The following is a 141,822-nucleotide window of genomic DNA, read 5'->3' on the forward strand; positions in this document are numbered from 1 at the left end:
AAAAATATGATGCCTAGTTATTTCAAAAAAAATTTTTAAATCAAAAATAAAAAGAAAGTCTTGAAAGAAGCCAGAGTCGAGAGAAACACCGTAGCTGTAGAGAAGCAAAGATACAATACTAAATCTGATAGGGGACTCAAATTTTGGAAAAATTTTAGTTTAGGTAATAGCTAATCTTAGTAATCATGTATGTAAAAGGCTATTGTTTCAGGGACTAAAGGCATGACCCACCTTGACTCCAAGAGACAATGAGCAGCTCTTGTCTCTTGCCTCTTCCAACTCTGTGCCTCAGGAAGACTGCAAGTAATTAAGATGGTACCTGAGGCATTGAACTCCAGGGTGAGACACCCTCCGCCCAGGACACAGATAAGACCACCACCCAGGGACAACGATGAAAGGATGCTGCTGCCTTCATCTGATTAACCTTTTCCCTGAATTCCAACCCCCCTACCTACACTTTTCTTCTCCTTATAAAAAGGGTCAGTTTAAAATGGAATTTTAAGACGATCTGTTAGGGTACATCACCAGCCACCTTCTCAGAGCGCCAGCCATGGGAATAAAGTGCCCGTAAAGATTCAATCCCTGCCTCTGCTTATTGGGTCTGGTAGTGACAGGCAGCGCAAACGCTGGCTTTTCCAATTTCACATCTGACTGCTCCTCAGAAACCATGTAAGCAAGAAGAGGGTGAAGTGAAATACTTTAAATGGTGAGGGAGAAAAAAGACCAACCTAGAAATCTGTACCCTGTGAAATGATTCCAAAGCAAAGGAGAAATAAAGACTTCCTCAAACAGAAATTGAGGGAATGTGTTACTGGTAGACTTGTCTTAAAAGAAGTGTCTAAAGAAGTTCTTTAGAGAGAATAAAAATGAAATACAGAAGATATCACAGTTATAAAAGAAGAAAAGAATGCTTTGAAAAATGAACCAAATATTTTTTTAACTAAAAAGTAAAAGTATGACAGCTGAATTAAAAAATAAACTAAAAGAAGAGTTGAAAAGTTAAGAAAATTTCCCAGAAAGCAGAACAGAAAAACTAAAGAGATGGGAAAGAAGAGATAAGAAAATTAGTTTCAACTGAGGTCCAACATCTGTCTAACAGGAATTCCAGAAATAGAGAACAAAGAAAAAGGGGAGGGGCAGGGAGGATGAAAGAAGAGGGACATTTTTAAGAAATAACTCAAGAAAAGTTCCCATAACTGAAAGAGATGAGTCTCCACATGTAGGCCAGTGAATTGGATTTTAAGAGCTGCGCACTGGAAAGTAAAGAGAAAATGTTAAAGACTTTCTGAGACGGGGTGGGGAGGGGCATGCTTGTTAGCAACACTGGAACTAGAAGATAACACATCTTCATCATTTTAAATGAAAATTTTCAAACTAGATTTCACTATACAACCAAAGTCTCCATCAGGTGTGAGGCTAAAATAAAAACAACTTCCTGCCCTGGCAGGTGGCTCCGCAAGTTGGAGCGTCATCCCAGCACACCGAGGTTGCAGGTCGGGGCACACACAAGAATCAACCAACGAATGCGTCAATAAGCGGAACAACAAACTGATGTTTCTCTCTCTCTCCCTCCTTTCCTCTCTCTCAAAAATCAATTTAAAAAGAAAAGAAATGTCATCATCGCAAACTATTTAGCACGGTAGTAAACAATACTGACATACTCATAACAAAGTACGTACTAGGCCTATACTTTCAGGGATCATTTCTGCAGTTCGTTAAAACACATACTGATTATTTAACCCTAAAGATTCTATTGTGACATAACCTCATTTTTAAAAGGGAGGAAGGGACTTCCGGTGCAGGCGTAAGAAAGCTAAATCATTAGTCAATAATTACTGCTTTTAAAATCTAGAAGCAGCATTATGAGCGCATTATTTAAAATGCTGAGATAACTGCCAAAAGAAACAGCTTAAAAGGGATGGATATGGAGACCAGGACTGGACTGAGGTGGGCAGAGTCGGGACAAAGGGCTGCTGGCATTTGATACAAGCTTTGTAGCACCACTGGCTTGTTAAAACTACATGCATGACTAGTTTGATTTTTTAAAACTTAAAATTATTTTTCTTGCCCTGGCCAGAGAGCTCAGTTCCAGTGTCATTCTGAAACACCAAGGTTGTGGGCTTGATCCCCCATCAGGGCACATAGAAGAATCAACTAATGAATGGAACAAGTGGAACAAGTCACGCTCTCTCGCTCTCTCTCTTTCTCTCTCTCTTCTCTTTCCCTCCCCCACTTCCTCTCGCTCTCTCTCAAATCAGTAAGTAAAAGAAACTGTGTTCAAAGATTGTATTTATTTCTAGAGCCAGAGGAATGAAGGGAGAAAGAGAGGGAGAGAAGCATTGATGTGAGAGAGAAACACCAATCAGTTGCCTCCCCCTCCCCTGCAGCTGGGGACCTGACCTGCAACCCAGGCATGTGCCCTGACTGGGAGCTGAACTGGTGACATTTCAGTCTGCAGGATGACACCCAACCCACTGAGCCATACCAGACAAGGTAAAAGAAACTTTTAAAAATTATTTTTAAATATGAGAGGTAAAAATTCAATGTCTACTATAGGCCATGTTCGTATGCTAGCTTTGTTGCTTATATGAGGCCTTGGGCAGTTACTTACACTACTTGGGGCTTGGTTTCCTTATCCATATATTACAACATTTGTTGTAGCAGAGACTGCCTGGCCCCCTCCCCATCCTTGGATAACAGATCTTGTGAAATAATAGGAAAAAAATTATATATAAATATATATATATAAATATATATATATATTCATTCTATTCTGCCAGCAGTTCCTGACACAGAGCTCCTAAACCCCTGTAATTTCCTAAGTGGTAAGAGTGCCCTTTGTCCAAATGCAGCAAGTCTTGCATCATCAAGAGCTGGTCGTCAGGAAGACCAAGCCAAGGTTAGAAGCTTGGAGTGTTCGGACCCACCCTCCATCGTCTGGGGAGAGGAGAAGAGCTGGAGATTGAGTTGATCATTGATCACGCCTTCAGGGTGAAACTGCCATAAAAGTTCTAGAAGTACATGGTTGAGAGAGTTTCTGAGTCCATGAGCACATTCAGGTACTAGGAAGGTGATGCACCAATTGCGCGGGGACAGAAGCTCCTGCCCTTGAGGCCCTTCTGTACCTCACTCTATGTACCCGTTTATCTGGGTCCTTTATTAAACCCTTTGCAATAACCTGGCAAACAGAAATGTTTCCCTGAGTTCTGTGAGCCATTCTAGCAAATCACTGAGCCCTGAGGTGGGAGTCATGGAGATCCTGATTTGTCACCGGTCACCAGATTCCGCTGGAGGACAGCTGGACACCATCCCTCCAAGAGAGCCACGACAGAGAATCTGTGGCCATCTTAACCTACCCCATCATCTGAAAAACACACATAAATATTTAGCATAATTTAATAGCATAAAGGCTGGTTTCCAGAATTACATCGAATTTGTAAAAAGTGCCTTGGCTATAGTAAAGGATAAATAAATGTTTTACTGTTAATCTTTTAAAAGGTCACATTTGGCATCAGAGCTTACTTTAAATAAATTGGGATGAAATTCTTGGCTTTAAAAGGGCTCACCTCACGTCCTTCTATGTAGCGAGCTCTTCCTGGAAAAGGGGGCCTGGGTCCTGTGTCATTTCGCTGACCTCCCACTGGCTACAGCTGCACCCTCCCCACTCACTGAGGCCCTTCCAAAGGCCCCATTCGGACAAAGAGGGTCTGGCAATAACCAGCTCTGTCTCCTGGGAGGCCAGTGGTGGCGCCAGGGACTCGATTCCCAGGATCCAGCTAAGACTGATGATGTCTCACAGGCTCGGTTCTTTTTTAAAAAATATTTTTTTTATTTTTCAGTTACAGTTGACATCAGTATTATATTACTTTCAGGTGCTCAACATAGTAATTAGACATTTATATAACTTACAAAGTGATCACCCCCAAAAATCTAGTACCCACCTGGCCCCACACATAGTTATGACAATATTGTTTTTTTAGATTTTATTTATTTTTAGAGAGAGAGAGGAAGACAGGGAGAGAAATATCAATGTGTGAGAGAAACATTAAAATCGATTGCCTCTTACACACCCCCAAGCGGGGACCTGGTCCACAACTCAGGAATCAAACCAGTGACCCTTCAGTTTGCAGGACGACACCCAACCCACTAAGCCACACCCATTAGGGCGGGCTTGGTTCTTAATGTTCAAAATTGGGGATGGAGGAATGAGGTAGTGTGTCCATTAAGCATTTGTTAGTTTCTTCTTGGGCACATTGATTCTGCGGATCCTCCCAGCTCTGGCAGATTATATTGTCCTCCGCCTTTTCCTCCCTGGTTCCTTATCCCAGAGGTTGTACTTAGAAGCCCTTGTATACTTATACAGAGAGGGCACAAGTAAGTCTACAGTTGTTCATATGGGAAATCATACAATAATTAATACGTAATAATACAAGAATAAACTCTGTTTCACATGCTTACAGCTGTAAACCTACACCAAAGGAAGGAAGGGAGAGAGGGCAGAAAGGAAGGAAGAAAGAGGAGGAAGAAAAAGAATTTTTAAATTCAGAGCTATTACACAAAAACCTGAACATCCAGCTTCTCTGAGAACCTCAATCTCTGGCCTCGCTGGTCTCCGATCCTGTTTGGAAGGCTCGCACCCGCTAGAGCTGATGGTCCCCAGCCTTCCAGGCCACTGCAGTACCAACCCGGCCCTGGGGACAACTGGGGTTTGGAGCCCTGCAACTAACTAAGCTTGATCCAAAATAACCAGTCCCAACCCACCCCCACGCTTCCCTGCAGCCCAGCATTCCCCAGAGACTCTGCAATGCCAGTGAGGGAGCAGGTGCCAGCCATCCCGCCAGCCTCTGCCCACAAGCTCAGGATGACAAAGGAAAGGGGGCTGGCCAGGAGCAAGAGCCAGAGCTGTGCAGGGAGGGAGGGGCGGTCGCTGGAGCCTCTGGTTTCGCCATGAACTCTGGGCACCCGTGGACACCAACCTCCTCCCTGCTTGTCTGGCTGCTCGTGGGGAGCAGAGGAGCTCTCCCTGTCTTCTCTCAAGCCGGGCCCCTGGACACCAAGCATGCAAGTTAGCGTAAGGGAGGCTCCCAGGTACTGGCCTCTTACAGCTGGACCCCAAGTGACCAGAATCAGCACCCAACTGTCCTGCTTAACTGAATTCCTGATTAACAGGGGTTAATTCCCTAACCTACATACATATGCTTCGATGCTGAAAATTTTTAAATTCTAAAATGTGTTAAGAATCCTTCCATCTTTAGCAAAGACTATCTCATAAATATAACTGGATCTTTCCTTGCTGATTTGAGCGGGTAGGGAGCTTCTGTCCCCCTTTCTTCCTTTCTGCCACACATGGTCTTTAAGCAACCACAATGTGTTGCTCCAGCTCTGCGCTGCAGGACAAAGAAGATGCAGGCGGGCAGCAAGAGTAGGGACCAACTACAGGATGTTCCTGAGAAATTGTCTTCTGAGACTAAACTCTGAATCCTAGTTTGTTTCCTGCAGATTTGCTTTGCTGACTATTCTGCGTCAAAGCTCTGGGGGGGCGGGGGCAGTTGGCGTGGAATCAACCTGATCCTGAGCTCTGGGTAGCAGAGTTTCAATCAGTCAAGATTTAACTGAACAGGGCTCAGGCAGCAGGAGACCCCAGATGACAGGAATAGAGCGCAGGGTGGCAAATGGGTAGGTATCAGTCTGAGTCCTGGTTTTACCCCTTCCAGCTGGCGGGCTCTCATACGCCTAACCCTTAACTGAGCGCTTGCTACGCACTTGGCACTGCATTTGACACTTCCTGTGCGTTATCTCATTTGATCCGTGAGCTCTAAAAGCGTTGCGTAAGAAATCCCAGGAAAGGCACTTTACCTCCTGAGCCTGAATTTCTACATCTGCTAAGTGGCAACAAAAATAGCATCAGACATGTTTGCTGGGCGGTGAAGAAAGCTCAGTGTCGGAAAGCCCTGGGGAAGGCCTGGGCCTGTGCCCAGCAGCAGGGGTGGCCAGGACACGCCACTCTACCAAAGCACCTTGCCCAGGTGCTCTGCTGGGTAGTTATGTTTTGGTTTGGCTTCCCCCCACCTTTCTTTTTAAAAATCTTGTCCCTTCTGTCTTTAAAAAAAAAATTATTTTAAAGGGAGTTTATGCTTTCGTTTGGCTTCCAAGGCAGGCAGGCTGCTCTCAGCTTGCGGGGATCCTGCTGCCAGGAGCCAACATGTAACTTCACACAGTTTCATTAAGACCACAGAAGTCTTCCAAGGCCCAGCCCTGTGGTAAATGAGTGCTCCTTCTCTTCACTGCTTGCCTGCCCCTAGCAGGGTACAGGTGGAAAGGGAAGAATTGCTCTGTTAGTCCAAACGCCTCCTTGCTGTGAAACCTCATGCAGGTGTCTTTCCCTCTCTGGGCCCCAGGTTCCCTTCCTCTACAGTGAGAGGATTTGCTGAGGTCCGTCTGACTTGGAAGCCCCGTGGTTCCAGCTGGTATTAGCCACTACCTGCCCTTCAGAGCCCTTGCCAACCCCAAACCTATCACATATGGCTGACCAGGCTGAAGCCGGGCCAGGAACCAGCTACAAGACCTGGGCAGCTTGAGTCCTCAGTGAGGACGCCCCCCAAAAAGGGAAACCAACCTCCCTTACCAATACAGGCCCCCTGGCGGTAGGGGAAAGGGAGGCCAAGCAGCTATGCTGTTTCCAGGCCCCCAGGACCTGCTATATAATTTGAGGGGCCCTTGTTCAAAAACTAGTAAGAATTTCAAGACAGAAGAAAAGTAAACCAGCAGAGAGAGCCTTCTAAACACAGGCTGCTGTGTGACCCCACAGGTCACAGGGCCGCACATTGGCCCTACCTGGTCATCCCGGGACTTGGTGCCAGAGGATCACTTCTTCTTGTTTCTACAGGTTTGTGGAGTCTCAGGGACCCCCTCATCCGACGGACCCTCTGGTGCTCTGGCTGCCTGGTGGTCCCAGCTGTAGCTCCCTGGAGGGAATTCCAGCTGAGAAGGGGCCCCACTGGGTGAGGCGGGGACTTCCTGGAACAGCGTTGGGCGGGGCAGGAGGGATGAAGGCCTCCTGGCCTACTCTTTCCTTGATGATCCACGCAGAGCAATGGCGAGGGTCCCTAAGGGACGCCTCTCAAACTCGTGCCAGGTGGGGAGGGTTAGAGAGTCAGGCTCAGGCTTTCAGGGCTGAATGTCTGGGAAGGCCACAGCAGAGCCAGAATGTGGAGGGAGGAGGAGGGAAGATTCAGGAGGCTGGGACTCTGATTGGTGTCACCTTCAGCCAGTCACTCCCCTCAGTGTTTCCTTTCTTTTTTTGTACATAAAAATTTATGTATTTATTTTTAGAGAGAGAGGATGAGATGGAGAAAGAAAGGGTGAGAAACATCGATGTGAGAGAAAAACATCAATTGGTTACCTCCTGTACATGCCCCAGCCAGCGATCAAACCTGCAATCCAGGCATGTGCCCTCGTCGGGAATTGAACCAGTGACCTTTCGCTTTGTGGGATGAGGCCAGCCAACTGAGCCACACTGACCAATTGCTTTGTGGACCTTTCAGGATCACGTGAGTAAATTTGCATGGAAAGCAAACCACCCTGAACATTACTAAGAGCTGCAGAACCAGCTCACATGTTTGGATAAGGAGGTGATGGATCAAGTAAAATCTCCCTCATGTCCCAGCTGCAGGACCTTGCGCAAGTTACTTAAGCTCTGCAGGCCTTAGTTTCATTTGTAAAAAGGGTAATAATACAACAAATGTTGTGAGAGTTTAGATCATTTAGGGAAAGAAGTTTAGCTTAAGGTGTGCCCTGGAAACAGACTGATTAGTTAAGATGTGGGCTCTGCCATTTACTAGCTAAGTCACATTAGGCAAATAAACCAGTTTGTGCCTCAGTTTTCCCATCTGAGAAGTGGGAATAATAATAGAACCTATTTCAAAGGTTTCTATGAAGAGCAAGGAGGTAATTCCCACAGGATACTTAGCACTGCCAGTATCTGGCAGACAAGTTCTCTCTCCACAACAAGGAACAGAGGACAGGGACAGTCAGGAGCCGTTTGGGGATAACGTGCAGGAAGAGACCCCTTTGCAAAGTAGGACCTTCAATGGGAACACCCTCTGTTGCTCATGAGCTGTAAGGATTCTCTCCAGAGGAGGTTTGGAGAGGCTGGAAGGGAGAGGGCTTGCCTGGTCTTCCTTGTGAAATGCTAGCCTGGGGGGCAACCTGAAGCCACCTGTTCCTTTCTGCTCCTCCGTCAAGTCACACTCAGCCCAGTGGGTGCCCTTGGCCCCCGCAGCCCAGAGGACCCCACTTATCACCCTGTTCTCCATAACCCCGCACAACTGGAGCCTGGGGGTCAATGCCCTCTACCTGGGGTCCCCCGCTGGTGTGGGTCACTCCCACTCTCTCAGCCAGACCCACCAGACCCCACAACGAGCAAACGGGTGGCGGGGCCACTTGAGGGATGGGTCAGGGGAGAGGGAGCAGGGAAGAAAAGGAAGAAGAGCAGGAAAGCAAGATGGAGGTACGGGGAAGACAGACGAGCAGAGCTGGAGGTGAACGAGGGTGCCTTGTGTCTCAGACCAGAGGCTGCAAACTAGTGGCCTGTTGCTGCAGCCATTCAGCCCACAGTTGCCCCTATTTACGCAATTGGGAGATTTTACTTACAAACTCAGATTTGTGGCTTCTGTGGAAAAATCACCTCTGAGTCTGCATTTCCTCCTAGCAATCCTTTCCTGCAGCTGAGGAGCCACGCCCTGTTGTCTGACACTGCCAGCTGCTTCAATGTCCCACCCAAATTCCCTGCTTGGTTCCTGAAGGCATTGGGTGTGTGGACCTTGCTTTATTCAAAGAACCTCCCCCAACCCCCCAAAATTAAGGATGGTAATGCTTCCCTCCTATATACTGAGCAAGGTGTACAGACTAGTGGTTAAGAGTCAGACCTGGCTGGGCCTTGGCCAGGTGGCTCCGTTCATTGACACATAGTCCGGTAAACCAAAAGGTTGTGGGTTCGATTCCCAGGCAGGGTACATACCTAGATTGTGGGTTTGATCCCCTAGTCAAGGTGTATGGGAGGCAAATGATGTCTCTTCCTCTTTCTTTCTCTCTCTCTCTCCTTTCCTCTCTCTAAAATCAATTTCTAAAAAAGTCAGACGGCCAGGTTCAGATGCCAATTTTTCTATTTCCCAGCTATATGACCTTGCCCAAGTTCCTGTAAATGTCCATTGCCTCAGTTTCCTCATCTGTTACATAGGATGCTAATAATAGGACCTACCGCATAGGATTGTGGGAAGGCACAAGGAAGCGCACACACACCAATGACTAGGATATTGGAAGCTCTCAGTGTCGGCTACCCTGACCATCATTCTCGAGCCAGTTCCAGGCATCTGTACAAGGAGATGAGTCTGAGGCAGAATAACCAAGGTGGGAAGAAGGCCACCGTGGCTGGGGCACAGTGAGCAGACGATGTGACAGAGAGATGAGCAGGATCAGGGGAGCCTTGTAAGCTCTGGTCAAGACTCTATAGGATTCCATAGGAAGCCATTGGAGGGGTTGTAGCAGGGGAATGGATTGTATGGCGCGGGGGCAGAGTAGAAGGAGGGAGACAAGTAGGGCCTGCAGTGGTGTCCAGAGAGGATGGTGACACAGGGACAAGAATGAGAGCATGGGAGATAGAGGTCAATGGGAAAAACAAAACAGGATATCTTTGAAAGGTAGAGTTTAATCTCTGACCTTGATCCTTGTCCTCCCTACCGTTTCCCCTGCCTGTAAATAAGGCTAACCCGAACGGTGTCAACTGCTCTGAGACGCTGAGTCTGGTTCTGTGGTAATCCCACAAGAGGCCAAGTGGCTTGCAGGGTAGGCCTGGATGTGGCACCAACCTGGGTGTGAATTCTGGCTCTGCCGCGGATTGGCTGCGTGGCTTTGAGCAAGCTCTTTAACCCCTCTGTTTCTCCGTTTCTGCGTCTGTAAAATGTGAATGCACACAACGGTGCCTGTTTCACACGGGGTCAGGGTGCTACAGGGGGCGATGTGCAGAAACGGCTCAGAGCGGCTGATACCGTGAGCGCTCGTCACGGTTAGCCATTACTCGGTTACCCTCCGGAGGGCGCTTCTCGGCACTTCCTTGTCTCCTTTTTCAGAGCTTTGGAGTGAGAAACCGAATGAGCAACCGAACAGCGACACTCTGATCAAGTCCGGTTACTACCGCGGCCTCATTAACAATGAGTAAGTCCTGACTCCTTCCAGCCCTTGGCACCCACCCCTACTCCTGAGGCAGGTGGCTCCCTGCCATCCATAGGGCAGAAGCAGACGATGCCACCAGGCAGGCCAGTTTAGCTTGATTAGGGGTAACTAATATGGCAGGAAATGGGGTGACTGCCACGGAAATGGAGGTGAGTCCAAGGGGCCCACGCCCTCACCGCCTGACTCTCCAGCTCTGCCCACGGCTTCTGAGCTTCTGTCAACACATACTGCCGCTCTGAGGACACTGGCAACTTCTTTAGCAACACAGAGGACAGCGGCTTCCAGGCAGCGAGTCACGCCTCTCAGTGAGGGCTGGAGAGAGGGTGTCTCTCTCCTCCTCAGCTGGCAGCAGAGAAAAGCAAAACAAGGGCCTAAGAGCCCCAGTGCACAGTGCTGTCCTCGCACACATGTGCCGTGCCGCCCACACAGCCCGCTGACGATCCCAATTCAGTTTACAGCAACCCCGTGGGGCAGGGACATTGATGCGGTCCCTGTTGTTGTTTATAAAAGAAAATCTTATTTCTGGGGGAAGTAGGTGGAGGTGGCCAAAAGACACAAACCCCCTGCCGTAAGACAAGTAAATTTGAGGGACGTTAGGTACAGCATGGTAACTACAGTTAACAATATTCTACGGTATATTTCAAAATTGCTAAGAGAGTCAATCTTAAAAGGTCTCACGACAGCCTTGACCAGTATGGCTCAGCTGGTTGGGCATCGCCTTGCAAAGTGAAGGGTCACCAGTTGGATTCCCCATCAGCGCACGTGCCTGGGTTGTGGGTTTGGTCCCTGGCTGGGGTGTGTGTGTGAAGCAACCGATTGATGTTTCTCTCACATCCACGTTTCCCTCCTTCTCTTTCTCCCCCTCGTCCCCTTTCTCTAAAAATAAATAAATAAAATCTTCAGAAAGAAGAGTTCTCATCGCAAAAACAATTGTAACTACGTGAGGTGATGGATGTTAACTGAACTTATTGTGATAATCACTTTGCAATAATTACATATGTCAAATAATTGCACCTTAAACTGATAAAATATTGTATGTCAATTATGTCTCAACAAAACAGGAAAATTTAAAAATAATTAAAAAAACGCTTGTTTTTGCTTTTTAAATTGCAAATGCCATGTATTGTCCTCATTAAAAATTCAAACTAGTGTACTCCAGACTTAATTTAATTGTTCAGAATAGGCATTATTATCCCCATCTTGTAGGAAAACAGAAAAATAAACTTGCTCCATTGCCTTCCAGCCAGTAAAAGGCAGACTGTGAACTGGAGTTCAGGTGTTTGTGTTCGAGGGCAGGGTTCCTCCCCGGGGCTGTACAGTATCTCCTAGGTCCCCTAACCCCATCTTCACCTGCCCTAATAGGAACAGGGGCAGCTAGGTCCTGATCCTCATCAGAGATAACATTCACTCTGCCTCCCGAGACAGGACTGTCTTCAGTTCCTCCTCCAGGATTTGCTGTCACACCACCCTGTCCCTCTCTTTTTTTAAAGATGTTATTCATTTATTTTTAGAGAAAGGGGAAGGGAGGGGGAAAGAGCGGGAGAGAAACATCGGTCTGTGTGATTGGTTGCCTCTCGCATGCCCCAAACCAGGGACCTGGCCTGCGACCCAGGCACGCGCGCCCTGACTGAGAATGGAACCAGCAACGTTTTGGTTCTCAGGCCAGAGCTCAATCCTCTGAGTCACACCAGCGAGGACCACCCTGTCTCTGTCTCACAAGAGTGTGCATATCTGAGTGCAAATGACTGAGAGTTAGTCTAGGGCTCTGAATTGACTTTGATTTCATTGTAAGAGTGATTGTGCAAACTTCAGCAGTGCAGGATTTTTTTTTGTTTGTTTTTGTTTATTAGCTCTAGTAGTTTCTTTTTTAAAATTAAATTTATTGAGGTCTATGGCCATGCCACCCTGACCTGCTCAATCTGTCTGGAGTGTGAGATCGTGGGGGCCGTGCCCACTATTTTGGAAATAATTATTGTTAAAGAGAAAACCACAGGCCCAAATTGGAGTCATTTATGCTAAAGCTTGTGACATGAAACGTAGACTAAATACCTGACCTAATTGCAGTTTCTAGGTTCTCCAGGAATGTACTCTTAATTGGTTATTCTGAAATGTTGTGGTCAGTTCCAATGAGGTCTGCCCCCTCCCCCCAGGAAGCTAAACGAATTTGACTGATAAGACTGCTGCCATCCCATAAGGGAAGATAACCTTTCCTGAACCAATCTTTTTTTTCTTTTGCTCATAATCTTCTTGTCCCCACCCTTCCCAGTTTCTGCCTATAAAGCCTTCCATACTGTCCACATTGCATAGCTTCTCCAGGGCTCCTCTGTCATTGCAGGTTGGGATGCTACCTAATTCATGAATTGCTCAGTGAAGCCAATTAGATCTTCCAATTCACTGGATCGAATTTTTGTTCTTTAACATTGTTATGTATACTTCTCTCCACGTTTGCAACTAGTCCAACCCACCATCATCTCTTGCATGGACTATTACAGCATCCTTCTAATTTGGAGATTCCTGCTGCCACCTTACTCTCTTATCATCTCTTCTTCTTCTTCTTTTTTTTCTTTAATGATTTTTATTTATATATTTTTAGACAGAGGGGAAGGAAGGGAGAAAAAAAGGGAGAAAAACATCAACCTGTGGTTGCATCTCATGCAACCCCAACTGGGAACCTGGCCCATAGCCCAGGCATGTGCCCTGGCTGGGAATTGAACTGGCAGCCCTTTGGTTTGCAGGCCAGCACTCAGTCCACTGAGCCACACCAGCCAAGGCCCCTATTAGCTCTTCTTGCAGCATCCTTTCAAAACTAAGTCAGGTCATCATCTTCAACTCAAAATCCCCTATGCCTGCTCTTCTTACTGGGAGGAAAGCCACAGTCTTCACCATGGCCCCCAGGGCCCACAATTCTGGCTCCTCTGACCTCATATTCTACCCCTCTCCTCCTCCTCTACCTGCTCTGCTTCAGCATCACCTGGAGACTCCCCAGATGTCAGCCTCAGGGCTTTTGACTCTTCTAGTCCCCTGCCTGGAACTGTTTGCCATCGGGTATCTGTCTGGCTTCCTCCCAGCCTTCATTTAGCTCTCTGCTTAGCTCCTCTATCAGAGGGGTCTCCGCAAACAAAAAGAGCTGCCCACCTGCCCACCCTGCCTCATCTTTGTCACTCCAGCAGCATGTTCTGCTTCCTTACTTTTCATTGCACTTTAACTACTTAGCATTATTATTTATTTATTATTGCTGATCTCTACCCCCTCCCATTTAAATGCAAGATCAATGAATGCAGAAGCTTTGCTTTATTTTTCCCCCCCCTGCTACATTCTCAATACCTAGCACATAAGAGGCACTTAAAAACTATTTGTAGCCCTGACTGGTGTGGCTCAGCTGGTTGAGTGTCATCCCACAAAGCAGAAGGTTGCCAGTTTGATTCCCGGTCAGAGAGGCAACCAATTGATGTTTTCCTCTCACATCAATGTTTCTCTCCCTCTCTTTCTCCCTCCCTGCCCCTCTCTCTAAAAATAAATAAAGAAAATCTTTAAAAATAAAATGAAGTAAAACTATTTGTTGAATAAAAGACTGAATGCATGCACTGCCTCTGTGCCAGACACTATTTTACATGGTTCCTCTCACTCGACCCTCTAAAAAACCTCCATAGCAGGTGCTGTTGTCTCCCCATTTCACAGATGAAGGAACAGAAGCTTAGAGAGATGGTATCCCAGTGCACGGTTACCTGGGAAAGAGCTGGAGTCGGAACCCGAGGAGTCTGACTGGTTGCCTTCTCTGCAGGCGGCCTTGGACTGTAGACAACGTGGTCTGAGCCTGAAAGGGATTAGGATGGTGAGGTGCTCAGGATGGTGGGCATTTTCTGGCCAAGCACCAGTAAAGCGATCTGTCACAGGGGCCCTCTCCATCCCCCACGGAAAGAAGAGGCAACCCACACGATACCAACCTTTCCCGTTCCGCCCCCAAAGATGTCCCTATAAAAACCTTCCGTTTTCTATATCCCTTGAACACCCTTCTAGTTGCTAGATGGAGCGCTGCCCGATTCATGCATTGCTTAATAAATCTTGTGTTTTTAACAATAGTAAGCACTCAAATATTTGTTGAAAAAAGAAATGGATGAAAGAGAGGCATCTGCTGCGATTGGAAGCAGAGGGGATGCAGGTAGGGGTTCCAGGGTCCAGGAAGAGGGTACGGGAAAGTTGCGACCCTGGGACCGTGGGTAGGCTTGTGTCTAGGAGCCACTTTTGCTGGCGGGAAGGCAGGGTTGTAAAGGGACCTCGGGAATTCCAGATGCCAGCATCTCAGAATAGACGAGGCCTGCCTGGACACCCTCAGCTTCTTCTTTCTGCAGATCTCAGGTTAGTTCTTGGTACCAGAGACCCTTTCTTCTGGGAAGTGTTGCAGAGCGACCTCTGTGCCCTTGTTAACAATGGGACACTGACCAGGCTCGCAACTTCCTGGGTGGGATAGGTTTGTGGGGCCCCGAAACAGCCCGTGAGGGTACGGGCCCCAGGAAGGGAGCACTGAGGCGACATGAGTGGGGATGGAGGACGGCAGCCTTTCCTTCTTCCAGGAGCCGACAGCCTGGGGAGGAGCGGGTTCCGGTGGGTGCCCCTCCACGGGGGCTGTCCCTGGACAGACTCTGCCTGGGAGTCGAGAACAGTCCAGGGGAGGAGGAGGAGGGCTGGAGGGAAGATCAAAGCCCAAGTACTTCTTTAGGAGAACAAAGAAGGAGACTTTGTCCCTCCAGCTATCTAAAGCCAAGCTCCACCCAGATCACCTCACAGGGAGGAAAGATAACTTCTTTTCAGAAGCACTTTATTAGCATTTAAATATGCTCTATCTCTCCATCTTAAAAAAACCAAACAAAAACAAACAAAATACTTGCCCCGCCCCACCAGCTACAGCTTCCCTCTCTCCACGCAGCAGCCCACTCCCCTCTGGCTTCTGCCCCCTCGCTCTTGGCCGTGGCTCTCTCCCAGGTCACACAGCTCTATCACAAAGCCCCAGGCCTTGCCAAATCCCCGCCTTGCTTGACTGCTCAAAAACACAGTCCCTCAGTCCTCTGGGCCTCTGGACCTTCCTCAGCCTCCGGCAGTCCTCAGCCTGTGGGCTAGACTGTTTCCAGGGAGCTGGAGACTCTTCCTTCCGTAAGCAGGAGCCTGTGCACACCTTCTCCCAGGCCCCAGGGCTTCTGCTCTCTGAAGGCTCGCCAAGGGCCACCTGCCTGACTGTGGCTCCACTCCCTGTCAGCTGCTTTGGCCTGTGGGGACCACTCGACTTCTCCATTTGGGTGAATCACCACACCTTCCACTTCAAAACTGAACTTACCATCTCTGCCCCGAGACCTGCTCCTCCAGTCTCCCTGCTTCATGGTGGGGAGGCACCCAATCTACTTTTTCTCCCTCACCTTTCATACTCGATCAGTTGCCAAAGCCCTACACCTTTACCTCCCTCATCCCTGGGCTCCACTTCCCTCACTGCCACCGCCTTTCCAGGTCTCCTGTGGTAGCATCCTGGTTAGTGTCCGAGCAACTTCTCCCGCTGGGCACCCAACCCTGCAAAGGCTTCCCAGAGCCCTTAGGACAAAGGGCTGACCCTGGCGGCCCTGGCAGTCCCCTGGATACATCTTCGGGCTCCAGCCTTCCCGGTCTTTCCATTTCTCAAAAATGCCCAAAGATGCAGAGATCATCTCTGGAAGGCTTAGCCTCTTTCCTGGAATGTTTCCCCCTCTGCCACTTGAATAAGTTCCCAGATGGTGCTGCCGCCCGTGGTCAGGAGAACCGCTGTTCTACAGAAACATGCAATCAAGACAACTAGTCCTGTCCGGCCTACATCTCTTCTGCATAAGGCTCAGGACCGATGGTGCCCCAGCACTGACCTGCTTGGGCTCCTCCCTGAGATCTTCCTCAGCTACTGGGAGGGTTTCCCAGGGGCTGGAGCCTCCCATCCCCCACCACCAATCTGCTTCTCTTGGGGTGTATCCCACCCTCCTTTTTCAGGAAAGAACGTAAGAATTCAAACGTTGCCCTGGCTGGATGGCTCAGTTGTCTTGATACACCAAGGTTGTGGGTTTGATCCCTGGTCAGTGCACATACAAGAGTCAACCAATGAGTGCATACATAAGTGGAACAACAAAAATTGATGTTTCTCTTTCTCTCTCTCCCTTTCGCTCTCTCTAAAAATCAATAAATACAAATTAAAAAATAAAGAATTCAAATGTAAACTCATCTGGAAATCACCAAATACAGAGCAGTAATTTCAGAACCTGCCTCACTAACTCATAAACACGCTGTTACTCTGTGCATCATATTTCTCGGTTTGGAAACTATCTGATTACTAATGGGCCATTGAACATAACAGCTGGCAGGTCTCCTAGGCAGAGGGGGTTTCCCAAGCACAGCTCAGAGTGTGATGACGGAGAATTGTGAGTTCTGAAGTCACCTTGGGTTGCAACGCTTGCTCTGCCATTGATTAGGTATGTGACCTAGGGCAGGTGAGTCAACCTCTCTGAGCCTCACTTTGACAATCTGTAAAACTGGGTATATAACTCAGTCCCTAGGTCACAGAGTCCTGAGTTGTGGGTGAGATAAAGTATGTCAATTTGTACTTTTAGAATAGATTGGTCGATTTAAAGAAACTACGTGAACAGAATTTCAGGATCCCACAAGTAAGTCCTCCGTTTCCTAGAAGTTCATAGTCCACAATCTGGGAGCCACATAATGCTTGTCCAGTATGGTCAGGTTATTGAAGAAGATAAAAGAGGTCCTGGGAGGGGAAGTGACTTTTCCAAGGCTACACAGAAACTTAGGGTCACAGCCCGCTCCAGGACTCGGAATTTGCAATTTCTCTGTAGACTTTTTGCAACGTGCATGTCTAGACATCCTCTCCTCAGCACAGAGACATGGAAGTCATACCAAAGCCTAGGTGCCCAGGGAGTCAGAAGGTTTGGCAGTGGTAATGGCTGAAAGGAGATCAGAATTCAAAGTTAGGCTGTCAATGAGTGGCTTTGGATAGGACAGAGAAAGAGAATTGTGTAGTACTCAAAACTATTGTAAATCGTAGTTTCTGACTCATCTGATAAAACGAGACTGAAAAACAGGAACATGGAATAATGAAACTATTTATTTATTTATTTACTAGCCTTTTATTTCTGATTGCCCTTCTCCCCAGCACCTTCAAACATTTTATAACATAACTTGCCCAGATCTCAAAGTCCTTTTTCTTCTAGGTACTTTTGCCTCCACCCCAATCCAATTTACTAAGGCTTTTGTTACACATAAAAGAGTTTGTCAAGTTCTTCCAGAATCTTGGATGCACAACTAATTGCGGGGTGGGGTAGAGGGAGGACTGGAAGAAGGTTAAGGCAAGAGGCCAGATGAGTAATTAACAACTGGCTAAAATATTCTGTTTCTAAATACATTTGAACCCTAGGGCACATAATTGCTGAGCTATAAGGTGATTCAGTGAATCATCCGTAGTGAAATAGTTTGTCTGGGCATGATTTCCAACTATGTCTTTCAGTAAAATAAGGCAAGTGCACCGGGTGATCTCCATACCCCTTCCAGTTTGTAACAGTCTCCTGCTTTCTAGCAAGGATACAAGCCACCATGACTTCTTAACACACAGTTGACAGACTTTGATCCAGGCTATTGTGGAATCCTGCAAGTATTTGGTTAAGGCCCCAAGTTAGGTCCAATCCTGGGAGTGCTGGTGGTGCAGCTCTTGGGGAGGGGCTGGCAGTGGGCTCAAGGGTCTAAGAGTAGCTCTATGTAAAGTAGCAAACCATTTCCTTGGCAAAGACAGGCTGAAGTGGGGGAAAGGCTTTATTTCAAATGATCCTGTTTTAGGAGATCCACGTTTGAGATCTGAATTGGTCGTAGAATTAGAGTTGACCTTAGATAGCTGAACTTTATGGGTATCACATTCTATGTCTTTAAAAGAAATGCTTTAAATTACACAAATAAAACATGAATGCATCCTCGGTGTAAAAAGTTCAAGTAAGATAGTAATATATGGAATAAAAAGTAAAAGCTCCCTTTACCCTTCCTCATTCTACTTCCCTCCTCAGGGATAACCATTAGCGTCAGCTCTGGAGTGTGTGTGTATCTTTCCATACCTTTTAATGCATTTAAATATATGTAAATACAGTTATTTTCTCCTACACAAATAGTAACATACTGATCATTCCATCTTTTAAAATCTTGGTATCATTTCATATCTGTACATAAAGATTTACCTCACTCTTTTAAAAAACTTCCTAACATTCCACTGTATGACAGCACCATACATTTATTTAACCTCTTCCTTATTGCTTCCAATCTTCTGAGGCCCCATAAACAATGCGTCAGTGAATATCTTGATACATTAACCTCTGTATGAATTTGCAACATTCACCTGTGGGATAAGTTCCTAGAAATGGAATTACTGAGTCAATGGGTCTGGTAATTTTTAGTTTTGATAAACTTGGCCAAAATCCTACTATCTATAAGGATTTCAGCAATTTCATAAATTTCATACAGCAACAATGAATAGATGGCCCTTATTCCTCATCCTTGGTCTGTTTAAGGGGACTTTTACCACTAACAGTATAATGTTGTAAGTCCATTTCTCTTGTTTTTCAACATTTATTTGCTCACCTGTCCACCATGGGCCAGGCATGCTGGGAATACAGCTGGGAAGAGGACTCAGCCCTTGCCTTCACTGTGTATGGGAGTCCCTGGGTCTCATTCAGTTGCTTGAAAACAAGACACTCAGCAAGTGTTTACTGAAATAGTTGGCAACCAAGGAAAAACTTATGTCAAAAGGTATATTTAAGTGAAATAAGCCAGTCACAAAAAAGACAAATAGTGCATGATTGCACTTACAGGAGGTAACTGAAGAAGTCCAACTCTACTAGAAATAGAAAGTAGAACTGTGGGTGTTAGGGACTGGAGGGAGGAAATGAGTTGCTTTATGAGTATAAAGTTTTAGTTTTACAACATGAAATAGTTCGGGCATATAGTTACCACTAATGTACGATAATACTTAAAAATGGTTAAGAGGGTAAATTTCATGTTGTGTGTTTTAAAAAAGTTTTTATTGATTTGAGATAGTGAGAAAGAGGAAGGGAGAGTAAGAAACATTGATTTGTTGTTCGACTTATTCATGCACTCAATGGTTAATTCTTGCATGTGCCCACACCAGAGATCTAACCATAACCGTTGTGTGTTGGGACCATACCACCTTCTAACCAACTGAGCACCCGGCCAAGGACTGTTGTTTTTTTTACAATGCACATGCACACAAAAGGTATTTTCAGGCCCAAAAGATAGTGCTTCTGCACCTAGCCTTAGACCAGGATGATGATGAGGATAGGCTTTTTCCCAAAAGTTGAAGGAGGCAGCCAGTCAACTCTTGTTTCCCTGTATTCCCATCCCCCCTCTGCGACCAGGTGCTTAGGATCGACTGTAGCTAACAAATTACAACAAAAGATAGGTTTTTGTGCCTTCCCCCCCGCCCCTACCCCGAGGGTAAAGGCCTTACAGCATCGTTTCTGGTAGCACTTACAAGTCATAAGCCAAAAAGAGAACCTTAACTTCCAGCCTCTCTGTAAGACACACCTTCTTCAATAGGTAGAACTAGAAGACAAAGTTGTCTCGATGAAAGTGGCTTTTAGGAGACTACATTTCCCAACATGCACTGCTCCTCCTAATGCGCAGTAAGTGACGGAGGAGGATGCATTACTTTCGCGACAAAAGTGGGGCGGAGGTGCGGGGGAAACCCTACATATCCCGGGATGCAGAGCGTCGCCACTTAAGTTACAGGCTGGTTTGCTTTCTCTTGCTTGGTGTTCCACGCCCAGGGGACAACGAGGGGAGGGGGATGTTTAAGTTTGGGAAGCCCCGAAGTCTACAGGACTTGACACCTCGACAGAGGTAGGAGAGAGTGAAGGAAGGCTATTTAAGACTAACTTCAAAGTAGTTCCCGCGCAGAGTGGTGAGGGTTTATGGGCCCCCTCCCTCATTTACTGTTTTTAGGGGCAATGCCAACCCCCATTGGTAGAAGACTTCCAGGGCAGGTGGGAAATCCGTGAAACCCCAAATCGAAGTTATGTGAGTCTCCCCATTGGCCCTCGCTCGAGCGCAAGCGCGGAGGCTCCGATCCAGTCCCTAGGGACTGGTGAGCGGCAATTGGCCGAAGCCCGCGAAGTAGGAGTCCGGATTGGTAGTTGCTAGCAGGAGCCTGGTTTCTTCCTTGACTTCTGCAAGTGATAGTGTGTGATTGGTTTAAATCCGCGGGCACCTGACGGTGATTGGGTGGGGGCTACGGGCGGTGTACAATCATTGGCTGGTGCGGGGGCCATCCCTCCTCGGGCGGGCAGCAAATGGTGAAATGAGAACGGGGAGGGGAAAGGCCGCGACGTGAGCGCGCGACCTCCGGCGCCATTTTGTAGAGAAACAAGCGGAGTTAACCGAAGAGGGGGTCGAGGAGAGCCGGAGTCGGGGGACCCAGGAGTTTCCTGTGTCCAGCGCCGCCGGAGCCGCCTGAGGTGAGATGGGCTCGGGTCGTGGGCTGGGGCCGACTGGCGGTGTCAGCTACGGCACGCGGGTGCAGGTGAGGAAAGCACCGGGGATGATCCTGGGGCCATTGGGAGCGTTTTCCGGAGCTCCGCGGAGTGAGGGGCAGTCGGGACAGGCAAGTGGCGAGACGGGCGAGGGCGGACTCTCTTCTCACGGCTCGCGGAGTCTTCCGTTCCTGAAGAGAAGAGGTCGGGGCGAGGGCTCCACGAAGCGGAGCGCAGAGCGCGGGGGTGAGACCCGGTGGCCCGGGCCGGGCCTGGAGACTCCGAGGGCGGCGGTGGCGGTAATTCCGGCCGCCGGGCCTCGCTTCGCGCGGGCTGCACCCTCCTGAGACTCCACGAGCTCCTCAACTGCCCTTTTCTCACCGGGCTCCCGGATGAGTGCGGCGGGCAGCGGCCCCCGAGGCCTAGCTCCTGGGGCGAGGGGACCGTGTTCGGAGTAGTTGCAGGCTCCCGGTTGGTTCCCCTGGACCTGGCGCTGCCACTCCCGCCTCCCGGGCCCCCAGCACGTTGTCAAACCCCGGGTGTTTCGGGTGTCCGCGGGTGGGAGGGGCGGGCGGGCTGGAGCGAGCACTTCCTCATTACTTCTTTGCCACAGGTTTTGTTCCACTCGCGCGCCCGGGCGCTCGCACTTTCCCCGAAGTCGGTCCCCCCCGACCTGGCGCGGGGTCTGTGCTGTGGCGGCGGGTCTGCTCCCCCGTGGGCAGTGTCCCCGTAGTGAGCTGAGCACCTGGCGGCCACGGTGCCGCTGGAGAGGGTGATTGCAGGTCTTGGAGGGGTTACCCGAGGCCAAACACGACGTCGGAGTTGCACGAACTGCAAGAGCGCTTTTCGGTACCAGCCCCTCTGCCGGGCTCGCGCCGCCGGCTGCCCCCGCTGGGGCGGGGTGGGGGGGCGGGCACGCTTTGTCTTTTAAAAAAGGAAAAAGAAAATGTCTGCTATCTGTGGGTTTGACAGTGTGTTCAAAACACACTGTAAGCAGTAGACTTGCCCCGAGGTCGCTCAACTAATCGTCACGTTTCTTAGGAATCTGCTAAAGTCAATTCTCCGGCTGCAGGCTGAGTAGTAATACTCCCCGCCCCGCCCCCCTTGTTTCTCTATAATTCAGGAGCCTTGCAGGATTTATTTTAACAGTCACACGTTAAGTGAATGTAATTTGAGTATTGTTTTTGTGAAGAACAATTCTGAACAACCTGTTTGATAGGAATAGAGACACATGGGTGAAAAAATGGGAGAACAAGTAAAAAATTAGGAAGTAGGTCCAACAGATTAAGAAGAAACTTGTTTTCGGGGAGGTGTTTGGGTTCAGCGGGTTAGTCATCGGTGGCCCAGGTTGACATTCCTCCCCTTCCAGAGATTGGCAGCACCGTGTTTTAGCTATTAATAAGATATATGGTAACACTTTAATAATGTTTTAGGATACTGCAAATTGTTACCTTGTCTACGGGGAAAATGAGCTGATGATACATAAAGTTTTAGGCATCCAGTTGTGCTCTAAGTTGGTCGCTTGGTGATAAAACTTGTTTGGAGAGTGTGTCACTTTTCAGCAAGTGTGGGTCCCAGGTCCTGTAGTGGAAACGAAGTTTAAAATCAAGGCACAAAGACTTGACCATCAGTAACTGAAAGTATTCCCCTTCCCGGCCTCAGCTTGTAATCTTAGACGTTTTGGGGCCGGGTTTTCTGGCAGGTGAAACAGACCGAAACCCTCTCGGTCCTGACGCGACCGGGCGCAGTTTCTTCCAGGCCCTGCCTTTCTGCTGGGGGTGTCGGTCCCCTCTCTTTAACAGGGATCTTGTCGGGCTAGGTTTTGTGACATCCTCTCAATTTAAGATTAAGTCATTCAAAACAAAACAAAACAAAACACCTGGGAGGACAGAAGAGGACGTGCTTCTCCCTTCAAAACATGCGTAAAGACTAATCTCAAGTTATTCTTATATGTTGCTTTTTCCAAGTGTTTTTTGTGAGATGCAGATCTAATTATGAAAAGCTTTCTTTTTAACCAGCTTTAATTTGTGAACGTGAACCTTTATTTCATTTTATTCTACCAGATAACAAGTCTTTGGCACTTAAAGCCATGAAAGGAAATTTGTCCACAGTAATTCTAATTGGATGCGCAAATATTTTAAGACATTAATTGTGAAATGTTTATGCTTTTTGAATTAACAAAAATTGTAGGCTGCCATTTTTAAATACTATATTTTATGAATGTGGTATATTCTTTTATAAAAGAGCAAAACTAACAAGTCATTAAAAAATATTAGTCAAAGTATTTCTTAAATGGCCCTTTGACCAAACTGAACTTCCTGCTTTAAAAAGGCATCCCATTGAATCTTATTTTAAGACCTTCTACTGTATGTAGAAAACTCCTGCAGTTCTTTTTCTGTTTGCATAATTTTTAAGAACCATGTTTCAAAGCTAAAATGGGCTCAAAACCTGTTGCGTTCTATGTATACATAATAGTTTATTTCAATGTACTTTTTCCTCATACATTTGTAAGAACGTAGCAAAGCAAATCAAACACATTCTTCTTTGAAAAGCATTAAGAAGTCAATAATTAGAGATGTAGCCCCTATCTGACACTTGTGTTGAGACTGAAGAAAATGCAGCCTTTGGGAGTGTAGAGTGTAGATTTGAGAAATGCATTTCTGTCTTTAAGGCTGGAAAGCTTAGCATTAACCTCTAGGATAAAATGTCTTGGTTAATTTTGTTACAGCTGTTAGAAGGAAATTCCTGAAATATTGAATGAGAGGGTTTTTGTTTTCGGTTTGTTCTTTTTGAGATATTGGACTAATTATATAAACTATAAAGTGGGGAAAGAAAAATAAAAAGTAGAATAAAAGCATATTTTGAAAGACACCATTTACTGTTCTCAAGCTTCATCTTAAAAGCTCAACATTTTCCCTGTTTTATTTTTAATTTTTATTTATAGGTTTTAGAGAGAGAAACATCGGTTTGTTAGTCCACTTATTTATGCATTCATTAGTTGTTTCTAGTATGTGCCCTAACCAGGCATCAAACCCATGACCATGGCATGGCGCACTATTGGGATGACGCTTTAACCAACTGACCTACCTGGCTGTTTTCCTTTTTAAATAATTTTAATTTGTTTGAGAGTTTGTCATCTTCATTTATAGCTCCTAGTTTTGTAATGGCAATGTTACTTTTTAAAATTGATTTTTAAAGAGGAAGAGAGAAACAAACATTGGTTTGTTTCTTGTTCCACTTATGCATTCATGGGTTGATCCTTATATATGCCCCACCTGGTGATGGAACCTGCAACCTTGGCATATTGGGGGTGACACGCTAACCAACTGAGCTACTTGGCCAGGGCAGTGTCACTTTTTCTAAAAATAAATAAAATCTTTCAAAATGAGGGTAAGGGAGGGAGAGAAACATCAGTGTGTAGTTGCCTCCCATATGCGACCAGCTGGGAACCTGACCCACAACCCAGGCACATGCCCTAACTGGGAATTGAACCATTGACCCTTTGGTTTGCAGGTCAGCAGTCCATTGAGCCATACCAGCCAGGGTACAGTGTCACTTTTTAAATTTTATGTAGACCCATCATAAGAATAGTTACCTCTTTGTTTTAGACCCTTTATCTTTTTTGCAGTAGCTTCCTAAATAATCTCTGGTATCTTTTTCCCATGATTTGTTTATTGGATTTTTTAAATTATGTAAATAATATGTGAACGCATCCTAATTGTAAATGATTCCAGAAATACAGTTAGTTCTTTACATTACTGACAACATGCCACCTAGCTGATTGGTTTGAAAAATAGCCATCCTCTGCTCAAAAGTTCTTCAAGTACCTTAGTCTGGACCTGTGTAAGTGTTGATTCCTTCCTACCTGTGACAGCGTATTCCTGTTTCATGCTGTCGTCAAAAGACTTACACAGTGGCTTCCAAGTACATCTTTGCCTCTTTTATCTGGAATATCAACATTTTTGTCTATCAGAACATCCATCATACAAGTTCAAACTCAGTTGTACTGTCTCTAAGTATTTTCTCCCGATGTTCTTAAGCAAAATTAGTTAACCGAATAATGCTTCCTTTGCTACACTCCATCACATTCTTGGAAAAGAATATATCCTGAATTTTGTTCTTTGAGAGTACAGACTTTTTCTTGGAACTGTGTACTTACAATTATGTTGACATGTTTAAATGGTTAAACTTTGAAAGCTAGTCATACAGAATTATGGTATCACCCTTTAGGAAACAAAAAATTTCCAGGAAAGTGAGGTGACTTAGTTTAAGGTCAAATCAGATTTTTCTCCTCTAGCTCTGATGATCATTCTGTCTTCCATGCTGCTGGAATTCAATACAAGAAAAAGATCTATGAATTTGAACATCAAAAAAGTGAGAATACTCTATGTTGTCACCCACTTGTTTTTTTGAAAGGCAGAAAGTTTTTCATGCAGTTAAAATGTTGGGTGGTTGATTTTGTAGTTCAGAATTCATGTTCATTTAGTGGATTGGTTTTTATAGAACCTCACAACTATCTCCCTGAATAATTCTACAGAATTAATCTGTTCACACATTCGCAATTTCTTGAGCTGCCTAGGGAAATTTTTTTTCTTTACTCCTAATATGGTTCCCCGCTAGCATTATTAAAATACGATTGGCGTACAGCACTATGTAAGTTTATATTTGTACAGCATAATGACTTGACACATGTAGGTCGCAAAATACTCCCAATGTTTTACTTGGATAAAATTTTGTGACCAAAGCAAATACAGGTTTATTTCTCTAGTAGTTTTTGTGAGGATAAGACACAAAATTTGAGTTATTAATTTCTTCAGTGTGAAAACATAAAACTCTAGCCTGACAAAAAGATGTTTTTTTGGTTACAATTATTGTGAATGGTCATTATTTAACCTCAGTGTAATGAAACTTGCCCTTATGTCGAGAGATGTGCAAAGGATGGAGGAACTTAAGTTTTAAAATGTTCTTCACTATAAATTGAATTCTGACAGATGCATGAGTAAGTTTTCTCATGGTGTAGTTATTTTTAAAGTAGCTTAAAGATACTCCCTGTTCTCTTTTAGTCGAGTATGTTACATACTACATAGCTTGGTGATTTTGCATATACTACTCGTAACGTGTTTCTAAGTACAGTATTCTGTTGATTTTAAGTCAAGAACTTGGTAACTTAACTTTTCTTAAAAACTTGATTTTAGAGAGGAAGGGGGAGAAGGAGGGAGAGAGAAAGAGACATACATCAATTTCTTGTCCATTTATTTATGTGTTGGTTGATATCTGAATGAACCCTGACTGGGGATTGAACCTGCAACCTTGGCATATCAGGATGGCACTCTAAACCATCTGAGCTACCTGGCCAGAGCAGTAACTTTCTTTTTCCTTCTTGCCCTCCCCTCTCCTTTTTTGAATTTATTTTTAGAGAGAGGGGAAGGGAGGGAGAAAGAAAAGGGGAGAAGCATGTGAGAGAGAAACATTGATCTCTTGCCTCTCTTATGCACCTGGACCAAACCTGCAATCCAGGCATGTGCCCTGACTGGGAATTAACCAGCCAGCAAACTGGGTGTACTTTCAGTTTGCAGGCCAGTGCCCAGCCAACTGAGTCACACTGGTCAGGGTAACAGTAACTTTCTGATTTGGGAGTAAGCATGCATTTCTGGCCCTCTTCACTTTTTCCCCTTTTAAAAATAAGGGATTTGTTTGCTAACACTAAGAATATTTTGAACTGTACTGATGTATGTATACATTGGATTAATGCTTGTAAAATTCTGAAGATACACACACAAACTATTAAATATTCCTTAAAAATTAGTATTAAAGTTTTATTTCATAAATGACTAAAGTTTCACTTAATAAATACATGAATAAAATTGCTTGTTTAAAGTGATGCAATGACGTAATTATGGAACAAGTCAGCTCTTTTTTTTTTTAAGATTTTATTTATTTTTAAAGAGAGGGGAAGGGAGGGAGAAAGGAAACATCAGTGTGTTGTTGCCTCTCGCGCACCCCCTACTGGGGACTTGCAACCCAGGCATGCGCCTTAACAAGGGACTCGAACAGGCGACCCTTTAGTTCGCAGGCTGGCACTAGTCCACTGAGCCACACCAGCCAGGACAAAGTGACTAATCCTTAATGGGCTGTTGTCTACTCTGTCTCTACCCTTGCTGTCCCCTACAGTTTATTCTCAGTTTGTCATCTACAGTGTTTCTTGAATTTTAAAAGCTGTATCATGTCATCCTGTTCATAATCATTCATTGATTTTCCATTCGTCTTTGGTAAAAGCCAAACAAAGTCCTTTTCATCACCTACAGGATATAGCCCTGCTCTATACCTCCTCAGGCATTCCTCTTTCCCCCAACTTACTCTTTCCCCGCTCACTAAGTTTACTTTGGCTACACTTGGCCTGCTTGCTTTTCCTTGCACATGACATGTACTCTGTGAGGAAGCCTTTGTAGTGACTGACCACTGATCCCTCTGCCTGGAACGTTCTTTTCTCAGATGTGTATAGCTGTACTTTCAGCTCTTTCAAATCTGCTCAGATATTAATACTACTTCCCAATAAGGCTTACTTTGACCATCCTACTTAAATTACCCTGCTACACCTTTACCTTGCAGTTTTTCTTTTCCCATAGTAGTTAGTTAGCATGTCCTGGAATGCTTCATAATTTCTTAGGATTATTATTTCTCCCCTACAGTGGGAATGCAGGGAGGTATGTATGTCTATTCACTGATGTACCTCAAATATCTGATACGTAGTAAGTACTCAACAAATACTTGACTAGATTAAGACACATAATAGTAATGCTTAAACTGTTTCTATGATAAGTTCTGGTAGCCACTTCACATAAGCCTTATACCATTTTATACCATTTGGTGGATTTGAGTTGTGCTGGGCTTTGTAAACTTTGTGGAAAGCCAAATTTGAGGTGTTTACATCTGGGACCTACCCTATAGAAAGTGGATGCAAAAGTCATTTTTCTCTGTTGGTGTTGGGCAGGATAGTTCTTTGTTGGTGGTGCTGCCCTCCTTCTTTGCAAGATATTTACTGTTATTGCATCTCTGATTCCCAGATGCCAGTGGCTCTCCCATGTCTACACATTTCATAATGCTTTTGGAGATTATGTTGCCCTCTAGTTTATTCCAGTAAATATTCTTCACTTTCACTTTTGTTGTAAGAGTCTGTTTGTTAGTTTATTTATAGAGGGGAAGGGAGGGAGAAAGAGAGAGAAACATCAGTGTGTGGTTGCCTCTTGCATGCCCCATCCTGGGGACCTGGACCACAACCCACGCATGTGCCCTGACTGGGAATTGAACTGGCAACCCTTTGTTTTGCAGGCTGGCGCTCAATCCACTGAGCCACACGAGCCAGGGCCTATTTTATTTACTTTAGATCCAATTTTTAGTGCAAATTACAAGTTACTTAAAATTTAATTTTACAGTGGCCTATGTAAAGACTACAGGAGGGAAAAGAATACCTTCTGTATGTTAACATCTCTGAAATTGGGCTGCATCACGTATAGAAAAAATACTGCCAACTCACCTTTCTTAGCGATACATAAAATAGTGATGCTATTACAATTAAAGACAAATCAACCTGAGGTGTCATGGAAAATGGCCTCCATCTCTGATGTGTGATGAAGGTGGAAGAAAATTCTCAGACTCTGACTACATTTTGTTAAGTCTAGTCAAATTGCATTTTAGGGACCTACAGTTTGAATATTGGTATTGGGCTACTGAGGTTCTGTAAAGTTTTTGGTGCCCTCAAAGCTGGTTGGCTGGGAATGTTGGTGAGGAAGAGAGATGGAATTCCAGGAACTGATTGGAAGGGTAATACACACGAAACAATAGTGAACAATTTTATAGTGCATCATATATATTGAAGGGGGCGTGGGGTAGGTCATCAGATCAGTCTCTAGGAGTACCTGATGTTTTTGTCCCCTTTGTGGAGGCATCTTGGCCTGATTTCCAGTGACCACTACTTCCTTTCTTGAAGGCCATCTGTGATCTTATAGGTGCTAATTCTGATGTTCATTAATAAACTTTTTTACATTGCCAAGTGTATCTTTTAAAATACCCCCCCCCCCCCGCTTTCCATAGACTATGGCTATATTAGTTAGCAATTGCTGCATAACAAATTACTCCCAAATTTATCCATTTAAAACTTCCTCTCTTTATTATTTCACAGGCACAGTTTGGCTAGGTACTACTGACTCTGTCTCTCACAAATTTGTAATGCAACACCCACAGGCTCTAGTCATCTTAAGCCTCAATGGTGGGGAGGTCTTAAAAACTTTCCCGTGTGGCAGTTGGCGGGCTTGCTAGCTTGGCTGTTGGTTGGGAGGCGTTACTTTCTTGTTTCATGTCCCCTCTCTGTAGGGTTACTCATAACATGACATCTTATTCTCTCTAGTACAGGCTTAGAGGTAAACGAGACAGAAGTCAGTCTTCTGTAATTTAATCTTGGAAATGAGTTTCTGTTATCTTTCAAAGCCACACTTAAGGTCCAGCCCACACTTAAGGGAAGGGGATTTACATGAGGGTGTAAACACTAGGCAAAGATCTTTGGGGTTATTTCAGAGACTGCCTACACAATGAACATTCCCCAAAGATTTGTCCTTGGAACTGTCTTAGGGATACTATCTGTTCCTAGGTTTTACTACTCTCCTTGGTTTCTGTTATCATGCACTCTCTCTGATGACCCTTTTGTTGTTTTTCTTCCTTCCCACCTTTCAATATTAAGCCCCCTGAGGACTCTATAGGCCCTCTCATTTACATTCTGCGGTTCTCCCAGGCTGTCTCATCCACGGGTTGATGACTTCCAGATTTATTTGCAGCCCACACTAACTATGCTCCAGACTGTAAATCCAGCTGCCCATGGATTACATCTGTATGCTTTATTCCACACAGGTCCTGAATTGAATTTATTTCTTCCTGCCCTTCAAACTTTCTCTTCCTCAGTTGTTTTCATGTTATGAGTAAGCAGAACCTAGGTGCTTAGTCTGGAAATGTGACTGTGTATTTGATGACTCCTTTTTCTTCACTTCCCTTTATTATTCTTCACACAGTGCCTAGAGTTGTTATTGGGACCCTCTGCCTCTCACATACTAAAATTGCGAGTCCTCAGGGAAAGCAGGTGTTCCACAGAAACCACTTTTTTTTTTTTTTTGGTATAGTTTAGGCACAGTTAGACGCTATTATTGGTTCGCTCCTAAAATTCAAGTTCTGACATCAGCCAAGGGCCAACTTGGCAAGTCTTTCTAGGATAGCAATGTTAGGCCTTTTATATTACCTCTTTTCTGCACAGTGAAAGTGATAACTGGGGATTTTGTATAGAGAATCTTGGAATGTGCAAAACTTTATTGACCTAATTTTTTGTTTTTGAAAGTTACTTTTCACCCTGGCTGGTGTGGCTCAGTGGACGGAGCACCGGCTTGCAAACCAAAAGGTCACTGGTTCAGTTTCAGTCAGGGCACTTGCCTGGGTTGTGGGCCAGGTCTCCATTTGGGGTGTGTGAGAGGCAGCCAGTTGATGTTTCTCTCACACATTGTTGTTTCTCTCCCTCTCTTTCTTCTTCCCTCTTCTTCTCTCTGAAAATAAATAAAATCTGTTAAAAAATATTTTTCTATTTCAGTAGAGGGAAAAGGCTAAGTTCATTTCTCAGCCTCTTTAGTCTAAGTTTTCAGGTAGTTATTATTTGTATCCTAGATATTGGGCATATGAAGACATACACAGAATGTTTTTCTTTAACTAGATTTTTTTCCCCCATAGAAAATTCGCAGTCTTTCTGACTTCTTTTTTAGTGATTGAATCAAGGTTCAACGTACTTTTCTTAAACATTTCCCAGAGCTGTTAGGTCAGTGGTTCTCAAACACTAAAACAGACTAAAAATCACCTGCAGAGTGTGTTCAAAATACCATGTCCTATTCTCTTTTCCCCAAGAATTTTGATTCTTTTGGTGTACAGGATGATGCTCCAACTAACTGAGCCACCCAGCCAGGGCTTGATTCTTTTTTGATGTAGTGTGGTGCTTAGGAATCAGCATTTTAAAAAGCTCTCCTCCCCTCCCCATTCGAACACACAGTTGTCTTAGTTGTACAGCATTATAGTGAATTCTGATGCTATTAGTCGCTTGAGAGTGTTTACTTTTATGTTTTTTATAGCACCTAAAGTATATAGTTAGTTTCAGATGTTTGAACTAATGTGAGGGTTACCTTTAGCAGATGATGTTTATATGGTACACTGGAGTAAACTGGAAGGGGCTCATTTGGGTTGTTTTATATAATCCTGATAAAATAAGGGATAATGGTAAATTTTTCTTTTTTTAAAGATTTTTAAAATTTATTTTAGACAGTGGGGAAGGGAGGGAGAAAGAGAGGGAGAGAAACATCAGTGTGTGGTTGCCTCTTGCACGGCCTCCACTGGGGACCTGGCCTGTAACCCAGGCATATGCCCCGACTGGGAATTGAACCCATGACCCTTTGGTTCGCAGGCCAGTGCTCACTCCACTGAGCCACACCAGCCGTGGCAGTTTTTTCAATTAAAAATATTTTCAGAGTTTAATGAACTTGAGCTTGTTTTTGTAATTAGGTTTATGTTCATTTTATACTTAAAAAGGCTACATATATTTTAATCTCAAAACTGTCGGAGATATCTCATTTGCATAAATAATATGATACATTTAAAACATTTTTAGTGCCATTTAAAAATTTAAATTTTTGGAGGTAAATACTCTTTTTCATCAAGAAAATTACTAATAAATAAAATAACCAAAGCACATGCTTATTGATTTTAGAGAGAGGGGAAGGGAGGGAGAGAGAAACATTGATTGGTTGCATCTTGTACATGCCCTGACTGGGAACCGGGGAACGAACGGATACCTAGGTAAATGCCCCGACTGGGGATGGAACCCATGACCTTCTTGTTTACTGGGTGATGCTTCAATGAACTGAGCCATACCTGCCAGGGCTAGAACATTTCTTCTTAATTGAGAGATAATTGACATGTAACATTGTGTAACTTTAGGGTGTACAACATATTGATTTGATACATTTGTACTGCAACATGATTGCCATTGTGGCATTGGCTAATACCTCTAACACATCATGTAATTATCATTTCCTCTAGTAGTGGAAACGGTTAAGATCTCTTAACAAGTTTATAATCCCCTCTTTTTTTTTTTTTTTTGGTCTATAATCACTGTATTGTGTTTTAGATCTCTAGGACTTGCTTTTTGCAAGTATGTATCCTTAAACACCTGTTCCTGCACCCCCTGGTAACCCCCCTGATTTTGGAGTTCAGTTTTTAATATATTACTGAGATACAGCTGACATTCATTTCATATGTACAAATATGCAAAATAATCAAGTCTAATTCACATTACCACACGTAGTTACAAAAAAAGAATTCTTTTGTGAAGAGAACTTTTAATTAGAGATTTACTCTAATTATAGTCACCTTACTGTTTATTACATCCCCAGGACTTATTTTCTAACTGGAAGTTTGTACCTTTTGATCACCTTTACTCATTTTGTACACTCCTCCCCTTTCCTCAGGCTAACACCATACAGAGAAAACCAATCTGTTCTCTGTATGAGGTTTTTTGTTTTTTTTTAAAGATTCCACATATAATGGATATCATACCATGCTTGTCTTTGATCATACTGTACTTATCTTTGTCTGATTTATCTCATTTAGCATAATGTCTTTCAAGTTCCATCCATGTTGCAGATGGAGGGATTTCCTTTTTTTCTCATATCTGAATAGTATATTGTTGTGTGTGCGTGTACATATGATTTTTTTTTAATTTAAAAACTCAAATCTTCACCCAAGGACATGCTCACTAATTTTTAGAGAGGAGAAGAGAGGAGTCAGGGAAGGAACCATCGATGCGCGAGAAACATCAGTTGGTTCTTTTGTAGGTTCCCTAACTGGAACTGAACCCGCAACCCAGGTATGTGCCCTGACCAGGAATTGAACCTGAGACCTCCTAATTTGTGGAACACCATCACACCAACAGAGCCTCACTGGCCAGGGCTGTTTTTAAGTTTTTGAGGAACCTTCACTGTTCTCCATATTGGCTGAACCAATTTACACTTCACAAACAGTGCACAAGTGGTCCCTGTTTTCCTTGTCAGCATTTACTTTTTGCATTTTCTTGATAGCCATTCTTACAGGTGTGAGGTGATATCTTGGCTTTGATTTGTACATCCCTGATGATTAGTGATGTTTAGCACCTTTCCTGTACCTGTTTGCCATTGGAAGTCTTTTTTGGAGAAATGTCTATTTAGTTCCTTTGGCCATTTTAAATCTGATTTTGTTTTATTGAGTTGCATGACTTCTTTATAAATTGTGGATATTAATATGTTACATGAATATTCTCTCCCATTCCATAGGTTGTCATATCATATTAATTGTTTCTTTCATTGTGCAGAAGCTTTTACACATTATGTAATCTCACTTGTTGATTTTCTTGTTGTTGTCATGTGCTTTTGGTGTCATATTCAGAAAAAATATTGCCAAGGCCAGTTTCCAGGAGCTTCCAGTAGTTTTGTGGTATCGGGTCTTTTTATCTCTTTATTTTTAGAGAGCGGAAGGGAAAGAGAAAAGAGGGAGAGAAACAGTGATGTGAGAAAGAAATATCAGTTGGTTGGTTGCCCCTTGTATGGGACCCACAACCCAGGCATGTGCCCTGAGGGGGAATCCAAAAGATGACCTTTTGCTTTGTGGGACTATGCCCAGCCAACTGAGCCACAGTGGTCAGGGCTGGTATCAAGTCTTACGTTTAAATCTTTGATCCATTTTGAATTCATTTTTTTGAGTGGTATAAGTTAGGGGTACAGTCACTGTTTGTTGAAGAAACAATACCTTCCCCATTGGATGTTCATAGCTCTCTTATCAAATATTAGTAGACCATATGGGTTTAATTCTGGGCTGTCTTCTGTTCCATTGATCTGTGTTTATCTTTTATTCCAGTGCCATATTGTTTTAATTATTATAGCTTTGTAATATAGTTTAAAACCAGAAAGTGTGAGGCCTCCAATTTTTTTTTTTTTTGGTACAATTAACATTTTTCCTGATTGCCATGGCTATTTAGGGTCTTTCATGGTTTCATTTTAAAAAAATTGTATTTACTTATTTGTAGGGAGGGAAAAAGAGAGGGAGAGAAACATCAATGTGATCAATGTGAGAGAGAAACATTGATCAGCCGCCTCTTGAACATGCCTCAACTGGGAACTGAACCTGCAACCTAGGCATGTGTCCTGACCTGGAATCAAACCTGTGACCCTGGTTTATGGAATGAGAGTCTATCCAACTGAACCACACTGGCCTGGGCTGATAGCCATTTTGGATTGTTAAGACTTGATACAAAATTAATGCTTATTTAAAAAGCAAATATATTACACAGGTGATATAATACGGAAAAAAATGGTGGTGGGGGGCTGCAATTTTGAGTTCAGGATGATCCTCACCGAAGAGATAAACATTTATTTACAGACTTGCAGAAGTTAAATAGTTAGCCAGGAAGTAGTTACTGGAAGAAGAGCATTCCAGGCAGAGGGATCAGCTAATATAGAGGCTCAAAGGTGGGAGTTTGCTGGAGAAGTAAGGAGGCCATAGTGGCTAGAGAGAACTGGGAAATGGGAAAGTAGAAGAGGAAGCCAGGAGAGTACCAGTGGCTATATTCTGTAAAACTGTGTGTGTTCATACATCCTTACGAGGGCTCAGGTTTGCAGTTTGAGTCAGTGGAGGGTTTTGAGCACAGGATGACCTGAGTTTTTGTATTTCAAAGATACATTTTCTGTTGTGTTGAGAATAGACTGTAGGGGGTAAAGGTGGAAGTAGGAGACAATTTAGGAAGCTAACATAGTAATCCAAGTGAGAGAGAATGGTCCTTTATTCTCATAGTTGTAGAGTTGGTGGAAAATGATCAGATTCAGGATTCACTTTATAGGTAGAACTACTAAAGGATTTGTGTGGAGGAGGGGGAAGGCTCCCAAGATTTTGGCCTGAGTGACTTTGAGGAAGGAGTTGGCATCAGCTGAGATAAGGAAGACTTTGTATCGGTGGATTGTCATTGGTGGGGAAGATCAGGAGCTCTTTTTTCCTGATATCCTTAATTATTTGTTACTCTTAGAAAATCTCATCTTTGGCTGGACGCAGACTTAGAGGTGGAAGCTGTCAGAGAGGACATCCGTTGTCTCTTGGCTCTTCTTGCATTTTTCTTTGGCCTAATACATTCTCTTAGCCAAAAGTTTAGCATATTCAGTGGCCTTTATTTTTCTCAGTATGTTGTTTCTTCAGAGCAATACACTGATGTTTTTGTTGCAGGACATGTGGAGAACAGGATGCTGAATCTTGGGTTTGTGGTCTTAGATTTCTTACCTTATTTTTTTAAGGGCTTTCTCACAACATATTAGCAGACAGACATCATCAAGAACTCATTTTTGAACATGTGTTTGAGATACCAGGTACGAAATTAGATAATAGAAATGTAGGCACCATGAGAGGGCTTTGAGCTGGAGATTTAACTTGGAGAATTATTGGTACAGATAGTTTTTAAAGCCATCAGACTGAAGTAGGTCACCAAGAAAATGAAGATAAAGAAATCCAAGGATGCCAGTATTGTGAGGTTAAAAGAGGAAGGGCCAGTAAAGGAGGCTGACAAGGAGAAGCCAGTGAAATGCCATTTGAGAAACAAAGTAACAAAAGTGTGGATCTCATAGTGGTTAGTTTTGTCAAAGGCTTGCTGGTAGTCAGGATGATCAGGGGTCCTGGTTTACACCTGTTGTCTTGGTGTACATTGTTAATGGTACCCCCTTTATTTTCATTAAGTGTCCTACTTTGGTTAATAAAGGCTGTTGTCACTAGATCTGATAAGATGAGGGCTCAGAATTGGTCATTAGTTTGGTGCATTAACTTACTGAGATGGTGAAGATTGGCTTGTTGAAACTCTACTATTGTAGTATTTTTATCTTTAGCACTCTTGGGTGTTAATGTGGAATGGTTGTAGCCCTTGCTGTGAGGCTCTTTGTTAAAAGAGATGAGACAGTTGAAGTGCAAAGATCTCCATTATATTTGAGAAATTGTTTCTTGGAAGGTTATTCAGCACTTGTTTTGCTGCATTTGTACTGTACCGTAAGTAAACTAATAGTTAAAATTGGGCATCATAGCATCTGTTTCATGGTGACGTTACTTCACTGTTTTCTTTATGTCAGCATTTTTAATAATAAATTCTGAGCAAAGAGAAACTTTTCTGTCTTCCAAACTCTTACCTATCATGAAATCTATTGCCTTTTTGTAAGCAATTGTGTAATAATTACTAGATGTGTGCATCTTTGCATATATCTGTTTGGCCATCTCTATGTCCGCTTTGGAGAAGTGTTCAGGTCCTCCGCTCAGTTTTTAACTGGATCATTTGCCGGGGGTGGTTTGGTGTTGAGTTGTGAGTTCTCTTAATCTATTTTACCCTAAATCTACCCTTCCATTCCCCCTTTCTTTGTAAACTTTTGTTTAAAAAAATGAAGGTGGAAAATGTATGCATACTTTTGGGAAAACAACTTTAAAAGCTAAAGAAGGTGACAAGGGAAAGCTTCCATGCTCCATATTCCTCTTCAGGGGTATCATTTAAGTTCTTTAAAAAATTTTATGCTTTATTTTCCTTAATGAGCATCTTTCCCACACAGTTTTACTTTATTCTTTTAAGTAGCTGCCTTGTTTGACCATACCATAATAGATTTAAGTAGTTACTTTTTACTATTTTACTGTTTTTCTTTTTGCTGTGATAAACAATACTTCAGTGAAAATCTGTTTCCTTTGAGTTCTTGAGGCAAAGGATACACAATCTTAATAGTAGAATTTATGGATTCAGGAGTAGTACAATTAACATTTTTTACAATATTGCCAATTTAAATTGCTGAAAAGGATGTGCCAGTTAATATTCTTGTTAACAGTCGGGTAAGTCCTCTGTTTGCCTGTATGTATCCTCATCATGGGGTGTCCCTCAAACTTGGATTTTTGCTAGTTTTGCTACCAGTGTAACATGAAGGAAACAATTTGCTCTCAGAATTTATAGCAGGCAGGTTTAGTTACATATAATGGATATATAGTTTATCATTAACTTTCTGTATATTTTTGCTGTAGAACAAAAATCTTGGTATATTCCCATGCCTCTCCTATCCTTTTTAAAGGAGGCTTATAGAGAGAGAGCATAGGTAGAACCTTTGCTTTCTAGAAACAGAACAAAACAGTGTGGTCTTTCTCCATTGTTAAGAAATTATTAAAGGTAAAGTTTTAAATACGCTTACCTAAGTGGCTTTTAATCATTATGAATTTTCTATATTTTACACAATGAGTTCTGATTATAATAAACTTATGAGCACATTTCAGGAGGTAGAACTGGATAAGCTCAGTTCCCTGCATGCAGAGATTTTTGTGTTTTCAGCAGTGGTACTTGGGGAATTCTTAAGACAAAAACTTGCTGTGTTGGGTTTGTTTTAGTAATAGAGACTAGTTCCTCTGATTCCCATATGGTTAGAATTAAACAGATAAGCAGCTTGTCATTTTAACTGTATCACTGCTTTTGACTTCCTTTTCTAAATGTTTCCAATAATGCAGGAAGGAATTTGAGTTTCTGGAGCCCTTACTTGCCTTTAAGCTAGTTGTTCAAATACCTAAGGTACAACTGAAGGACCAACCTTTCTGATTCGTTAGTACATAGGAGTAAAGTGAATAAATCTTGTTAAATAGGTTGTAGATGGTGTGGGAATAGGGATTGAAAATGTCAGATGAGTATTTCTTTCCGCAAATCCTAATTTTAAGAACTTTCCTGCTCCCTCTGAGAGGATGTAATATAAAATATCAGTTTGAAATAAGTAAACAGAATTTCCAAATAATATAGATTGTAGTGGTTGAGACATCCTAATTCTTTTTCTTTTTTCAATCCTTACTGGTATTGCAGGTACTAAGATGGAGAGGGGAAGGTTATTTAACCATTTTTTCCCTAATAAGAATTAAACTAATTTAAAAATCTTAATTTTTTAAAAAACAGGTGCCATGTTTCAGATCAGAGTAAGACCCCTGGAAAAGAAGAACTGAAGACACTGTACAGACACCAGATATAGGCTAATTACAAAGAAAGCATTAACCTGCCTCTGAGGTGACTAAAGGGGAATAATGGTGATTTTGCGCCGGGCTCGGCCGCCTGCTTCCGCCCCAACCAGCAATGAATCTTGACTCGCTCTCGCTGGCCTTGTCTCAAATCAGCTACCTGGTGGATAATTTAACCAAGAAAAACTACCGAGCCAGCCAGCAGGAAATACAGCATGTAAGTAAACAAGTAGTACCATTAAAGGAATGAGTATTCAGTAGAAAGAAAGTGGAGAGTTTATGTGGGTGTTTTGCATGAGAAGTATCTAACTTTTGTCCCTTATTTCAGGTGATATCAGCTTAATCAATAATCTACTTGCAATTTTGTACAGAAGTCTCATCCCATTTGTTTTTTTCTATTTAAAAAAAATTCAGATATACCTCACTATGAAACTCACTTTTTTAAAATGGAAAATTTCATATTTTCCAGGGGAATCCTCATCTAACTCCATCCAACCATCAACATCTAACTCTGTTTTCATTACCCTGAAAAGAATGACCTCAGTCCATTAGCATTTGCCCTTTTTTACTCCTTCACTCCAGCCCCTGGCAGCCACTAATCTACTTTCTACTGTGGATTTGGACATTTTCTATAAATGGAATTATTCCATATGTGGACTCCTGTATTCTTTCACTTAGCTTGCTTTCAAGCATCATCATCTTGAGCATGTGTCAGTACTTACTTCTTTTAGTCCGTTGTGTGGGTATTCCATGTTATATTTATCCATTAGATGGGTGTTTAGGTTTGTTTCTACTTTTGGCTGTTGTAAATAAATAGCATGGCTGTCAACATTTGTTGACATGTTTTCCGGTGGATGTTTATTTTCGGTTTGGGGGGAATATACTAAAGAATGGAATTGTTGGCTCATATGGTAACTTTATGGAGAGTTACCAGATTGTTTTCCAGAGCGTTGTATCGCTTTTCATTCCTACTAGCCGTGTATGAGGGTTCCAGTTTTTCCTTATCACTAACACTCATGTCTTCTTGTTTTAGCCATTCTTTTGGGTATGAACTGGTATCTCCTTGTAGTTTTGACTTAGAGTTAATGATGTTGAGCATCTTTTCAGGTACTTAACTTGTATATATTTGGGGGAAAGGTCCATTCAGATCTTTGCCTCTCCCCGAACCTCTCAGCCTTTTTAAAATTGGTCTCAAGCATAGTTTTGACTACACTTACAGAGCATTTTATTCAACTTCTATGAAAGTTAAATAGAGTACTATACCTTAGTTTTAGTGATTGTGTACCCCCTTCCCATTTTTAAATCAAATGGAAAATATCATCATTAGAACTGTATATATTGTTAAATTATTATAACTTATTAGCTCTGGCTCTGAGTAACATCTTTGAACCTTATTTTCCTCATCTGCAAAATAAGAATAAAAATAATATTTGCCTGGCATCTTGTTAGAATTAAATGAAATTAGGTGGGACATCTAACACAGTTCCTGTCACAAGCATTAGAAAAATGCTCTTTCTCTTTACAGTATAAATTGTAGTTATAAAACTTAAGTACACAGGTACAAACTTGTAAGTGAAATGGGTGTCTGAGTTAAAACTAAGAATTGAAAGGGCTTGTAGGGAAACTTTTTCTTGTTTTTCTTTGGGTGGTGTGTGTTTAGGACTTGTCGTTGTGGTTTAATTTTACTTTTAAAATAGATAATATATTAACATGATTAACCCTAGCTATCCATTTTATCTACCCACAGGCCACCTGTGTTAGCTGTTTCTTAACTGGTCTTCCCAAGATACTTGCGTATAGAAAATAGGAAAATATTTTCCATCCTTTTTTATTTGGTAGCATACTATATATAGAGTTCTGCATCTTGGTTTTTAAAAAATATTTACTGGTGTATCTTGAAAATCATACCATATCCATACATGAAAAGTTTCTTTATACTTTTTAAGGCAGCATAATAGTAAATCATTGTATGGATGAGTCATAATTTATTATTGATGGACATTTAAGTTATGTAAGTTTTTCTCATCCTCTACAGACAGTGCTGTTATATGATCATTTTTTGCATGTATGTGTTAGTGTATTTGTAGGATATATTCCCAGAAATTCAAGCTTGGGTAACTTGTCTGCTGTTTTCTAATGGCAAACTCAGTTCTTAAATTATCTAGTCCCTATTTGATTTTTTTCTTTACATTTAGTACTGTTTCTCTTATGTTGAAATATCAGCAGGTGTATGTATGCCTGTGGAATTTATTGCATTTGATGCGGCTTTCATGAATTATAGTGGCTGAGTTCATTTTTTTATGTTAACTTAAAAATAAAAGGTCACAAGTACTTATTTGAGGTTTTTTGTTTGTTTGTGTTTTTAAACGAAAAGCTATTTGGGAAGCACTGATTCAGGCCGAAACTCAAATAATGTTCTGATTGGGAGACAAATGCAGAGGGTTTATTTATGAGAAAAAGAAGAGGCGCAGTTACATCATTAGAAGGAAGGCATTTCTGTTGTTGCAGATAGGCTAACCTTTCTTGCCTATATCTACTCCTAAACTTAATATCCTCTGCATTTTCCTTTAATTAGAGTTTGTTAAGCTCATGTTTATGTTGTAGTGTTGATTATTTTGTATCAGCCTTTCTTGTGCTATGGCATACCTTTCAATCTTCAGATTCAAATATTTATTTCAGGGATATTTTTGTTTTTATTTGATTTTTTCATTTCTACTCTTATAGAAATGAGGTATACGGAGGTATATTGATTAATAGGTGATTATCTTTTCTGTAAGATTTTGCCTTGTTTCTTTCCTAAGTACTGCAAGTTTGCTTTCATTTCCTTCTGTTATCTTGTCTTTGAACCAGTGTTACACCTTTTTGAGGACTTTCCCTTTAAAAAACAAAACAATTCTGTAATAACTGTGAGGGCATGGAATACTATTTGTCTGAACTCTTCTGTTTTTTATTTGGGTAAGTCCTTTGAAATCTGTGTTCTTTACCAGTCTTGTCTGTTTCTTTGTTCTGTTTTAGTTTCTTCAAATAGTTTCCATTCAGAGTGTTTGGATTTTTGCTTGTGTTTAAATTTACCCAATTATTTACTCACATAAAAACAGTCTTGAGGGTGGGGAAGTGTGTTAAGTTCGTCTACCATTTCTGTTTTCATTTTTGGTAATGGGTGCCTCCTCCTATTCTGTTCCTCCAGCATTTTCCTTTGGCTAGCTGATTTGCTCACAGACATTAAAAGTTGCATACTAAACCTGGTTGTTACCTCAGCTCTAGCTCCTTTGCAGTTTCTTTATATTGATCTGGGTCGCTAAATGGACAGTCTGTTTTTTATGGTTCATCTGTGCCCCAGATTCATATTTTGATCAAAGCATAATTTATATATTTTGGGACATTTATCAATCCTGAACATTCTTATTTCTGGATTTATCAGCCCCAAATGGAAATCTACAATTGGCTTGTCATTTGAGGTGGTAAGAATGAACTATCTATCTTATCTCATTGGGACTACTTCTTAAAATAGAATATTTGTTGAAAATGGAATTAAAAACATAGTGAAGAGGTTAGAATAGAAAAAATGTACTTAATTTTACCATCTTTTACTTAGGAATTTAAAAATTTTGTCCTTAAATCAATGCTTTATGTGTTAGAAGTAACCCTTTATATTTGCTGCAAAGATTTGTTTTCATGTTCTTTTTAATATAACTGTTTTTAAATGGAGGCAGTATTTTTTATAAAGCATCCCAAAGTATTCATCCATGTAATACAGTGAAAACCTGGAATGAATATTTAAAGAGTTCTAACATGTTTAACAAGCTTAAGAAATATGAAGATGCTGTATTATTTGTATGGATCACATTATTTTATTGGTCTTCCCCTGCCCAGTAGGTGGAATGGTACGAATTTTAAGTAAAAATGTCTAGGGCTTAATAAAATCTTGTGTTACCATCTTGGCAACCCAAGATCATGTTTTTATAATACCACTTTAGAAGAAAATAAAGTTGCTCTCTTAGTGCAGAAGAGCATGATATCACAGTAGATACCACTTAGTAGCCATAAAGCATATCTTGTGATCCTGTCACTCTCCAGCAAGGTATGTGTGGCATTTCTCTAGTCATTGTAACCTTGACTGCCCTTTTTTTTTTTTTTTTTTTTTAAGATTTTATTTCTTTATTTTTAGAGAGAGGGCAGGGAGGGAGAAAGAGAGCGAGCAAAGCATAGATTTGTAATAGAAATATCGACTGTTTTTCTCTCGCACGCCTGCATCCAGGGACCTGGCCCACAACCCAGGCATGTGCCCTGTCCGGGAATCAAACCAGCAACCTTTTGGTTCATTGACCAATGGTCAGTCCACTGAGCCACACCAGTCAGGGCACAACCTTGACTTAAAAAACAAAACAACTTACATATAGGAACCTTGTGTTGTCTGTATATTAAGGTTGTGAATATTGAGGGGCTGTCAAAGCAATTATAAAATTATATTATCAAAGTAAATGTAAGGATAAAGAGAGATTTGTGAAATTTTGCTGATTCTAGTTAAAACAACTTCAATATTTTTATATTTTTTGACTATTGCTAGACTAATGGAATGTCTCTTCTGTCCCCCCCCCCCCCAGGTTGGTATAATATAGTGCCAGATAAATCAGTATGTTTATTAACTATGATCGGTCCCCTACTTTCCTCTGGCATTCTTCTCAAATGTTATTCTTTTTTTTTTTTTTTTTTACTTCTTTTAAGCATTTTATATTCTTTTTTTAAAAAAGGTTTTAATTTTATTTTTTTAAATACTAAATTTTTTTCTATTGCCATTTAGTCTCCTTATATACCTCCTTATCCCCATCCCCAGCACTCAAGATTTTTTTTTATTTCTTGAGGGAGGGAAGGAGAGGGAGAGAAACATGGATTGGCTGCCTCTCAAACACCCCCCTACTGAGGACCAAACCTGCAACCCAGGCATGTGCCCCAACCAACAACCTCTCACCTTGGGGTACAGTGCCCAGCCAACTGAGCCACACCAGTCAGGGCTCACATGCTATTTTTTTCAGCTCTGTGTAGTTGTTACCTGAAGTCTCAGCTTACATGTTACATCTTTAGGGGAGGTCTCTTAGGAGGTACCACCCCTCTCCCACTAGTGTCATATATCCCTGTTTTATTTTCTTCATATGACAGTTAAAAATTGTCAGAAATTCTTTGCCTGTACTTCTCTCCCCCCATGCAAATGTATTTCATGAGAGCTATGGGACCAATTGGTCTCCTTGACTGCTGTATTTGCTTGTATCTTGAATGGTATAAAGCTTGTACTTGACAAATATTTGTTAAGCCAGATGTTTTTGCTCTTTTGAGGGTGAGGTCAATTTGTTGAAGCACAGATAACTCTGTTTTTAATTCATTTGATTTGGCTCTTTAAGGTGATGTCTTCAGCATTCCAGGGGATAGGGGGGAAAAAAATCTCTGCCTGTATAGAATTGAAGCAATGATAAGAACCTCAAAAAACAACACATTGTGACTAGGTTAACAATAATCTTTAAAGGTGCAGAGGTTCTTATTACCTGATTATGTGGATTTTAAGATGTCTGTAGGAAAATGTCTTCATTGGTTTTATTTTACTCTCATCACATTTTCTGGATGGGGAAAATTGAAACTGAAATAAGTTACCTCAGCAAGCCATCACATAATTACCATGGTACAGCGGAAAGAGCATAGACTTTGGAGTTGAACTGTGAATCCAGATTTCTCAATTCATAAATTTAATTTTCGGCTCATGGAGTGTGGTTTAAGTGTCTACTTCTTCATCTGTAAAACGGGAGTAATTTTCATCAGAGTTGTTGAAAATTAAACCAATGGAAGCTCAGTACCAATTTAACCCAAAGTAGGTAAATAGTTACTTATAGTATATTAATGTAACATTTAATAAATGAATGATTACTCTGCATGTACAGTGTGCTAAGCCCTTGTCTAGACTAGATGAGAAGGAAACACAATTGTACAAACTCCCTGTTCTCAGGCAACTTAAAAGTCTAGTGAGGGACATCGAAAATAAACATAATCAGGTGGTGGTAAGTGCAATGGAGAAAGGTAAAGCAGGATTAAGGGACCATGCTGCTTTTTTAGAGGGTGATTATGAAGGACTTCACTGACGAGGCGACTTTAGAGCAGAAACCTAAAGGAAATGTGAAAGAACAAGTCCTGTAGCTAACTGGAGCTTCCCACTTAGAGGGAATAGCAAGCACAAACACGGGTAAATGGAGGAATAGCGAGAAACTAAGAGAGTGCTGGAGCAGCATCTAAAGTATTGAAGATAGACCAGTCGCTTTAGGACCTTGTCTTATATACTGTTGGAAAGTGTCACTGCTGTATTACAGAGATTTCAGGTTACTTTTTTAGTAAAAATAATGCATAGAAAAAGTGATGCTCTTATAAGTCCAGTTTGTTTTAAAATTGTTGCCTCACAACTTGAAAACTATTCTTACTACACATCATTTATGCTACTTGTTTGCATTGTAGGTGTTGAGCAAAGCTGTTATAAGGACTACTTGAGCTTTTTCTTCTTCTGTGCTTCCTGTCAGTGACCACAGGAAACATTTTCGAAATACTTAGTTATAAAATAATTGGTACCTCCATCTCATTAATTCCTGTAACGCTCATTCCAGAATGAACCATTAATGTAACTTGGGGTTTTGCCCAAGAGCTTGATTTTTGTTTTTTTAATCTCCCTTAACGTTGAGTATAAACTCTTATTTTTCATCTTTTTAGATTGTGAATCGGCACGGTCCTGAGGCAGACAGGCATTTATTACGCTGCCTATTTTCGCATGTGGATTTCAGTGGCGATGGTAAAAGCAGTGGCAAAGATTTTCATCAGGTATTTGGGGATTTCCGAGTTTGTTGACTTAGAATGGAATGAATTACGTTTTGGGCATAGTGTATGTAGGAAACACAAAGAGCATCCAGAAATAATCGGAACTGGATGCCTAAAAGATACTGGAACCTCCTCTCTTGGTGGCCTTCCCTTCTCCTGCCTGGCTATTTAGTTCATGGTGAGAGAGCTGGTGATCAGACCTGCCTACGGGAAGCAGGAGTATGGATGAGTCCTGCTTGACAAGTGAGGCAGATGGGAAATCTCCTGTCCTAGGTGGAGTTTCTTTGGCTTGATTCTCAATCTGAAAGTTTATCATGTTATTCCTTACATTTTGTTAGTGGGCTCTATTCTTAAGAGGTTTGGTTTGGTTTAGTAGTTCTGCTAATACATTGGGTTGGCCAAAAAGTTCATATGCTTAAAAGTAAAAATTAAAGTCACTTTTTTTATTTTCATGAGTAACTTTGGTATTCACCCTTTCTTGTTTCACTGCCTTTTGCCATCTGTCAAGCAACTTCATAATTCCATTTTTGCAAAATTTTCTATCTTTTTGAGCAAAGAACTATTCCAGGTGCCTTTTGCAGTCTTTCAGGGAGTTGAAATTTTTTCCATTAAGAGAATTTTGTAGAGACTGAAGTAAATGAAAATCCAAAGGTACATGTCTGGTGAATATGAGGAATGAAACAGAACTTCCCAACCAAACTAACAGTTTTTCCTTCGTCATCGGAGAAACATGCAGTTTTGTGTTATCCTGATAGAAGATCATGTGTTTTTCTGTTGACTGAATCTGGACACATTTGGTTGAGGGCTGCTTTCAGTTGGTCTAATCGGGAGCAGTACTTGTTAGAATTAATCATTAGGTTTTTCTAGAAGGAGCTTGTAATAGAGGACTCCCTTCCAATCCCACCATACACACATCACCGTCTTCAGATGAAGAACAGCTTTTGGTGTGGTTAGTGGTGCTTCATTGTGCATGCCCCACAATCTTTCATTCTACATCATTGTAAAGTATGCACTTTTCATCACTGGTCACAATTTGTTTTAAAAAATGGAATGTTTTTATTTATTTACTTATTTTTTTAAAGAGGTAGGGAAGGAAGGGAGAAAGAAAGAGAGGGAAACATTCAAACATCCATCCATCCTCTCACACACCCCAACCAGGAATTTGGCCTGTAACCCGGGCACATGCCCTGACTGGGAATGGAAGGACAACCTTTTGGTTCACAGGTGAGCCCTCAGTCCACATCAGCCAGGGCTTGTTACATTCAGGTGGAGAATTGCTTGCTGAAATAGGGTCAAGAAGATTTTTTTTGCTTAACTTACATGGAACCTAAACATCAAAGCAATTAACATAACCACGCTGGTGCAAATGATTTTCAGTGCCTGATTTGGACACTTTGACTGTGTTGGCTATCTCCCACGTGGTGTAACCTTGATTGTTCCCAGTGAATGTCTCAGATTGATCGCTGTCACTTTCAGCTGGTCTACCTGACCATGGAGCATCATCCAGGGAGAAATCTCTAGCATGAAACTTTGCAAACCACTTTTGACATGTTTGATCAGTCATAGCACCTTCTCCATACACTGCACAAACTTTTTTTTTTCATTTCAGTTGTATTTTTTACATTCCTTGAAATAATAAAGCATAATAGGCCAAAAGTATCGCTTATTTTCTTCGATCTGCAATATTAAAATTGCACAAAAATTCACCAGTTTTGGTAATTTTAAAAAAATGCATGCTGATATGACAGCTATCACAATACAGTCTAACAAAATTGTTTCAACTGAGGTTAAAGACAACTAAGCACTCCTAGAGCCATCTTATAGAAAAAAACAAATGAACTTTTAGACCAACCCAATACTTTAAGTAGTTTAAAGGGATTTTTAAAGAACTGCTTTTGATAATGTAGAAACAGTATATAATATTGGATTATACTTTAACCTTTTGAGTACATCTCTTTCCGTTTTCAACATGTTGACTGTTGGTGCTAATTAAAATTTATTTTTTATTTTTAAAGACTCAGTTTCTGATTCAGGAGTGTGCGTCGCTGATTACAAAGCCAAATTTTATCTCCACGTTGTCCTATGCCATTGATAATCCATTGCACTATCAGAAGGTTGGTACTGTTTTTATTTGTAGTTGTCCAAAGAATATGATCTCTTACTAGGCTTTCTAAAAAGGCTATGAACCTTTTAATTTTAAATATAAGTAGTTACATTGAGGTTTTTGTAGCTTTCTAACAAAATCAAGGCAGTTAGTCTGATAATAAATAGAAAATCTTACAGACACTAGATCACGTGAAAGCTTAAGCTTATCAGCCCCCAGTTCTAGGACATGGTGTATTGTTTCTAGCAGTGCTGCAGAATTATGCCACTCCATGTAGTTCTATAATTGAGTGAACAGGCGCTTTCATAAATTTTTTGAAAATTTTAAATTCTTGTTTTACAATAAAGTTTGATTTGTTTCAGAGTTTAAAGCCTGCGCCCCACTTATTTGCCCAGCTGAGTAAAGTTCTCAAGTTAAGCAAAGTACAAGAGGTAAGTGATTTAAGGAAAAAGATGTAGGCAAAATTAAAATTAAAAACAGCTATTTAACTCTGATCAATATAACTTTTTTTGTTTCAGGTAATTTTTGGCCTTGCCCTCTTGAATTCTTCCAGCTCAGATCTCAGAGGTTTTGGTAAGTTCCCTTTTGCCTAAAGATCCTGTAGATTCTTTAAAGTCCATGGGTTTTTTTAATCTTGAGGCCTCATACTTGTAGATTTAGAGACAAAGAATAATCTAATGTATTTTGAGGGGGTCTCTTATGTATGAATGGCAAAAAGTCATAAAATTTAGCTTCATAATCACCTTTAAGTGTATAGTTCAGTATTGTTAACTATATTCACATTGTGGTGTAACATATGTTAGGAGTTTTTTTATCTTGCAAAACTGAAACATACCCCATGGAACAGCTCTTTATTTCCCCCTTTCCCCCAACCCCTGGCTATTAGTATCTTATTTGTAACTACCTACTAGATCTTTGAAAACATTAGAGAGTAAAGGTTGAGTTGGCGAAGAGAATGTCATATTTTGATGGTATGTGACTTTTTCCCTATTGTGGTGCAAAAATAACTTGTGATAATTCGGTTTACTTGACTTCTAGCTGCCCAGTTTATCAAGCAGAAGCTCCCAGATCTTCTGCGTTCTTACATTGACGCAGACGTCAGTGGAAATCAAGAAGGTGGCTTCCAAGATATAGCAATAGAGGTCTTACACCTCCTCCTCTCCCATCTCCTCTTTGGGCAGAAGGGAGCCTTTGGAGTCGGACAGGAGCAGATAGACGCTTTTCTTAAGACGCTGCGCAGAGGTAAAGAAGTGTCTGTAGCTTATAAAAGTTGATTTTTTTGGATGAAGTCAAACATGATGAGTTTCGAATATAAGTGAAGACGATAATTTACCTTTCTGTTCTTAAGTGCTGATCTTTTGAGGAAGCAAGTATTTTATAATTTAAAATATGAAAGTGATAAAAGCCTCAGGGAAAAAATATAAAGTGAACCTAACTTTAACAATAAACTTTTCATAAATGCAATCTTGAAGAAGTGGTATAATTCCATGTAATCTTTATTCTCTTTTGGGGAGACAGAAACTGTGTTACTGAGAGGTGCTCTTTTTAGTTTAAAAAATTAGTCACTTTTTAATTTTCTTTTCTTTCTTTCTTTTTTTTTTTTTTTTTTTTAAGAGAGAGGGGAAGGGAGGGAGAAAGAGGGAGAGAAGCATTGATGTGTGAGAGAGATATCCATGGGTTGCCTCTTGCACACCACCAGCTGGAGACCTGGCCTGCAACTCAGGCATGTGCCTTGACCAGGAATTGAACTGGTGACCTTTTGGTTCATAGGCTGGGATTCAGTGCACTGAGCAGCACCAGCCAGGGCTAAAAAATTAGTCAGTTTTGATATGCCCACTTTAATTCCTCGGCTACTGGTCTTGTTAGGGTAAGATAACTCCGGGTTGTGCTGTTGCCATCCTTTCTTCCTGTGATCCTTCTTTTAGGAGGGATGCATAGTCTTTTTAAGGCAAATCATTAACAGTGGACCAACCATTTATTTTTACTGTTATTTTTATTTATATAGTTTAATTTTGAAGTTTTCCACTTCATTTACATAGATTCTGATATTTGAATTATTTCTGATGCCCTCCTTGTATATTTGAATTGATAGCCATATTGTGAGAATTTTAAGTAATGCTTCAGGTGTGAATTGGTCAACAGATACTGGGATTCTAATACACAAAACTGAAAATATATTGAGCAATTACTATGCTATAAAAACATTCAAATTTTGGAATTGATGCTGAAGTCATAACTTGGGTTACTGGGAGTAGAAAAACTGAATGAACTTTGAATATGAACTTACAGAAGACTCAAATGTGAAGAAAGTTTGTTGTTAATCAGTATAGCACCTGTAATCTCTCTCTCTCCTTTTTTTATCCCCTTCTTCAGATTTTCCCCAGGAACGCTGTCCTGTGGTGCTTGCACCACTTTTATACCCTGAAAAACGGGACATTCTAATGGACAGGATCCTGCCTGATTCCGGAGGGGTAGCTAAAACCATGATGGAGAGCTCTTTGGCTGATTTCATGCAAGAAGTAGGCTATGGCTTTTGTGCAAGGTTGGTAGCAAGACATTAAACTGGTTCTTATGTCAAGCACAATGTAGTTCTTTAAAGGAAGGTCTAAAGTTTCCATCTTTACCTCTGAAGAATTTACTTTACGTGTAATCTTCTGCATAGTAGCTTTGATGGCAGCAATAGCTACCCTAGTGGCTAAATCTCTTATCTCTGCCGTGCCCACCCCCCACCCTCCCAACATAGTCATCAGGTCCCTGGCTTAGTTGCTGGGATAGATACTGTTAGCATTTGGAGGGAAGAGAGCAGTGAGGCAAAGTGTTTGTCTCCCTTGCCCCACGCGCAATATCCTCATTGCACCTTCATCTTCTACGTCTTTCCTTTTTTTTTTTTGCCTTTTTTATACCCTGACTTGTGCACATTTTTCTTACCTGCCAGGGCTATCAAAGGTAGTCAGTAGAACTTATGACTGTGATATAGTAGGTTGCTAATATTTTTGTGAGCAATTAGTAAGGGCATTAATGTGCTCTGCTTTGATTGTAAGTGTAATTTTTATATTTAAAAAAATTTAATAAACCACATTTCCACATGTATTTGAAAGTGTATTTGTTGTATGTGTATGTGCCTGGCATAAAACTTGCGTTTAATTAAACTTCAAGATGCAAAGTGAAAAGTTAGCATGCATTTTCAAGGCTTTGTACATATCAGAATAATCAAACTTACCTTGAATATCAGGATTTTAAAGAGTAACTTGATTCAAACTGAAGATTGAGAAGAACAAGTGTGTGTCTTGATGACAGATTATTCTTGCTCATATTTTCTTTGTTGACCTTTTAAAATTTTCCATTCAGTTAAGTAGGTGTGTTTTTTCTTTTTACGTAGGTGGTTTTTACATTCCTAGCTATGGAAAAGTAACAAGAAATGGAACTTCTTACTCTGCCTATATTAGTGAAACCAGGGATTTCACTCAAGGGCTCATTTTATGTGTGCATTTCTTAACCTTGGTATTGATGGTGGTAGTGTTTTTCTGAAGCTAAATTTCCATTTCAGTATTGAAGAATGCCGCAATATAATCGTGCAGTTTGGTGTTCGGGAGGTTACAGCTGCCCAGGTTGCAAGGGTTTTGGGAATGATGGCTCGAACTCACTCAGGATTAACAGATGGAATTCCACTACAGGTAAGTGTAGAAATGTGCTATTTTAAATCATTAGTGAAATGTGTCCTTCCCCTCACCCCTTACTTATGAAAGTGTAGTGTGATTGGTTGTTCTACCAATCAGGAGCTGACCACATTAAGTAGTTGGGTTTATTTAATTTATGCTTCTACAGAGTATCTCTGCTCCTGGAAGTGGGATCTGGAGTGATGGGAAAGATAAAAGTGATGGAGCACAGGCACACACATGGAATGTAGAAGTCTTGATTGATGTTCTCAAAGAACTGGTGAGTACATGTAATCATGTTTTTATATTCATGATGTTAGTGTGATGTAGCCCACGGAAAGTAAATTTTAATGAATAAAGTGCCCAACTAAATGAGAGCAGAAATATTTTTTTAATTCCTGCCTTCCTAATTATATACTGGAAATAGTACATAATCAAATTCCACCCTGGCTGGTGTGACTCGGTGGATTGAGCGCCGGCCTGTGAACCAAAAATTTGTGGGTTCAGTTCCCAGTCAGGGTACATGCCTGGGTTGCAGGCCAGGTCCCTGTTGGGGTGGGGGTGGCACATGAGAGGCAACCACACATTGATGTTTCCCTCTCTTTTTCCCTTCTCCTCTCTCTCAAAAATAAGTAAATAAAATCTCCAAAAAAAATTCCAGTTTTGTTCATTTGGGGTTGCTGATGTCCAGTTCTGAGTGGCACTGCTAAGGCGATTTGGTGGGTTGTAGGTGTGTGGGGTTTTTGGATGACCAGTGGCTGGGAAGAAATGATTATGTGAGGAATCACTGAGGAGAAAGGTAGTCTTCTGAATGTTTTCTGCAAGGTATAGCAAAAATCCCACCCACCTTGCTTATCATGGATAGGGATAATAAAAATCCATTCTTTTCTTACTACTGTCACTTATGGAATGTCCATAAACTAAGTTAATTGGCTTCCAGATAAACAAATAACTTTTCCTAAAATGTTGAAGTACTTAAATGAAACACAAAATAATGAAGCTTATTTTTAGCTTAATACCTTTGTAACATATAGGTAAAATTCAGTTACGGAAAATCATGCTGTTCTATATATTACCTTACTAACATCAGTGGGTTTTTTCTTTTTCCTTTTTTTAAGTGTATTTTATTGATTATGCTATTACAGTTTGTCCCTTCTTTTTCCCCCTTATGCCCCTCCTCCCAGTACCCCACGTCCCTTCAGCATCTTCCCCCTTTAGCTTATGTCCATGGGTTGTACATAGAAGTTCTTTGGGTTCTCCGTTTCCTATGTTGTTCTTAACCTCCCTGTCTATTTTGTACCTACCAATTATGTTTCTTAATTCCCTATACCTTTTCTCCCATATTTCTCCCCCACCATAATCTATCCTGTGATCACCATTTCTGTGATTCTGTTCCCGTTCTAATTGTTTGTTCAGTTCGTTTTTGTTTTTTAGGTTTAGTTGTTGATAGATGTGAGTTTGTTGTCATTTTGCTGTTCATAGTTGTGATCTTTTTCTTAGGTAAGTCCCTTTAACATTTCATATAGTAAGGGCTCGGTGATGATGAACTCCTTTAACTTGACCTTATCTGGGAAACGCTTTATTTGCCCTTCCATTCTAAATGATAGCTTTGCTGGATAGAATAATCTTGGATGTATAGATGACTTTGAGTACTTCTTTCTAGCGCCTTCAAGCCTGTAACGTTCCTTTTGAGAAAACAGCTGATATTCTTAATGGGAACTCCTTTGTAAGTAACTCTCCTTTTCTCTTGCTGCTTCTCAGATTCTCTCCTTTTCTTTAGTCTTGGGTAATTATGATGTGTCTCTGTGTATTCCTCCTTGGGTCCAACTTCTTTGGGACTCTTTGAGCTTCCTGGACTTAGATTGGGGACATTTTCCCTCATTTTTTCAAATAAGTTTTCAATTTCTTGCTCTTACTCTTCTCCTTTTGGCACCCTTATAATTTTGATGTTGGAATGTTTAAAGTTGTCTCAGGTTCCTCAGCCTCTCCTCATATTTTTGAATTCTTATTTCTTTTTTCTGGTTCAATGTTTATTTCTTCTTTCTGTTCCAAATCATTGAGTTGAGTCCCAGTTTCCTTCTCTTCACTGTTAGTTCCCTATGTATTTTTCTTTATTTCACTTTTTATAGACTTCACTTCTTCCTTTATTTTGCAGCCATACCCAACCATTTCTGTGAGCATCCTGGTTACCAGTAATTTGAACTCCGCATCTGATAGGTTGGCCATCTCCTCATCACTTGGTTCTTTCTCTGAAGCTTTGATCTGTTCTTCTATTTGGGCCATATATCTTTGTCTCAGCATACCTGTTAAGTTGTAAGCGGTGGAGCCTTAGGTATTCTCCAGGGCGGGACAACTCTACCCCTTGTATATGTAGGGGATGGGGTCAGAGAGGGAACAGTGCCACCTGCTCAACTCTTGCCCTGCTTTCAGTCACTTCTCCCACTACCCAGGAGAGAATTGGGCCCTTCTGGTGCTGATTCCTGGGTGGGTGGGGTTTGTGTGCGTTCTAGGACCCTGTGGGTCCCTCCAACGACCTCTCCTGTGAAGCTGGGAGTTTTTCCTGTCATTGCAACCCTCACAGGTTTTTTCAGCCAGACATTTTGAGGCTTTATTTCCTTGTGTTGGAACCCTGGGTTGTGTAGTCTGTCTCTCCCCAGTTGCTCCTCCCGGCTTATCTGCACACGAATGTGGGACCACCCAATCCACCAGCCCCGCACCTTGCCATGCACCCTCTCTGTCCCAGCTGCCCGTCTCTGTCCCTCCTACCAGTCTGGATGAAGTTTCTTCTTTTAACTCCTTGATTGTCGGACTTCTATACATTTTTATTTTTCTGGCAGTTCTGATTGTTTTTTGTTTTCTAATTGGTGGATGCCCCTCTTGCGGTTGTGCAAGGAAGCAAATTACCTACGCCTTTATCCTGGCCAGAAGTCAGGTTTTTTATTTTTCTTAATAATAGGTTAATTTAAGGTGTTCAAACCTATTCTTTAGTAATGGAATGGAAAGAAATAATACTTGATTATTGCAGAAAATCGGAAAGTGGAAAAAAAAGCAAAATAAAAACCTGTTACATCACTTATGGACAACTAATTGTTTTGTTTTTATTCTTTGGTTGTCTTGCAAAAGTGAAAACGTGCTCTCTTCTCCCAGTAGTGTTCATCTTTTTATTTTATTGCCTGAAAATGCTCTTTTTAAAAATTGCAGATGATGGTATTTACCACATATTACCTGAACCTATTTTGTTTAGATTTTGGAATGCAAAGGCTATAAATTGAGTACCTGGACTATAGGTTGAAAAATTGAATCAGTAACCTCTTTTCTTCCTTCTTTTTATTTTCGTATATTAAGAGTTTTCTGTATATTTTTGTAGGCAGGGAGCAGAAGACAATTTCAGATACACATTGGATCAGTAATTTGGTTTTTTTGATTGCCCACCAAGGACGGGAGGAGGAAACAAAAGCGGGGCAATGTGCCTGTGCATTTACCTAACTTGTCTCTACCTAAGATAATGCTATATTTAACAGTACATATATGCTTCTCTTCTGTCATGGTCAGTCCTTCAGACAAATTTTAGAAAAAATATTTTTCCCCCTGAATGTTATTGTTGCCTTAGAGCTAAGGAATTACCTCATATGCAGTGTTTTTCCTTTGTCCCATATACAAAGCAAGCATAAAAATTTTCATGGTTTAACAGGAGTCATTTTGAAGCGGAACTAAACTGACTGTGATGCTTGCTTTGGAGATTTTAAATACCAAGTGTGCACAGCCTTTTTTTTCTTTCAAGCATAAAATTATACTTACTTTGATTATTTTGTGCAGAATGGTAAATTATTTTCTATAAACTTGTTTGCTTTGTGTTTTTTTAAGGATTCTCATAGCCTTTTTGAATGCCATTTCATAGAATACTTTTTCAACACTATTTTCAGTCATTTTGATGTAAAGAATCCAGATTTTTCCTGATGCACATGTTATTTGTTGTAATTGATTTTTGCAACTTTGTTCCAAGCTAATAGAATCTGGTATAAAGGGGAGATTGCTGAGTGAAAAGTTACTTACTTGCCATATTGGGATGTGAGTGTTCACTGGACTAAGTAGGGGAAGAAAGAGTTCTCATGTATGTACTCACAGGGTCAGCAAAATGTATGTCATTAACTGAACTGCTAGTGTACCCTGCTAGTGGACCCAGTATAGTTTGAATATTAAAAATTTACATAAGTCTCTTTGGAAATGTCAAAAAGATTCAGGTGACTTTGAATTTATAGTTAGAACATCTTGATTGAACTTTAGATTTAATTTTGCTCTTTGGATAAAGCATCAGAATATGCACACTTTTGTTCATTCAACTTTAAATTTGTTTTCTTTTTTAGAACCCGAGTTTGAATTTTAAGGAAGTAACTTATGAACTGGACCATCCTGGATTTCAAATTCGTGACAGTAAAGGACTTCATAATGTGGTTTATGGCATTCAGAGGGGTCTGGGTATGGAAGTGTTCCCAGTAGACCTCATATATAGACCTTGGAAACATGCAGAAGGCCAGGTAAATGAATGGTGTTTAGCTATAGAAGGGAAACAAACTAATGACTTGTTTTTATATAGTGCCATCTATCCCTTGATTAAAATATTCTTTTAGAGTTTGTTTTACACAGCCTAGAAAAGTAGAGCTTCATAAATTTTGAAGGAACATTATTGAAATTTAGTATTAGTCAGACTCAGTTGAAGTGTAGCAATCAAACTATTTAGTGATGCTTGTCTCCAAGGCCATCTCATTCTGCACCTTTCATCTTCCTGAATTGTTGGTGAAAGAGCAAATAATGAAGATTTAAGGGAAGTTGTCTTTCTAATAACATTATGGTAGAGAGTAGCGTAATGAAAATGTTTCAGATTTTTGTAACATTCACTGTCATTTATGGTGGTAAGGACTTTTTCCTCTTGTTCCAGCTCTCCTTCATTCAGCATTCCCTTATAAATCCAGAGATCTTCTGTTTTGCTGACTATCCCTGTCATACTGTTGCCACTGATATTCTGAAAGCACCACCGGAGGATGACAATCGAGAAATTGCCACATGGTAAGCACTCAACTCGCTGTTCTTGAAAGGGTAACTTTTACTTTTTTGAAATAGAAAATTAGTAGTGAGCAACTACTTAGTTAAAAGGTTTAAATGAACAGTATTTTTAATGAACCTAGTTACCTCAAATTTTTATAGAGGGGGGATGGTGAATTCAAATCTATTTTTAGTATCACTAGATAGTTACATCTCTCCTCTTGTAAGTTGTGCCATTAGATGTTTTCTTGAAACTATTAAATGTTGAAGGGAGGTGTATTAGTCTCCCCAGGTGTTAGATCCCTTCTCTGTAGATTTTTAAGAGTAGCTCAAGATGGCCAGCCCATCAAATTCAATATTTTCAGCAACACTACCTAGTTCTCTGAGTTCCAGTTCCAAGTTTCTGAGGGAAATCTGACTCTGGCCTAGTAGGTTTCTACTGGAATTTAAATCATTTCTCTTTGGGGTAAGTGAGGTAAGGATGACAAACGTTCCTTCATTACTGTTGAGATACACATGTGGCTGAAGGTAGGGAGCATGGGCTGGATTGTTCCACAAAGGCATCTACTTCATAATGTTCTTTTTTTTTTTTTTTTTCCAAAACCATACTCTCCTGGCACAGTCTTCTGACATGTAATGGATTATTTTTACTTATTTTTTGGCTGTGGGTGGTAGTGTTGGGACAGTTTAAAGCCCTTTAGGTATTCCCAGATCTTCTAAAACAAAGGATGGTAAACATTGCCTCAAAGGGTTAATAAATATCTAGCTTTGCAGGCCAAATGGTCTTTGTAGCAACTACTTAATGGATTTTTTGCAGCACAATAAAAGAAGTTTCCATGATTACGTAAATGGCCAGTTGTGTCCCCTTTTCTTCATCACTTACTCTGTGTGACTGCCTTTGAAATTAGTCTGATAACACAGCATCATGTATTTTTGAGATGAACAGCGCTGATTTAAATATTTTTCAAATATTAAAAGATGACAGCAACTTGGTTTTGTCTTGATAGCTGGTGTCACTTAGGATGTGAATTTCGTATCCCTAGATTTTCATTGATGGATTATTTTACTTCCATTCTTGTTAGGAAGAGCTTGGATTTGATTGAATCTCTACTGAGGCTTGCAGAGGTGGGGCAATATGAGCAAGTCAAACAGCTCTTCAGCTTCCCTATCAAACACTGTCCGGACATGCTAGTATTGGCCTTATTACAGATCAACACCTCCTGGCACACCTTGCGCCATGAACTCATCTCCACTTTGATGCCAATTTTCCTTGGAAACCATCCTAACTCTGCTATTATTTTGCACTATGCATGGCACGGGCAGGTAAGACATGACCAGTCCTTTATTGGTGGATATTCAGTGAGCAGAGTTGTCAGTCTTGGAATTTTGACAGTTTGGAAAAGTCACATTTCCACAAAGCTTATTTTACCTGTTTGCATTGTGTGGGTATTGAAGTATAAAAATTAAAAAAAGCAAGGAGGTAAGACAGTTTACAGAATTTGGTAATGTATTATGGAAGCTCTATATTGCTAGGGCCGCAGTATCGTATTGATAGGAATGAGGAGCTTAATCATTTGTGACAGAACTAGATGGTACTCTTACTGTTTTTTGACACTAAGTCGGAGAAAAATCACAAATCCATTTACAGGACTTGTCTTGCTTTTTCCGCATTTAAATTTTGAAATGCCTTGAAGCCCTTGTGCTTTTCACCACCTAATTTTGTAAAATGTATTTGACAAGTAAATATTATTTTGTCCATTGATTTTTTTTTTTTCTTTTCCCTAATAGCTTACATTAAAAAAAAGTATTTATTTTTAGGGAGAGGTAGAGGGAGGAAGAAAGAGAGGGAAACATCAATGTGCAAGAGAAACATTAGTAGCCTCTCACACGCCCCCAGCCAGGGACTTGGTCTGCAGTGCAGGCACGTGCCCTGACCAGAATCTGAACCACGACCTTTTGGTTTGTGGGATGACGTCCATCCTACTGAAGCACACCAGTCAGGCCACTGATAGCCTATAGTTTTAATGACAAATGCAGATGGTTTAAGAAAAAGCAGTCAGCCCTGGCTAGGTGGCTCATTTGGTTGGAATATCGTCCCATACACCAAAAGGTTGTGGGCTCAATCCCTGGTCAGGGCACGCATGAGAAGCGACCAATCCGTGTTTCCCAAAAAGGTGTTCCTCTTTCCCTCTCCCTTCTTCTCTCTCTCTCGAATCAATAAACATATCCTTGGGTGAGGATTTAAAAAGAAAGTTATCTTTCCTTTATATCAAATGCCTTTTGGAGATACTTTTTTTCTTTACTCATTATTACAGTACTTTTTTATTATATACAAGTGCTTTTAAAAAAAATCTGATACTCTTTATTTCTAAATGAAAAGTTTTAGCCTGTGTTCCATGCCATTCAGTCAGCTCTCCTCCATTTGTAGAAATTCAAATTACATGGTAGGCTTAATAGTTTAGAGAATGTGTAACAGACATTTAACCAAGTTTGTAGCCCAGACATTCTTATGTCTGTCTCGCCACTACAGCTCTGGGGTAGAGTGGGAAGGATGAGAGGGGCGGCGTTGCTTCACTTCTCATTTTTACACTTTTACACTTGGGCTTTCTGTCACTCTAAGACAGTTAGAGCAATAGTAATTGCTTTGCCATTGCTTCTAAGAGAAATACTAAATTTCTACTATTTGTTTATATAATTTAACTGCGAGCCTTTAGATTGGTCCTCAAAGCCAGGTTGATTACTGGTTTTAAAAAAATTGAATAATTACAAAAAACAAACATTCTCATTGGTGAAAGTACCTAGATTTAGAATGTACAAACATCACTCCCAGAAATACGGATGCAACGCTATAGTGTGAAACATGAGAGATGATTACCTTAAATTGTTTTGTTTTTATTTATAGACTAGTATTTATAATTTAACTTCAAGGAATTATATAAACTTGATGTCCCCTTATGTTCACATCGTATTCTATTCTAATTTTGTGTTTGAAAATGTATAGGCAGCCCTGGCCATGTACTTCAGTTGGTTAAGAGTGTCATCCTGATAATGCCAAGGATGTAGATACCATCCCCAGTCAGGGCACATGCAAAAATCAACCAGTGAACGAATAAATAAGTGAAAAAACCAATCAATGTATCTCTCCTTTCCTCCCTCTCTGTAAAATCCATAAATTAAAATTTTTAAAAAGAGAGAGAATCCATAGGTATGCTTTTACAAGACAGATTTGTTGAGTGACTATATATGACCCACAGTTTAGGGGCAGGATTGATTTGTAAGATGTGGAAATAACTGTTTTCCCACAAAGAATGTCACAGTAATCATTGCTTGAGGCTTATACTTGATGCCTTCATTGATAGGCCTCAATTTTAAATAAAAATAAGTAAAAGTAGCTGGGCATTCGCAGTAGGGCCTTTCAAAATATTTTGCAGGATTGCTATTTAACTCTTCTTTTTGTAGGGACAGTCTCCCTCAATCCGCCAACTTATCATGCATGCAATGGCAGAATGGTACATGCGAGGGGAGCAGTATGACCAGGCCAAGCTGTCTCGAATACTTGATGTGGCCCAGGACTTGAAGGTGAGCTTGGAGGGACAAAATAACACTTTATTTATTAATAACAAAAAATAACATTTTAATGTAACATAGATACTACCTTAGGGGCAATTCACATGTAACTAGCTTTTAGTTAGAATGAGTTGACACACGAGTTTTGTCTTGTAAGTAGAAACAGATTGGAAGTACAGTGGTTTTTAGATAATGTAAAAATATCTAATTTAAGTGGCAAAATTTATTTACATTGGACTGAATTTTGTTTAGTATTTCAATGGTATTTGCATACGCTATTTTATTTTAAAGCAAGTCATAATTAACCTCTTCTCAGTTATAGTCCGGGAGATAGAACCTCTGAAGAAGCTGCCTGGGTTTCAGCCCCTTTGCAACTTTTATTAGCATTAACAGTATCTTCTGAGAAATAGTCTGACTCTTGATGTCTTTGATAACTAGGGATATAGTACTGCTAAGTACAGTAAGCCTGAGTTTAGGTTTTAAAAAATGGGTTAGGATTATTTCTCATGCTTTCTGTCTTGTTCTGCTTTAGGTTTAGTTATATGAAAAAACAAAGGGTAAAGTTTATTTTTAAGGTAAAACCAGGTTGAAATGTTAACCTTATTTTAAGTAGGTCCTAATGTTAACATTGAATTACTATGCTGTTTAAAAAATTATGGCCAAGAAAATACTAGCACTGTGTTTTATTTAGACTTGTTTGTGAAAATAAAAGCAGGAAACAGAAAATGGGACCGAGAGATAGAAACTACTTAATTGCTTGACTTACAGTTTCTAATATTCTTTTTCTTAAGGCCTTGTCAATGCTGCTAAATGGTACTCCATTTGCCTTTGTTATCGACCTTGCTGCACTTGCTTCACGTCGTGAATACCTCAAACTTGACAAGTGGCTCACAGATAAAATTCGAGAGCATGGAGTAAGCAGGATTTGTGCATTTATTACTAATTTTAAATATTGATGGCTAAAAGAGCTAAGGAAACCTTTTAAATGGCGATTATGATGTTATTCTGGGTTTTAGTCATAGTGCTTAGTCTTTAATCTGAAATCAATTTATCTTTAATCTAAAAGCAATTAAGGCCAATTTCAAAAACACTTAGAGACATTCTCTTTCTCAGGAGCCTTTTATCCAGGCATGCATGACTTTCTTGAAGAGACGGTGCCCTTCTATTTTGGGTGGACTTGCCCCAGAGAAAGATCAGCCCAAAAGTGCTCAACTTCCTCCAGAAACTCTGGCGACAATGTTGGCCTGTTTACAAGCTTGTGCGGGGTAAGAAGAGCATGCTTGAAAATGACCCTTTAATTTTGGGATGGGATGATATGGATAATTATTGATTTGGGGAAGAAGGGTTGAATGATTGGAAACAACAGTAGCTTAGATAATCCAATTTTTAAAACATTTAATTAATTATTTCTAGAGAGAGGGGAAGGGAGAGAGAAAGGGAGAGAAACATTGTTGCGCAGCAGATAAACATTGATTAGCTACCTCTCAGCATGTCCCCAACCAGGGATCTGGCCACAACCCAGGCATGTGCCCTGACCAGGAATCAAACTGGCATCCTTTCCATTCAGAGGCCAGGACTCAATCTACTGTTTCTTAAATTTAAAGTACTATACTACATAAAATATGTATTAGTTCCATTTGAGTTATTTTTTGTATATAACGTGTAATAGGGCTCCAGTTACATTGTTTTACATGTGGGTATGTATTTCTCCCAACATCATTTGTTGAAAAGGCTGGTCTTTCTCCTTTTAATTATTTCCTTAAAAAAAAAAAAAAAATCAGTTGCCTGTAATACTTTTGGGCTCTTAAGTTCAATTCCATTGATCTATATTGATTCTTACGCCAGTACGACACAAGTCTTGATTACTATAACTTTTTAGTAAATTTTGAATTTGGGATATATGAGTCTGCAGAATTTGTTCTTTTTCAAAATTGTTTTTGGCTCTTCTGGGTCCCTTGTTTTTTATATGGATTTTAGGATTAGCTAGTACTTGGTGAGCATTTTTATTTCTAGGTTCCTAAGGGATTTCTAGGTTCCTGTAGTTTTCTTGTGTTGTTTCTCTGGTTTTGATATTAGAGTAATACTGGCCTTATACACTTACTTGCTAAGTCTTCTCTCCTCTTGTAATTTCTGTGGGAAAGATCAGTGTTAATTCTTTAAATGTTCCATAGAAATCAGAAGTGAAGCCATCTGGTTTGGAGCTTTTACCTTGGGGTTAGGTATGTTGGGGGTTTTTTTGGTCTTTTTTTAGATTTTATTTATTTTTAGAGAGAGAGGAAGAGAGAGACATAAAGGAAGAGAAACATCTATGTGAAAGAGAAACATCAATCAGTTGCTTTTCGCATAAATGCCCGCAACCGGGGATCTTGCCTGTACACCAGGTGTTGTGCCCTGACTGGGAATTGAACAGGCAGTCTTTCAGTTTGCAAGATGGCACCCAACCCAGTGAGCCACACCTTTCAGGGCTATCTGGGGGTTAATTTTTTATTATTACCATATTTTGCCTTGTACAATGCGTACCTTTTTGCCCAAATTTTTGAGGGAAAAAATTTATGGGTACCACAAAAAAAATTTGTGGGTAGTGCTAATTCCATATCTATATAAGTGTTTTTAATTCTTTTATTTATGCTTAATGCATTAAAAATGGAACTCTAGAAAGCAGTAACGATATCTATATGCAAAATAATACCCTGGAATACAATGATGAGTTTTTCCTTTTTTCCCCTCCAAAATATCAATAAATTAAAAATTGAATTAAAAAATTAAAAACGAAAGATTTTTTTCCTGAAAGTTTGGGCCCAAAACATGGGTGTGTATTATTCACGGGAGTGCCTTATACACAGCAAAATACAGTAATTCAGTATATCTCCTTGGTATCGCTCTATCTGTTCAGATTTTCTGTTTCTTGTCAAAATTTGTCCATTTCATCTATGTTACCTGATTTATTGGCATATAATTGCTTCATATTATATCCTAACAGTCATTCTCATTTCTGTAAAGTTGATAGTGATGTCCTCTCAATTTTAGGAATTTTGAATGTCTTTCTCTTGGTTGGTGTAGCTAGATGTTTGTCAATTTTGTTGACTTTTTCAAAGAACCAATTCTTTTGTTTTTATCTTGTTTTACTGTTCTTCATTTATTTAAGCTCTAAATTTTGTTTTGGGTTTAGTTTGAACTGTAAAAAATTTGTTAAGATGGAAGGTTAGGTTTTTTTGATATTTTTCTTTTAACTAATTTTTATTTTTTGATTATGAGAAATTAGAAATTGGTTCTGTTTGTTATTTTTAATTGAATTTAGTGCAGTGAAATTGGTTAATAAAATGACAGGTTTCAGGTGTAGAATTCTATAATACATCATTTGTATATTGTATTATGTTCACCACTCAAAGTCAGGTCTTTTCCCATCACCATATATCTCCCTGTATGACTACAATATTCCCTTTCTTCTACCTCGCCCTAAATCCCAGAGATTTTTTTTCTTAATTGGGCACGTTTATGCCTTTGAATTTCCACCTATGAAACGCTTTAGGTTTGGTATTGTTTTCACAATTATCTGAAAGTATCTTGTAATTCCCTTTGGCCCATTGGTTATAAAAGTACATTGTTTAATTTCCTCATATTTGTGAATTTGCTAATTTTACTTTCTCTACTAATTTTTAGTTTCATTGTGGTAGAATACACTTTATGTGATTTCTGTCTCTTTTAATTCATTGAGACTTGTCTTATAATCCATCCCACAGAATTTTTCATGTGTGTTTGAGAAGGATGTGTAGTCTGCTGTTTGGTAGAAAGTGTTCTGTGTATGTCTGTTAGGTCGAGGTGATTTATCCTCTTCTATTATTTTCTATTCTGTCTTGTCTGAGTGACTACATTTACTTCTTAATGCCAGTAATAGGATTCTGAATTTAGGAGGAAAGATCTAAGACAATATCAAGTTTGTACAGAGTTTATGAGTACAAAGTTTTCCACAGTTTTATGAGGCAGTAACACCCTGAGATAGGAAGGTAGGTTTTTCCTGTTAAACATTTATCCTAGTACTTAAAATTTTAGAAACCAGTTTTCTATGTGCTTACCAAAAGTAGTTACTGATTATGTGTGTGTAAATTTTACCTAAACTTAAACAAATGTCTTTGACTATGAGAACTAGTATAAAAATTACGTATTTGTTTGTTTTGATATGCCCTGGTTTAGGCATAATTTTTTATAGTGATTAAGATTATGGATTATTTCTTAGAATATTTTAACATATGTTGGTTGTACAGTACACAAGATTTAGTTGCAGAAGTATAACTTAGACTTGTCAGAGAAAGCCAATGCTCAGAACATCCTACTGATTAATGACAAATGGAAAGACATAGGCTATGGTGGAAACTTAAGTATGTTTTCAGCAAATTTTCTTTTTTAGGGAATCATACTTGTTTTTTTCGGTGTTCTGGGGAATAACAAATGATGTTTTTCACTTTTATCTTTAGGAGTGTTTCTCAGGAGTTATCAGAAACCATCCTTACCATGGTAGCCAATTGCAGTAATGTTATGAATAAGGCCAGACAACCACCACCTGGAGTTATGCCAAAAGGACGCCCTCCTAGTGCTAGCAGCTTAGATGCCATTTCTCCTGTTCAGGTAATTGTACATCTGCATTTAGTACATCTCCATTTGTTTGTAGACTTGGACTAGAATAAACTTCTACATCATCTTTAACAGTCTACTCAAAGGAAAACTGTCTGAATTTATTACATTTTAGATAACTGCATGTCTAGCATACACTACTACATTTTAAAGGAGATCCATAAATAGGCATTGTAGTTGAGAATAGATTTTAAATATTAAATAGAACCTGACTCTGAGAGGAAAGATATAAAATAATTTATGTAGGTAAATGGTAAGGGCTTCTTTTTAAAATAAGAATAACTTAGACTTGAGAAATAAGCACTGCCTTTGAACCTGATGTGTCTTGTTTGTAGCTTCACGGGCCAAGCAACAGTGCTAGAGCATAAGGACTTGTTATAACTGGGGCTCTTCAGCTCTCAACTGAACTGCTCTTTTAAAAACAAGGTACATTTAAGTTACTCCCTGACACCAACCACCCCCTTCTCTTTGGGAGCAACATTATTTCGTGTCTATTTTGAGCTGCATTGAATGGCAGATTGGGGTTTAAGAAAAGAAGGAACATTTAGTGATTCCTCAGTGGCCACTTTATGGAAGGAATTTGGTGCATCATTTTCTATAGTCATGAAGATCTGAAATAATGCCACAAATTAACAAGCTTGAAAGTTCAGTTATTAGATATTTTTTAAAAATCTTGGTGAATAACATACATTGTTTTTGTTGTATCTTTTTTATTAAATTAGAGCTTATCCTCTCCAATCCCCAAGATTTTCAAATTTTGACTAGATTTGCTTGTTTTGACTGGACAATTTCAGAGTTATAATGCTTTTTGTGTTGAGAGTTAAATATGACCGAGAGATTCTTTTTGTTTTAAAGGGGATTATTGGAAATTGTAAGGACCTAATGTAATAACTGTCCCATGTCACTACTAAATGCTTAGTATTACAGCTTCAGGGCAGTTCATCTTACGTGTTGTTGAATATTGTAGCCCTCATATTATGGCTCTGGTACTTTGGCAGGGACTACTCTTTAAATCTATTCCATCGATGATAATAGTAAGAAAAAAGACTGGCACACTCGATGACTTGATTTTGGGATTTAAGTATCATCACAATTGTATGGGGTTTTGCAGTTTACTTATGCATACAAAGAACTGTTGCTAACGATTGCTTTACCTGTGTTGTCAGTCTTTGCTTGCAGTATGTTTAATACATATCTATAATGTTTTTCTTTAGATTGACCCTCTTGCTGGAATGGCATCTCTTAGTATAGGTGGTTCAGCTGCCCCTCACACCCAGAGTATGCAGGGTTTTCCTCCAAATTTGGGTTCTGCATTCAGTACCCCTCAGTCACCAGCAAAAGCGTTTCCACCCCTTTCTACCCCAAATCAGACAACTGCATTCAGTGGTATTGGAGGACTTTCATCACAGCTTCCAGGTAAGGGGGTGGGTGGGATGCAAGTTACTTGTAATATTCATTGTGCCTTAGTTTGTGGTGACTGATGAGAAAAACATCTTAAACTAAACTGTAAAAATTGGTGTCAACATCCATAGTTGGGAAGAGAAAAACATTATTATAATATTAACTCAGTTGAATTGAAGTTAGGATATTTTAGTTGTAAAGTTGAATTATTCAGTAAGGATTCTGTATTACCAAGTGACATTATAAACAGTAACAAGTGTGTTAAGCACACATTTTAAAGGATGTAGGCTTAGATCAGAACTCATGGCTTTATGAATTAACTGGAAGTTGATTTAATAAAGGTAGGAAATATTTCACACATTAGATCCAGGTGCATGTTTTGTTTCCTTGCACTTAATCTACCTTGAATATGGTAGTAAATTCCTAAAACTTTTTAAGTTTTTTAAACATTTTGGCTTTTAGCTTTATATTGAAGTAAATGTTACTTTTTTTTCTTCTCTTGGACCCACTTGTTTCTCATAAGCTATCTGCACCTTTTATCTTTCAGAATACAAGTTTAGAGTATTAAAACCTAAGGACTGAAATGTTGTAAATACCCTGTAATCTAGTTAACACTGTTTTTGTATAGTTCTATCCCTGATTGTTTCTTAGTAAGGCCTTAGTAAAGTCCTATTGATTAGAAGAATTCTGTTTGCAAAACTAACAGGTAATAATAAAGAAGACCTGGCTCATGCTAACTTAAAGAGGATAATAGCATGAAATTCTTCACTTGCAATCATTGAGGAAAGCAAGCCAGTTCTTATTTTGATTCCTTTCTATCTCATAGCACATATGAGAACATACAGTTAAAATTTTGCATGTTACTATCTTACCAAGAATATAAAGAAACTAATAATTCTAAATGTTAAAGAAATTTTGGCATTGTCCTTTTTTTTTGTCTACTAGTATTAGTTTAGATTCTTTAAAATTAAATAGACACTGTAAGAGAGTTAACAAAGGCACTACCGTTTTAAATAAGAATTTAACATCTTTGTGAATAAAGTCAAGAATGTGAGTAATGATAAAACTTCTGGCTGCTTCATTCTTTCTAGTAGGTGGTCTTGGCACAGGCAGCCTGACCGGTATAGGAACTGGGGCCCTTGGACTTCCTGCAGTGAATAACGATCCTTTTGTGCAGAGGAAACTGGGCACCTCTGGACTGAACCAGCCTACATTCCAGCAGAGTAAGATGAAACCTTGTAAGTGGTAGTGTTGTCTGTGATTGTGAAGCGTGACTGATGCACACGAAACTTTTTTTTTTTTTAATTTTATGTCCAATTTGTTTTCTTTACAGTAACATGGACAAAAACATTGACTTACTGTATTGTCAGTGGGACCATATGTTGATGTACCTCTTAGATCAGTGGGAGCAAATTCACAAATTTGAATTACTAAAATAGAAATTTGATACATCACTCTACCTTGATTTGGATTGCCAATATAAAGTGACCCTTAATATAAGCATCCTTATGGGTGTTATCCTTACAGTAAGGTGTATAGTAAAGAGGAAAGTAAGATCTTACACTTAGATTTTACTAAGTAAAAGAACAGTCTTTTATTAATCCTCAATTTTTTGATTAACAAATCAAGAGCAACCAGGGGGGTTTCAGATTTGTTTCAGCTTGGCAGTTTATAAAATAAATAACTTAATTTATTTTAAGGTTATAATTTATGATACATATAACCCTATTACATGCTAATAAATAACTGCCATATATTGGGTAATATATATGATGTTACTTAAAACAATTTTTAAAGTTTCACCTCCTTAGTTATCCCAAAGTCAGAAGTCTTCTTTGTAAATACATAGATGTATTCACATATAGTTGTTGGGACTAAATATTCATTACGCAAAATTCGATGGTGTACCAAATGACTTGAAAATGTTAGTGTGAAAGGCCTGTCTGAATGTCATGTTTTGTAGCATGCTTTGTGTTTCTATCAGTGTGTCATGCACATGCATTGATGATTCTTATATGGTAGATGTGGTTTTTATTATTTTTATGAAATAGCAAAGACTTGTTAACCATGAGTGAGGCTGTAAAAGGGTTCATTGCATTGTGAACTTCAACCTATGAACGTCCTTGTGAAGAAATATTAAAGTAGAATTATAGTTGTAAGGCAGTGTTGTTAAAATCCTTTATGTGTACCTAGAACAGCTGAGTATTAAAACTTCACTACTTAATACTGTCTTCAGTTCCTTTATTTTTCTTCACCTTAAAATAAAACTATATTGGTCTCTCTGGCTTTATGTGTGCATTATAGGGGAGTGAAGTAAGAGCCTAAATGCCCACTGGTTGCTTTTCTGTTTCTTACAGCGGACTTGTCTCAGGTGTGGCCAGAGGCAAATCAGCACTTTAGTAAAGAGATAGATGATGAAGCAAACAGCTATTTCCAGAGAATATATAATCACCCACCACATCCAACCATGTCTGTTGATGAGGTGAGTGTCTAGGATGATTGAAATCTTTATGGTCTAGGAAAATCTTAAATGCCCCTTTCAAAGTTTTTAGAAATCCAGCTCAAAGTTTGTTGATAATTCTATGTATCATTTGAAACCTTAACATTTATCTCAAGCTCAATTTATTATGAAATGTTCTGCTTAATAATTCTATTAATAGCACTTAAGGAAGGTGCTAATAGTTTCCTTTATGTGTGTATTGTTTTTGTCTTGCTTTTTCCAGGTATTAGAAATGCTACAGAGGTTTAAAGACTCTACCATAAAGAGGGAACGGGAAGTATTTAATTGTATGCTAAGGAACTTGTTTGAAGAATACCGGTTTTTCCCCCAGTACCCTGATAAAGAATTACATATAACAGCCTGCCTGTTTGGTGGGATAATTGAAAAAGGACTGGTCACTTACATGGCACTAGGCCTGGCCCTGCGATATGTTCTTGAAGCCTTACGCAAGCCTTTTGGATCCAAAATGTATTATTTCGGGATTGCTGCACTAGATAGGTTTAAAAATAGGTGAGTGGTTATGTTTCCTCTGAAACTTTTTCTCTTTTTTAATATAAGGAGGAAAAATAACTATCATTTATCAGCTGGTTTTTGCCCTGCCCCATCATTATACCTATGGTAACTAATTGTAACAACTGTATAAAGTCAAAGGAGAAGAAATGTAAACAATTTAAGTAACTACAGTTATCAGATAAGTGGTAAGAACAGTGTTAAATGAAATTGCAGGAGCAGTTTGTTTATTGAGGCATACTTTTTACACAGTGAAAGTCACCATTTTAGGTGTACAGTTCTTTGAATTTTGACAAATTTATAGTTATGTAACAACACAGATACAGTCAAGATACTGAATATATTCATTACCCCCAAGAAGTTCCCTTGTTTTCCCTTTCAAGTTCACTTTCCCCTACCTCTAACCACTGATCTGATTTGGCTCTAGTTTTCCCCAATTGTTATTTGATTTGAACCAAACATAATATGTATGAGTCTGATTTCTTGCACTTAGCATAGTGCGTTTGAGATTCATTTATGTTACTACATGTTTCAGTAGTTTCTTTTTATTGCTGACTAGTATCCCATTGTATGGATGAACTACAAATTGTTTCTCCTTTTACCTGTTGGTGAACATTTGGGGTTGTTTCCAGATAGCAGTTTTAGTGACTCATTGTGATTATTTTTAAGTTAAAATAAAACCTTTTTAAAAATACTGTTTTCTGATGTACAAGGAGGTGAGGTTTATAAATATTTCTCCCCTCTACTTCTATATTCTTCCCTTTGTCATTTTCTTCAAATAAGGTAGTTCATAGGTAGAATGGGAGAAATGCTCTAGACTAGCATTTGGAAGAAAATTTTTGTTAATTGTGCTCTCTCTGTTCTTACTTCAAATAATGAATGAATGTTTTTGTTGGCAGATTGAAGGACTATCCCCAGTATTGTCAGCACTTGGCTTCTATCAGTCACTTTATGCAGTTTCCACATCATTTGCAGGAGGTAAGTATCTTCCATACCTAAAACCTTCCTAGTAGTTGGAGGGTTTATCTGTTTAGCTTTGACTTTGGATGTTGGGAATGGCATTACGATTTCTTAATGATTGGCATGATATAGGTATGCATATTATTTGTTGCTTATTTTGCAGCTTATAATAGATTGTGGGAAAAAAATGCATTCTTTATCTTTTCTAAGCATTGGTTTTGCTTGATTTACTAAAAGGCTTTTACCAGTTTTTTAGCTTGATAATGCTATCAAAGGATAGACATCTTTTACTATTACCAAGAGAAACTTTCCCAGATTTCTAAAAAGATTTGGAATGGGAACCTTGAATATAAATAAGTAAAGTTGTTCCTTTGATTTAAATATGATTCAAAGCTGTTTCGTCTAAGACTTAGATCAGTGTTACTTAGAAAGATAGCCTTCTTACCCTGCTTTTTGATTCGTTTGAAGTATTGCTTGAAAAGGAGGCATTCCCCAAGGAAAAGGACCTAGAGAATATACATTTTAAGCCATTTTACGTGACTCTTCTTAAAATTTTTATGCCTGTCCTGGAATATCTATCCAGTATTGTTGCTTACCCTCTAGTTGGCTTGGCATTGTATTTTAGTTTTCGTTTTGTAGTAATAGCTTTACTGAGAGGTAATTCACATTGCAGTGTGTATTTTAGGCCTTAGGTTTCTCATCAGCATCCAATAAAAAGATCAGTTTACTATATGAATTTAAGTAGTTAAAATATATGTGTTAAGAAATTTAAAGAAATTTATATGCAGGTGTTTTTGGCTGCTCTTTGGGAGGTTATTTTGCTAGATTGCTTCTTTCATAATACTAATATTTCACCCCCAAAGAGGCTGTGGTGTATTCACTTATGTATTACGTATTTGGGAGTATGTGTCAGGATGGGGCAAGGAGTAAGGAATGTAGATGAACCAGAAGAGTACTCTGTAATGACTTTAGCCTCTCAGAAGTAGGGGGAGTATAATTCAAAAATTTCAGTTTCTGTAAGAACTTTGAATGTGTTTTCCTTTCCCTACCCCTATAGTATATCGAGTATGGACAGCAATCTAGAGATCCTCCTGTGAAAATGCAGGGCTCTATCACAACCCCTGGAAGTATTGCACTGGCTCAGGCCCAGGCTCAGGCCCAGGTTCCAGCAAAAGCGCCCCTTGCTGGACAGGTTAGCACTATGGTAACCACCTCAACAACCACCACTGTTGCTAAAACAGTTACTGTCACCAGGCCTACCGGAGTCAGCTTTAAGAAAGATGTGCCAGTAAGTGGGTCTACTTTTTTTCTCTTCCAAGGTTTGTTATGTTGTAATATATGCATTAGTGAGCATGTATTTTAATTTTATTGTAAACAGCACGTGCCTACTAAGAAAAAGATATAAAGACCAGCATTTCTCCCTTTCTGTCTCCCCCAGATTTCCCAGAGACAGCCACTATGAATAATTTAATATACTTAGCAACACTTAAGTGCACAAATCATACATACCATTTGTTTTTTTTATACAAAAGGAATTTGCATATATTTTCCCTGGGATTTGTCTACTAAGCATTTTAATTTGTTTATATACTTTATTTCCTTAGCCTTCTATTAATACTACAAATATAGATACACTGCTTGTGGCCACAGACCAAACTGAAAGAATTGTAGAGCCCCCGGAAAATATCCAAGAGAAAATTGCTTTTATCTTCAATAATCTCTCCCAGTCGAATATGACACAAAAGGTGAGCATGATGTAATAGTTTATATATCACTACAAATGCTCTCTATTGTTATCCCTAATGAGTTGGGGGGCTTTTATTTCACATTCTGCATCCTTTTTACTACTTCACTTTAAAGGTAGAGGTAATAGAGTCAAAACAAAGGGAATGTGGATGTAGCGCTGGTGGTTGTGGTTTTGTAGACGTTAAATAGCACTAGTTTTAAATGTGTTGCTTTGTAGTGAGTTGGCAAGCATTTTAAAATAAACTTCATGATCTCATGATGATGGAAGATACTTCTACTCACGGGTGTGCCGCATGTGGCCCAGGATGGCTATGAGTGTGGCCCAATACTAAACTGTAAATTTACTTAAAACATTACTTAGTTTTATTACTAAGATATATACCTTTTCTACATTAATGATCACAAACTCGGGCCCTGCTTGACGATTTTAAAAGATTATCAAAAGGGCTGCTGCATAAATTGGGCTATTATGTGAGGACTTTTTTGCTTATCTGTGGTGGCAGATACCACAAAATTATGCACTCAGACCGTATGTTTGTTTGTTTGTTTGTTTGTTTGTTTTGCTCATTAGTTTTCATTAGTGTTTGTGTGTTTAATGTGTGGTCCAAGACAACTCTTCTTCCAGTGTGGCCCGGAGATGCCAAAAGGTTGGACACCCCTGTTCTACTCACAACTCATGCGCCTCCCACAGACCATGCAGAGCATTTATTAGGAGCATAATAACTGAGATGGACCTTGTGAAAAGCATAAGAAATGATGTTCATCACAGGATTTTATGCTAAGACAAAACTTAGAAATGCCCATTTAGCCAGTAAGGTTAGACTATAAACAAGTGGGTTTGAGATATATGAGGTCTGTCTGGAAAAAATCCAGTCGTTGTTAATGTAACAAGAATGTTTGCTGACATCAGTGTAACCTGGCAGCCGAGGAGAGTGGACTGGAATGCACATGCATGAACAATGATGACTTCACTGTACTAGTCAGTGGGGGTGGGAGACACCATTGATGCCATTGATTGAGCATGTGTACTGTGTGGCTGTCACATTCAAAATGACTGAGTGAGTAGAGCAACAAATCTGCATCAAATTTTGTGTTAAGCTTGAACATTCCTCCGTGGAAACTTATGGCTGCTTCAGAAGTCTAACTGTGGGCCACTTGTGACGGGCAACTTCATCACAGCAGTGCGCCTGCTCGTGCGTCACATCTCCTGTGAGAGTTTTTAGGCGAAACATCAAATGACCCCAGTGGTTCAGCCCCCCTACAGCCAGATTTGGCCCCCTGTAACTTCTGGCTTTTCCCAAAACTCAAATCACCTTTGGAAGGAAGAGATTTCAAACCATCGATAAGATTCAGGAAAATATGACAGGGCTGTCGATGATGATTGAGAGAACTGTGTGAGGTCCCAAGGTGCTTGCTTGGAAAGGGACTGAGGCGTCATTGTCCTGTGTACAGTTTATTGTATCTTACATCTTGTTCAGTAACTGTCTGTATTTTTCATATTACATGGTGGACACCTTCTGGATGGACCTCGCATGCAGTACTGTCTTTTCAAATCCCACAATAAATGATTGGGGGGGTGGAATTAAAGCCTTTGATATCCTTTTTGGAAAAGAATCATTAGCTTTACAGGTGATTCCTGGTGAGGAAAGTACAGTTCAGGTGTTAGGTCTTTTAGTGGCAGGTTGTAGATGAGCCATGTATCTTCTTTTGGGGCCCTGGAGAACTGCATAAGATGGGGATGAGGCGGGGGGGTTACATGTTTTTTAATTTTAAATTTCAAAGCTACCATAGATGTTCCAGTCCTAATCACCCAGTGTATGGAATTAAAATTACTGTACTTCATAGCATCTGTCTGGTGTGGGTGAGAGATGTAGCATGGTGATTGGATTTAGCACCTAATTTTGTGAGGAGTCATGTGCTGTAGTAACTGTTCTCTGAAACAAAACACATAACGTATTTTCTTATCCTTTAACTGTATACTTCCTGTGCCATTTGTTGGCTAGGTTGAAGAACTAAAGGAAACTGTGAAGGAAGAATTCATGCCTTGGGTTTCACAGTACCTGGTTATGAAGAGAGTCAGTATTGAGCCAAACTTTCACAGCCTGTATTCAAACTTCCTTGACACGCTGAAGAATCCCGAATTTAATAAGATGGTTTTAAATGAGACCTACAGAAACATCAAAGTAAGTTCTTACACTTTTTCTGTTCTTTTCCTCTTTTGAGAGTGCTGCTGTTTTTTGTACATATTGTCTAAGAAACTTGCTCTCACACTTGTTTCAAATAGAGAACTAAATTGCATGAAGAATTTAGTCTTATAGACATAATCTCTGTACTGTTTACTTTGAAAGTAACTGCTATTCTGAATTTGCTATCATGCTATGCAAGGTTTTTCCTTAACATCTGCATGATTTTAACTTCTCTCTCCTCCACACATTATTTGCAGTATGCTCTTAGCTATAGTCCCTTTGGGTTTTGGGTTTTTTGGTTATCTTTTTGTTTTTATTTTTGGATAGTTTTAATAGAAATTGATTGTATGGATATATGTTGCTAATGGATATTTAGGTTGTTAACTTTCACTATTACAGAAAAGTGTTGCAGTGAATGTTTTCCTTTATGTCTTAAGTGCCAGATATCTCTCAACTCTAGACCTGTTTGTAGACTACCTGTGGTTTAGGATTCTTAGTTTATTTTAAGGTTAAACTCTTCCTACTGAGTGAATCCTTGTTCCATAAAATTCAAGTATTTATTAGGAGGAATAACTTTTAGAGTAGACAGTGTGAACCAACATACAGCTATGATCATTCTTTACTGAGTAACTTGGGGCATTGGCTGATGAGCCAGCACTATATTTAAACCTGTGGATGGGAATTTTCCCCATTCTAGGTTACGCTGTAGTGCAAAAGAACTCCTGGCTCTTTCTGGTGCACAGCTGACATTGTGCGATTCTGCTGTTGCTGGATGGAGTTAAGGAACATAACTATATTTAGCCTTTATTATCTGATAGTAAGGATGACTGGGATGTATGAAAATTTCCATACACTTGGGAACAGAATCTCAAGATCCTTTCAAACACCATTTTAAAGTATACATTTTAATTGATAGCCATAAATTAAGGGGTAGCATGTAGTAGATTGATGGATGTGATGGTTCTATCTCCCTTATAAAAGAAAGAACTAGAAATTAATGAAATGGCCTGGGTTGTGGGCCAGGTCCTCAGTTGGGGGCATGTGAGAGGCAACTGATCACTATTTCTCACATGGATGTTTCTCTCCCTTTCTTTCTCCCTCCCTTTCCCTCTCCCTCTCCCTAAAAATAAATAAACCCTCTTTTAAAGAAAAGGATTAATGAAAATGGATTGGGTTTTGTAGAAATTTGCAAAGAAGTGTGTATGCAATATTACACTGTATTTTAGAATGTTATCTTGTCTCCAGAGTTGTACAGTGAATAACCTGAGTAATGCTAAAGTTTGCAGTAATTACTGTGATCTTGGTTACATTCCTCTTTGTGCCTGCTGTCTTGATGGACTTAGAAACATGAGTAGAGTCTTCATTTGAATTGAAATTAGCTATTCAAGATAGATTTGCCGTTGGGTCTCTGCTTCAAACTACCTGACACTTTAGAGCTCTAAAAACTTTTCTGTGGGAGCACCCATAACACATTTAATCTTGTGTACTTCGTATTATGTGTGATGTAGTTATATTACCTATTTAAAAAAAATATGAAGGAAGACATGTAAAGGTTAAAAATGTCACTGAACACAAAAAAATACCGCTATGATAGTATGGAGTAGATCTACTTTGGGGACATGTTCTCATAATCAGTGGCTTGTTTTTAATATAGAATAATGGTATTTTCAAACAGTTCAGATGTTTTTTTCCTACCATAAACTCATTTTCATACCTTTCTTAATCCTGCTTTTTTATTTTTTATTTTTCTGTTTAGGTGCTACTGACCTCTGATAAAGCTGCAGCCAATTTCTCAGATCGTTCTTTGCTGAAGAACTTGGGACATTGGCTAGGAATGATCACACTAGCTAAAAATAAACCCATCTTACATACTGTGAGTTCCAGCTAAAGGTTTATGTAAAACTTGGGAATGTTCATACAGCATATCCTGTCTGAAAGCCTTGACTTTATTTGGGGCTACCTTAATGATTATTGGGTATTTGTAAGAGTTTGGCAAATGTTTTCAATCTGTAATTGCCTGCTCATGGCCTCACATCATTTAGCACATCAGTAAAAGCCAGTAAGTTATATTTGTCACCCCTTTGTTTTGTATGGCAAGAGTCCTAGTATGTTGATTCCTCTTGCCGACAAGTTTAGCAAATTGCCTTCTTTGTGTACTTTGTGAAGGGTTTTGAAGTACATCCTCAGCTTTTAAAAATGCTTTTTTCCCCCTAGGACTTGGATGTAAAATCTTTGCTGCTAGAGGCTTATGTTAAAGGACAGCAAGAATTGCTCTACGTGGTGCCCTTTGTTGCCAAAGTCTTAGAGTCTAGCATTCGTAGTGTGGTGAGTGAATTTTAATATTTTATTGATGGCTAAATTTTTAAGAGTTAATTTCAGCACAAGGTGAAGAAGTTACATGTCCTTAGTTCTTATGAATAGCACTAGTTCAGTGTTCCTCGGCCTAAGTTGCATTTCCAGTGTGAGAGGTTAAGTAGACCTAAAGGACTGATGGTGAACGGGTGACTGTGGGTTTTGGTGTTTTTCTGAAATATTATATGGACAGCAAGGCTAGGGATTTGTTTCGGCCACTTAAGTGTGAGTGCCTGACTGTTTTAAATAATACAAATTGAAGTGATTTGGGGGCCAGCTTAACATAATAGGTTTTCTTTAGGTTTTTAGGCCACCCAACCCCTGGACAATGGCAATTATGAATGTATTAGCTGAGCTACATCAGGAACATGACTTAAAGGTAAATTTTTTGCTTTATACTTCGGAACATCCTGTCTTCATATTACCAACATTTACGGGAAAGGTAGAGCGTGGGGGGGCATTGTAACAGTTGGGTGAGGATAGTGTATATTATGAATAAAGCTAAAATTTTATTTTAAAAATTCTAATCAAATACTGGAATTATGCAGTTAAACTTGAAGTTTGAGATTGAGGTCCTCTGCAAGAACCTTGCATTAGACATCAATGAGCTAAAACCCGGAAACCTCCTGAAGGATAAAGATCGCCTAAAGAACCTAGATGAGCAGCTCTCTGCTCCAAAGAAAGATGTCAAGCAGCCGGAAGAACTCCCTCCTATCACAACCACAAGTAAGTGTGGTAGTTAGCTAGCCCTTTACTTACCAGAATGCTCTCTTGAATGGTACATTTCCATGCATATAGCAAGTTACAGTTGTTCAACATTATGTGGTGCTGAAACTTTTGTGTACTTTTTGATGGCGCCTTCTGAATTACTAAGGAAATATTAGCAATGTCTAGGCATTCTTGCACCATATTAGATTCCATCTGAATAATTCATAATAGTATTCTTACGTAAGTCGGGTTATCATTTGTATTGTTTGAGGTCTCAGAAACAATTCAGTGGCATGACAGTCTGTTATTCCTCAAATCTGGGGATGGCCAAACCAGCTAGACCTGCCAGGGGAGTGGATTATTTTACCTGGGTCAAGATGATTGGAAGTATGGGGGTGGCAAAGATGTTGAACAAATGATAGGGAGCTGTGATTAGGATAAACCAGCTTTTCTTTCTCAGCCCTCAGTAGCTAAGAATCTCCAAGTGAAATCAGGGAACAGCCTAGGATGAAAATAGATGTTTATATAAGAGTTGGGCCTCCTAATGTGTCACTGACTCCTCATTCGATTTCTGTGGTATGGGCACAGCTGCTGACATAGTTTCACATGCTTTGTTTATATACTCGCTATTAAAATCATAGACTTTCCCTTATGATAAGTCAGGATGGGGAAGATGTGGCTCATGCCATCCTTTCACACCCCCACTCACTAATAAAAGCCATTGATAACCCTGTTAATTTAATAGTAAAGTCAAGAAATAAGCTCTTTTCATTAGCTCTTATCTATTTTATTTTTAGCAACTTCTACAACACCAGCTACCAGTACCACCTGTACAGCCACGGTTCCACCACAGCCCCAGTACAGCTATCATGACATCAATGTCTATTCCCTCGCAGGTCTTGGCCCACACATTACTCTAAACCCAACAGTAAGTAAACACCATCCTACCCCCCACCCCAGCTTCAACTTTGTGACACTGGTCACCTTCCCTTTTTCCTGGATTCTTAGGTTGTGGGTTTTTGTGCAGAGAGCAGGGATTGGGACTGCTGTGTAGTACACCTCGGATTTTTTTTTTCCTACTCTAAAATAGTCAGTTGTGACTAGGCGTCATTTATGTTGGTTCAGCATATCCAAACCCATGATTATCAAAGTGAAGACAGTTGGCCCCTATGCAAACCAGAGAGGCATACCCTTCCCTATTAGGATGGCAAAAATTTGGAACCATCCATGACCCTCAACCCAATGTATGAGCTTTTATTTTGACTAAGAGACTGATGGAGAAGTGGCCTTTGATATTTTTCTTGCATCTGACCTCTAGCCTCTCTGAATGGAAGTTGTGAATGTTTGCAGTGACTACTGCTTGTTTACTAAGTACCTCTGAAATTAAATATACTTAGATGTTGTTTTTTTTTTAAACGACAGCTGGCAATACAGAGTGGGGCAAAAGTAGGTTTATAGTTGTGAGTATGCAAAACAGTTTATTATTTATTATTTTCTATACAAACAACTGTAAATGTACTCTTGCCCCACCTTGCATAATCACAGTCTCCAAGAATTCCTTGCTCAGGTTAGAAGAACCTCAGTTTATACCATAGCTTTTTGCTCTTTATTTTCATTATCATATCACCTTACCCTTGTATTAAGCCATTTCTTTAGGCATGCAATTGAAACTGAGCTGACTCATGTGTGTATATAAAATTTCTAGATCAAGATGTGAAACGAAGTTCATAATTTGTTTCTGTGGCCTAGTTCTGGGAGGCAGTATGGTCTCACATCATAACATAATTTGTATTTCTCATCAATTATTTTTCCTATACTTAAAGGTTTTAATATAATGTCTATATTCAGAATAATAATTATCTTCTGTCTTTTATTATGCTTAACATTAGTTTAGAATCAGATGTTTGGAGTTTTCATGGCCTTTTAGAAATTGAAAATGCTTACAAGTATAGAAGTGACACTATTTATTAATCTATTGAATTTTTGTATTTAGAGAACTTGAAAACAGTTTAAAGAGATCATTTTAACCTGGTCTTTCTTTTTTCCTATGGATGTGTCACTTAGCTTTTGAAGGAAAAACTTAGATCTAGAAATTGTGATTCTCCTTTATGTTATTTCCAGTAATCAGTATACTTTTATATTTAAAATTTCTTACAAATTCAGTAAGTTAAAGATACCAGGTGAGTATTAGGGCATAGTTTCTACCAGAGAAAAGATTGGAAACAGTCTTTCAAGTGTGCAAGCAAAGGCTTTATATGAACTGCTTGCTATTCTGAGGAATTATTTGTATTGATAAAAGTTTTTGCAGAAGGCATTTTCTCTGTAAACTTGATTCTTTTTCCCATTTTCACAAACTACTAAAGAAGTTAACTTTTAAAAGAGTACTTGAGCCCTACCTGGTGTGGGTCAGTGGGCTGGGCATCGTCCCACAAACTAAAAGGTTGCCAGTTCATTTCCCCACCAGGGCACATGCCTGAGTTGTGGGCCGGATTCCTAGTTTGGCGGGGTGCGAAAGGCAACTGATCCCTCTCTTCCCCTCCCTCTCTTTCTCTTCCCCCCGACTCTAAAAATAAATAAAAGAATACTTGAGTCACACATTTTACCTAAGCAGGTAGTGTGTCTTTAAGCAGGCAGTGCGTCTTGAAATGAACAATAGAACTTTTTAAAAATCAAAGATGTGTTATCTTGTATCACAAGGTATACTACTACTACTTTGTAGACCAACTTCTCACTCCTGAGCTTTTTATTGGTTAAAGTCAGAATTGGTAGTTAGTGGTTAACCTTGGAATCATTCCAAAATCATGGGTATAATTGCTCATAGAAATTGGGTTGTCTTATCAAGCTGTTGACTTATCTTATTTTTCCCCACCTAGATTCCCTTGTTTCAGGCCCACCCGCAGTTGAAGCAGTGTGTGCGCCAAGCAATAGAGCGGGCTGTCCAGGAGTTGGTCCATCCTGTGGTGGATCGATCAATTAAGATCGCCATGACTACTTGCGAGCAAATAGTCAGGAAGGATTTTGCCCTGGATTCTGAGGAATCTCGAATGCGAATAGCAGCTCATCACATGATGCGTAACTTGACAGCTGGAATGGCTATGATTACTTGCAGGGAACCTTTGCTCATGAGCATATCCACAAACCTGAAAAACAGCTTTGCCTCAGCCCTTCGTGTAAGTCGATTATTTCTGTGCTGTAGTACAGAACTGATTGCTGTTTGAGTTTCTTTTCTTTGGATTTCTACTTTAATAGTCACCACATTTGATGTCTTCCTTCCTCTTAGATTGTAAATTCTGTGAGGTGAAGTGTCATGTCTTTTTGCTTATTATTGTATCTTCAACACAGTGTTTGGCAGATAGTAGATACCCAAATATTTGTTGCTTTAAAGAAATAAAGGATTTTTTAAAAGAATGAGTAAGTTAATAATTATGATTCAGTTTACCATGAAGAATTTAAATTAAAGCACTTGTTGTAGAACCGTACACAATATTTAAAGTGACTTTGTATGTACCTACATACAGCACATTCTCTCGTGAAGTAACGCAGTTTATTTCAGGTCTCAGATGTCATGGTTAATAGTGCCTTTGTTTTATTGCTTTTCTGTTTTCATTTTGTTCACCGTCTTCACAACAACCTGGTAAGATATTTTGGTTGAGTGGTGTTTTCTACTTACAGATGAAGAAGATTGTTAGACTATTTCATTGTCCTAGTTAATGAGTCATAAGTCAAGTGGGAACTTTTAAATGTATATGTCTAAGCACTGCATTTCTTATTATCCTATCTGTCCTATTTATAGAAAACTTGAAATATTTTTCTGTCTCTCTTCCCAATAGACTGCATCGCCACAACAAAGGGAAATGATGGACCAGGCAGCTGCTCAGTTAGCTCAGGACAATTGTGAATTAGCTTGCTGTTTTATTCAGAAGACTGCAGTAGAAAAAGCAGGCCCTGAGATGGATAAGAGATTAGCAACTGTAAGTGTTTAGCATTTGCCTTTTAAGTATTTTTCTTTTTTATGTTTAAGAAAGTGCCTCATAAGAAGAACCTCAGTTACTTTTTTTCTTTTTTTCCAGGAATTTGAGCTGAGAAAACATGCTAGGCAAGAAGGGCGCAGGTACTGTGATCCTGTTGTGTTAACCTACCAAGCTGAGCGGATGCCAGAGCAAATCAGGCTGAAAGTGAGAACTGGGGGCTCTGTCTCTCTATGCCCCATCTTTGTTTTCTTCTCTTGCTTAAATTCCTCACCAGGATTAGGACATTGGGGTTAAATGTTGTTTTAGAGAAACTATGTCCCCTCAGTAGCATTTCACTTAGAGGCAACCTATGGAGACGGTGTAGGTGAAGCTTCGATGTGCGCTTCCAGCCCCCGCTTGTTGCAGTGCTACTATAAAGAGTTCATGTGCCTGTTCGTTCTTCTGTGTCCCAACTTGGTCTTCCCTTTGGGTACTTGTGTTTTTATTGCTAATTGTTTTTTTGCTAATCATTTTTACTAGCCCTATTGGAGAATTGGCAGTCCTGTGGTCCTTTTTGAGGCATTTTCCAGCGGAAAATGCGTAATGGATTTATAAGTGAGGGTGACTCTGGCAGGACTCAGGGAAGCTGTGTGTGTGCACGCATGCACGTCCACACTCCATGCTATGATGTAACTGTAGTGACTCCTGTGCCCCTTCTCAGAACCCCTGTGCTTACTTCCGTGCAAACTTGCCACTTTGAAAAAAAAAAAAATTTCCTTTGATTTTGAAGAGGATCCTGTAAACATAGGTTTTCTTCTTCCAAGGTTGGTGGTGTGGACCCAAAGCAGCTGGCTGTTTATGAAGAATTTGCACGCAATGTGCCTGGCTTCTTGCCTACGAATGATTTAAGTCAGCCCACGGGATTTTTAGCTCAGCCCATGAAGGTAAATACTTGTCTTGGATTACATTTTAATATGAGTGTTATTGTCACTTGACCTGTACCTTGCTTCCTGGGAGCTTAAGTTAAAGGGGAGAAAAAATGACACAGTTTTTGTTCAGTATATGTATTCTCTATTCTCTGTATCAGATCAGCATGGCATACAGGGTTTTTGTTTTTGTTTTTTCCAGTATCCATAAGGTTGGTTTAAATTTCATGTTTGGCACAATTAGAGGAATTTATTGAATTCATGGCTTACCTGTTTGTTTTTGTAAAAAAAGTTCTTCGCAAAAAAAAATTTGAAACAATTATTTACAGAAAGGTAGAAATTTTAGAGGGAAGCATTTTCCCTCCTGAACCATTTGAGTATAAGGTGCCAGCCTTGATGTCCCAATCACTCTTATATGGACAGTTCTCCTCTATGACCATAGTGCAACCGTGAAACCAGGAAGACGGTGCTATTAGGTTAATACTGTCAAATTCTCAGACTTCATTCAGGGATTCCAAAGTGTCCCGATGCTGTCTTTTTATAGTCAGAGAGCCTATTTCAGAACCTCACATTTCATTTAGTTGTCATATGTTTTAAATTTCCCTCAGGTCAGTCTAGTACAGCTCTTTAGTTTTTACTCATTTTTCTTGACCGTGACACTTTGGCAGTTACTTTCCAGAATGGGCCAATTTGGATTTGTTCTATGTGTTCTCATGAATAGATTCAGATAGTGTATCTTTGATAAGAATATCACAGAAATGATGCCGTGTTTTTATTCTTTCCTATCAGGCTTTCTTTTCTTTTTCTTTCTTCATTTTATTAAAAATTAAATTTATTGGGGTGACATTAGTTAATAACGTTATATAAGTTTCAGGTGTAGTTAATTTTATAGTACATCATCTGTATATTGTCTTGTGTACTCAACAACCAAAGTCTAGGCTCCTGTCACCATATATCCTATCAGGCTTTGACAGTTGGATTGAGTACTCTTATTTTCCATGGTTTGGATTACTTAACTTTCATAGACTGTAGAAAGATTATTAGGTGCCACAAGTGATTGTACTCTGCCTGTTCCATTATTCATTATGCTCTTTGATCACTTGATTGTGTCAGTGTCTGCCAGCCTTTCCACTGTCAAGTGAAATACCTCCTCCCCCATGCCTGCCTTGCACTGCCCCACCTAAAGGTGTTAAGACTGAATAGTTCAGAATGGGGAATGGAAGAGCCCCTCCATGTTTTGATGGGGAGAAAAAGACTTCGGTTGCTACATGTGCCAGTGAAAAATCTTTATAATTTTTGTTTATGTTTTTTTTGTTTTGTTTTCCTCTTTCAAACAGCAAGCTTGGGCAACAGATGATGTAGCTCAAATTTATGATAAGTGCATTACAGAACTAGAGCAGCACCTGCATGCCATCCCACCAACGTTGGCCATGAACCCTCAAGCTCAGGCTCTTAGAAGTCTTTTGGAGGTTGTAGTATTATCTCGAAACTCTCGGGATGCCATAGCTGCTCTTGGATTGCTCCAGAAGGTTAGTTCTTAAACTATTACTTTCCGAAGAAACTAGGTTTGTAAACATCCAGTGATGTGTACTGTTCATTATCTACTTAAGTTACATTTAAGACTTTAAAAGTTTTGTTCTTTTTAAGATTTTATTTTACTTTTAGAGAGGGAGAGAAACAACAGTGTGTGAGAGAAACATCGATTGGTTGCCTCTCGCATGCCTCCAAGCTGAGGACCTGGCCCACAACCTAGGCATGTACCTTGACTGGGAATTGAACCGGCAACTGTTCAGTTCACAGACTGGCGTTCAACCCACTGGGCCACACTAGCCAGGGCACAGGTTTTCTTCTGTAATGACCATTGATTTTCTCCGGAACAGATTATAGTCATGGCAGTTAAAATGATAAAGTGATGGGAAAATTAGGACAACTATAATAGAATAATGATTTTTTAAAAAAATGGTAAAGTGAGAAAAAAATTGTTTCAGGTAAGATAGTCTGGAAATAAGATTATTCATAAAACTTTAACAGATTTTGAGAGACACATTGACCCAAGTATTTGGATAATGAGCTACAGGGTAGATAGGGAGAGCATTGGATTTTGACTGAGAAGAGCCAGTGATGCACAAACCAGATAAAGTGCGTGTGTGTTTGGTTAAGTGAAAAGGACTTTGGTGAGTGGAGAGATTGTTAACTCCAGCCCTAGCAGGTTTCTCGTAGTTTGCATTAAGGTTTGGCTTTTGCCTTTGTTAGGTTAAGTACTATATTTGCCATGGTTCTGAACACTTTTTTTCTTCCATAGGCTGTGGAGGGCTTACTAGATGCCACAAGTGGTGCTGATGCTGACCTACTGCTGCGCTACAGGGAATGCCACCTCTTGGTCTTGAAAGCCCTTCAAGATGGCCGGGCATATGGGTCTCCATGGTGTAACAAACAGATCACAAGGTCAGTAGTCATCTTAGAAAAGGAGTATTTATTGGACTGCCTTCTGATGTACATGACCCTGTTTGCGTGCAGAAGTTTCCTGTTACCCTGGAAGGTAATGGGACTTTTGGAATTTCTAATTCTAAGTAGTGGTTATTGTCGAATGGTTGTTCTTTTTCCATCTGGTGCCCATGACAGATACCGAAAACCAGTATCTTGCTTTGGGGAATAAATTGTAGATCATTAATTTCAAAAGGTTTCGTTGATTTTTTTTTTTTTTTTTTTTAAGTAGCATTGGTGTTCATATATAAATATTTTAATGTCCTAAACAGAATGCTTTGTTTTCTAGGCTTTGAGAGCAGAGCTTGAGTTTTAACACTGGGCTGTCTGTTCTTCATTACTGGCTATTTTGAATCTTGATATTGATTTGTAGTTGCTTCTCAAAACATCCTTAATTTAGAAAAAATTACCATTGAATAAAATGGACTCTTTATTTTATCTGCTACTGTATGGTTAAGCCTTTATGAATAAAGAAATACTGACTTTTTCTAGGTGCCTAATTGAATGTCGGGATGAATATAAATATAATGTGGAGGCAGTGGAGTTGCTAATTCGCAATCATTTGGTTAATATGCAGCAGTATGATCTTCACCTAGCTCAGGTATGGAAGGAGTTTACTTATACAGAAGAAGGGACTCTGATAGTTGGGAAGTGTGTTTGCTGTAACTGTTGCCTTTCTTATATTGTGCTTTCTGTGTTGCCAGTCAATGGAGAATGGTTTAAACTACATGGCTGTTGCATTTGCTATGCAATTGGTAAAAATCCTGCTGGTGGATGAAAGGAGTGTTGCCCATATTACTGAGGCAGATCTGTTCCACACCATTGAAACCCTCATGAGAATTAATGCTCACTCAAGAGGCAATGCTCCAGAAGGGTGAGGATGAAATGCTTGGTATTTGTGTGTATTCAGCAGTCTAAAAAAGAGCTTTAGAAATGACTGTGCAGACTTACTAACATAACCTGTTATAACTGCTTTACCTACAACATATGGGAAGCTTTAGAGAGGCCTAATATTGTCCCTTGAAGTATGAAAGCTTAACTAACTGCCAAGCCTTCTTGCTGTAGAGCAGTACATATATGTTAGTATTAGATTTGTCAGAGTCCTCTGTTTAAGCTCTGCCACTTAAAATCTGACTGGTTGTAGGTAAGTTGATTCCTAAGCCTGTTTCTTGTGTAAAATGGAAATAATATTTCAACGAGCTGTTCAAAATTAAGATAAATAACAAATCATGTCATATAGTAGGTATGCAGTGAATACTTGTTGATAATGAACATCAGCTCCATTTCAATGGGCACCATTTTTTGGTTAAGAAGTGACTTGACTAAGGTCAGTCATTTGCATATTGTGTCCTCATGAGAAAACAGAAACAGAGAGACCAAGGATAGTTTTGTTTAAATAACGGAAATGGTAAAGTGATCATCACCCTTGTGGTTTCTGCTAAATAACTAAATTGTCCAACTGTATGTCTGTGAAATCACAACCACGAGTAGACTGATTTTCACTCTGGATTTATTGTACTAGATTGCCCCAGCTGATGGAAGTAGTGCGATCCAACTATGAAGCAATGATTGATCGTGCTCATGGAGGCCCTAACTTTATGATGCATTCTGGGATCTCTCAAGCCTCAGAGTACGATGATCCTCCAGGCCTGAGGGAGAAGGCAGAGTATCTTCTGAGGGAATGGGTGAATCTCTACCATTCAGCAGCAGCTGGCCGTGACAGTACCAAAGCTTTCTCTGCGTTTGTTGGACAGGTAGAGCTTTTGGAAAGAAAGGTGCTTTTTATTCAACATAAGTAGGGTGTGATGCCTCCAATATTAAAGCTCAGTATTATGTATCTGTGGTCAGACAGTTACCTCCATACTCATGTAAACCAAAAATGTTATCATCATTTATTAATCTTGTTAAATTGATACTGCTTATTTCATCATTGGTCACGAAGCAGTCAAGTCAACACTCCTGGTTGTCCCCTTTAGTTCGGTTTATCTCATTTCAGTGGTTACAGCTACAAAGTACAGTGGGTGAGATAATGAATAATGAAATTAGCAGGTGTATATTTAGTAATTTTACTAGCTTGGTAATCGGGAATGATGGGGTTATGGGTTAAAAGTTTGTATAATAGCCCATGTATAAAAAATAAGGAAATACAACAAAACAAAAAACTTAAGTATTTAAATGGTAGAGCTTCATATTGTATTTCCTAAAATAAGTGGTTTATCTAACTAAAACTGTTAGATGGATTAACATGTTCTTTTGGGGCAATAGTTTCTAGTATTTACTTTCATTCAATTTGACCTAAATTGAATTTTGACCTAAGTGTTAAAGGACAAGTCCATAGCTAAGAACTAGGTTTGGAAGGAATATTTGTGAACAGGGAAAAAAATGTAAGAAGAGAGCCATAATATCATTTAGCATTCTGTTTTTGGTCCTCACTGACTGTTTTCAGCCACTGTGAGGCATTCAGACCCAGTAGTTAATGTGTCTTAATCATGGTACTTGTCTGGCAAGAGCAGTACTTTTCCTGAACTGGCCTTAGAATTCCTTTAATAGAGCTCTTGTAATGTTTGTTCAGGGAAACTACTTATTTGTGCAGATTTACCATTATAGTTCTTTAAACTGAGACCAAAGCTTAGGTGTGCATCAAAGAAAGATTATAGATTAGATCTATTATCAAATAAATAATTGGATGTGGAAGAGCTGATTTGAATTTTAGGAGCTAGAAATTGGGTTTAGTTTTTCAAAGTAAGTGTTACTTAGTAAATCATACTAAGTAAATTTTTCCCTTTTAAAAAATAGAGGGAATTATAAAACATACCTATTGAAAAGCTGTTACTGCATGTTTACAGTTTGATTTCTGATTTGGATGGAAGAATTTTGAATCAATTGGTTTTTGTGATCATTGGTATTTCATGGGTATGGATGTGGCACCTGTCCCAGCTCTTCCTGCTGGCTTATTTATTAGCTGTCATTTCTTCTCTCCATTTGAAAAAAAATGTTATACTTTTCTATTCTCTTTTGCATCTTTTTGAGAATTCTTTCTTCCTTGTGCTCCATCTTGATTATAGCAGTCTGTCCTCATTTCCTCTCACTGTAATTTTTATATTTCAGTGTACAAAAGTCCCTTTGCTGGCCTCCTGTCTTGACTAGGGTACATGATTGTCAGTTCAGCTGTTGTACTGCTTATCAAGAGACAGTTGAAGTTTCCCAGATAACAGTAGAGTGTTCATTCTGGGCTTGGTTTCTCTGTTTAGTAAGCATTGACGTTCTCCTGCTGCCTTAATGCTTATCACTGCCTTTCCTTCTTTCGTACTAGCAAAATAACTTCTCTGCTGCTTCACTTCCAGTTCGTATGTCATAAAGTTTGTTCTTTATCCATTTTTGAAAAAATAAACTTGTCCTCTCCACTTTATTTTAACTTAGTTTAGATTAAAGTAATTGGGTATGATCTGTGCGTATTTTTATTGGGTACCTACTTATACAAATTACTACTTGATTTTCCTGGTGAAGCTAGTTGGAATCTCAAAAACTCTGGCTGTCAATTAGAAGAAATTATCATATTCTGTGAGAAAATAAAATATGTATAATTTCATATCCTTGGGAAAAATACAACTTGGACAGAATGTCTTAATGAGACTTTTAGTTGAGTCACTACAAGTTGGTGTAATTTGCATAGTTAATTTTCCAAATACTTGGCTACGGACTGCTGTTCAAAATTGCCATGTTATTATCTCTTTCTCAATTTCCATCTTGTCCATTCTCCGTTAAACTTAAAACTGGAGCAGTTTTGTCATGGGTCCTTAATGACCAAGGCATTTTCATGATGGCTTTTTTACAAAGTAAAAATTAGGAATGTGACAATAGGAATGAATGAGAGAATATTAAACATGAAAATTAAGTTTATTTGTATTATCTCATAGTGTGTCTATATTTTTGTTCCCTTAGATGCACCAGCAAGGAATCCTGAAGACTGATGACCTCATAACAAGGTTCTTTCGTCTGTGTACTGAAATGTGTGTTGAAATCAGCTACCGTGCTCAGGCAGAGCAGCAGCACAATCCTGCTGCTAATCCCACCATGATCCGAGCCAAGTGCTATCACAACCTGGATGCCTTTGTCCGACTCATTGCACTGCTAGTGAAGCACTCAGGGGAGGCCTCCAACACTGTCACAAAGATTAATCTGCTGAACAAGGTCTGAAATCCTTTCTTCCTGTACTAGTGGTACACTTGAAGCCTGCATCAGTGGTTCTAAAACTTAAGGGCCCAGCTCTTTCCCAGAACATTTTGTAGCATCCCCTTCTCTGTACTGAAATTAAATCCCTAGATGATAATGTAAATCACCAATATTTTTTTAAAAGTTGTTATTTTTGTATTTTTAGAGAGCGGGGAAGGAGGGCAGGAGAAGGAGAGAAACGTCAGTGTGTGGTTGCCTCTTGCGTACACCCTACTGGGGACCTGGCCCACAACCCAGTCATGTGACAAGAGAATCTATAACCCTTGTCAACTTCATGTCAGACCAAAAAAATTCGGTTGTTAGATTGTAATAACGTGATGAAGTATGCTAATTTCTAGAACTTTAGAAAGACCACTGGGCATGTTTAGAGAGTATTCATGTCAGGTCAAAGGGTATTAAAATTCAGAGAAAACACATAAAACTCTGCAGGCCAAATCAGATCAATGTGTAGTCCCTTTGGCTGTTGGCATATAATTTTATATTCAAATGATGTATGTCCTTTCTTCTAATGTGGGGGTGAAGAATAAACAAGGGGGGGGAAGCCTGACTGTGGAGAGTGGTAGGTGAATTACCTTCATGATTTAAAGCTCTAATCTGTGTGTTCTGTAGGTCCTTGGTATAGTAGTGGGAGTTCTCCTGCAGGATCATGATGTTCGGCAAAGTGAATTTCAGCAGCTTCCCTACCATCGAATTTTTATCATGCTGCTCTTGGAACTCAATGCACCTGAGCATGTATTGGAAACCATTAATTTCCAGACACTTACAGCTTTCTGGTGAGTAGTGTTCAATTTAATAGAGATTTCCTAGTAAAGATTGCTGTTTTAGTATAGTAAAATTTGAGAAGTAGAAGCAGCGTTCTGTTTAGGGGTTTTAGACATGTTTATTCATAACACAGCCTGTCTACTTATATTCGTGTGTTCACTATATTTAAGTTAGACTGTGCTTCTGACAAAGGTTTTCTTCTTTCAGCAATACGTTCCACATCTTGAGGCCTACCAAAGCTCCTGGCTTTGTGTATGCCTGGCTCGAATTGATCTCCCATCGGATATTTATTGCAAGAATGCTGGCACATACGCCACAGCAGAAGGTGTGGCTGCAGTTTATCTTCTACAGATGAAGACTGTAACTACCTGAGGCTTACTAGCACTATTAGTCATTTAGTAGTAGTAATTACACTTCTTCCAGGCTTAGTTGGGAATTCTTCTATTTAATGTGGAGTCAAGTGATGGAAAGAGGCTTAGCAAGTAATTGACTGCCTTTGCCTGAGTCACTCCTCAGTGATTATGGTATTGTGTCTCCAAGTCTGTTGTGAACTACTTATGTCAACATCTTAAAGGCTTTATAAAGTTGAAAGTTTGGACCACCTCTGTAGCCATTTATATCTGGGAGATGGAGCTATGGAACCTGCCAGTTTTATAGGTTCACACTCTAAATGCTCAAGGCCTTCACACTCATGGTTGAGGACCACTGGTCACTATACTTGAAGAAATTAGGATCAAGTTCTAGCAAAGAGGTTTTAACGTAGTTACAAATAAACACAGTTAACATGAAAAGTTTCTCTCCCATCTTGGAGTAAATGACAGATTACTACTGTAGATAATACCTTGATTGGCTTTTCAGATCAGATGAAGGTGTGACTGTTTATGTGTTTGGCAAAAAAAGAGATTAAAATTATCCTTAAATTCAGTTAGTTTTGTTTGGTGGAGAAGTGCTTTCCAGGAGGAGGAACACAATATATTGAAGAAAGTTACCCCAGAATAAACATGATTGGTAGAATTGGGAAGTGAGTGCTGAGCAGGCCAAGTGTGACTAAAAGTAGAGGATTCATGTAGACTAGCTGAGGCTATTTGCCAGAAATTAAGGAGCTGGCTTTGGGAAGAGAAATGGTCAAGATTCAGGAATTAATTAAAAGAAAGAATTAAGAAAACAGACCTAGCTGTCAGTTTCTCAGTTGGCTAAGTGTTCTGTATCTGTCTGAAATTTCCTCATGTTCCTCTCCCGTTCTTTAAATTTTGCTGCAGGCACAAGGACCTACATGTCCTGGGATTTCTGAAGTCAGTTTGTTTCCAAAATTATGCCTATTCCTTTTTAATGTCAATCAGTCCTTAAGAGAGGTACTTAACTTCAGTATTCTGTGGTTATATTAGTATGAAGACGGCACAGTGTAGCTGATTCAGCAACATTTTGATGGCAGCATAGCAGCTAAGCAAGACTCATGTACATTTCTTTCTTTCAGGGGTGGCCTATGTATGCACAGCTACTGATTGATTTATTCAAATATTTAGCACCTTTCCTTAGAAACGTGGAACTCACCAAACCTATGCAAATCCTCTATAAGGTAATTAATTTGGAATTACAGATTAAAAATAATTAAAATGTAACACTTAAAAAGCCACTTACAACTGGGAATATGGGGCCTAATATTTGTTTTACTATTAAGCTTTCAAAGTATGACATATATTCAGAAAACTACAAAATTCCAACATGATTTGCATAACCAGCACCTGAGATCATAAGGTATTCATTCATATGTTCATACTACCAGTTTTATAAAGTGTGTATAGCAGTTAACTCTTTCAGCAGCACATTAGAATTACCATTTCTTTGCATTCTTTTCATACCTAGTATTGTCTGGGTTTTTATTTTAGCCATTTTGGCAGTTGTGCAATAGGATCTCTGTGGATTTAATATGCATTTCCTTGGATTTTTATTGAGGTTTGTATGGGTAAATTGGCCATTTAGATATCCTTTTGTGATGTTCCTTTTCCAGTCTTGTGCTCATATTTCTATTGGATTATCTGCATTTTCCTTATTTTTTATAAGAATTCTTCATATATTTTAGATGTAAACCCTTCGTTGATACATATTAAACATCTCATATTCTTGTAGCTTGTCTTTTCACTCCTTTAAGGTGTCTTCAGGAATGAATGTTTTAAATTTAATGTGGTTAAAGCTAGAAATTTTTTACTTTCATTAAATGTTGCATTTTGTGTCTTGTGTAAGATATACTTGCCAATCCTTAATTGCATTCTGTTCTGTGTGCGTGTGCCCAAGTTTTTAGGTCCGTGATCTAATTTATTTGGGGGTATGGTGAGATTAATTTCCTCCTCCCACATCAATAAATACCCAAGGCTTTTCAGCACCATTTTTAAAGTCCTTTATTTTCTGTTGAATTGATTTGGCACTTACATCAAAATAGTTGACTACATATTTATTGATACCTCTAGCTGATCTGTTATCTATTCTTAGGCCAGTACAAGTCCCCTTCAGCTTCCTTCTAACATTGTTTTGGTTGTTTTATATGATCTTTCCATTTTCTAAAATCTTTGCAATTAGCTTCACTTACTTTTAAAAACTTGTTGGAGTTTAGACTGAGATTGCACTAAGCCTATAGATCAATTTGGAGAGAAAACACTCCTTAATAATAGCCTTTGAATCCATGAACATGTATATGTCTAGTTAGGTCTTTAATTTTACTCTGCAGTGCTTTGTAGTTTTCAGCAGAGATGTTTTGAATGTCTTTTCTTAGGCTTATTCCTACATATTTGATTTTTTTTTGAAATTGTACAAGATATCTTTTAAAAAATCTCATTTCTTTGTTAGTGGCATATAGAAATAAAATTGATTTTATATATTGTCTCATATTCTAGCCACCTTGCTAAATTTCCTTTTTCTGAGAGTTTTATCTGTATGGGATGAGGGGTATATTCTGTGTATATAATCCCATCATCTGCCTGTAACAACAGGCTCAATTTACTTTTCTTTTTCTTGCTCTGTTGCAATGGTCAGTAACTCCAGGACATTGTTGATAGAAGATAACGATAATGGCATGATATTTCATTAATGATCTTGGGGAAAGCTTTTGGTAATTCACCATTAAGCATAATGTTTTTGTAAATCTATAGTTTTATTTGTTTTATAGATGCCATAATCTGATTAAGGAAGTGCCCTTCTATTTATAATTTGCTGAGAATTTCTAAATCATTAAATGGGTATTAATTTTATTGAATGCTTTTTTGCATTCCAGATCCTGTAAATTTTAAAAAAACTTCTATTGATTTTTAGAGACAGACACCATCAGTTTGTTCCACTCATTTATGCATTCACTGGTTGATACTTGTATGTGCCCTGACCCAGGATCAAATCTGGAACCTTGGCATTTTAGAACGATGTTCTAACCAACTGAACTACCTGGTCAGGGCAATTTTTTCCTGTTAATGTTTTAATTCCATTAATTTTCAAATGCTTAAATCATCATTGCATTCTTGGACCATTTGGTCATGATGTGTCACTGATTTCTATTCTAACATTTAGGGTTCTTGTATAATTTTCATGTCATTTTCTGCTGGTCTTAATTGAGGGTAGGAAATGTTCTCTATTTTGTAAGGTTGTGAAAATGACATTAATATTTCTCTTAAATATTTGTAAAAGTTTGCCAGTAAAGTCTTATAGGCCTGGAGTTTTTTCTTACTTAGTGTGAAATCAGTACTTTCTCTTTTTTAAAAAAATACAGGGCACTTTAAGAGTGCTGCTGGTTCTTCTGCATGATTTCCCTGAGTTCCTTTGTGATTACCATTATGGATTCTGTGATGTGATCCCACCTAATTGTATCCAGCTAAGAAATCTGATCCTGAGTGCCTTCCCAAGAAACATGAGGCTCCCAGACCCATTCACTCCTAATCTGAAGGTAAAGTTTCAAATAGTTCAAGGAAAAGAAAATTATGTCTTTAATATTTTAGTTCTTTTCTCTGGTAAGTAGATGGCAGGCTAATCATTTGGGTGGCCCCATGGCACAGAATTGCAGAACAAACAGACCTTTTTAAAAAAAAATTTTGTTATTTAATGATTTAAGGCAGACAGGATAAAGAGGAAGGAAGAGTGAGAGAGAAACATCTGTTTATTGTTCCACTTATTTATGAATTAATTGGTTGATTCTTGTATGTGCCCTGACCGAGGATTGAACCTGCCACTTTGACATACTGGGACGACGCTCTAACCAACTGAGCTACCAGCCAAGGCTGCAACAGACAGACCTTTGTAATGTCAACATTTCACAGATGTTTTGTTTAAATTACTGAAGTAAGGGAGAAAAGGGACCATTTAAAATCACACCGCCCTGGCATGGGTACTGTCATTTATTTATATTTTCTACTTTTTTTTTTAACCTTCTACATGAACATTTTAAAAAATTAACAAGTATGATGTTTATTCTTCTGCGATGTTTTTTTCCAAGACTAGGGCTGCAGTGAGTGAGTAATACACTCATTCTGCAGGGGTCCAGCACAAATAACATCCTTTTTATTACAGAATTATAAGCATGTAATTCTGTAACATAACATTACACTCAATCACACCATATGACATTTTAGGTGTAATCTTCAAATTAATACTATAAATTAGTACACCCCGTATTATTACCCTACCAACCACACTCAAACAGGTACTACTTCTGCCCAACCCTGTATACTCTCATTTTGAAATCCAAGTCCAGGGTGGAAAAAATGAGTGATGCAAGTTAGACCTCTCCACAAAAGGAACCTAACTTGCTTTATTTTAAAAATATAATTCCCTATATAAATTCTTCTAAACATTGATTAAAAAAATAGCAGCTCTGCTCTTTAAGACATTTGTGATGTGGATAGTTTTAGAAAAACAATACTCTGGTTGTAATTCTTGTATTTCTCTGTGGCAGGTGGATATGTTGAGTGAAATAAACATTGCACCCCGGATTCTCACCAATTTTACTGGAGTGATGCCACCTCAATTCAAAAAGGATTTGGATTCCTATCTTAAAACTCGGTCACCGGTCACTTTTCTATCTGATCTGCGCAGCAACCTACAGGTTCATTGGTTTGGCTTAATTCTCAACTATGTCTTACATAGAAAGCATTTCCTATGCATAATCCTTATGTGTGGCATATTTGGGAGTCAGTATTTTTAATGTGATTAAAAGATTTTAATACATAGTGTCATTTATTTTAAAAAATTTATTGAGTTTATTAGGGTGACATTGGTTAATAAATTACATAGGTTTCAGATGTAGAATTTTAAAATACATCATCTATCGTATTGTGTGTTCAGCACTCCAGTCTTTTCTGTGGTTGGGTGGGATTAACTAGATTATACATCATTTTACTAGTGACAGAAAAGCATAACATTGGAAGAGGTAAACAAGGAATGGACTGAGTTTTTGTAAGAGAATAGACTGCTAGTAACTATTCCCAGCCAGTACTTCAAGATTTTTCCAAAGAAATGGGTTTAATTTGCTCTACAGAAAAATGACTTGAAGTTACATTATTTTTCCAGTGGTTCCACAGGGAAACACAACTTTTTTCCCTCTCCAAATCTTTTTATATAATTGAGATAATAGTGGTTTTTTGTTTTTTGCCTTTATAAACTTTACCTTTATGCTGATATCTGGGAAATGGTGTCTCTTGTTGACACAACCACCACTCTTAGGCAGCTGTGTATTTGTTAAATAACCTCAACAAACTCAAGGCTATTTATTTAAAATTTAAATGACAAAGAATGTTGAGCAGTTCAGCTTTTCTGTGAAGGCCTAGAAAGTGTTTAGAGACATTAGTGCCCAAATTATCCCTCTGTGAGAATAAGTCAGGAGATCTGTTTGTTTGTTTAGGTATCCAATGAGCCTGGCAATCGTTACAACCTGCAGCTCATCAATGCACTGGTGCTCTATGTCGGGACTCAGGCCATTGCGCACATTCACAACAAGGGCAGCACACCTTCAATGAGCACCATCACCCACTCAGCTCACATGGACATATTCCAGAACCTGGCTGTGGACTTGGACACTGAAGGTGAGTCAAGCCAGCCTCTACTCAGAGTCAAGTTCTCTGCACTTTATGCCACAGTCCAGTCATAAAAAAATACCTTAAGCCACAATCAAGAAAACATGTTCTGTCATTGTTTATGTGTCTGCTGCCTATTTTTAATTGGACAGTATCTACTCAGTGCAGGAAAGCATAAAGGAAAGAATCATCTAGAGTGCTTACCACATCAGTGAATATTTCAGTGTCTAGCACTTCAGTACTTTTTTAGTGTGCAAAATAAACATGTTCCTTTTATTAGCCTCTCTTTAAAAATAGCCTTATGTTACATTGTTTTGTTAGCCTGCCTTTTCCCCAGCACTAACTGGTGCTTATTTGGCAGGCAGCACTCATGAATGGGACTTCCCCTACTTGCTCTGCAAAAAGCTCACAATATAATTTTTACTGTAGGTTGTCTGTGAACTACCATTACTCTTGGTGTTCTATATTCTTATGTAAGAGACCGCACTAGGTGGTATCTTACTTTATAGTCCTGCTCATTATAGCACACACACACTTTATAAGGATGCCTGCCTGCTATGAATTCTTGAGAATCTAATTTTGAGTATGTGTGTACTGTTGGCCTATTTGTAGAAGGGATTTGAGTCAGCTTAAAATCAAGATTTTAAAAAATTGAATATCATTATGTCCAGAGCCCAGCAAAAAGAGAGAGTAGTCTTTATGGACGTTAAAGCTCACTGCACTAGCCTTATAAACGTGAGTAATATAGTGGTTCTGAAAGTGTGAACTGAGAACCGTTTTTAGGGAGTTCAGGACCCTTTTAGAAGGGCTGTGAGGTCAAAACTATTTTCATAATAATTTGGCTTTTCTTGCACTCATTTTGTAACAAGTGTATGGAGTTTTGCAGAGGCTTCATGAAATGTAATACTGGGACAGATTAGAGACGGCAAAAATGAGAATCCAGCTGTCTTCTATTAAGTGAGATTGAAGAGATTGGCAAATTAAAACAGTGACATGCTTCACTAAGACTTTTTAGGGGAAAAACTTTTTAATGTAGAAATACTGAAATAAAACCCACAGAAATGGAAAAACTCTTAGGGACCTAAGAACCGCAGGATAATTAGAAAGCTTATAGCAGAAATCTAAATCCTACCCAGTCAGAATGATTTGTCTTCTTACCTTGGCCTTATAGAGCAAGTCCTCACTAAGCTGGATTTTCTTGATTTCTAGGTCGGTATCTCTTCTTAAATGCAATAGCAAATCAGCTGCGGTACCCAAATAGCCACACTCACTACTTCAGCTGCACCATGTTATACCTTTTTGCAGAAGCCAACACTGAAGCTATCCAAGAACAGATCACAAGGTAAGAGAGGTTTTTTTTTCAGATGCTTCTAAATTGTGCCTCTGCCTGTTTATTATGAATCCTCTGTTTTTCCTATGCATTGAGCATCTTTTACACGTTAAATGTGATATGGTTGTGAACAATCAATGACACGCAGTTACAGGTCATTGTCAGTGCAGAAATAAAAAGTAGTTTGTAACAAAAGACAGCAACATTTTAAGGTCATGGGATGGTGGCAGTGCAGTTTTTAATCAGAGACCTGATGTCACACAGGCCTGTTAATGCCCATGGTAAGGTGCTTGGACTTCTTTATTACCTCTAGGTTAAAAGGTTTTTTAAGCAGTAGAAATAATGGGATCATACTCGTGTTTTCCTGACAGTAGTTAGGAATCTTTTGCATACTGCTTGGCTACACAGCACTGGATGTTGAGAAATGGGTTGATTCTAGTGAGAGGCATATGCAAGTACTTTAAAAACTGGGCCAGACTTTTTAAACTTGCCCTTTCACTTAATAGTAGTTTGTGGGTATTAGGTAACAGTAGTCTGGTATTTTATATACCAGAAATTAAGTGGTGAAAATGTCCCTATCTTGTGATTATTTATAAAGCTGTAGTAAACTTCAATCTTTGTTCTTGTGCTTTGTTATTTTCTTGGTAAATTTAGAAATATAGCTGGTTAGGTAAAAGAATATTTAAGCCAATACTAAATTGCCATTCAAAAAAAGTACACCAGTTTATACATGTGCTAGTAGTAGTAGATTTATTTCCCTTCATTGAATGCATGCTTTAAGTGATTACTTTCTTGTACCATGTAATGTGATAGTGTCCTTACTTGACTGTAACTTAGTCTCTTAGGCTCAGTAATGGGAACACGCAGGATTCAAAGCTAGGTTTCCTAATTCTAGATTCTACTTTCATTAATTGTGCTGTATAGAGTATAGAGATTGATCCACTAGTCTTTAGTAAAGCTAACAACTTTTGCATGTAGTTTAATAATCAGGAAGAAGAGTTAGGCCAAAAATAAGTATTGTAGAAGTGGTCCTGAATTTGTGTTTCTCTGTGCATTAACTTATTCTCCCCTTCTCCAGGGTTCTCTTGGAACGGTTGATTGTAAATAGGCCACATCCTTGGGGTCTACTTATTACCTTCATTGAGCTGATTAAAAATCCAGCATTTAAGTTCTGGAACCATGAGTTTGTACACTGTGCCCCAGAAATTGAAAAGTAAGTTAAAAGTAATTTTTTAGTGGTCTAAGAATGAGACAGGAGAATGAGGATCATTTGATGGCTCCAGCCTGGGTGGGTGATATAGTTATTAATAAGACACAGAAGTATTATCAGGTCTGAACTTTTTCTCACAAAGTTGCAACTCTCTCCCTTCTCCAGGTTATTCCAGTCGGTTGCACAGTGCTGCATGGGACAGAAGCAGGCTCAGCAAGTAATGGAAGGCACAGGCGCCAGTTAGGCGGAACTGCGTCTCTGTTGTGACCCTGTCAGCCTGGTTGTCCCACAGCACCGAGTCCATAAGCTGGCTGAGGAACCCTTTCAGCTCTTCCAGACTTTCCCAGCCCTTTGGTTCTTGGGTATCTGCCCCAATTACTGTTTGGGTCAGCTTCCTGTCTCTGTGGGCACGTTCCAAAGTTTAAATGCATTTTTTGACTCTTCGCCAAAATTTAGAAAATGCTGTGAATATCATTTTGAACTTGTGTAAATATATGACAGAGAAAACCTTTGTCTGGAACTTCTTGGGTTTGTGCAAAATGTGTCCAAGGCAAGTACATAAACTGGTACCTGTCCAGCTTATTATTGAAGAGGCTGCTGCTGCCATGCACTTGTCTGGGGACATAGCTCCATGTCTTCTGACATTCCTGGTGTCCCAAAGAAGTAGCAAAGAAAGCCAGATAGATACTATGTAACTTATTTTTTTAATGTGGACAGGGGACCTTGAAAATTATCGAGTTGTTAAAAAGTGGATGTGGTGGAACTTAGTATACCAGAGAACCTGGGAAGAGCTCACAGTTGCGATCCCATGGGGTATTGCTTTGTCCCTTCTCAAACCTAAAGCTGACTGCTGGAGAGCATCATTTTTTCATTTTCTGCTGGAGAGTGTGCCCTTTTTATAAAGGGAAACCAGACCAGGCCTAAAGCTCCCCCATCTCTCCTGATACTTGTAAACAGAGGAAAGGGAACCGGATAGTATGAACTGCCCCTCCCCCCACTTTTATCCCAGGCTAAGTTGAATGAATAACAACAAAGTCAAAAGGACCAATACTGTCAGTCCCTTTTGTAAGGATTTTGAGTGTTTTGTAAATGTATTGGTCCGGTGTTGTATTTTGTAGCCTTTTTAGTTCCTGGGCTTTAGCTCCCCTACTTCTTGTATGTGTATGCATACTGTAGACAATGCAAACATTAAAAGTCATGACACACACGTGAGTCCACTGTGCCTTTTCTCAGTAGCAGCAACCAGTGCTGGTGGTGAGGAGGAAGTGGACAGCCCACCCTTGCAAAGCCCAAGGTCTTTGGGAACCACCAGCTTCTTGCTGAATGGTAAATCTTTTCCATTACTTTTGAACATGTTTGGCACGTTCAAACAAGCAAGCGAGCGATTTTTTTAAATGCAGCGTCTCTTCCTGTTCCTTTTCAACAGTAGAAAATTAACCATGGAAACCTGCTCTAACAATTACAAAATGCTCTATATTTTTAAAAGATAGGGGTAGGGGTGTGTGTGTGTGTACGTACGCGCGCGCACCCCCCCCCCCCCCCTGCTTATACCTTTACACCTTTAATGGCTGTCCAGTTTTATAGCCAGAGAGGGCAGAAATGTCCGAGGTTAAACAGAAAATCTTACATGAAGTGAGGCTTGAATGTCATTGGTGTCTTGCACTTTCTTCCCTAAGGGGGAGAGGTGCCATCTAGAGCAGACTTCAGACTGCTGAGGGGAGTATCATTGACATCACTTACTGTGTCCTCTAAGGGAAGGAAACAGTCTTTTTTTTTTTTTTTTAAGGTAAAGCAACTTGCTTAAAATAGACCCAGATTTTAACCAGGTCTCCTTACAAAGTCTGTGTTATTTAACACTTAGACTACAAGACCTTTTACTGTGAGTCATGTTTCTGCTAATTTTGGTTCAAACTGAGAAAAGAACAGCTATGAAGTGTTTTGATCAAAAAAAAAAAGTTTTAAATGATAACAATAGTAAAAACCAAAAAAATATGTATTGTTCTTGGTGACAATTAGCAGCAATTTCCAAGTCTCCTGTTCCCTTACCTCACAGTTCATGTTAGCACACCTTTGTTGCTTTTCCTTTTGGTATTTAATAAGAAAAGCAAACCTAAAAATCCAAAAGTTCCTCCTTTTCGAGCATAAATGAACATCAGCTTACAATGAAGTTCTTCTCATGGCTGTTTCATGGGTGTTCCAGGCAACAGGGAACCTACTCAGCTTAGCCTGTCAGTTCCAACAACTGGTGTAAGATCATCTTCTGACCATAACGAACCTGTAAGGCCTGTTGTTCCCTCCGGCTGAGTTTGGTGTACGCCGCCTCATTACTAAGTAGATGTTGCTCAGTTTTTAAGTCTGTGGCATAGGTCTGCAGGGTCAACAGAACACTGTCCCGTAGAAGCTGCCTCCATGATTCTTTGAGCTTGGGGATATTCGTGACTGTCAAGCTGTCCTCTCCCCTTCCATCTTCTCCCCATCCATCCTGGTCTTTCAACACTCTGAACTCCTTGGCAGGCATGCACAGCACCTAGGAACAACCGTAGGGTCCTTAAATTGGGATATGCTACTGGTATATTTCTGAAGTTCATGTAGAGAAGCCAACGTGTCTTGGCAGCATCCAAGTATCCTCTTCCCTTCATCCCTCCTTCCTCCTCACCTAGCCTTAGCTCTAAATACTCAATTGGCTAAAAAGGCCATTACATATTTTCTGTAAAAAAGACACATTTCTCATTTTCACCAGTAACTTTATGGATTTGTATATTTTGAGTATGTCAGCGGTCTCCCGCCATTGGCTTAGGGTGCTGCTAAACACCTTCCAATGCATCAGACGCACAGCAAAGAATCCCTTGGCCAAAATGTCAACAATACAAAAAACTTTCGCAAACCACTTTTGACACGTTCTATCAATCACAGCACCTTCTCCATACACTTCACAAACCTTATTTTGCATTTAAGTTGTTTCTACCTTTCTTGAAATACAGCATAATATGCTGAAGATGTTGCTTCTCCCATCTTCAATATTAAATGGCTGCACAAAAATTCACTCCCCCCCCCCCCATGCATGCTGATGTGAGAGCTGTCACAATACATTCTAACAAAATTGTTTCAAATGAAGTCAAAGACAACCAAGCACTAACTAGAGCCATCTGGGGGAAAAAATTGCAGCAGACTTTGGCCATCCCACTAGGCTGGCCAGCTTTCAGCATTAAATGGCAATTTTCAGCCCTTTACCTTGAGTGTGGTGGTCAGTTCCTCTGCAGTCAGCACCTCTTCCCAGCCAATCACAAAGGCTCCCTCTTCCCCTACCATCTCTAGTTGGCACAAGTAATCCCAGCGTTCGTACAACATGAGCCTTTCAGCTTCACTTTTCGTTCCTGTAGACAGAAAAGTAATAGTGTGCAGTCTCGATACCAAAGAGCTCATTTCTAAGTGTACCACCTAGTCTGCAAAAAAACCCTGCTATTTAGCAGAGCTCCTGAGGCGGGGATAGAGGCATGTCCAAGACCGAGTTCATCACTCACCCTGTAGCGCCGCTTCAAGAACTGTCACCATCTGAATGTCGGCTGTGTCATCTGTGTTGGCAGGGTATGGTTCAACAAAACCGTACATATGAATCAGCTGCCAATTAGCCATCTTCCCGTAAGTGTTGAAAATTTCATGGTCTTTTGGAATGGGCCGAGTAGCCACCATCCGAAGACAGCTCTAGAGTGGAAGGGAGAAGCTGGGACCAGGCCCTTCCCAGATCAGCCGCAGGATTCCTCCCCTTAGGAAGACCCTCCAGCAGATTTAGTTCAGTGATGGGACTGATGCTACGCTATACCCTCCAGCAGTAACTTTCCACATAATCAACAGAATCAATGGATTCGGCCCTGGCATCACAAGGCTGGCCTGCTGCGCACATGGTTCCCTGGCGTGCAGAGCAGCCAACCTCCAGCACCAGGTAAATGAGGGTAGTCAAGTTCACCAGAGGATTAGCCACAGCTTTGAAAGCTGGAGGTGTTTTGTGCTCCAACGACTTCATTGGAATATGCAAATGAATGTTTACAGGAGGAGCTAGCTTCCCTTTTCAGCACACGGAAATTGGAGCCCATTTACCAGTGGGCATAAATGGCAGGCACTCCTCTGAATCAGGCGCAGGCGTCAAGGCACAGAACAAGAAGTGGGAGGGTCCACTCACTGAGGAGTATTCTAGATTGGCATTGTGATTGGCTAAGTGGTTTAGAATGTCTGCAGCAGGCACCATCAAAGGGGGGTTGGGCTCCTTTTCATCCTCCTCTTCCTCCAGTGGTTCCTGAAAGCTACCAGAGAGAACCTGGCTAAAGCCCAGGACCGGCTGAGAGGCTGGGGCTGGGGGTTCACTGTTCTTCCCCCGCTTGTCCCTCGGTAGAGCTCTAAAGAAAAGGGTGTTTCCGAAGCTCTGCTCACTGACCTGTAGGCCATCACGAGAGCCACGAGCTGGTGGTAGAGCTCCAGGGAGCGCACCCTGGGGCAGAAAAGGTCAGGGTGGGCTTCCATGAAAGGCAGAACGATGGAATGGTACTCGCTGCGGATGTTGGCCAAATCCTTCTCCACGGCCTCAGGTACCCCCGTGCCTTGCAGCAACCGCCGGCGCTCCTCCTCGGGCCTGCAGGGGCACCCCACCAAGGTTCCTTGGCACACCCTCCCGGGACCAGCGCCTGGGAGGCAGCCCTGACCCCGGGCCAGGGCGGCTCCGGCCAGGCTACACAGCTCGGGCGCTCCCCAGCCCCTTCCACGGCTCTCACCAGAACATGGGGTGCTCCAAGCGGCCTAGCTCGGGCCAGAGCGCGAAGTAGGGGCTCCAAGGGGAGGCCGGGGCCTGCAGCTCGTGCAGCAGCGCCAGCAGCAGTGGCACCCAGCCCGACTGGCTCTCAAGTGCGCCTCGCTCTGAGGGAGACAGCAGTGAGAGCCCCGGCGCGACCCGCGAGCCCGCCTGGGTGTCCCAGCCCCGCCGGCGAGCCCACCTCGCTCCAGCAGGCCGCTGATCGAGCAGGTGTACTGCGAGAGGAGCGCGGCGCGCGGCACCGCGAACAGCAGCTCCCCGGGGTGCACGCTCTCCCGGGCCACCATGCCGTAGCCGGCCACTGTGCCCTGCCGGCTCACCGCCACCTAAGCAAGGGGCAGCAGCGGATCAGAGCTGGCCCGCGCCCGCCAGGTCTCCCGCCCCAACCCCCACTCACCTTAGGACTCAGCTCCAGCCCCACGCGCCGGCACCAGCTCAGGAAGCCGGCCACCGGGTCCGGGTCGTTGTCGTCGCCGCCGCCCGCAGGCCCGACCACCTAACACGACCGAGCTCATTGGCGGGGCTCCGCCCCGGAGCTCTCGCAGCGCGGGGGAGACAGAGGCGCGCACCGCGGAAGGGCTCTGGGTGGGGGAGGGGCAGAGAGCCTCGAGGGCCCTGCCGGAACGAGGAAGGGGAGGAGACCCCCGCGCGGGACGGACTGCGGGCGGGGCAGCGCGAGCCGCTGTGCGAAGCAGTGGGCCCCCGCCGGCCGCCCACAACTTACCCGCCGGCGCTTCGCCTGAACAGCCATGGTCGGAGGGCGCGCGGCCCAGCGCCACAGTAGAGCTGCACGGCGCTTCCGGCGTCCCTGGCCCCACCCCGAGGCGGGACTCTGGGGGGCGGAGTCTATATGGTCCCACCCGCCCCGCAGCCACGTGGGGCTCGTGTCAGAACCCAGGCGGAAGACGAGTAGGGATTTGCACCCGGTCCGATTCTTCTGCGAGTCTCGGTGTCCCCACTTGGGTTTAGAAAATGTGCGGTCGGATGCATGAAGATGTGTCCCATGCCACCTCGAGCCTGGTTCTGAGCCAGACAATAACCCTTCCCTTTGGTCTCTGACAGCTGAGACCTTGGGGTAGTGCGACTGCGGCTGGGAGCGCACCCAGGTAGGCGCCCTCCTGCCTTCTTTAAAAAAAAAATGATTGATTGCTCTCTGAACTGTAGCCCGGGGGAATGCTGAACTGCGGACTTTTTTTTTTTTTTCCTTAAAGATGGTACCTCTGACTGGCATGTTCTTAAAACTGGCCTGATTTGACAAAGGGAGGCGGTGCGGGGGGGGGGGGGAGAGGGAGGGAGGGAGAGAGAGAGAGAGGATTTTAAAGGGACTAGGACTTAATGGCAGAATTCTGCCATTATTCTACCGTATTTTGCCGTGCATAATGGCACCTTTTGCCCAAATATTTTAGGGAAAAATAAGGATGCTCATTATACATGGGTAGTACTAATTTGTTACCAATACATACAATTTCTTGTACCTTATCTGCACTTGTGTTTTGTAATTATGTTACATAAAATTCTTGTACCATACTAAAAAAAAAAGCTGAAATTCCTTATAATACAAAAAAACAAGTATCTAAATACATAAATAATTGAATTAAAAAATTAAAGCAGAAGATTTTTTCCCCTGAAAGTTTGGGCCAAAGGTGTGGGTGCGCTTTATACCTGAAAAAGTACGGTAAATCTGTATAACTTTTAAATAAACAATTCTTTTCCTTCCTACCAAACTCTGGCATGGGGAGTCTTTGGGGAGCGATCCAGCCCTTACACCTGTTTTGGAACTGCAAATGCTGGCATTCTGTAACACCGCCGTCACACTCGCTAGTACATCCGTTTTCATTGAATGCACAGCGCACAGTGGGTTTTATTTACTTGCTTTACTAGCTGACACACAGCAGGAAATCAACCTCTACTGGGTAAATGGCTGAGTAAATCAGAAGTGGTTAAACGTGGGGAAGGAAGTAGCTGCTGTTAAATTTAAGAAAATGAGGCCGTGCCCTGGTTAGGTGGCTGGGTCGGCTGGATCCTTGGTCAGGGCACATATCTAGGTTGCAGGTGTGATCCCCAGTCGGGGTGCCTGTGGAGGCGACCAGTCAATGTTTCTCTCTCTCTCAAATCAATGAGCATATTCTCAGGTGAGGATTAAAAAAAAGAGAGAGAGAGAGAGAGAGAGGCAGCGAATATACAGGTTACAGGCTTGTGTTTTGAAGTCAAACAATGCCAAGGCCAGCACCCCACTTGGCTTTCTTAGGGCAAATCCCTTCCCCTGAGGCTCAGTTTCCCCAGCTGCAGACTAAGATATTATCTATCCTGTAGATTTAATGTGAGAATGGGCAGGATCATGTATGGGACCAGAAGTGGAAACACGGAGGTGGATGGGAAAGTCTGTTCTCACTCGGCGCCTAAACCCAGGACGCACCAGCCAGCCTCGCCGGCCTGGACGCTCTCTCCTCAAAAGCCTCCCACAGTGCCCATGACATCACTTGACTCAAATTCTTCTCAGTTTCTTTATTAGTTTTCCAGCACAGTTAATGCTTTCTACGTTGACAAGGGTTTTTTATTTGCCTTACATTTTGTCATTTCTGAGTCTCATGACATTAGCCACTAGAATACACAAAATTAGGCTCTTCACTGTACAGAGAAGAAAGTAATAAACTCCATTAAAAGTTCACTTTGACCAAAGAAGAGACAACCTCCAATAGAAAACCACACACAGGAGGAACCCAATATACACACATATATATATAATGTATAGGTATTTATAGATATCTCATCTGAAAGAACACAGCAAAAAAAAGAAAAATCCAACTTGCATCGCTATCTACAATAAGAGGAATTAAGTCTACCAGCTTTTCAAATAGTCACATTCAATATTCAAAGGAAGCACGTGAGTGAATAGAACTGGGGACAGACTAACACTCCACCAGGCTCTAAAGCAGTCTAGCAATGGCTTAAGATTATAGAAGGGGGGTGGGCTATGTGCAATGTGGATGCGGGTGCCCTCCCAGCCTCAGAGCACCCCCCCACATACACCCCCCAGCCCCCCATTTTTCATAGCTTTCCCCCCCTCTCCTTTTACCTGCTGTGGGGTTTATGGCCATTGATTTAGGCTCTGAGACAAATGGCTTCTGGTTTCTGGGCCAGGAGATTCTGCCTCATAAGGTGGTGGGTGGGAAATATATGGCACAGTCCTGGGCTTTAGGTGGCAGGAGGGGGCTGGGGTGTGGGGGAGCCGGACTCCTCTGCCTGGCCCTCGCTTCGGCCAGGAACCTTCGCCTCCCACGCGAGGGTCCAGCGAGCCCTGGCCCGGGCCGCTCCAGCAGGCCGAGACGGCGGTGGGCCTGCAGAAGTCTCGTTACCCTGGGCAGTTCTAAACAAACTCTCCTTCCTCAGTGGTGAGGGAAAAGCCTGGCATAACTTTACCAGCATGTTTTTGGCGGCCTTGGCTATACTGTCCTCCATGGAACCTGGGGCAAAAAGGGGATCTATTGGGACTTTCAGCCACCTGCTGCCTGTGGCCACGTGATGGCTCCCAAAGGCAGACAATGTGAAGTTCTCGGGGGTGCACCCAGCTCTCCTCACTGGCCATCCCAGCCTTCAACCTCGGCCCCCAAGTCAGGTTCCTGTGGAGATGGAAGACCAGGAGACTTTCTGCTTCAGGGCCTTGGTTCAGAAATGAGACAGGGCCAGGAGGTGGTGGAGTGTGTGACCTGGAGGGGACAGCCTGCGGGGTTCTTGCCCTCAAGGTCCTGTTTTGTTCTCCTTGGACAGGGAAGCCACCTTCTTCTGCCCCTACCCGCCTGACCCGACAGCACCAGCAAAAACAGCGGCCTGGTAGGAGCGCCCCCTTGTGGCTACTGTGCAGATGATTGTCACCTGTGCTACATGAGAGAAGCAGATGTGCTTGGTGGAGGGGCTGGGCGGGTAGGGGCCCTGCAGAGCTCCCTGCTGCCGTCTCCTGGTTCTCCTGCCAGTGCCTGAGCTGGACCATTGCCGCCCCCCCCCCCCCGCCCCTGCTGTCCCAGCCCCATCACCTCACAACCCCATCCCACCCTCACACCTGCCTGCCAAGGGGGTCATCCCACGCTCGCTCTTTCACAGTCCAGGATATTATCCTGGATCCTGGCCAGAGAAGGGCTCAGTCTTTCCTTGCCTGTGGATCCCCCTCCTGCCCGGGCGGTGGGGAGTTGGAAGAGAGGGGTCCAAGCCGGCCAAGTCGACATTAGGGGGGCAGGGGTGGGGAACCATCTGGAGACTGCTCTGCGGTAGCATCTAAGAGACGGAGCCCCACTTCCTCCCCTTCGCCCTCACGGGAATAAATAAAAGAGAAAAGGAGCCAGTGCGGGGATGGCAGTGGGACTTCAGTGAGGGCGGGGGGCACGTGGGCGTCTTCGGGGGACCGAGGGCTTCAACAGGACACCTCCATAGTGTGGTTGACCTGGCCCAGCCCCTCGCTGCTCTCCGAGTGGGTGCAGGCCTGCGGGCGGCTGCCATCCACCGAGCTGGCGCTGGTGAGGGACGCAGTCCGAGAGCGGGCCAGGCGGGTCATGCTGGCCGAGGGCACTGTGGACAGAGGAGGGACCCGGCATGAGGGCCAGCAGGCAGGGCCAGGCACCAGCAAGCGGGAGGAGGATTCACACAAGCAAAGCGGCCAGCGAGACTCGTTCTTCCAACGGCACAAGGGACCCATCCCAAGGCCAGGGCTTTGGCGTCTGCACTGTCAAGCTGAAGGCATGCAACGCCAGTGACAGTAGGTGAGCCAAAGGGCCAGGGGCCAGGGGCCAGGGGCCGCAGGCACCAGCAGGACCCTCTCACAACAGCCGGCCAGAGATACGACCAGGACAGGGCAGGTGGGAGATGACCGGGTATCCCAGAGCCAGCGTGAGGACGGGGCATGATTTCCACAATGCCTGTCTCCATAGGATGGTGGGGCTGGGGGAGTAAGGTGACTTCGGTAAAGGAGGACAAGCTGCAGTGGCCTCAAGCTGCCCCAAACCCCGTTTCTGCCCTCATTCAGTCTCACAAGCAAGACTCAACCTTCCTGAACTCAACCGGCCATCTGTCCTGCTCAGGCATGGCCGGGCGCCCCTGCCCCAGGACGGGGCCTGGGCTGGATCTCTGCCGGGGTCTGGTTCCACCTGCCGGAGCTCTGGAAGCCACACAGCCCAGGGCAGCCTAGAAGCAAGACTGCCCTAAAGCCCAGCCAGCCTATAGCCCTAAAAACGGACAAAGCCCACGCGGCCCAGGAGCTGCGGACAAGCAGGACTCTTCGCGCTCTGCAGGTAAGCAGGACACAAGAAGGTTCCAAACCACAGCAAGGTGTGGCCTGGCTCAGCACAGCACAGAGGAAGGAGCAGGGCGGGCCTGGGGGGTGGGCTCCATGCATGGGGAGGGGCTACAGGGCTACCTGCTCCTCCACTCAGCCTTCGGTCCTTCAAGTACGCAACTGAGAGAGAAGACAGAGCCAAGGAGGGGCGGGGGTGGGGGAGACAGAACACAGTGAGGAGCACGGTCCAGCGAAGCAGGGGTGTTGAGATGGACCAGAGATAAGACCAAAGGACAGGAACGAAGGGCTGGGGGCAGGGCTAGACTCCTGCCCACCCACCAAGCAGCAGGCACAGAAGGAACCACACAGCAGAGACTGATCTCAGCCCAACCCGGGGAGCCCCAACAGCAGAGTAGGGGCGCATATCCGGTCTGCCGCCTCTCCAGCCAGGCTGCGCACTGAGGCGCTGATGTCCACATCCTACCCAGTGCCCTCGCTGTTCTGCTGGGCCTCAGTGCCCCCGGGGACAGAATGGGGAGGCCTGCACAGCTCTTGGGCTGCGGGGCACAATTTCTCCGGGGCCCCGACGGGCGATGCTCATCCCCCTGCCCTGCGGGTGTTCCTTGGGTAGTGCCGGGGCCAGCCTTGGAGCTCCTGCTGTCCCGCGTCTGGCCTGGCCTCCTTGCCCTACTTCTGCTCAGACAGGCGGAGGCCCCTGGGGCCAGAGGAGAGCTATTCCTGGATGTGCCTCCCTGCCTTCCCCCACAGGCCTGTCCCCACACCGCAGTGCAGCGCGAGCTCAAGGCTGACGACTGGGGGGGAACAACAATCCAGGGACAGGGGTTGGGGAGATGTGCACGCGTGTGAGCGTGTGTGAGTGTGTTGGGAGCTCACAAGCACAGCCTGGATCTGAGCACAAGGGAAGTTTGGAAACGGGAGAGGTGGAGAGGGGGCCAGTGCCACCCGTAGCCCTTACACTCCCAGGGTCCTCAGAACGCCACCCCAAGTTCAGCTGCCTTCAGCTCTCCTGATGCCCAGGTAAGCCCCAGGTGCCTCCCCGGTCCCCAGACTCCAAGCCCACTCTTCCGATGCACCTGTGACAAAAGCCCTTCTTAGGTGCTATCGGCCCCGCAGGGGTGGGTGGGGCAGACGACCCCTTCAGGCAGGCTTCCCCGACAGGACCCAGCCTGCGCCTGGTCCCCCAGGGCCAGGAGAGCTGGGCACAGCCTGGGCCAATGCACTTACAATGGAGGTGAGGTGGCCTGGAAGGTCTTTGTGTGTCCCCGGACGCAGAGGGAGCATGTGGTGAGAGGGACCCCGCATCAAGGTCCCCGGTACCACAGAGCTCGCCCTCCCACAGGCTGCTCAGCAGCACCCGGCAGACGCCAGCCCCACCCTGCTGCCTGCCGCCACCGGCTGGGGTGGGCTGGGCGGAGGTGTACTTACTGTAGCCCATGCCTTGCAGGAAGTACTTGAAGGCTTCAGTCAGCTTCCCTGGCTGCAGGAAGGAGGGACAGACACATGCTTGGAGTGGCTGTCTAGGACCAGGGCAAGGGGGGAGAAGGGAGGTCCCCCCAGCCCAGGCTAGGTAAGGGAAGGGAGGCTCACCTGTGTGACCTGGGGGAGCCCCCCGGAATCTGCCATCTGCAGGGGAGAGAGCGGGGTGAGCGGAGCAGGGGCTGCCCCACACCTTGCCTGGCCCTCCCACTGGGACAGGCCCGCTGACCCGACATACCGACCCGGCTGGGGCCCCACGCAGGCCCCCCACCGGGGCCAGGCTCGTGGTCCCAGGGCTGGGGAGGAGGGTCTCACCTTCAGGAAGGTTGTGGTGGTTGGGTCCAGTTTGGAGTTGCACTCAACCTGGGGATGAGCAGGCTGTTTTAGCAGAGCGAGGTGGCCCCAGCCTCTGAGCTGGGGTAGGGGTGGGGCGCAGGGGGAGCCCCTGCCCCAATTGCTGATGCAGGTTGTGTCCCCAGAGCTGGGAGGCTGTCGGTGCTGACGAGGAGTGGGGGAGGGGCAGGCCCAGGCCAGCTCCTAGACCCTGGCGGAGGCTGCACTTCCCCAGGACCTTGAACTCCACTCACAATTGCTGGGAGGGCTTGGCAGCATCAACAGGGAGCGGGGCCCAGGGAGACTGGGGCTGCTCCCTGCACCTGGAGGGCTGAGCGGGGCACTTCTGGGGCCCGGCCCTCTGTGCTGAGAGGGCCATGAATTCCCAGAGTTCCCAGGAGAGGTGACACAGAATTCCCAAACGTAATGGGTGCAAGCAACGGTCAAAGGGGACCGCTGCTGTGCTCAGGAGTCGCTGGTACTTATTTCACACTGAACGGATCCGAGTTTAGAGAAAAGACAGATCTCAGTCCCTGGGCCTGACACCGGGTCAGGGGGAGGTCCCCTGGCCTAACTCGCCTGTGGCAGGCGGTGAAGCAGGGCACGTGGTGCGGAAGGGGGCCGAGGAGCCCACCCTCAGGCCTGCCCCTGAGGCCTCCCGGAGCAGCTGGCTGGGGCCCCGACCCCCTCGCCCCTGTGCCCACCCCCAGCCAGAGCACAGCCCCTCACTCACCACCCCATCCTCCGCAGGCGCGTTGTCCCCAACCACCAGCATCACGGGGCAGCTGTGGACACAGGGGACAAGGGCTGTCTGGCCTGGGCATGCGGGGGGCAGGGGAGGCGGGGGCAGGCTGGAGGACGAGGGGACACTCACCGCAGTGTCTTGGCATTAGGCACCGTCCCAGGCCGGTTGATGTCCAGGTCTCTGCGGCTACAGGGAGAGGCGGGGCGGTCATCCAGGACTGGATGGGGGGCTGTGTGTCCCAAGCCTGACACTGCGGTATTTCAGCCCCCCCTCCCCCTACTGTGGCAATTAGGGCTCAACACCCCCGGGGCCTGGGCAGGTAAAACGGGAGACAAGAACCTGCTCTGCATCAGTGGGAACCTTCAGGGCTCCTCTCATGCATTACCTCTTCCCAGGTCCCCAACCTCATGCCCCATGGGCCCTCAAATTTGGCTCTCCCCATCCCCCCCGCCGCCCCCCGGGGCCGCTTGGGTGGGCGCAGCCTGGGCTGTGGGATTTGGCTGCTTGTTCTCCATTGTTCGCCAGCGCCCTACATGTGGCTGGTGCTTAGGAAACTTTCGCAGGAGCAAGAGAAGGGGAAGCAGGCGAGTGGGGGCCTGGCCACTTCCCTGCGGGGCAACCCCCCACAGGGGCTCAAGCCATCAGCTTTATCCAATCTCCTCCCATGTACACGTGTCAGGTTCAGGACTGCGGGGCTCAGGGCGTCCCCACATCCCCCACTGCTCCCGCCAGCAATGCCCCCGGGGGGGGGAAGGAATGGACAAGCCCTGGGACCAGAGTCAGAAGCCCTGCTCCACCTTTGCCCTTCGTGGGTGTGCCTCTGGGCAAGAAGGGACTCCTCCTGGAGGCTTAGGCTCTCTTCTCATCTACAACCTGGGGGCAGTGCGTCGGCGTCTGCCCGCCCCTCTCAGGGGCGGCTGTAGCGAGGGGTCCCCAAGAGGAGCGCCGTGTCTCGCGGTGCCGCAGAGCCCAGCCCCGCGCCCGCACCTGTTGTACATGTTCCAGAACAGCTGCAGGTTGGCCTGGTTCACCACGTTCCCGATCTGCTGCCGGTAGCTCTGCACCAGCTCCGAGTTGTTCATCAGCTCCTCCTGGGCCCGGGGACGGCGGGACAGACGGAGCACATGGATGGGGATGCAGGCTCAGTGGGGGCGGGCAGGTTTTGCCTGCTCAGAGCAGCCTTTGACCGCTCCAGGCAGGGAGGGGGGTGGAGCCCCCCCAAATGTGGGAGGCAGGACCACAGAGGGGAGGAGAGGGGAGGAGGGGGGAGGAGGGGGGGCTCCCCAGAGCCGTGGGAGGAGCCTCCCCAATCTGTCCCTTCCGATGCTCCAGCACCATGGTCTCAGCAGAGGACAGGCTGAGAAAGGTCAGGTGCCACATAACCCCCTGCCCTCCTTCTCCTGCCCCGCTGGGAAGGGCAGAAGCCCCCCAGAATCCCTGAGATGGGGCAGAACCAGGCCCTTCAGCAGCTGCCAAGGCTCCCCAAGACCACCAGCCTGGCCAGCCCTGGCGCCTGTGAGCACGGCCCCACGCCCTTACCTGGCTGAAGAGGTGAGAGAGCACCGTGTCCGGCAGAGTGCTGGTCAGGCCGGAGAGCTGCAGGCCGAGGTGGGGGTCAGTGCGAGAGCCGCCTCTCCCCACTCCCACCCCTGCCCCCGCCAGGTGGGCCACGCTCACCTTGGTGGCAGCCCAGTCAATCCAGCCTTTGCCGTTGGGGTCAATGTTCATCAGCACCAGTCCCTCCACCAGGTCGGGGAAGATAAGCTGCCGTGACAGGAAGACAGGGCTTGGGGGCCGGGGCCGAGACGGGTTGCGGGAGCCCCAAACTTCCCACCAACTGAACAGGCTGTAAAATTCTGGCCCAGTCTCACAGGTAGGCCCAACGGGCCACAGCTGGGAGCCTGGGTGGGCTCCACTTCCAGCTGCCCTCACTCATTCTGCCCAGCTGGAACCTTCCAAAATTCTTTGGTTTATTTTGAATCTATGCCTATATCACTATTTTTATGCCTACATTACTTCACCCATTTTAGTGTGTCTTTAGAGATGCTGCTGTTGTAAAACTGAGGATTAAATGTTTTTAACAGAACATTTTGTACACTGGCTAGTGTGGCTCAGTGGATTGAGTGCTGGCCTGCAAACCAAAGGGATGCAGGTTCAATTCCCAGTCAGGGCACATGCCTGGGTTTGAGCCAGGTCTCCAGTAGGGGGCGTGCAAGAGATAACCACACACTGATGTTGTTCTCCCTCTTTCTCCCTCCTTTCCCTCTCTTTAAAGATAAATAAATAAAATCTCTAAAAAACTAAAATTCAAAAAAAAAGAGAACATTTTGTTTCTTTGCTTTTCATAGACAAGGAAGCCCTAGTGGCGTTAATCATGTGAAAGCCAAAGCCTGCTTAGTTAGACCTGGTAAAAGGGACCCACGTTTTCTGTTCAGCTTTTTGCCCAAGTTCGGGGGGTGGGATACCGACAACGCTCACGTCATGCCACGGTTGGGGTGGCAGGAAACGGTCTACAGTTAACAAGATGGTTCAGCATTGAAACTGGAACTAGAGTTGAAAATTCTTGGTCATTTCTTTTGGAGAAAGAAATAATATGAATACTGAATGTTACGTTTTTGGTCTTAGGAACGAAAAGCATGTGGCTCCTACCCGACATGGTGTTTCATTAAACCATGCAAACCGAACAGTAGTGTAGTGTTTGGTTTCAACATGACTGTTTAAATATTACCCTAATTAGTGAATGAGTGATTAGGATAATCCTTATTTTGTGGCTGGAGCAATTAGTTGTATAGTTTGCTGCTAATAGAAATTTTGCCTTCAGATCATACTTAAGCAAGTTATAGTTAATAGTCTTTTGAGGAAATGTATGGAAAAAGTAACCTTTTTAAAAAGAAGTCCATTTCCTTGGAGACAAAAAGGAAAAAAAGGCTCTAAATAATAGGAAGTGGGGAGAAGAGAAGGAGAAGGAAGAGCGAGCAGGGAAGCGCCCGTGGCTGAAGAATGGCCGCAGGAAGCCCAGCCCTGGGCAGGGAGGGGGCAGGGCAGGGAGCTCACCGCAAACTTGGCCAGCACATAGGCTCCGGCTCCCACCCCGATGCCGATCACATACTTGAACCTGGCGGACAGCACAGCTGGTCAGTCTAGGGCCAGGGACGCCACTTCCCATAAATGGCACCCGCGCAGGCCCCACCCACAGCCCTTGGGCCTCCGCCAGAGCCTGAGGTTGGGGCGGGCAGCCCTGGGCCCCGTGCACAGGGACGGGGCAGGCGGGCACTCACCCGAAGTGCTGCACCACGCTGGGGAGCATGGCGGCCAGCTGCTCCATGGAGGGGTACTGGTACCTGCAGGCAGGCAGGAGGTCAGGCCCGGGGTGGCCTGGGGCGCAGGGCTGGGGAAAGTCAGGGGGGGCTGCGGGGAACCTACCCCTGAGGAAACTGGGACGCCCCCACCTGCTGGCCGGGGGCATCCACGTGGCACACCACGAAGTGCTTGGTGATCTCCTGCATGTCCTCGAAGTTGAAGAAGGTGTTGAAGCACAGCTTGTCTGCAAAAACACGCCTGTCGCTGAGCAGAGGGCTGGGAGGCCCTGGCTCTGCGGGCGAGGGGGAGGCAGAGGTGATCGGCCTCATGGTCCAGTGGGGAAACCAAGGCCCACGGGGCTGAGGACACAGCTGAGTGTGGTCGGGGCCCCATAGGGCCCTGGGTGGAGGGCGGGGAGGCCTCACTGTCCTGGCGGATTCGGGGCAGGGAAAGGCTGGGTGAGGCTGGGAGCACTTACGGTTGAGGCCCACGTCATGGTAGGTGAGGATAGCCGGGCGGTTCCCCTTGGGGGAGCCCCGGATCACCACGTGCAGGAGGCCATACGGAGTCTCAATGTCATGTTCCTAGAGGGGAGAGACAGGGCTGGGCACTCGGGGCAGCCCCCGCTCCTGGGCCCTCTGGGTAAAGAGGCTGCGGGGCGGCCTGCATGCCCCACGGGGGTGGGACATCCCAATCTCATCGCTCCAAGTGGCCGGCAGAGGGGATGTAACGGATGGAGCGCCCCCTCCCAGGGGTGGTCGGCACAGGGACAACGGGAACTGATCCACGTAGGAAAGCTCTGGGCCCTTTTGCAAGCTAGCCGGTGGGGCGAGCTGCCACAGCCAGGCCCTGCTGCAAGTGGCCCTCTAGGGGCCCGTGAGGCCCGTGGCCCCATCTGACTAGGACAGCTGTGCCGCCCCAGCCTGAGTCCCGCCCTCATCTCTTCCTCCTCCACCGCACATCCTCCTGGGGCTGCTGCTGCTGTTGGTTGGCTTCGGTCCCTGGTGACCGGCCCCACGCCGACCAGGCCCAGCCTCCAGCGCCCATGCCTGCCCTGGTCCCACCTCCGGGCTCTTGCTCCTGCCTTCCCTTCCACCTCGACTGTCCCTCCCTGTAGGACCCAGAGTCTCCCCTAAGGCAGGGCCCAGTTGGACACCTGCCTCCCCCGGCCTTTCATTGTGGCCACTCTGGGCTTGGCTCCTCGCCTGTTCACACCCTTGGTTTTGCTGCTCGGGGTCATTAGTCTTTCAGGAAGCAGGGGCTGGGTGCTGCGGGTTCAAGGCCTGCTCTGCCCCTCACTGTGTGCCTCTGAGCCAGGTACACGACTTCTCTGTCCCTCTGCCACCTCTTTCCCAGCCAGGGACTCTGTGAGACCTGAAGAAGCTGATGTCTGTGAAGTGCTTAGCATTTGGAGGGAGCCCCGGAAAGGGAGCTGTTGCGCCGGGGTGTCCTGGGCCTGGGGGAAGCCCTGCTGGCTGGTCCTTCAGCAAACTGGTTGGCCGCTCTACGTCACAGGACGGGGGCTCCGTGAGGGGCTATCCAAGCAGGACACACAGCCCAGCCCTGCGCCGCTGGGGTCCTGGGAGCCGGCCCCTCGGTTGCAGGTGGGGCTGGGGGAACAGCCCAGAGGGAAACAGCGCAGCCCTTGACTGAGCACCTACTGTGCGCCAGGCATCTGCAGGAAAGCAGGAGCTCTTTCCCCTATTTTGCACGTGCTGGACACTTAGGTTCAAAGAGAACCAAAGTTCCTCCCACAACAGGTAAGGGACAGACTCAGGAGGTAGGAGACATTCTTAGGGACTAGCCTTTTGGGTCTAGGCTCAGTGGACCACTGTCCTGGCCTGTGTCTCCAGCGGGGAGTGACAAGGTGGTACTGACCCCATGGCCAAAGGCCAAACCCTGGGAGCCATAATTCTGCTGTGAGGTCCTATTAGACACACCCTGTCACCCTCTGGTGGGGGGGCCCAGGTCCACCACAGCCTTCCACGTCGCAGGCCCGTCCTCCTCCGTCAGGGCCACCAAAACAAGGAACGCTTCCTGCTCACCGGCCACCGACTGCACTCTTTTCACTGTCTCCTCTTTCACTCCCCACAGCGACCCAAGCCTCAGAAGAGCGAGCCACCCAAGGTCAAGCCCAGAGGGCAGGGCAGGGCAGGGCCAGCGCAGACCTCAGGGGAGCAGTGCACTGAAGGCCCCTGAAAGCGCTCTTTCCTGCAGAGATCAAGCTCCACCCAGGAAACTTCCAAGCAGGCAGCCACTGCGCTGCTGAGGCTGCCGCTGTACGGCCAGGCTGGGTCCCCAAACCCACCCCTTGGCTCTAGAGGATGGGGTCAGGGGCAGGAGGGGTGCACACCCGCTAGAGAGCCAGGGGCTGGGGGGCAAGTGGAGGCCCATTTAACAAGCGCTGCAGTGCGCTTCCTGCGGCACGCAGGGCAGTTCCTCGCAGCATGGGGTCACCTTTCGCCCTTCCAGGCACAAGTGGGGCGCAGGACGAGTCTTTCACACCCAGACAGTCCGTAGCTGTAAGTGAGGGGGCGTCTACCCCTCCCAGCCCAGGTGTGATCGCCCCATCACTATCGCTGGGCAGCGGGACCCAGCAGCTGTGCCTGCCCCACTAAGGCTCAGTTCCCCGGGGACAGGCATTGGCCGGGTGTCCCTTCCGCGGGGCCTGCCCACCAGGAGCTCAGACCTAGGGCCGCCGAATAAGAGGCCGAGCGCCCCAATCTTTCCGGGGGCTGCACACGGAGACGGGGCAGGGGGCGCCCCCAGGGCGGCAGCGGCAGGCTTGGAGCCCCCAGCCCCAGGACCGAGTGTTCCCATTGGCTCCCGGTGACGTCACCGCCCCGCGCCCCGAGGTGGGCGCCCGGCCGGCCGGCGGCACTGCGGCAGCCAGGCCCCCTCGCCCTTGACCTTGACGGCAGCGGCCCCGAAGCTGGTTTCGGGGCACCAGGGTGGGACGGGAAGGCTACTGCGCTTCCATCCGTCGCCCCCGCGTCAATCATCCAGCGGACCGCGGGCTGCACGGGGGTGGGGGGCGCTGACGTCGTCGCCTTGGGTGCAGGAGACCCGTAGTCTGCGGACCGGGCTAGGGGACGGAGGACGGGGCGCGCCCCTGCCTCTCCCTCACTAGGTGGGCAGGGCTGCCGGGGCGGGAGGAGGCGCCCTGGAGCCCACCTGGGGCCGTCCGCAGGCTCAGGACCCCACATTGCCTTCCCCCGCCCGGGGAACAACAGAAGGCACTGCGATCCCCCGCGTCGAAAGGCCCGGCGAGCACCCGGACACAGACCTCCCCGCAGCGCCCTAGGGACCGTGGAGCGGCTGCAGCACCTCCTAAGGAAGGAAGGCGCTGTCCTGCTTGCACTCCGGTGCAGCCATGCAAACAAGACAGCCCGCAGGGCCAGGGGCGCGGACACCCGGGCGCACGGACGCCTGGACACACGCACGGAACACAGCCGTGGCCGGGGCCGAGGTGGCCCCAGGAGCGGGGAGCCCCGCGCCGGGCACGTGCCAGGAGATGGGCGCACGTCAGCGGGATGCACACACGGTCCGCACAGACTCTCAGCCCAGTCTCAGCCCGGTCCGCGCGCTGCACATTTCAGGCCCTGATTGGCAGCTCGCCCCCAATCGCTGCCGGGGGCCGTGGTCACCAGGAGACCACAACATGCTGGCCTCGCTCCAGTTCTCCCCACGGCGAGGCGATCACAGGCAGATGGGACAGCAGACAGAGGCGGAGAGATGCCCCTTCCGCCGCAGCAACCTCCGGGCCCCCGCAACCCTCACTCACCCCATCCCAGCACTCGGGCATCTTGCCGAGGGCGGCGACACGCCTCGACAAGGAAGGACAAACAAAGGCCTGAGTCACTGGAGTCCAGGGGCAGAGGCAGCTCCAGCGGGAAACGAGCGGCTCTGGGATGGGGCGCCGCTCCCGTGACTGTTTATATGCGGGGCCTGCCCGCCCTAGGCCGGTCCCTCCTCCCTGCGGGGCTTCTGAGCAGCCACTCGCTCGCCGAGAGCAGCGGCTTCCAGATTGGCTGTCGGGAGACAAACCTGGCTCTGATTGGCTCCTAAGGTCCTCGCTCACCCAGTCTCCTGTTACCCACCCCCTCACCCCCATCAACACCTCATCCTTGAGGGCCCCCAGCCCCTGCCTCCGCCAGCCCCAGCACACAGGCACACATCGCAGGCTGCAGCTCTAGCTGCACGCGAGTCCTGGGAAGATGGGACACTGGGCCGTGGGCGCAGGTGGGCCCTGTGTCAGGTACACGGGGGCCTGTCACCCACGCCCACACCATGCGGGGCACGGCGGCCACACAGGCTTGCCCTACACAGCACAGCCCTGACCCCTGGCCTGGGGAGCAGGGAGGGGCCTGAGAGGGCCCCAAGCCCGGCCTCCACCCCAGGAAGGCCTGCCTCACAGCCTCGGGGAGTCGCTGCTGCCTGGGGCAGCCTGGGCCACGACCCTGCTGCAGGAGACTGCTCCTTCTCTGCCACCCGAGGGTCTCTGGAGGGCAGCTGCCGCTCTGCCCACCCACATGCCCAGTGCCTGTCCATGCTGCTGCAAGGGGGGTCCTGGGGCCAGGGGGCTGGGGCAGATGGCAGGGCCAGCAGTACGGTGTGCACACACCAGCTCTGCCCCCCACCCCGTCCTGCTGCAAGGACTGGAGGCCACCACGGAGAGGAGGAGCGGCAGGCCCACCTCCCACAGACCTGCCCAGCATGGGCCTGGCTCCCACACAAGCCACCTCAGGCTCCATCCGTGCCCCGTCCTCCGGGGAAACAAGGCTTTGGGTGGGAAGCTGGCTGGAGACATGCAGGCAGAGAAAACAGAGGGAAAGGGGGAGCACAGGAGAGCAGAGAGGAAATAGGCCAGGGATGGGCCAGAGGAGAGAGCCCAAGGACAGAGAGGAGGAGGGGGGACAGAGAGAAGGGAGGGGCGCTGGGCGCCTGTGCCCCGATTCTGTCTCTTTGGTGAAGGACTGCGCCACTGGCCCCAGCCCGCGCCGACAGCCCTGCACACTGGCTGGCTGCTCTCGGGGGAGGCAGTCACCTCCCCGTCTCTGGGTGCCTAGTGGCCTGGTCAACACCTGCCGTCTAGGCTATTCCTGGCCATGTCCTGTGCCTGAGGGGCATGAAGAACGTTCCCTGCCCCGTCGCTGACCTCTCGCTCTGGAGGCCCAGTGCGGGGCGCCAGGCCCTGCGCTTGCCCAGGGCAGCCAGGGTGTGGAACGGGGTGTCCCCGGCCCCTTGTGCCCCGGCCACTCTCCCCGTTCCTTGCAGCCGCGTGGGCACAGGAAGAGGCTGCAGCCACTGAGGCAGGCTGCAAAGGCACGGCCCCTAAGATCCTCCCATATGCTCCAGCTCCCCACCCCCGAGCTGGGTGACCTCGGGCAAGGCTTACAGGAATTGTGCCTTCCCGCAGAGTTGCTATGAGAGTGAGAAAAAGTTCCCTGAATCACTGTAGACCTGACCCCGTGCCTGCCCAGGCCCTGCCCGCATCTGGAAGAAATGGGACAATACGTGTCCCTTTCCAAACTGCTGGCTCCCTCCCTGGAGGCTGTGCAGTGGCTGAACAGGGCAGGCTGTGGTCCTGCTGGCTGAACCCAGTCACCAGTCATAGCTCTGCCCTGTCTTTGCTGTGTGACCTTGGGCAAGTCAGTCAACCTCTCTGAGCCTCCACAGCTGTAAACGGGAAAACAGCAGCTCTAAGGGTAACACACAAACCTATGAGAAAGGGTCAGGAAACCGAAGCTTACTCGCACCTTCATGCTCATTATATCTTCCTAACACCCACTCTGCAGAGGAGGAAAATGAGGCAGGGGCTGGCTGCTCTGGGATTTCATGTCACCAGCCCCCTCCCGGGGAGGAGGTCTGTGTGTCCACACATCCCCGCCGTCTTTCAGAGCAGGAAGGACAAAGAGGACTCCTTGGCGTGACCGCACTGATCCCTTTTTGGGCCTCAGCTGTCTGGTAGCCACCCTCCTCCCATCTCTCTCTCCCTGGGCTCCTGCTTGACCCTCCTCCCCAGGTCCTGTCTTGTCCTTCCAGCTCCGGCGCCCTTTGTGTTTGTAGCTGGGACTCCTGCGTCCTTGACAGGCTCGTGACCCAGGGCCCGGCTCAAGTCTGAATCCTCATGCAGGGCTGCCTGACTGTCTGGGGGAGGAGCCAGCCTGTCGCCCCATCTCCTGCGTCGCCCTTGCGTGCAGACGGTGAGGCTGGGGCTGTCCTGGGGCTGGGAGACTGATCCAGGTGGAAGTCAGGTCCAGGCCAGGGAGCGGGGGGTGGGGGACAGTGCCAGAGAGCCAGGAGGAAGGTCCCAGAAAGGTATGAGTTTGCCCAGCATATTGTGGTGGTCAGCGGGGCCTGAAACTGGCGGAGATCCCCCTGTGTCTGCTGCCAGATGTTTCCCGAGACCCAGAACTCAATGGCTACCACAGACTCGGAGGGCAGAGATGGCTGGACAAATGAGTGAAATCATTGTGAGGAGGAATAAAAACAAAGAACGATTCCAGTGTTCACAAGGAATCTGGCTTCAAACTAAAGAGGACGTGGTTGTCCTGGCAACAGCTGCCATGGCAACAGGAGCTATTTTGGAGCATCAGCCTGGCTTTCATTGGAGGAAAATGCTGATTCAGATGACAGCATCCCTCCCTCTGGTCTCCATCCTCACTCCCCCAGGCCTCCCTTCCCCCACCCTACTCAGGGAGGGGGTCATCTTCCCACCAGGCAGGGGGCAGGCGGAGCCACTGCAAGCAGCAAGGGTGGTCCTGGAGGCTGCGAGAGGGGACGAGGTAAGGAGCGGTTGCTCCAGGAAGATGGAAGGGTGTGACCCTCCCCTGGGACGAGGCTGGGTGGGTGAGGGGCCGTCCCCGTCTCTCCATCTCCCCGTCTCCCCGTCTCCCCGTCTCCCCGTCTCTCCGTCTCGGGGAGGCTGAGAGCTGAAACCTACCTTCCAGTCTGTGTCCGCGGCCAAGAGGAAGGGGTCGGCATTCTCCTGAGGGAGCAAACAGAGGGGGTGGGCGTTAGGCCCTGGCTGGCCAGGGGCTCCACAGGGGCTTGGCCCATCCATCTTAATGCTGACAAAAGTGATCCAGGGCTTCCCAAGCACCAGGCATCAGGCTAGTAAGTGCCTGACGGACAAGCCTACCAACAGCCACTCCCATCGATTTTCCTGATTCACGTAAAATGTGAAGATTTCCATTGACAGGAGAGTGGAGTGAGGCTCACAGAGGCTGAGTCACAGGGCCACCAAGTGGTGGCACCTCGGACTCCAAGTCCTCGCTGTTGGCCACTGTCCTGCTGCCCCCCCAGATGGTTTTCAAGGTCTGACTATCATGGCCCAAGGGCAGAGGTAGCCACGCCTGCCACACCCACGTGAGGGACCTGGCGGTTGAGGCCCCGGCACCCACGCCCCGGCCTTGCGCTGTCAGGGCGTCAGGTCCTGTCTGGGGCTCACTTACGCCGACCAGTGTGTGTCTGTCACTGGTGCCTGTTTCTCCCATGGGCCTGCAGGCACCACCAGGGTGGGACCACGTCTGGCTCTGCCGTCCGCATAAAGCCTGGCATGGAATGGGCTCCCCAAAGAAATCTGGATAAGCCCTGGCTGGTGTGGCTCAGTGGACTGGATGCCAGCCTGCAAGCCAGGGTGCTGGTTCGATTCCCAGTCAGGGCACAGGCCTGGGCTGCAGGCCAGGTCCCCAGTAGGGGGCGCATGAGAGACAACCACACATTGATATTTCTCTCCCTCCCTTCCCCTCTCTCTAAAAATAAATAAGATCTTTAAAAAAAAGGGTTACCATAAAAATATCTAGACGAACGAGTCTGACATCGAGAATGTGGGGACCGTGGCTCAGAGGAACCCACTACTTACAAGGCGGCAGACGTGCAGAGTAAGGCGTGGGGACTCCGCCCCATGTGTTCAGACACTGCGCCCTCCCTGGGGCTTTTCTGGGGAAGGGAACCTGGGCAGGGGGTGCTCAGCACATGCCCAGGAAGAGCGAGATGCCGGGAGCCTCTCTGCTCTGACCTGCAAGGCTGAACGGCTCAGCCTGGAGCCTCGACGCCCACGAGATTCAAGGAGACGCATGGACCGCTTCTCGGCCTTTTGGCTGAGACGGACTATAGCATCTGCTCTCACCACTTCCAAGGAGGAGTGTGGTATTGGCTGTGGTCCTGTCACTGGTACTGGACAATCCTGCACGAGACTCTCTGCCCCAGTCGTACCACAAGCCTCTACTAAATCAGCAACAAGGGAGGTGACCTCAAGTCACAGGAGAGGGAAGGAAAAGAATGAAAACCAGCAAGCCACCTGCCCCTGGCCATTGGGGTGGAGAGGGCGAGGGACCCAATCCAATGGCACTAGAGGGTCTCAGGCCCAGGGAGGAAAGCCAGGCTTCCGGGGACAAGGCTGGTTGTTGGTGAGTCCTCTCGCTGGAAGACCAGGCACCAGGGGGGCCAGGGAAACACATGTGGCACATTTTTGTCCTCGAGAGCCCCAGGGTTCAGTTATGTCAAAGGAGGAGGGAGGGGGCAGTTTTGTTAAAAACAAATCAACACAGAGGGCGAGGCTGATGCCGGTAGGGTGTGCTGGGTGCTCTCAGGGTGCTGGGGCGGGCGCAGAAGGGGCAGGACCGCAAACCAGGAAACCGCAGGAATGATACAAGGCAGCCTGGAGACCCCGGGGGTCAAGGAGGAACTGCGCCGGTGGAGGGGGGGTCTGGGGGGGGGACGGGGCGCAGGAATGGGAATGGAGGGGTTAAATGTGAGGGAGTATTCACTCCTCCCTGGACTCAGAGGGCTTGCACCAAGCAGGTTGAGGAATAAAAAGGGGCAGACATTCACACGCCGCAGCTGGGAAAGGAGACTGCGTGTGGGGAACAGGCGGCCAGCCAGGGTCGCTCTGCAAGGCAGAGCAAGGCAGGACTGCACCAGGTGTCACGGAAATCAGCCAAGGCCACGCTGGGGACACCCGGGAGGTTTGGGGGGTTGGGAGCAGGGCATTCATGTGCCTTTGGAGAAAGCAGATGTGACCAGGTCCGCGGCACAGGGCTCACGCTGAGCAGAGACAGGACAGAAACCGAACTGGAGACCCACAGCTTCCACGGTCACTGAAACGCGGACCCTCGTGCGGGGCGGGGGCATCTCGGTGCAAACTCTCATCCAGGTTCAGGCGGGATGAGGCGAGAGACACCAAAGGCAGCAGAAAAAAGGCAGTGCCAGGCTGCTGGTCAAAGGGGGCCGTGTTCATGGGGGAGCAGCAAAGGGCAGGGCCAGGCCATCAGAGCAGGGGTGTGGGGTGCCCCGCTGAGGTGAGGGGTCGAAGAGACAGGCACAGGACACATGTGCAGCCAAGATGCACTGAGCTCCCTGCGCCGCCCACAGACGCACATCCTGTACCAGCCAGCAGCAACCCCCTCCCATCCCAAGCCCCACACCTCTGCTTGTGTGCTGGGCGCAGGGGTCCCCGAGGGCCACCATGAGCCTCATCATGCCCACACAAGAAGGCAGGTCTCTGCTTGAGTTCTTCTGAGCTGCATCCCCATTTACAGCTTCCACTGTGCGCGAGCCTTTGGGTTGAGCGCAGGGAGGCGCTGGGGTACAAAACCCACCGGGTCCCTGCTCCGAGCCTTTGGGGCAGGTCCCCGGAGAAGTGGGCGCTAGGCCAGGCACAGGGCCTAGTGGGGTGTCGACATTAGATCCAGTGCTCAGAGGAGGCCTCTCTGAGGAAGACGCATCTGAGCAGAGCCCAAGTAAAACGAGGGCCAGCCCTAAAATGTCCTGGGCTGGCGTACACCAGGCACAAGGAACAGCTGGAACCCGGGCGACGGGTCCCGGGAAGAGCAGAGAGCCTGGGAGGCAGGCGAGGAGCGAGCAGGGGAGGGCGTGGAGGGCAGTGGGGGTCTCACCCTGGGCCCCGGAAGGACCGCACCTGTAACTCGGGGCGAGCTGGCAGCCAGGGACCAGCTTTAAGCAGAAGAGTGACATACATATTTACAGAGGGTTGTGCAGAATAAAGCGGCCTGTGAGGGGCTCCCGCAAGCGTTTGGACAAGAGATGATGGAGGGAGGGGGACGAGAACAAGCGGCCCGCCAAGTGCGCAGCTCACCAGCCGTCCCCTGACCGTTCCTGGGGGCCGCCCTCAGATAATCAGGACTTACAAGTTAACTCAAGGCTCTGTCTTAAGATAAGACTGTATTCTTCTCGGGGGCAGGACGGCTGGCCTCATGGGGCCCTGGGCAGCCAATCTGTCCCAGCATGTGGCACTCAGTGGCTCTTGGGCTTACCTCCTTTCGGTGGGAGGCTGGGGGAGGGCAGCCACGGGGTCTGGGACTGGGGTCCTGGCTCCCCCACCTGTAAACTGGGAGGCAGGGTGGGGACCGGGACCGCACAACCAGCAGAGAGCCCCTGGCCGGAGGCCCCAGAAATCCGTGAGTGTGGACCCACGGCTGCGTCTCGCAGGGAGGGGAAGGTGCCAGAATCTCCCAAGCAGGGAAGTGTGGGTTAGAAATAACTGGACTCTAACCCTAGAGCCCTGAGGAGGGCCCTTAGGAACAAAGTAACAACCTCAAGTGTCCCACCCCTCTTGGTGGTGGTATGTGCTCCCAAACCTCAGAGCCTGCGAGGAAAAGACGGAGAAGCTCAGACCAGGCAAGGCCGAAGCCCGTGCCCCTGCTGGACACCGCCCTGCTCCGCGGGCACTCCTGAGGCTCGAGGGCCTCCTGGAACCCGGGCTTGCGTTCAGCCTCAGCCCTCGATTACTGTGTGACCTTGGCCAAACGAACTGACCTTTCTGTGTCTCCGTTTTCTCATTATTGAAATGGCAGTGACTCTCCTCAAGGGCGGCCAAAGCCACCGAGGTGGGCTGGGCGGTAGTGGTGTGGCCACTTAGCCAGGCGGGGGACACTTCCGAGGCGGGGACAAGGCTTCTCAGGGTGGCCTGAGTGAGCGGTCCCCAACTTTTTTGGCACCAAGGACTGGTTTTTCTACAGACCGTGAGGGCTGGAGGGGTCAGGAGGCGGAGCTCAAGCGAGTTTCACTTGCGCAGCTGGGTTCCTAACAGGCCACGGATCGGTACCCGTCCGCGGTCCCGGGGTTTGGGACCCCTGATTTGAGTATTCCTGGTGGGAGGCTCACCCCAAGAGAGGGTCAGTGGGGCAAGACGGGAGGAAGACACGCGTTTTTCTTCTTGGCCACCAGGGGGTGCCCTCCGTCCCAGGACCGCGCGGGGGCCACTCACCAGCTCGGCGGCGTCCTGGCCCCTCAGCAGCGGCTTCTCCTCCGGGAATCGCAGCTCCTGCAGCCCGGCCATGGTCACGTCGTGGAGCAGGAGCCCTGGGGAGGGGCGAGGACTAGCGTTGGGGCCCGATGTGGCAGGGGCACCAGGTCCTTGCTGCGCCCCTCCCAGCGCACGCCGGGGCTGGGGAAGGAGACCAGGCACGGCACCGGCTGCTCCATCTCGGGTCCCCTCAAGCGTGGGGCCGGCCCAGCGCTTCCCCCCGCGGCAAGGCGCCGGGCTCCGCTGCTTGGCGCAGGGATGCCATTGTATTATTTGTTCTTAAAAGTTAAAGTATGTTGCAAAAAACAGTAAGGAAAAGAAAAGCAATACAGGATAACCCCTAAAACAATGTCCAGAAAATTTCTGCATTTATTGAGAGGCAGGCGGACCAGTGTAGGGAAGCCAAACAAGGGGTCAGAAGCAACCAGCAGGCCCTGGTGGTCCAAGAGGACACAGACAGGAACAGAGCTGAGGGGTGTCCAGAGGGCCTCGGAGGACAAGCCTGGATGGCGGCGGCCCTGGAGCGGGGTGCCTGGCAGGGTGGCAGGCAGAATCACGTTGAAGCAGGGCGTGCCTGCCGTGACACACCACCCGCAGGGAAGGGTGACGCATGGTAACCACTCACCCCACAGACACCAAGAGGTAGGTCCAGGCCCTGGGGGGTGCTCCTGGGAGACCCCGGGCCTCTGAACCTCAGGAGAGGATAGGGCCATATGTGCACATGTGTGTATACATGCATGCCTGTGTGTGCATGTTTGGAGGAGCCAGTGGTGGGGAGGGGGCACACAGAGAGGGTCCCAGGACCCCACAGCCCACTGAGCCTGGTACCATCACCCCTCACCTGCTTAGATCAGAATAAACACATGAGAAAACATGAAAGCTCACTAGAAGTCAAAGAAAGTTAGGTGAAAACAAGACCCTTTTTTTTGGCCAAAGGAACTTGCAAACTTCGCGCAGCTGGCAAAGATGTACTAAAGCTGGCACTTCTCTTAGGTTGCTTGTGGGTGTAGGAATTGATACATCTTTCCGGAGGGCAGTTCTGCAGGATGAGTTAAAGCTATTTAGAAGATTCATACTCTTGGACTCAGCCATCCTCTCTCTTGAAGACAGTTCTTAAGGAGTCCGGAGAGGGCATCTAACGATTGATCTGTAAGAATGCTCACCACAGGGCCATTTACAGTATCAGAGAAAAACAGGAAGGCGCTATGTGTCCACGAACAGGGCAGGAGACACAGAAACTATGCGTCAGTAACTTCTAAAAGATACCGCCTAACATGGGACAATGCTTGTGTCTACTGAATAGAAAAGGCAATTATAAAATATGCAGTATCCAAATTATGAGAAATACACACAGCCCCCCCCCCCGCCCCGCACACACACAAAAGCCTAGAAGGATGTGCATCCTGAAGTTATCAGGCACCATCCCGGGTGGAAGACTGAACACTGCAGCCTGTCATCTGAAATCAGGAAAAAACATTAAAAAAACCCCCAAAACTATCTGGTTTAAGATTGATAACAATTGCTTTCTCTTGTGCAGAAAGGATGGGATAGCTCACAAAGCACTTTCTTGTGCTATTTGATTTCACCCTGATGGGCAGTGAGAGGAGGAAGCCACGGGCACGAGAGGGTCACTGGCAGGTCCAGAGGGGCCAGGCCTGGACACAGGGTCCTGGGACACCTGGTTCAGCCCAGCGCCTGACCTGACCCTCTCTCCCTCCCACCCTGTCTTCCTTCCCAACTCTGTTTTTAGCCCTGCGTAAGCGCCAAGCCCTCAGGCTTTCCCTTCTGCCCCAAAGGCTGCCAGTCCCACTAGTGTTCAGCCCAAAGATGCACCCCGCTGCCCCGCCACACCCCCCCTCTGCCCATCCCTGCTGCTTTGGCTTCTCCCCGTGGAAGGCCCAGTGGCTGCAGGGGGTGGGCATTGGCCCAGCGGTTGCCTGGGGTCCAGGGACACAGGGCCCCAGACGGAACCCATTTCTGTGGCAGGGCCGTCATGAAACCAGGCTGCAGCTCCACAGCTTCCCTGGGCGGCCTTCCCTCCCATCAGAAGAGCAAAGCATCAGCTCTCCAGAGTGTTACAAAGATGCTATCGCAATGCATGGGGGTCCCCACTGGAGTCTACTTCGGGGCTGAGATGTGCCGAGGCTGGGCTGGGAGCGGCTGTCAACCAGGCCTCGTGGAAGGCCAACCGAGAGCTGTGCAGCGCCCTGGGAGAGCCCTGTCCCCAGAGGCCGGGCAGGGGGGCTGGTGCCCGCCCAGGCCTCCGGTCCCGCATCTCCGTGCCATGCCAGAGCGTGTGGTTCCCAGTGGTTTCCGGGGAAACCAGCTAACACAGTGCAGATGGGCTGTATTTTTAGCATGGCGTCCGCTCCCCTCGCCCCCACCCCTTCTCTTCCATCCTCTCTGACGGCGGCAGGCTCACCCACCCATCTGGGCGGGGAGCTAACGGAAGGGTCCCACCCTGGAAAACTCTTCCAGGACTTTTTTAGCTGCCAGCTTCGCTGAGCACCCAACTCGCTTAAACACCTTAGCAGCACCGGGGTACCCCGCCCCCACTCAGGCCTGCTCTGAAGCAACCCAGGAAACCACCATCCCTAAGGACGGTGCTATTAAAAGGGCTGAGAGTGGGCAGTGCAGGGACAGATGGCCCGCGATGGAAGGGTGGAGGGGAAGACGGCTGGAGAGAAACCTCAGGATCCGGAGAAGTGGGGCTGCCTCAGCCCACGGGAAACAGACAGCCCCAGGCCCAGCGGGCCGCACCCGGGGCTCAGGCGCATGGGGCTCCGGAACGAAGGCCAGGGCCGACAGTCCCATGGAGGTGCAGGGAAGGCTCTTCCTAGGAAAGTTATGATTTAAAAACGCCCTGATTGGTGAGGCTCGGTGGACTGAGCACCGGTCTGTGAACCAAAGGTTCGGTTCCCAGTCAGGGCACACGCCTGAGTTGCAGGCCAGGTTCCCAGTAGGGGGCGCATGAGAGGCAACCACACGCTGACATTTCTCTCCCTCCCTTCCGCTCTACAGATAAATAAATAAAATATTTTTAAAAATTTAAAAAGTCACTGTGAAGAACAAAAAGACTCACAGATACAGAGAATATTTTGATGGTTGCCAGATAGAAGAGGGGATGGGAAGCTGGGTGAAAAAGGTGAAGAGATTAAGAAATATAAATCGGTAGTTACAGAATAGTCGTGGGGATGTAAAGTACAGCACAAGGAATATAGTCGATGATATCATAGTACCTGTGTATGGTGCTAGGTGGGTATAGGCTTTTCGGGGTGAACACTTTGTTAGATACATAAATGTCTAATCACGCCTGATGCTAATAAAATATCGTCTATCAACCAAAGGCAGTCTGGAGTCCTACAGGTAGATGGCCCCTCATATCACTCTCTGTGTCCCCGTCCTGAGCTTTGGTTGGGTTGGGGGGGGCGCTGGGATGGGGACTAGACCTCCCCTCAGTGACCCCATTCACAGATGAGGAAGAAAAGGCTCAAAGGGGAAGCGACTGTCCCCCTGTGGCAGATTCAGGAAGGGAGCCCAGGCCCGAGCGCCGAAGCCCCGCTCCACAAGTGTTCCGTCTCCCTAGGCAGACGGCAGGCGGGTTCGGGGGGTGCCGTTTTTTTTTCTTTCCCAGCCATAATCTGCCCTCTCTAGCCTCAGCCCCTGGATTCATACCCAGCCTGACCTAGACCAGCTCCCCTGCTTTATCCTTACTCTGGACCTGTGAGTCCCTTCAACACAAGCGCGCGCACTGGGCTTTCCAACACGTTCTCACTGCGCTCCAGGCTGCCCTGTTTGGATTCTGACACTCAGAGCAAAAGAGCCCCGCCGACTCCGTAGGCCCAGCCTGCCCACAGGGCGCGCCAGCCTTTGATCATGCTGTTCCCCCTGCCCGGAGCGCCTTTCCCCTCAGACCCCTGCAGTAACCACAACCATTTCTCTCTTCTGCTGACACTTGATAGGTTTGGTTGAATGAGATGAGATGATCGCACAAACCAAGGACTCTTCGCTGAGACTGAGCACGGTTAGGGGATCGGTGCCGTTCTTGGCCGGCACCGACTCTCATGGTTGGACTGCAGTGGGTTCCCCTTCGTTGAGAGGGCAACTTGGTAGTTTATGAAAATGCCGGTATCTGCCAACTCTGCAGTCCTGTCTCTAGGCGTTCATTTATCCTGAGGGAAGAAGCCCACGTGCATGCTAAGCGTGGAGAACACTGGCCGAGGCCCTGTCCGGGGCAGCAAGACAATGGCAACAGCGCAAGTGAGCACCAGGAGCGTGCACACAGGAGCTCGGGGACCCCCACACCCCGTGTGCCACGGGGCGATTTAAAAAAGGAGGAAGCTCCACGCAGACAGACAGGGAAAGCATTCTAACGTAGGCAGTTAAGAGAAAAAGGCATGTCACAGATGGGTAAGTATAAATAAGACCATTTTTGTGAAAAATGTAGGTACACATATTTGCAAATTTAAAAGAAAAGGTCCTCAAATGATTCAGGGTAACTGTAACAATATTTATCTGTAGGGAAGGACACAAGCGTGGAAGGGTAGAGAAAGGAGGTTGTGCCCTGGCTGGTGTGGCTCGGTGGATGGGGTGCCGGCCTGCAAATGAATGGAAAGGTGGCCGGTTCGATGGCAAGCCAGGGCCCAGGCCCGGGATGCCGGCCTGGTCCCCAGCTGGGGGCGTGCAAGAGGCAGCTGGATCGATGCTGGTCTCCCTCTTCTCCCTCTCTTCCCCTCTCTCTAAAAACAAATAAATTTTTAAAATGGGAGGTTTTTATACAACATAGCAGATTTCATCAAATCTAAGGTATCACTGATCATAATACACTCTCACATTTTATGCACCAATAGATAAGGGAAAAAAAACCATTGCCAATATTAAGACATAACACTTTTCCCATCTTCTAACTTTTTGTGTTGAAACACCTTTAGACTTATAGAAAAACAGAGGAGACAGAGCACAGAAATTCCCTACAGACCCTTTACCCAGCTTCACCGGATGCTACCGAGCTGTCTCATGCAATTCGAGAGACCAGGAAATAAAACACCAATACAATACTTCATGTGACGTTTACCATTTTCCCAGTAATGCAGGATGTCACATCGCATTTGGTTGTCACATAGTCTCCTCCACCGAGGGACAGTTCCTCAGTCTGCCTTTGTCTTTCATGATGTTGACACTTCGGGAGAGTACTCATCTGTTAGGTCTGTAGAATGTTCCTCAATTTGGGTTTGTCTGTTGTTTGCTCATGACGAGACTCAGGTTGTGCATTATTGAAAAGAATACAACAGAGGTGATGTGTCCTTCCCGCTGCCTCCTCTCTGGGGTAAGTGATGTCAATTGTTTTATTAACGGGGTAGGAACCTTGATACTTGATTAAGGAGGTGTCTGCAGGTCTCTCTAGTGCAAAGTTACTGTATTTCCTTTTGTGATTAACACTATGTATCTTGAGGAAGGATACTTCGAGACTACGTAGACATCCTGTTTTTCATCATACTTCCACCCACTAATGTTAGCAACCATCGATGATTCTGGCCGACAATTATTACTGTGGAGTTTGCTTAGTGATACTTTTCTATTTCCATCATTCCTTCTGTATGTATTAATTGGAATTCTCCTGTAAGAAAAAGCTACCCTTTCTCTACCATTTATTTATTTACATCAGTATGGAGATTTATATTATTCTATGGGTTATAGTTCATTGTTATCATTATTTGTTTGTTTAAATTGTGCTGGATTTGGCCACTGCAGCGTCCTTGAGGTTGGCTCTTGGGTCCTTCCACCATGTGCCCATCATTTTTCAAATAGTTTGTCATTTTCTAGCCCCACAGGAACCCTGATTCCTTTTACTGGAGATGATGTTTAGAAGCCAAGATCTGGGCACTAGGTATGCTCATTGCTACTGGGGTGTCCTTGTCCTAAGACATCTCAGCAGGCAAAGCGAGAAAATACATATAAGTACAATATATGAACACATACTTCTCTATCTACCCATCTGTAAAATCTGGAAGTCACACTGATACCTTTTTTTTTTTTTTTGGCAGTTTTATAACTTTCTCTGACAATCAGCAGTTAGTTCTCATCCACATTAACTGTTTGTATATTTTTGAAAGTGGTGACAGGTTCATAGGTGACCAAAATATAAAACTTGTTTGGTGAATCTTCATCTTGATTGCACTCTTCTGGGCAGCCGCACCGGGTACAGGAGGGGACATTCCTAATTCCTTTGGCTCTGACAGCTGTGTTGAGCCTGGTGTCAGTGCCCACATCTGGATTCCCGTCTCCTTCATGGTAAGTTTCTGGATCTCTCTGAGTGGCCGGGGGGGCGCGCTTCTTGAAACCCCCTCCCCGGGTGCGCTTGTGGATGCAGGCGGCGTATTGGTCTCTGGTCACTTCCTCGTGGACGGCAGAACGGCCTTCTTCTTGCCACTCTTCTCTGTGGGAGCCACTTTGCTGGGCCCAAGTTGGAAAGGAAGAAGCCCAGCTGACGCCTTTAATTCCAGTTCAACACCACACAGTTTATTCTAACTTCCCCTCTTTCTTTATTGGTAACTTTTTTCTCCCATGATGAGGAACGTGGCTCTCAACGTCCATAATATTTTTGCTTATTTGTTCACACCTTGTATACAAAGTAATTTCAGAGCAGTTAGCACATAATGAGTTCTCATTGAGGACATTTTTGAACTCACTTTACTTTCTTTGTACTCACTGTGCTTTTTTTGTACTTTACCTTTTCAGACTTAGACCCAGATTTTTATTTATTTATTTTTAAAGATTTTATGTATTCGTTTTTAGAGAGAGGGGAAGGGAGGGAAAGAAACATTGATGTAAGATAGAAACATTGATTGGTTGGTTGCCTATTGTACGCGCCCCGACGAGGGACTGAACCTGCAACCCAGGCCTGTGCTTGACCAGGAATCTAACCCACGACCTTTCAGTTTACGAGACGATGCTCCAACCAACTGAACCACACCAGCCAGGGCAATAACCACGGTTACTATTTTTTTGCTTATATCCTTTCATTCTTCTTCCAGTGATAATCTATACACTGAAAAACACTGAAAACAAAATGAATGCTGTTTTGAATCATCTTTTGAACCCTGGAACCAGATATCCTGGTACAAATTCCAGCCAACCACTTACTAACTGTGCGACTTATGACAAGTGACCCTCTCCGTGCCTCATCTTCCTCACCCATGAAACGGGGGAAATAATAGCACATACCTCACAGGTTGGTATGATGAGGAGCTGCTGTATAGAAAGCACTGAGGACTGCGCCAGGCACACGGCAAATGGCATCTGAGTGCGAGCTGTCACCACCATTATTATGACATTATTAGTGCACAAAGGGACATCTGTTCAGGTGGAGAAATAGCTTCAGCAGCAGAATGCGCAGCTGCCTGGGGCTCCCTGGCGTGAATGCCCTTTCATCTACTTAACCTCCTCGACCGTTGGGCATGTAGGTTATTTCCAGTTGTCCTTTTTCTTCTATTAACAACTACAGGGTAAACACCCTTGAACAAATACCTCTGCACACTTCTTTATTCCGAAAACATCAACTGCGGAGTCACAAACCACGCATATTTTTAGCCTTTTGATGCATCACTGCCAACTCGCCCTTCAGAGAAGTCGCCCCCCTTTACCCCCAGCTTGCTCGTCACCCACACGCCTCTCACCAGCGGCCCTGGGCGCGCTCAGTGATCGGCAGGCCTCTGCCCTCCTCTGGTGGACCACGCCTCCCTACTCACCTGTGCGTCCCCATGCCTCCCCTGCCATAACCCAGAGCAGCAGTCAAGTTTACTGAAATGGGTGAACCGAAAATAAGGACTGGGGGTCTGATTTTCAGGCTCCTGGGGTAAGTCTACTCTTCACTTTCCCTCTCACATAAAATGTGGGTCAACACGCCCGTCGACAACCAAGTGCTATTTAAACATAGTCGATGAAATCATGTGAGACAACAAATTTCATGCATGGAAAGGACACCAACACTCCTGACTTTAAAGTCTTGCTTTTTAATCCACAACAAGCATATTTTAAAAAATTTCCAACGTCCGCTCTGGTTGGTGGGGCTCAGGGGATTGAGTGCTGGCCTGCGAATCAAAGGGTCACCGGTTTGATTCCCAGTCAGGGCACACGCCTGGGTTGCAGGCCAGGTCCCCAGCGGGGAGCACAGGAGAGGCAACCACACATGGATGTTTCTTCTCTCTCTCTCTCTCCCACCCTTCCCTTCTGCCTAAAAATAAATAAATAAAATCTTTAAAAAAAATTTTCCCACATCCAATACTGAGGCTCCCAAGGGACCATTTCAGAGCTTAGTCTACCGTTTTAGAGTGTTCTCTGACTCTGGACCACTTTGGGGACATGCTATTTGAGTACAAATACACAAAACTCGTCATCTTTCTACTTGCAGACTAGTGTCCCACTTCCCCACGTCACCCTGGGAAATAAAAAAGCACCCGCTATGGGGGAGGAGGGGCGGGTGGAGGTGGAAGAGGGTCTAAGTGTGATAAATGGTAAGGACAAAAATACAGTAAAAATAAGCCGCTAAAATAAAAAAGCACCTGCTCCAAAGGCGCCAAGAGCCTGCCCCTCCCCCAGCTCTGCAGCAGCGTGTGTCTGGGTGGGACCGCGCTGGGCTCTTCCCAGGAGGCTCACTGCGCGGGGCCCTGATTCCCACTTCACTGGCGAGGAGAACCCAGCCTCAGAGAAGTTAAGGATTTGCTCAGGAGCTGACAAGGGCAGACCCAGAAATCCACATCCTCTGATTCCCAAATCCCTGCCTTCCCTGAGCCTGCAAGACACTGCGAGGGAGACTGGGAAGCGCATTGGTCGCCCTCACCCGTGCAGCCTCCTACCACCTGCTCTCTTCCCTCCAGAACAAAAACACAGGCTTGGGCTGGTCAGGCCGACTCCTGGGCATGCTCCCGGTTCCGTCCGTGGGGCCCCCGCTTTCCCCGCCTGTGCCAGGGCCGAGGATGGCCGGCCAGCAGGGCCCAGCCCCAGGCGTCACGGCCTCCCTGTCCCATTCGATGGGAACCCAAGGCCTAAGCAGGGCCCGGCAGGGGCACATCTCAGGGAGGCCTGGATTGTGTGGAGAACCCAGAGAAGGAGCTGGAATATCCCGGAGGAAGGGCATCAGGCGACTGGAGCACAGCAGAACAGGGAGGCCCTAGGACACTGAGGGGGCAGCTTGGGGACAACAGCCCTATGACTGCCACGTGCTGGCTGCTGACGTGATGCTGCCCTCAACATGTAACACTCTCTCACTTCTGCTGCCGGAGAGCATGACCTGGGGGTCCCCCAGTGACTCCATTACGGATGAGGAAAGCAAAGTGCGGAGCAGCCGCGAGAAGGGCCCAAAGCCAGCAAAGCCAGGTGGCGGGATCTCGTGGGAGGACCCAGGCTCAGGATGCAGGTGGAAACCCAGCTCCACCTCAGGGGTATGAGGCCAGGAACGGAGAGCCCTCATCCATAAAACAGGCACAAGAACAAAACAGGAGAATGTGAAAGCTATCAACAGCAAAATAAATAAGAAGGTCCAGCGAAGCAATTTTCAGATGCTGACGTAGGGGCAGGGAATGGGTGACCTCTAAGAAATTACCCGGGAGACAGGGGACGGGTGTGAGCCTGGACTCAGCCAGCAGTTACTGAGCACCTGCTGTCTGCCACCACAGTACACCGGCCACCACGCTGACTGTGACCCATTATCATCCGATGGGAAATGTGGGTCAAAACCTCACAGATGTGTGTGAGCAGAGATAAAGTAGTAGGGTGGGGAAAGATCCCACCTTCCTAGCGGCCAAGCAGCCAGGGCAGGTGGAGATCTCCATTACAGGGACAGCCAAGACCAAGGAACCAGAGGGGAGACGAAGCCCGAGCGCTGTGGGCCCCGGCCAGGTGTGTCCGCTGTGCTACGGCAGCGAGCCACTCCAGCCCTCGGAGGGAGAGGTCAATAGCCTCTAAGACGAGAACACGGAAGTCAGAGCGATGAAGCACCTGTCTGAAATCACACAGCTGGCCAGCAGTGGGGCTGGGACTTCACCCGAGACCTGCGTGACAGGGAAGAGGACAGGAGGAAGCTAAAGAGAGGGGGAAGGTTGCAAAGACCGCAAGACAGCGACTGAGGCTATGTGCTGTCTCCCAGGGCAACTGTGATCAGTGCCAGTGACGGAGGGGGTCCCGTTCCAGCCCGGCCAAGGGCTTAGAGAGTCTGCCAGAGCCGTGGGAGTCCGTCTGATGAGGGAGGAAAGGCCCAGACTTCTGTCCCCAGAAGATGAGGGTCCCCACACTGAAATGGGGCCCCAAATCCCGGACCCCCACTGGAGCCTTGCACATGCCTCCCAAGAGCATTCCCCCTCAGTCCTCTGGGGCTGGAGGAGGAGGAGGGGAAGGATCCAGGAGTTCGGTTCCGCGCACAAGGCTCTAAAAACTCAAACCCTGGGAGCTGGGAAAACTTTCCCTCTGGGAGTTAGCAAGTTCAGCCATCTGCATGGTTCCCTTTGACGTCAGGTGAGCTCTACATGGAAAACTTGGCAAAGGATTAGAGGGGCTGCCAGCCCCCTGGCTGATGGGGCTCGGATCTGGAAGGACCCCACCCCCTTTCCCGGCTCTATGAGCCTGCCAGAGCACCAAGGCACAGCCGGACGTTGTTGCTCTGACAGGCACTCACAGCCTGCAGCCCCATGGGACCTGGCCCCCTCAACACACACACACACACACACTCTCTCTCTCCAGGCCCTCCAGTCTCCACTTCACATCACTCCCAGTTCAAGTCTCTCTCATGCCCCAGGGCTTCTGCAGAAGCCGGTCCCTCCACCCTTCAGCCTAGAACGCCATCTCCTTTTCAACGAACAGAAACCCTATCTTTCAGGGTCCAGTGCAAACATTGCCACCTGCTTAAACCTCTCTGCTGGGCTGCGTCTCCACTGACTCCAGCCCTTTCCTGAGTGCACCCCACACTGCGGCCCCTTTCTCCTAACAGGGCTCCTGTGCCCAGGTCTCCTGCACCAGGCGCGTTGGGTTCTCCAGGTCAGGCACCACACCTCCCAGGTGCTGGAGGACACGGACCGGAATCCACGTGTCCGTCCAGGATACACTGACTGATCACCTGCACCATCCGGGCCCTCCTGGGATCTGGGCTGTTTCCCCTTCCTAGTCCGCTTCCTCCTGTCCTGACTCTCCACCACCCGGCCACCGAGGCCCCTGTGCCTGGGGGACTGTGTCCCCCCTTCAAACCCCTGGCCCCCCATCCTTGCTCCCTCCTGTCTCCTCCTCTGGGCAGACCCAGATGTCCTCTGGCTCTCCCGCACCAGCACCCTGGATGTGGATTCCAGCGCTCTGTGTAGCCACCTCTCCAGAGGCGGCTGCAAGGCTGAGGGTCCCCAGTCCTCAGGGTCCAATCTGGCGTCCCCCTTCCCAGGCCACCCGGCGTCTACTCCCAGCAGGACGCTTCTCCGGGGAGAGGAGCTCGGACTGTCACAGGAGACAGGAATCAAAGCCATAGTCGGGGGCTCCTTTCTTAGGGGACCTGATTGGAGGGCGGGGGCGCTAAGCTCCCTTTTCCCTTTCGGGGCCCCGACTAGAGCCGGGCCACTTGGACACTCCAGGAGGCCGCTCCCTCGCCTCGCGCTCTGGCCGCTGGGGACTCGGAGAGGAGAGCCGGGCTGCGCACGGGCCAGGAATCAGCCGGCATCCGCACCCCCTCCTGCAGCTCCAGCCGGAGCCGCCCCAACCCCGGCCGCCGCGCCCCGCTCCGCTCCAACTCGGACGGCAGCGGGCGGCGAGGGCCGGCGGTACCTGTCAGCAGCTCGATCTTGTGTCCCAGCACCTTCATCGCGGCTCTCGGCGCCGCCCGGCTCGGGGGACAGGAACGCGGGAGGTGAGGAGCGAAGCGGTCGGAGAGCGAGGAGCGGAGGAGCAGCAGCCGCCAGAGCGAGAAGTGCTCTCGCCGCCACCCTCTCCATGCCGCGCCCCCCGCAAAGCGCTTTTAAAAATCCACCAATTGGACGACCGCGCACCCCTAAAAGGCGCCCGCCGCCGCCACCTGGTCGGGGTGAGCTCGGGGAGGCGGAGGGAGCGCGCGGGGTGGGTGCGGCGACTCTCGGGAGGCGACAGGAGGGGCAGGTGCGCCCGCCGGCCGGAACAAAGAGGCCCCGCCACCCTGGTGTCGTGGGGGCAGCGGGCGCGGGCGGCGCTGGGTCGAGGCCCAGGAGGTGCTCGGCTGGGAAGGCACGGAGGGAAGGCGGGGGACGGTGCGGGAGGAAACGGTGCGCCCTCGCGTAGGCGAGAGGTGGCCCCCGGGGCAGGGCGCCCGGCTCCCGGGGCCTGGGGTCGTGCGCGGTGGCTGCGCGCGTCGGGGGTGGGGGGGTGGCTGCGGCCGCAATGACAGGGGGACAAGGGCGGCGCCACTCACCGAGGGCAATGAGAGCAAGACGGACGCGCAGGCGGGAGCCCGGTCTCGCCGCCGCCGCCGACGCGCGGGTGCGGGTGCCGAGGCCCCGCGCCCCTCCGCCGCGAGCAGCTCCCGGGGGCGGAGGCCGGGCGGGGGCGGGGCGCCGCGGGGCGTGCCCGCGTGGGCGTGGGGGGCTTGGGCGCGCGGCCTGCCGCGGCTGGTTGGTCCCGGGAGGCCGTCCCCGGTACCAGGTGTCTGGACCCGCGGGCGGGCGAGCGGGACACCGCGACGCCGGGTCCTAGCGGAGACCCTCCGGTGGGTCTCCACCCCTCCCTCCCGCTCCGCCTCTCCCGCAGGCGCGTGGAGGCAGGGTCCCCGCCGGGTGCAGAGGATGCCCCGCCCGCCCTTCCGATCCCCCTGCAGCCGCGCGCCGTCGGGTTCCCCGGGGATGGGGTTGCCTCCGCCTCGGTCCTTGGTCAGATTTACAAGGGGAACCCCGGCTGGGGGGAGGCAGCACCCCTCCCCCACCCCTGCGGCCGCCTGGGAGCCGCCGGGGAAAAGCCCTGGGGGGTCAGGAAGAACCGGGCGCTCAGGGTCCTTGGGTCGTCGTCTCCCGTCTTCAGGGCCCTAGGTTTCCTTGGGGGACTCACGCGGAACTGACCACCTCCAGGCAGAGAGACGTGCTGGGCCCTCTGCTACCCCCTCCCCCGCCGAGTGACGAGGTCCTCGCTCCCCTCAGTTCACCTCCATATCCGAGCGGGAAGGGACCTGGGAGACCCTGTCCTCCTCGGCCTGACTCTGGTCTGGCCCAGTGGCGTTGCTCCCGCCTGTTACCCCAAAGGAGGGGGCGCTGAAGGCCCTGGGTAAAGCCTGCTGTCGGGGGAGTGGAAGCCTGATGACCCGAACACACTGGGCAAAACGGCCCCAGAAGAGGACGCTGGGGCCCGGTTCCGTCAGGCTCCGCCAGGGACCTGGGGCGGGGCTCTGCCCCTCCCGGATTCCGGCCTGGGTTTTTTTTGTTGTTGTTGTTTTGTTTTTTTAATCCTCACCCGAGGATATGTTTCTACTGATTTTAGAGAGAAAGGAAGGGAGAGAGAGAAGCATTGATCAGTTGCCTTGCCTCCCTTAAGCCCAGAACCGGGGCTCGAACCCACAACCTAAGTATGTGCCCTGACCCAGAGTCCAACCTGCAGCCTTCTGGTGGACAGGGCAACTCTCCAACCGACGGAGCCTCCTGCCAGGGCTCTAGCCTCTGGGTGTAGAGTGCGAGTGTTGGGCCAGGTCACCCGGAGGTCTGGTGTGGCAGCGGGGTGGGGGGTCAAGAGACTTCTGCAGTGCCTTCCCTGACCCCTTCGCTCAGGCTGGTTTGTGGTGGGGCCATAGCTGCTATGGCATTGAATTAATGGACTCACCAGTGTTGAATAAGGAAGCAGGTAAGAGAAGGTGACCCAGATGGAGTCAGTCCTTAAGAACACAAGCAGGGTCCTGGCTGGTGTGGCTCAGTGGATTGAGCACCAAGCTGCAAACCACGCGGTCTCGGGTTTGATTCCCAGTCTAGGGCACGTGCCTGGGTTGAAGGCCAGGTCCAGGGTTGAAGTGTGCAGCCAACAGTTGCCTTTATTACTGATGATGAAATTGTTATTGCCTTAGAGATTCTTTCAGGCTTTCCTGAGTCCCACCCTTTTCAACAATTTTAGACCTAGCCATTAAACACAACAAATTGTTGATGTTCTAGTGACATAATTTGCGAGTCCTGGCCTGTTCTGAACTCCTCAGAGGAATGCAGGCCCTGGGAGGATGCATAAGGCTGCCTAACAAGAGCGTGGAAACCATGACACATCTGTCCTTGTGTGGGACGGCATCTGCCAAGGCCTTGAACTCATATAGGCGGTCCACTTGGCTCAGATAAGTCATGAACTCCAAGTGAGCATTCAGGAGAGTTGGGTTGCAGATTTGAACCCTGGAAGTGGAGACAACAGATGATGAAAAACTGTGGCTGTAAGAACATTTCCCTTGGGGAGGCTATTGCAGCAGATAAAGGTGCTCAGGAAGGAGGCAGGGAGAAGGGCCTTCTGGAGGAGTCGGTCAGGCCTGGCTTTGGGGAGTCCCCCAGCAGTCAGAGGAAGGACAAGCTCTCCGTCTCTCTTGCTTTAGGCTCTTCATCCCTGCGAAGGGGACACGGTGTTTGGGGACAGGCCGGATGGCAGGGTTCTTAACAGAGGAAAGCAGAGCTTGACAGAGGGCCAAGCTGTTGGCCAGGATGTGTCCTGCAGCCTTGCTCCTAATTACCGTGATTTGCTGTGTATAAGATGCACTTTTCCCCAAATTATTGAAGGAAAAATAAGGACGTACATTATACATGGGGAGCGCCTGCAATACCTTGTATCTGTTCTTGTGTTTGGTAATTAATTGTTACATAAGATTTCTTGTACCAAAATATGTTCAAAAATAAATGCTAACATCCCTGTATAATATAAACACTAATGTCTACATATAAATAAATAATTGAATTAAAAAGTTGAAGATTTTTTTTTTTCCCTGAAAGTTTGGGCCAAAATGTGGGTGCACATTATACACAGCAAAATGCAGTGCCAGAAGGCTGCTGCCTAAGTCGCTGCCTTCCCTCTACTTCCCTTCTCCCAGGTGTAAAACGGGCGGGAGATGGGCCTGGACCTAAGCTGGAGAGGAGACACAGCTTCCCTGAAGATGTCTCTGAACCTTTCTTTCCCCTTTGTGAAGCTCAGGCTAATATATCAGCCTGGAGAGCTGCGGGAAACAGAAGGCCTACTCTGGCTAGGTTAGGCAGAAGGGCTCCGTTAAAAGGAGGGCAGGCCGCTCTTAGGATCTCGGGAGCCATGGCCAACACCGCAGCGTTGGTCTGGTGTCAAAACCACTCCTGCCATCCCTGGGCACAGAGGCTGCCGCCAGCAGCCCGCCTGGGCAAGGACACAGGGCGCTGCCCTGGGGACCACGGCCGCCTGTGCGTCCCGAGGGGGCGCTGCCCCCGCTGTGGCGTCCTTGCCAGAGTGGATTCCGTGTGCTCTCAGCTCCCTCGTGTCATCAGTTTCTAACTCAGAGTCAAGAGTGGGGGCGTCTGCATGTGCGGCAACTTGGATGGATCAACACTATTATGCTAAGTGAAATAAGGCAGATGGAAAAGGACAGAAACCATGGGATTTCACTGATAGTGGGCTAGAAAACAAAAAAGAACAAATGAAGAAACTCATAGATACAGACAACAGAATGGTAGTTTCCACAGGGGAGGTGGGGGGTGGGGAAGAAGATGGTAAAGCGGGTCGAATATGGGGTGGCAGAAGGAGACCAGGCTTCGGGCGGTGGGCCCACAATAAGAGCATGCAGATGTCATATTAGAAAGTCCTACACCTGAAATGTACATAATGTTATTAACCAATGCTACCCTAATAAACATGATTTTTAAAAAAAAATGGCATGTCTGTTTGGAGGCGCCCATATCACGAACTCTGCCAAAGCTGCAAGGGAGGCTGGGCAAAGGCGTTCTCGGCTCCTCTGGTGGCAGGCGGACCCTGCCCCACAGGAAGGCATATCAGACGCTGGTGGCTAAAGAGGGAGCAGCGCCCACTTCAGAAAGCAGCGGGCTTGCTGTGAAACAGCTACGAGATGACGCACGCGGATCATCCATGTGGGGCCTGGCACGGAGGGAACACACGATCCCCGATCACCAAGATCCATGCCACACTGCAACTCTGGTGTCAGCCAGCCATGCCCCTTCCTACTCCAGTCTTTGTTTTGTCAGCAGGTGAAAGACAGAAGGACCTTGAAGACAGTGTGGCGCACTGCCCATCCAGACACAGAGAGCCCTGGTCCCGGTGCCGGGAGAGCAGGTGACTGGGTTTTTCCATCGTGATGATGAATTGGGCTGAGTCACCATCGCCCTCCAGTCCCCTCGTGACCATGACTGAGAGCAAATAAAAAGTCCTCACAGGTGGAGTCGGGGAGCCACTGAGCCTGGGACCATGGAAACGTCCTCTCCTAGCAGGGGAGGGAGGGCCGGACCTGTCCCCCCAACCCCAATAACACTCCCCCACTCACTGATCCGGAGTCTCACAACCCTGGGGAAGAAGAGCGGATCCTTTCTCTTCTTTCACAGGGCGGGTTGAGCGCCTCTCTGGTGCCAGGCCCTGTCTGGGGTGCACTGGAGAATGAGAGCTGCCCAGGGCACCGACCTTGCCTTTAGGGTGTATGCCCGCATGAAGGAAACCAGCACCGAGTCCCATGATGGAGGGACTGGGCAGACTCTGCTAAAATGTGTCATCGAGGCTCCAGTGGGGCCTGCAAGGGCTTCCTGGAGGGAGAGCCTGCGGAGGCCGGGCGGAGAGTCAGTAGACGGAGATGGGAGAGGGGATGGCTGGGGGAGGGGACCATCCACCCACCGCCTGTTCATGCATCTGTCCATCCGTCCATCCACCCACCCATCGTCATACACAGGGCCAGCCAGACCTGTGCTGAGCCGGGGAGGCGCAGAGCCAGCGTGCTGCGCCGGCCCCCAGCCAGCAGCTCCTGGTGGAGGCGGAGAACTCGGGGCTTGCCCCGAGCAGAGGGCGAGGGCGGGGAGGCTGCGATGAGGAAGTGAGCAGGGCCCGGTGCTGACCTCAGTCTGGCTCTGGAATTCCAGTGGCTACCAGATCATGTGCCGCCTGCTCTGGGCCACCCTGCTCCGTTCGCAGGCTATGCTGCTGCCCCTTTGCTCCCACAACATGTAGGCTCCTCCTCCTGCGGAGTCAGCCCTTTGCTCTCCAGGTAACTCCGGGCACCCCACTTTCTCCTCCCTCGTCCCAGAGGACAGCAGAACCGCCTCCGGTTCCCTTTGAAAAAGCCCTGTTACCTGCCCGGAAGCTTCGCCAGGCAGCCTCCCGCTCCCCCCAGCTGCCCCCTGCCTTACCTTGATGCATTATTTATGGCCCATTACTCACCCCCTGCAGGCGCCCAGATGCTGCCTGCCAGCCGGAGCTGTGACCTTGCTGCGTCCCCTGGAGAGGACCAAGGGCGGCCCTTCCCCCTTATCTTCCTTCTCTTCTCTCCCCTCCCCCTGGCAGCTTCTTTGGATCCCAGCAGGCTCCTAGTCCGTGGCACAGCCTGTCCCCTCTTCCTGCCCACGGGGACCACCTTGTGAGCACTCCCCCGACCCCTTACCAAGTCGGTGGACACCCTCGGCCTGCT

General features: G+C 45.2%; 3 protein-coding genes and 2 non-coding genes across 17 annotated transcripts; 3 read left to right on the forward strand and 2 right to left on the reverse strand.

Moving 5' to 3' along the window:
* Window positions 1-20,018: 20,018 nt before the first annotated feature.
* On the forward strand, window positions 20,019-97,528 carry CNOT1 (CCR4-NOT transcription complex subunit 1). Of its 9 annotated transcripts, none has more exons than XM_054579367.1 (50): window positions 20,019-20,145; window positions 20,664-20,759; window positions 37,816-38,091; window positions 44,616-44,723; window positions 46,736-46,834; window positions 47,187-47,255; window positions 47,343-47,397; window positions 47,863-48,066; window positions 49,198-49,366; window positions 50,372-50,498; window positions 50,650-50,760; window positions 54,845-55,015; window positions 55,417-55,544; window positions 56,603-56,843; window positions 58,980-59,099; window positions 59,879-60,001; window positions 60,201-60,352; window positions 63,560-63,710; window positions 64,931-65,132; window positions 66,209-66,355; window positions 67,475-67,599; window positions 67,841-68,127; window positions 69,027-69,105; window positions 70,145-70,375; window positions 70,692-70,832; window positions 72,837-73,016; window positions 74,776-74,892; window positions 75,234-75,344; window positions 75,673-75,750; window positions 75,920-76,097; window positions 76,877-77,007; window positions 78,953-79,249; window positions 79,910-80,050; window positions 80,150-80,254; window positions 80,854-80,973; window positions 82,293-82,484; window positions 83,258-83,400; window positions 83,932-84,040; window positions 84,144-84,313; window positions 84,962-85,214; window positions 87,382-87,630; window positions 88,282-88,445; window positions 88,642-88,759; window positions 89,909-90,010; window positions 92,186-92,359; window positions 93,365-93,514; window positions 94,310-94,490; window positions 95,691-95,823; window positions 96,890-97,024; window positions 97,187-97,528. In XM_054579367.1, the coding sequence occupies exons 3-50, from the start codon at window positions 37,990-37,992 to the stop codon at window positions 97,263-97,265; spliced, it is 7,152 nt and encodes a 2,383-aa protein (XP_054435342.1). In that variant the 5' UTR covers window positions 20,019-20,145; window positions 20,664-20,759; window positions 37,816-37,989; the 3' UTR covers window positions 97,266-97,528. The 9 variants fall into 9 exon arrangements, with proteins under 9 accessions (XP_054435342.1, XP_054435343.1, XP_054435344.1 ...); XM_054579368.1 differs by lacking the exon at window positions 20,019-20,145 and adding an exon at window positions 20,255-20,322; XM_054579369.1 differs by lacking the exon at window positions 20,019-20,145 and adding an exon at window positions 20,398-20,418.
* LOC129075326 (small nucleolar RNA SNORA50) lies at window positions 64,015-64,150 on the forward strand. Its single transcript, XR_008529630.1, has one exon. It is a non-coding gene; the product is annotated as a small nucleolar RNA SNORA50 (small nucleolar RNA).
* On the forward strand, window positions 73,673-73,810 carry LOC129075325 (small nucleolar RNA SNORA46). The gene has a single exon (XR_008529629.1). It is a non-coding gene; the product is annotated as a small nucleolar RNA SNORA46 (small nucleolar RNA).
* Window positions 97,529-98,893: 1,365 nt separating the features above from the next.
* On the reverse strand, window positions 98,894-102,632 carry SETD6 (SET domain containing 6, protein lysine methyltransferase). Its single transcript, XM_054579084.1, has 9 exons — window positions 102,547-102,632; window positions 102,220-102,318; window positions 102,004-102,148; window positions 101,785-101,926; window positions 101,451-101,645; window positions 101,199-101,319; window positions 100,543-100,723; window positions 100,253-100,395; window positions 98,894-99,548 (listed from the first exon to the last, which is right to left on the reverse strand). Exons 1-9 carry the CDS (start codon window positions 102,571-102,573, stop codon window positions 99,243-99,245), a joined length of 1,359 nt encoding a protein of 452 aa, XP_054435059.1. The 5' UTR covers window positions 102,574-102,632; the 3' UTR covers window positions 98,894-99,242.
* A 3,229-nt stretch (window positions 102,633-105,861) lies between these two features.
* NDRG4 (NDRG family member 4) lies at window positions 105,862-136,724 on the reverse strand. 5 transcript variants are annotated; one of them, XM_054579380.1, is made up of 17 exons: window positions 136,645-136,724; window positions 124,194-124,288; window positions 119,907-119,951; window positions 113,439-113,544; window positions 113,084-113,204; window positions 112,939-113,001; window positions 112,715-112,775; window positions 111,338-111,424; window positions 111,200-111,256; window positions 110,648-110,751; window positions 109,790-109,846; window positions 109,649-109,700; window positions 108,898-108,945; window positions 108,694-108,729; window positions 108,532-108,583; window positions 107,227-107,265; window positions 105,862-106,382 (listed from the first exon to the last, which is right to left on the reverse strand). In XM_054579380.1, the coding sequence occupies exons 2-17, from the start codon at window positions 124,263-124,265 to the stop codon at window positions 106,228-106,230; spliced, it is 1,155 nt and encodes a 384-aa protein (XP_054435355.1). In that variant the 5' UTR covers window positions 124,266-124,288; window positions 136,645-136,724; the 3' UTR covers window positions 105,862-106,227. The 5 variants fall into 5 exon arrangements, with proteins under 5 accessions (XP_054435355.1, XP_054435354.1, XP_054435351.1 ...); XM_054579379.1 differs by lacking the exon at window positions 136,645-136,724 and adding an exon at window positions 136,029-136,173; XM_054579376.1 differs by lacking the exons at window positions 107,227-107,265; window positions 136,645-136,724 and adding an exon at window positions 136,029-136,124.
* Between the last annotated feature and the right edge of the window lie 5,098 nt (window positions 136,725-141,822).

Source organism: Pteronotus mesoamericanus, unplaced genomic scaffold (assembly GCF_021234165.1).
Source record: "Pteronotus mesoamericanus isolate MK-2021 breed Mesoamerican mustached bat unplaced genomic scaffold, CSHL_Meso_final contig_52, whole genome shotgun sequence".
In the NCBI taxonomy this organism is placed as follows: Eukaryota; Metazoa; Chordata; class Mammalia; order Chiroptera; family Mormoopidae; genus Pteronotus; species Pteronotus mesoamericanus.

Excerpts from the sequence above, each read along its gene's own strand:
- SETD6 (XM_054579084.1), bottom strand. The coding sequence starts at position 102,573 with ATGGCTGTTCAGGCGAAGCGCCGGCGG. Across the intron at positions 101,646-101,784 it reads TTGGAGCACCCCATGTTCTG|GCCCGAGGAGGAGCGCCGGC; the intron begins GTGAGAGCCGTG and ends GTGCCCCTGCAG. Across the intron at positions 99,549-100,252 it reads AACTGACCACCACACTCAAG|GTGCTGTGCATGCCTGCCAA; the intron begins GTAAAGGGCTGA and ends GGTTGTTCCTAG.
- NDRG4 (XM_054579379.1), bottom strand. The coding sequence starts at position 136,065 with ATGAAGGTGCTGGGACACAAGATCGAGCTGCTGACAG. Across the intron at positions 108,946-109,648 it reads CGCCTGCGGAGGATGGGGTG|GTTGAGTGCAACTCCAAACT; the intron begins GTGAGTGAGGGG and ends GCTCATCCCCAG. Across the intron at positions 107,266-108,531 it reads CCTGCAAGGCATGGGCTACA|TTGCGTACTTGAAGGACCGA; the intron begins GTAAGTACACCT and ends CTTCTCTCTCAG.
- CNOT1 (XM_054579367.1), top strand. The coding sequence starts at position 37,990 with ATGAATCTTGACTCGCTCTCGCTGGCCTTGTCTCAAATCAGCTACCTG. Across the intron at positions 70,833-72,836 it reads AGTCGAATATGACACAAAAG|GTTGAAGAACTAAAGGAAAC; the intron begins GTGAGCATGATG and ends TTTGTTGGCTAG. Across the intron at positions 75,751-75,919 it reads ATCAGGAACATGACTTAAAG|TTAAACTTGAAGTTTGAGAT; the intron begins GTAAATTTTTTG and ends GGAATTATGCAG.